The 144,179-nt window shown below is 44.5% G+C and overlaps 3 protein-coding genes across 6 annotated transcripts in view; 2 read left to right on the top strand and 1 right to left on the bottom strand.

Annotated features, from left to right (window-relative positions):
- LOC144931170 (inactive dipeptidyl peptidase 10-like) overlaps positions 1 to 46,188 on the top strand; it is a 675,556-nt gene extending 629,368 nt beyond the window's left edge. For 3 of the 4 annotated variants that reach the window (XM_078855037.1, XM_078855038.1, XM_078855036.1), the window contains exons 16-26: positions 2,339 to 2,457; positions 8,371 to 8,418; positions 16,168 to 16,266; positions 20,000 to 20,069; positions 22,075 to 22,269; positions 23,281 to 23,335; positions 26,736 to 26,835; positions 30,194 to 30,252; positions 33,714 to 33,786; positions 35,899 to 35,972; positions 41,780 to 46,187. In XM_078855037.1, coding sequence (XP_078711163.1) covers positions 2,339 to 2,457; positions 8,371 to 8,418; positions 16,168 to 16,266; positions 20,000 to 20,069; positions 22,075 to 22,269; positions 23,281 to 23,335; positions 26,736 to 26,835; positions 30,194 to 30,252; positions 33,714 to 33,786; positions 35,899 to 35,972; positions 41,780 to 41,923 — 1,036 coding nt within the window. In that variant the 3' untranslated portion in view covers positions 41,924 to 46,187. Of the gene's footprint in view, positions 1 to 2,338; positions 2,458 to 8,370; positions 8,419 to 16,167; positions 16,267 to 19,999; positions 20,070 to 22,074; positions 22,270 to 23,280; positions 23,336 to 26,735; positions 26,836 to 30,193; positions 30,253 to 33,713; positions 33,787 to 35,898; positions 35,973 to 41,779 lie in introns of all 4 variants that reach the window. The other variant, XM_078855035.1, reaches the window with a different exon arrangement.
- LOC144943614 (uncharacterized) lies at positions 8,590 to 15,131 on the bottom strand. Its single transcript, XM_078871276.1, has 3 exons — positions 14,415 to 15,131; positions 14,180 to 14,291; positions 8,590 to 8,648 (listed from the first exon to the last, which is right to left on the bottom strand). The coding sequence occupies exons 1-3, from the start codon at positions 15,129 to 15,131 to the stop codon at positions 8,590 to 8,592; spliced, it is 888 nt and encodes a 295-aa protein (XP_078727402.1).
- A 1,338-nt stretch (positions 46,189 to 47,526) lies between the features above and the next one.
- PAXIP1 (PAX interacting protein 1) lies at positions 47,527 to 132,320 on the top strand. The gene is made up of 19 exons (XM_078863469.1): positions 47,527 to 47,555; positions 47,751 to 47,889; positions 49,036 to 49,170; positions 64,964 to 65,242; positions 67,700 to 68,779; positions 70,541 to 70,682; positions 71,634 to 71,728; positions 71,998 to 72,093; positions 73,654 to 73,791; positions 75,090 to 75,211; positions 82,229 to 82,413; positions 83,933 to 83,976; positions 87,015 to 87,079; positions 96,906 to 97,008; positions 98,643 to 98,811; positions 109,242 to 109,342; positions 122,333 to 122,467; positions 124,188 to 124,263; positions 131,575 to 132,320. Exons 1-19 carry the CDS (start codon positions 47,527 to 47,529, stop codon positions 131,649 to 131,651), a joined length of 3,210 nt encoding a protein of 1,069 aa, XP_078719595.1. The 3' UTR covers positions 131,652 to 132,320.
- The last annotated feature ends 11,859 nt before the right edge of the window (positions 132,321 to 144,179 follow it).

Raw genomic sequence — 144,179 nt, 5'->3', positions numbered from 1 at the left:
AAAAGTGTAAAATTTTGGAAAAAAATTTTCACGAAAATAAATTGTCACGCACAACGAGTCTGTGTGCAAAATGTCAGCTCGATTGGATCACGGGAAGTGGGTTAAAAAACGACCAAAAGATTTGCACGGTCGTAAGCGCGCAAGCAAGCAAGCAAGTAAACTTAATATAAAGGATTTAAAAACTGCTGAAGTAGGCGAGAGATCTGCCGTGACACGAGTTTATATAGACTCGGGAGTAGGGGGGGTGAGAGAAAGGGGGGTGAGAGAAGGGGGGGGGGGCAGAAAGTGGACCCCACAGCAGCACTCGGGTCACTGGAGTAAAGTGGGCCACCGCGGCAGCACTGGAGAGGTCGGCTGCAGGGGGGGGGGGGGGAGAGATAAGAGGGGGGAGAATGCAGGGCAGAAAGTGGACCCCGCAGCAGCCCCCGGGTCACTGGAGTAGAGATCGGAGAGAGATGCACAGAAAGAGAGAAAGACACACGGAGAGTCGGAAATAACAGCTGACATAGGCAGGTAGGATGGAAACATCACAGTCAGTTAAGACGTTACCTGGTTAATAACGTCCTTCCAATGATTGCTCAGTTTGTACCCATCTTCTCGGTTGAAGTTGTGTCAGTGTTTATATATCTGGATGGCTTTATGAACAAATCTATGATGATAGCCAATGGGTTTGCAGAGTACCTTCGTCTTGGAAAAGTCAATTTCAACGTCACATTAAAAAAAAGCTGTACCATGTACTTTGCAAGAACCAGCGATTATGGATTAAGGGAAGGGAGCTGAAATGGTGACGTCAAGGAGAATGAAACTTTCTTCTTTGCTGACGGCATTTGCATTTACATTGGAAGAGCCAGACAAAATTGGAATACGTGTGCAAATACATAGTGTTGTAATTCATTTCCTTGTCAGAAAATGTATGCTGTTACGGATTAGTGAAAAATAAGAATGCATGTTTTTATTACAAATATTCGGCATTGTAGCTTAGCTAGATCTTTTATGTTCTGCCTGTACCAAACACAATGTGGTGCAGTCATAAGTGCATTGCTGTTAATTTATTTCACCGTGAACTCGTGATCGCATGTGTGCAGCTGCCTCAGAGAGTATCACGCTTTTTCATTGCTTCCCCTTGTTTTGCTTTGTGTGAATTGTTATTGGGTAATCATATTTGAATTATCCCTGTTATATAACTCAAGGTTTTTTTTTACAATGAAGTAGAGAAAAAACAAAACTCGGGTACAAGGGATCGATGCAACTGGAATGATTGGATGGAGCCAAGTGAGTTTATCCTTGTTGTGATCTGAGAAAGTATAGAAAGCAGAGAGATGTGAGTGAAAAAGGGGAGGGAATGGAGAAAAAAGAGAGAGAAGAATAGAGCAAGATGAGAGAGTGATGCGCGGCAATTACACAGCTTGGTGAAAACAATCAATAACTCCCTTTTTTTGAAAAGCATCAACGTGTTGACAAATGTCATGCACTCAATATGTTTACACTTGCCATTCCCGATAGATAAACAAACCAGACACAAGTCCGCTCAAACAAATATTTGGCAGTGGTCATTGACAACTGTGAAACATTTCCAATTCTGAAATTGCACATTCCTATGATTGGGGTCAGTCTTCGCATAGGCAACCACTGTTTAAGTCTCAAAAGGTAGTACTATAGTCATTGTATTGACTCCGGAGAGACGAAACCAAATCCCGACTGGGATTTATCAAATAATTTGGAATTTGGAGCCTTCGCCAGATAACTTTGGAGGCTTTATCAGATACTGTGCGAACATGCCATGCCACTTGTTTTTTCCATACCAATTTTTTTTCATGTTCCCGTTTTGTGATGTGAATTCTGACATCATTTCCCGTCATAAATTGTGTTTAAAACAAATGTGATTAAGAATGTGGAAAACGTACCATGTGGATTCCACCTTGGTGCATATGGGATTACGGCCGAGGAAATGTATGGCCGACAAATTCGATTTTTGTTAAGTGTGTAAGCTGCAGAGGCACCTTGCGTGTGTACTGCATGGTGAGTGGATGTGATGCAACAAAAGAGGCAGGGTCGTAATAGATTCAGACAACTCACAATGTGGACCCATGCAGAGATTTTTTACTGTAGCTTAATGTGAATCAACAGTGCTTCTTCTCTGGCAGACTGGCCCCCACCATGGGACTGTGGAGTCTCCACCACTGGTTGAGGGCCACAAATCAACACGAGCACCACGTGCACTTCATTGCTTGAGTGTCTGGATGCATAGACTTGACTGTAACTGTGCATTGTCTGTAGGCCACATGTTTTTGTCTGAATTGGCTTGTTGCACTACTTTGTACTTTGATTGTAATTGCAGTGCGGAGACCACAGGGACTTTTAATCGGCAATGCCTCTCATGTGACCTCATCCCTGGCTGCATGTACTACCGTACCATCTTCAGTCCGGGCAGCTCGCACTTTGTGCTGCATTGTCTGGGTGAGTTGCATTCACGGTCACTCATGCCCTTTGTCCATCATGGCGTGAGGCTGTACTGAAACAGCTCCTTATGCGCGATCGCCACAAATGTGTGTGTGTGTTGTGGGGGAGTGGTAGTGCAGTGGTTCGCGTGCTGAATTACGAACTTGCCGACCCGGGTTCGATTCCCGCTCACGGCCAACACCAGTGACGATTATATTATCTGAACCGGTCCTGGGCCTCAAATAGGTCGACTCAGCCTCAAATTAGTACCTGGTGAGGTGTGTAAACATTGCCACTCGGGAGACAAAAGCGGCTGGGCGTGGTGTTGGCTACCCACCCCCTTGCATGCTGTGCCAGCCTTGTTAGGTGCTCGCTAACAGTACTTGCCCCAACAGTCTGTTCAGGCAATATGGAAAATATTTGTCTTTGTGCGCAGCGGTAATGCTTCGGTTTGCGCACTGTGCTCCGAAACTGGTGGCCCGGTGACCCGGCGAACCTGGCGGCCCGGTGACCCGGCGAACCGGGTTCGATTTCCGCTCACGGCCAATACCGGAGATGATTATCTAAACTGCTCCTGGGCCTCCCCTAGGTCGACTCAGCCTCAAATGAGTACCTTGTGTGATGTGTAAACATTAGCACTGGGGAGACGAAGCTGGCCAGGCGTGGTGCTGGCCACCCATGCGCTCGTGTACCGGTGGTGGCACACACCTGTAATCCAGCACTGTGGAGGTGATGGTTTATGGATTATACAAATGTTGCAAAACTCCCTTCCCGAAGGTGTCGAGGGGCCATACCCTGGCTTGCCAGGAGAATATTTTGCAACAACATGTTAGACTAATCTAGTCACAACATGTATACTAATCTCCATCTGTTTGTGTATGGGATAGTGTATCCCTTTGCACAGGTGAGTCTTCTGCGGGTACTCCTATTTCCTCCTGCATGTAAACACATTAATTAGCTGATGACATCTTAATATATAGAGCTTGGGGGGATTTTGGCATTAGTTACATGCACCTCTGAGCACGTTACAAGTTGCTTCCTATTATTATCTGTCATTTGCGACATTAGTGGGTGCAATGTCACGGCCATTTGTAATATCACAATAGGATCGAGGTGCAATTCTATAACCCTGAAAAATAACATCATAGCCTTTTGCATTGCTACATTTGCCACCACACGTCATATCATAGGATATTTTAATTATATTAAATGCTTCAGCATCAAGTCACGATGAAAACAACATAATTCAAGCCTTTAAATATTGTAAAGATGAAGTGTAAGAACATTTCCATAGCGCTTTTGATAATTGTCACATTTTGAAAACTTTACTCAGTATTCTCATGGAACATTGCTAAATAAGTGAGGCAGCTCTGATGAGATCTGGCGTTTAAATCAAGGCAGTCACCCACCTCAAGCTTACCAAGTCGTCGGTCTCAGCCAGACAGATCTGGCCCTCACCACAGTCATGTAACACTGTAGGTCTAAGTCCTGGTTCACAATGTATAAAGCTCTGCAGGTCTCACTCCACCACTGATCAATCTCACGTGACCCGCTGATCAAACTCAACTGTCCTTTTGTGTGGTAATCCATGTTCTTGATAATTTGCAAATTAATTCCTTCAAGGTTCTTTCCTAGCCTTGCGTAGTATCTTTAAGTGCATTTCTTCCCTTTGGAAAATAATGAGGAGCGGCTGCAGACATACAGAAGTGGCTGCACGCGGTGCTTCTGCATTGCCATGGCGTGATTTATTCTGGTCGGCATTTGTGCTTTGCTTTAACACAGCCTAGGAGCACACCACGAATGTAAATGTGTCTTCCAGAGCCACCCGCCACATTTCCTGAACGTTGTCACCGGCGTTTACCGTCGTTTTGTGGTTTTAATTTTTCTGCTGCATTCAGTCGCCACGGATCTGAAATTTGTAATCTCCATGCACAGACAATTTCTATCAATCCACTGCTGTATTAGAGCCTCCACCTACGCCTTGTATGGCTGTGGAGGTTACTTTGATCGTACTTCACCGCGCTGGTCAATGCTGCATGCCGAAGGTGGAGAGCGTAGAAGTGCAGTACACAAACGGATATTTGCAGCACCTCAAACAGTTACAATACTGTTTTTTAAATGCTTAAGCATTTTCAGAAAGCATGTACTCGCACTAGGTATGTATAAAAATTATAGCCATAAACTTGCAAAATTCATAGAATAAAACAACAACTAAATGGAAATAAATAAAGTAGATTCCCCCTCCCCTGTATAATGCACAGTTCTCATAACAAAATGCAACAGAAGCAGCTGGGCTAATATGGAGCACCAGGGCTACAGATTATAATGTACTTCTATAGCTCATCTGGGAATTACAGGCTTCCATTCACTCATGTTGCATTAGCTTTTGTCTATTTTCCCTGCTGAGTTTGACCATTATTAACTTGCAATGTCAAACTCTGGGATTTTTTTTCTATTTGAAGCAGAAATTTACACTGCAGACCATATATATGGTGAGATCTTACTGTATAAAAACTCCCATGCACAGATATAAACATATAATGATAAAAGTTGTAAGTATTTTTTTCACCGTCTGCTATGACATATGGATCAGAAACACAGACATTAAGAAAATTAGAAAAAACGTGAAAAGTGCGCAGAGAAGCATGCGGAGATGTATCCTTGGAATTAAACTGAGATACAGAACGAGGGATAAGTGGAACAAGGAACCAACACTGCAAATAAGAGACATCTTATTGGTGGTTAAGAAGTAAATGGGTTTGGGCATGACATAGCTAAAAGGGATGATGGATAATAAGACTCGTGATGGAGTTGCAACCAAAGGAGAGAACACACCCAAAAGGATGATCACCATGGAGATGAAGCAATGTTCATTCCTTATACAGGTCGCACTAATTGCACACAAAGTGCTTGCCACAATGAACTACAATACCTTGTTGATCTCGTCAAGGAGCATACAACATCACGCAAACTCCGGTCATCTTCGCATGGGCTTTTGGAAATCTATGGAACAAAGATGATCACCGCATCGCACACTTTAAGATGCATTTCTGCGGCTGCCTGGAACGCTCTTCCTTCCGATATTAGGAAGCCACTGAAGCTTTGCAGTTTGAAATATGGATTTAAAACTCATGTCTTTAGAACTGCTTTTTGTGTTTAGTTTGTTGTCCTTCTCCTGCACCTCCGATTATCGCGATTGGCTACGTATGGTGAGAAAGAAATTAAATTTAAATACATATATGGTGAGACTATGAGCGGTGGCAACGGCTTGGGGAGGCCTTCCTCCATTACTGGGTAGAGCCCAGCTGATGCTGATGGTGGTGCTGATGATGCCCCACTGAGATTAAACACTCTTGCAGTTGGTGCTCTCTATGATGTGACCCTCTGTATCTTTTTGAGTATTTTGGTATGTGGAAGGATTCTTTATCGTTAATTAAACCAAAACGCTGAGAATATTCTACCCAGCCATCCGCCATAACATGACGTTGATTTACATTTTAATGTTTTTTTGTGCCATCGATGCAGAAATCATTTGAATCCACTGAAGCTGCCCCCCCCCTTAATTGTTTCCCTTGCATGTTTATGCGTGGGTTTTGAGCCAGAGTGCCATGGGGCCTCCCTCTGCTTTCGAGTTAAAAAGTTAAATTAATTAAATTCTGAGGAACTTGCAGGCACAAGGATATGACGACCATAGTAATGAGGCATAAAATACGGCACTTATCAGACGCACGACTGGTATGACTTGCAAGGGCACAGTGTTCAACAGTGATTTAAATTACCTCTACGCAGTTATACGTTTAAAGAAGATGATTGCATCTATGCTTCAATCAATCGCACGAGCACATTTGTAAATGTTTCCAAACAGTAATGGCTTTGTCTGTCTTGGACAGATAGCTTTCAGCACATGTTGTGACAGAGAAAGTTGATGTGCATCCCAAAATGAAAGCTGATAACATGGTTGTGTTTCGTAAATGAGAGCATTTGTGAAAAGTGGCGAAAGCAGACAATGTTGGGGAAAAACGAGCCACCGAAAAAATGCAATGCCCAGCTGAGCAAAAGAAGTTGGACGTGACATTGATCCCAATGTCCCTTCTGATTTTTATGACTTGAGCCGAGAGGTACAGTGTGCAATAATGCAGTGCGCACGTGGCAGCAGTGAGTCAAAGTGGATTCCCTGAATTGAAATGACAAACGGCTGAGTTACGATTTCAGGCATTTCCAGCAAAGTAACTCAAACGTTCAGTCACACACGCATTCGACTCACTTGTCAGTAGAAGCAAGATGCAATTATCCCAGCTCTCACAAAGCTTGGCCTAAAAAAAAAACATATTTAGAAATAATGAGAAACGTTTGACAAAATTTGGATAGCTGCATTAAGATCGAATGAAGAAAGTTCCCAATATATATTGTAAAGGAAGTCGGGCAACATGATGTGCTATGGCAAAAGTTATTCATAGCCACATTATAAGTTATTTTCTATAAAAAAAATATTGGAAAAAGTAATGCATAAATATTCATGAAAAAAACATTAACCGCCATCTCAGGCGGTTGTCGGAACGTCCAATAGGAATTAACTACAGGAAATGTCAGAATAACTTTTTAAATAGATAAATAAAAGCCTGCAATTAGGGCTCAGGATAAATATGAACAAAACAAAGGTCATGTACAAAAAAGTTTGAATAATAATTGGATATATACACGACTGGAAGAAACAACATGGTTGGCTACTTACTGTGTTAAATAAGTTCAACTTGCATACATACAGCAGAGTATATGTGTGCCTGGGACAGCTATTAAAGTCAGACCAGAATAAATTATACTGGTAGGAACCTCCTGGTTACACCAGCCCACAGGGGATTATTGTGTCCGTCCGTCGTGCATCCAAAAATGGGAGGGGTGGGGCTGGGTGGAGAGGGGAGGGTGGGGAGGGGCTGGGTGGGGAGGGTGGGGAGGGGCAGGGTGGGGAGGGGAAGGTGGGGAGGGTGGGGAGGGGCAGGGTGGGGAGGGGAGGGTGGGGAGGGGCTGGGTGGGGAGGGGCTGGGTGGGGGGTGGGAGGGGTGGGGGGTGGGAGGGGTGGGGCTGGGTGGGGAGGGGCTTGTCACCCAGTGGTGCCCTTATAAAACTCAACGTTTAACCTACTCAGGCCGGCTTGTGCCCGCCCTCACAGTCGGAATATACCACGCCGCCGTTGACCCTGGCCATTGACCGAGCAACCCAACGTTCCTACCAGCTCTCTCCGCAGGAATGTGTTGAAATAACAACGTGGCCGAGAGCAGGTTGGAGTGCTTTTGGAATTGGATAATGAAAAGCAACACGTCATTGTGCCTGAACAATAGCAATACTAATCGATGCATACAGCGTGCTATGGTTTATGATTTAACGAAAATCGAAAGATTGTGAAAGATGGCATTGGCTTGAGGAAGCTCGTGTCGATCAATCCAGCAGTGGATTGATCATGGCTGGTATCGATGATCGCGGTGATCATTTGTAATTTCACTAACATGTGACATTCCTTAAATAATTACATACGTTATAGAAACGCAAATGAGATTCATGGTGACACCTGTTCTATGCCACCTTGTATTTTGCTCATTATGTAGCCTTGCCCTATCCTGTGTTTGTGTGATGAGCCGTTATCTCCCCCTTTCTCCTCGTGGTGTTTTAAACTCGCCGTAAATCATGGCTTTCCTAAGTGGCCGTGAAAGTCAAAAAATGCTCGTGTGTGACACATGTACGGCACATACACAATTATGTTGAAATCTGGACGGTTTAACTAAATGTGCCTCAGTTATAATGTTATTCCAATAGTTCTACGTGAAATTAGAGTGAACTAATATAATAACCCGATATGGAATATTATGGCCAACAGTGGGATGCTGATGCTTGTTGTTTTTAATGACGGTACCGACATTGGTTGTTTTTATTTTATAGGACCATCTGTCCCCAAGATTACCGTCCACACCATGAGCGACATAAACAGTGAGTTTAACTACTTTTAACAATGACACATAATGAACACAAATTGATTTGACAGCTTGGGTATACGCAGCGTGTATAAACAATTTAAATCAATTATCCTTGGAGTATATGGTGAGAATATTTTCACTATCATTTTGCCAGCAGCCTGTTCTGAAATTCTGCGTAGGAGGTCTAATAGAGATGGGAGATGTAGAGACAGGGTGGCAGCTCAGTATCGAGTGCAGCTTCATCTGTTGATGGAGTTGTAGAGAGGAGCCGACACGAGATTGCAGGGGTCTCGTCCTTTATTCCTTTCCTTCCATTCACACCTGTCGCCAGCCGTCCCAATCCCGTTCCCGCCAAAAGGCCCCTCTTTCCCGCCCGTTCTCTCCTTATATCACCTCGATCACCCCTCCCCCTAACCCATCTATTGGTGGGAATCCTTCCCCTGACACCCCTACATCACCCCCCCCCCCCCCGGAGAAAAAATAACCGTCCTCGGTTCTGCCTCCCCCATGGACCATTTAAGTCTCCCCATGCCTCCCACCACTGACAGTGACGACAGCCCTTACCCCTCCCCACAACCATACAATGCAATATAACACAACAAATCAATTGCGCGGCCTGCCCAGGTCTCCAGCCAGCATCCCGTAACAGCCCGGACATCCACAGGCAGCAGATGACCGTGGCGGCCCCCTCCTTCGAAGGCCCTCTCGTCGCGGTCCCTGGTTCGGTGGTGCCGGTGTCGCCTTGCCTGGCGCCGCTGTCTCTCCGGCACCCGCTCGTGCCGCCGCTCCGTCAGGCCTCACATGGGGTGCTGTAGGTGACAAGGGAACACAGGGCACCGAACCCCCTGCCGGTCGGCGCGTGGTGGTCGGCGACCTTGGCCTGGGTAGGGATGATGATGATGTTGGCAGTGATGTTGGTGGTGATGTTGGTGAAGATGACGGTGGAGAGATGTATGGCTTAAGGCGGGTGGGGTGTACAAACCATCGTCGCTTACCCAGTTGGACCTGGACGCACTGCGGTCGGAGTGCTTTGATGACCTCGACCGGCCCTTTCCAGGGTCGGTGCAGCTTTGGTGAGAGGCCAACCGGCACCTGAGGACAGTGTAGCCATGCCTGGTCCCCGACTTTAAAGGGGTTGGCTGTCACTGTCCTCTCCCGTATCCGTACATTACTCTCTTGGCTCGCGGCCGATGCGGCCTCGGCTGCTTGGCGGGCCTCTCTCAAATAAATGAGGGAGGTCTTTAGTGCCTTCGGCCATGCGTCGGCTCTTGCCGGAATGTCCGTCAGCTGCACCTCAATAGGCGGAACGGGATCCCGTCCGTACATCAGGAAAAACGGCGAGAACCCCGTCGCCGCGTGTGGGGCCACCCTGTACGCCGCTAAGACCGATGGAATGTGGAGGTCCCAGTCGGAATGGTTTTCGTCCACCACTTGGGACAGCATGGCCGCTATGGTGCGGTTAAGCCGCTCTACCATCCCATCGGTCTGGGGATGATATGGAGATGTTCGGACCTTTTTAGTGCCCAGGATAGAGCAGACGTCCTTCAATAGCTGTGAGGAGAAATTCCTGCCCTGATCCGTGAGCAACCGCTCCGGTGCCCCCTTATCAAGGACATAGCCTCCCACGAAGGCATCGGCGATGGTCTGTGCCGTTTGGTCCGGGAGGGCCCACGCCATCGGCCACCTCGTGCAGTACTCGACTCCGACCAACAGGTATTTATTTCCCCGTGGCGTGACCGGCAGCGGTCCCAAGATGTCCAACGCAACCAATTCGTTGACCCTGGTCACCGTGATGGGCTGTAGGGGCGCCCGGCTTACCCGGGGTGGCGGCTTTCGCCGCGCACATTCGACGCAGGTAGCGACCCATCGATGCACGTCAGCGGTCATACCTGGCCAAAAGTACCGACCCTGTAATGTGTGCAGTGTCTTCCGCCCTGCCAGGTGCAGCAGCTGGCGGCCGTGTACGTCCATAACCAATTGTTGACGCAGCGACTCCGGAACTACCAGGCATCGCCGGCGCCCTGTCGGGTCCCATCGCATGAGGAGATCCTCCCATACGATGTACTCCTCCCCCCCTGCCTCTGCTGAGGCGCGTAGTGTTCGCAGTGGGGCTTCCTCCAGCTGTAGCCGTCTCCAATCGTCCAAGGTCAGCCCCAGGTCGTGGTCGGTCAGCTGGACCTCACCCTGTGCGCCCTCCGCCGTGCGTACAGGAGCGATGACCGTCCCCTCCGGCCTCGCCTCCTTGCAGCGTGCCCCGCCTGTGGTGCATGCACAAGGGCCCTGGGGCACCAGTCGGGACAATGCGTCTGCGTTGGCATGTCTGGTCCCTTTGCGATGCACTACTTGGTACCTGTACTCCTGCAGGCGTTCTATCCATCTGGCCAGCTGGCCCGAAGGCTGGTCGATGCGGAGCGAATACTGCAAGGCCGCGTGGTCAGTGCGGACCGTAAATTTGCGACCATACAGGTAGGGTCGGAATTGCTGCACAAAGTGAACGACTGCCAGGAGTTCCCTACGTGTGACGCAGTAGCGCTGCTCCGCTGATGAAAGCACGCGACTACCATAGGCGATAACCACCTCCCGACCCTGCTGGACTTGCGACAAAACACTGCCGATGCCCACATCGCTGGCGTCCGTGTCCAGGATAAAGGGGAGGCCAAAATCCGGAAAGGCCAATGGTGGTGCATCTGTCAGACGTGAGCGCAGCTGCTGGAATGCCTCTTCCTCCAGAGGGCCCCAATAAAACCTCTGGTTCTTCGCCGTCAACACGTGCAAGGGCTTGGCAATGGTTGCGAAGTTGGGCACAAACCGGCGGTAGTAAGAAACGAAACCCACAAACCGGCGTACCTCCGGAACCGTTGTGGGAACAGCCCAGGCCCTCACGCAGGCCGTCTTTTCCGGGTCTGTAGCCACTCCCGACTCACTGACGACGTGGCCCAAGTAGCGTACCGACGACTGCATAAGGTGGCACTTCGACGGCTTGAGCTTCAAGTTCGCGTTCCGGAACCGCAGGAACACCTGACGCAATCGGTCAATGTGTTCCTCGAATGATCGGCTGAAAACAATGACGTCGTCCAGGTAGATGAGGCACGTTTCCCATTGGAGGCCTGCCAAGGCCAACTCCATTATGCGTTGGAACGTTGCCGGCGCCGTCTGGAGGCCCATAGGCAGGCAGTTGAACTCGAACAGGCCCTGTGGTGTCCGGAATGCTGTTTTAGGCCGGGAGTCCGCGTCTAGTGGGACCTGCCAGAACCCGGACAACAAATCCAGCGTACTGAAAAATTTTGCTCCCGCCAGTGCATCCAATGAGTCGTCGATACGTGGTAGGGGATATGCGTCGGCCAGCGTGACGGCATTGAGGCGTCGGAAGTCCACACAGAATCTCAGTGACCCATCTGACTTCTTGACTAGGACCACCGGTGCCCCCCAGGGACTCGAGGATGGAGAAATTATGTCGGCCCGCAGCATCTCCTGCACCGCTTGTTGAATGTGCCCTTTTTCCATTGGGCTCATTCTATATGTGTTTTGGCGCAGGGGTGCGGCATCTCCCGTGTTGATGTGGTGCTGTGACAGATTTGTGCGCCCTAGGTCGAACGGTCCCCGGCTGAACACGTCCGAGAACTCCTGCAATAACGAGTGCAGCTGCTGTTTCTGGTCGGGCGGCAATCCCGGCTCAGGCCCCGCCAGCTGGTCCATCCACGATTTGGCCCCTCTGTCCTCGGACTGGCTGATGCTGCCTACAAGCTCGGGCTCTGTCCCTGGGGCTCCTAGTGACAAGGGACTAACGTGGGCCAGAACTGTTCCCTCCTGCACCGTCGCTGTTCTATCGGAGGTGTTCAGCACCTGAATGAACAGATGCTGGTTCCTCTGTACAATAGTTTCGGCCCCCACCAGCGCATGACGATCCATGGCCGCTGACGCCGGAGACACCAGGATGGGTGAGTCTGGTCGGGCTGTCACGAGGGGGGACCGATATTGCAGCGGAACCAGCATCTGGGCTGCCGGGGGAATGGAGACAGACTTACTGACCAGAGCCTGCACGTAGGGTACACCCCGGCTGGCCCCCTCCGCCTTTAGGAAATGGAGATGCGTTCCCTGGACTTCCACCCGCCCATTGGCCAGATCGATTTTCATTGGCATCCGCCTCAGAAAGTCCGTCCCCAACAGGCAGGGTACGGGCAACGTTGCGGAGACAAGGATGGGTCCTGCTACCGAAAGCTGCCCAATCTGTATCGGGGCTTCAACCTGGCCCAGGAAGCCCATGCTGCCTCCATTTGCTGCAATGAACGTTGTCTTGACGGGGACTAAAGGTCGGATTTTATCCGGCAGCATCTCATGCATGGTGCTCGAGATGATCGTGGCTGATGCCCCCGTATCGACCAAGATACGTGCCGACACTCCCGCGATTTCACCGACCAGGACCGAGGTTCCTGACGTGGCCGCTACCACCCGCCTTGCCAGCTTCCTCCATTGTGTGGCTGAGTCCGGCCACTGACCGGGCGGCGTCTCGTTATCCTGTGGTGCATGGTGAAATGATGGGGGATGGGTGTGGATGGACTGAAGATGGGGTTCCTCCCTTTGGAGTGCGTCACAGCAGGGTGAACGCGCCCTTGTTACATAGTGTGGGCTTACCCCTGGGTTGCGGGCTGGGCTCTCTATGTAGTGCAAATTGCCCCCCCTAGGTGACGTAGGATGGGCCCCCCTTGTGGTGTGGGGGGGCCCCCCCATTGTAGGGGGCGGTGGGGACTGGGGGGTGGGCCTTCCCGTGAGCCCCTCCCTTTCCTTTGTCACGGGGGCGTGGTCCCCCTGGTTCCGTCTCGCTCTGTCGCAAAGCGGTGGTGAGGCGGGTCGTGGAATTGCTCCAGGGCGCAATGTCAATCGTGTGGGCTGCCTCCGCCCCCGGGCCGTTGCCCCTGGCAACTCGCCGGCGTTGCAGGTAACTGGTGACGTCACGCCCGCCGGCGACGTCACGCCCGCCGGTGACGTCACGCCCGCCCGCGAACCCACGCCCGCCCGCGAAACCACGCCCACCCGCGACGTCACGCCCGCCCGCGAAACCCCGCCCGCCCGCGAAACCACGCCCACCCGCGACGTCACGCCCGCCCGCGAACCCACGCCCGCCCGCGAAACCACGCCCGCCCGCGACGTCACGCCCGGCATCGACGTCGCTGCCGGCCGCGACGTCACTTCCGCCCGCGACGTCACCTCCGCCCGCGACGTCACCTCCGTCCGCGACGTCCCTCCCGGCGTCGGCGCGACTCCCGGCGCGGTCCCCGGCCTCGGCGCGATCCCCGACGCGGTCCCTGGCCCCGGCGCGATTCCAGGCGCGGTCCACGGCCCCGGCGCAATTCCCGGCGCGATCCGCGACACCACTTCCGACCGCGACGTCACTTCCGGACGCAACGTCACGTCCGTTCGCGACGCCACTCCGGGTCGCGATGCGACCACAGGCCCCGGCGCTATCCCCTTCCCCCGACCAGAACAGCGGGGACCGGGAAACGACACCACCGGCGCCCACCCCGAGGAGACTCCCGGTGAGTTCGCGGCGTCGGAATTGTAATTACCCGGCCCGCCCGAGAGGCCGGGTGGGACGGCGTCACTCGCCTGGCTCCTGTCGGCGTTCGGCCCCGGCAGGTTCCAGGTGACGTTGGCGGCCTCCGGCTCCGTGCGGCACCCCCTCGCCACATGCCCCTCGCGACCACAACGGTGGCAGACCCACGGGGCGTTGCGTCGGGGGGGCTCGGCGCGATGTTGTAGAGGCGGCTGCCAGCGACGCGGCGGCTGGTCCCTCTGCTCCGCCAGTCCCCGGATCGCCGCGTACACCTCCCGTAGCGATGGCTCCGTCTCAGACGTCGGCGGTCCGTCCCCAGATGCCCCACCGGCAGCCTGTGGTGACGGTGCAGGTTCGGCGGTTAGTGTCGCTGGACCAAGTAGCGCCGCGGCAACGGCTCGGCTGTTCCCCCCCGCCGCGCCAGCCACCGGGCCCACGGGTGGCGCCCGGCCCATGACCTGCTCGTGGGCTTGGATGGTCCGGGCAGCCCACAGCGAGGTGCGTTCTTCCGGCGTCACTACGGGCATTACAACGCCGGCGCGGCAAGCGTAGGCGATGAGGTGCTCGACCACGAGGTCCTCGAGCGCTTCTTCAGCCAGGCGAGGGAAAGCTCTCCTCGCCAACACGAGCAGCGCCCCCCTGTAGGCTAAAGGGGATTCTTTAGCCCCTCGCTGGCGATCCTGGAACCGTTTAAAGGCTCCTTCCGCCGGGCAATAGATCTCCCCCAAAGCCTCGTAGGCCGCCTGTAGCGTGGACTTGCTGTGCGAGGGAAGGGAGGTGTAAGAGGAGAGTGCTTCTTTGCCCAGAACAGATGGCAGCGCTCGTAGGGCCTCTTCGTCTGTCCACTCGAGAGCGTGGAAGGCAGCCTCGAATCGGCGGACAAACTCCTCCCAATCTTCTTCCTCAGCCACAAACTTGTCGACGGGCCCCAGCCGACGCGGCCGTCCGGCCACCTGCTCTCCGTGTTGGGTGTTTAGCCCTGGGGGTTTTGGCGGGAGCGGCGGCGGCTGGCGTGACGAGGTTGGTTGCGGCTCCTGCCCGGCCGGCTGGTCGGCGTCCGGTTCCCGTGGCCTCTCCTCCCGTAGTACGCGTGGGGGTGGGGGTCCAGGTGCCGGCGGGCCCCCCATAGGGAGCCTCTGCAAGAGCTCCTGGAGCGCCCTCTCCACGCGGGCCATGCGGTCCTCCATGCGATCCTCCAGGCGATCCGGGCCCCCTTCTGCTGCTTCTGACAGCAGGCCCCCTTGTTGCCCAGGATGTGAAGGATCCCCGGCCCCTGCTTCCTCCTCCCTCGGCTCCCTCCCGCGAGGATTCTTCTTTGTAGCCATTAGGATCCCACCGCTGCCACCAAATGTAGAGAGGAGCCGACACGAGATTGCAGGGGTCTCGTCCTTTATTCCTTTCCTTCCATTCACACCTGTCGCCAGCCGTCCCAATCCCGTTCCCGCCAAAAGGCCCCTCTTTCCCGCCCGTTCTCTCCTTATATCACCTCGATCACCCCTCCCCCTAACCCATCTATTGGTGGGAATCCTTCCCCTGACACCCCTACAGAGTGATAGGTGCTATTTATTGGAAAATTGAGGGTCTGAGTATGGTTTCAGCATGCGACAAATTCAACCAATTTCACATTGGTCAAGCCAAAATTGGTTTGTGAAACTCCTACCTCTCTCCACTAATCGCGCTCTACTCCCCTCGACACGCTCTCCTACCTCTCCCCTCTCTCCTACCATCTCACTCTACTCCCCTCAACGCACTCGCTACACCGGCAACCAAGGCCTTCTGCCAAAGACCCCGATAAACGTTTGCTCAGCGGGAGGTCAATCTTTTCTATATGGAACTGCCTTACCCTAGCCACACAAGCTGTCGACACCATCGAAAAGCAATTGTGCAAATCCAGGCTCAAGATTTTCCTCTTGTCATTTGCCCGTGACTGTCGTTTTATTAAATATGCCTAATTTCTCCAGGATGCCCATGCACCATTCTTTTTCTTAAAGAAGCTTGAGATGCGGTTGAGTTTAGACGCGACGTAAAAAAACTAATTTGTTTTGCATCGTGGAGCCAAAACTATTTTGATATTTCAAAGCAATGTAGAACCTCTTGTAGTGTTTTAAATGACTTTACAAACTCTGTGGGTTGACGATGTGTGTTGATGTGACTGGAGCGGCTGCCGAGGCGGCACGCTGGTAACCCCCGGGCCGCTGCTCACCGTGACAGATTACATGACTCTGGAGAACAATACGTTGCTTCGAGAGGCAGTGGCTACAAAGCTGATGCCCAGGACCGAGTACCACGATGTCCATATAGATGACTACGGTAAGTGAATTTGAAAAAATATATTGATGGGATTTTTGTCTCAGGTGCTTATTTACTCATTCCTGCTTTTGGTCTTAGATACTGGAACTTAATATTTTTTTATCCCAAAAATATGTGTAGCCTGTTAATTTTATTATTTAAATAATTGGTTTTAGAGAGCCACACTTAATGCTTTCACCTAAACTATGTTTATAAACAAGAATTTGTACATCTTGGAAACACCAAAATTGTATGGTAGATTGCCATGTAAAACATAACATTGTGTCTGCTCTGTAGGAAGTCAACATTGGCCATCAAATGGAGATGATTCTCCATGTCTCGTTTGTGTCCCCAACTTCCTTCATAATGAACGGCATCTAATCATTATCTCTACATTATTAACGCGCCTAAATGCCTGCCAAGCGACTGTGCACCCTCCGGAAGTCAGGCACGAGGCCGCTGGCATAGAGAGAGAACGTGGCTGTGAGTGTCAAGGCTTGAGTCAGGGCGTGGAGCTGGTGGGAGAAATTCCACGCCATTCGTAGGGACGTGGGCCAGCTTGGTCCTCAGCTGGCTAGAGTCTAGTTTGACCTCGACCAGGCTCACGCATAAGTCTGACAAACTTGATCTAGTTTTAGCAATGTGGGTTAAGGGGTCATCGGTACCTTCTGTTGAGGGGGTTAAACAGTTAGCCCCAAAGAGGTTTGAGGGTGAACAACACTTGTGCTTGAATAATGTGTGTGCATATTGAATCAAGACCAAGTTAAATTATTTCTTCGCTCAGATGAATGCTGGGAGGCTTCTCATCTGCGTTTTATGGCCTGGAGCGAGTGCTGAAAAATCCACATTCCAATGGTGGTGGCCAGTCCATCCAAAGAAGATGTGTCTCTCTATACCATTCATTACTGACTTCACAACAAATAGTACTTAAGTGTATCTACCTCAAATGGATAAAGGTCTGAGTTAATCACCCAAACAAAATTAACCTATAGGCTTGCAATTTTGAGTCAAAAGCTTTAACCACACTGTTATACCAGGATGGTATTCATGATTGGTAGTCGTTGCAAATTAAGTGCAATCAATGACAGAATATTAAGAGTAATAAACAATCAAGGTTGTCTTACATGCACGATAGTTTTACTAGAAAAGTTTTCTTTTCGTGGTTTACTTTGTGCTTATCCGGATGTTACTAGGGAATGTCAAAGTGCTCATGGCTTTGCACAGAATGTTATGTAACGCCTCTGTAGTCAGTGCTCTATACACTCCAAGGAATATAAATATTTCCATCACAGTGGCAGTGACACAGTATTCAATACGTTTGTGTGTAGAATTGTGCACAAGGAAGCTACTCCAAGCCCCCCGCTGAAGATTGGCTAGCACTGATAATTGATAGTTTTTGGGCTGATTGTAACTGCTCACCCACTGCCAGAACAATCACATGTTAGGAGGAAACAACCTCAAAGTAATAGTCCAGTCATAGAGTGTTCTGTTAGATAACACTGTATGGATGTGACCATCAAATCATGAAGATTTATTGCACAAGCACCTGGCTAAGCTCGCACCAGAAGGCAAGTTGGTCGTATTTTTTAAACGTTTGCTGCCTGAGTGGCTGTCGCCACTGAAGCCACAATGGCTACGGTCGTATAGTTTCTCTGCAGTGAAAATGTCACCCCGTGGCCCCGGCGTGGCTTCTGTGTCTTCACGGAAAGATATAAAAAGGCAATGCGCCGCAGTCCACTGTCGTGTATTGGCTCACATAGCATTGTACACAGAGGGCTGGGTTGTACACAGACAAGGGAACATGGCCTGTGAACGTGATCACGGGCTATGCGAGTTGTGACAAGGGCCTGCCAAACCTGGTGTGTGTTACTGTCACGCGTGGAGTCACTCGCTAGGAAACGTGGCAGCTGCATCTGCGAGGGGAAGTGCCCGAGGACACGGACACTAGTGCAGTCATGATCCCCGGTTTAGTCTTGTAGATGCAAATATTACAACTTAATTTGTTGGGAAACGTAATTAATGAGACATGGTGCTTGAACCAAAATTTATTCTCGAGAGAAGTTTTTAAGTGAACCCATATTGAGCTCTCAGCGACTCCTTTATTGATTTAATATAGATCATAAGTCCCACCTATCAAGCACCTACTGCTGTTGCCTTCGCAGCTGTGCCATGTGCTGCCGGTATAATGGACATCTGTCCTCTCAGCAGGTCGCCACACGTCACTAGGCAAGACTCGGGGAGGTTTAAAGTGATGCCAATCCAGTGCCAGAGCACTCCTCCCTACTGAGTTGTGCGATGAAAGTTACGTAATCCACACAAAGAAACATTTCGACCATACTAAAAACTGTTTATATTTTACCAGGTAAGGTCCACTGAGCTATATAGCCCTTTTTCAGAAGTGTCCTGGCCACAAACGATAGCTCAATGACGTGGCTTGTCATTTGGATATTTTTAGCAGCATCTAAATACTCTAAACGCATGATTATTTTATTTAATAAAGGAATGAGCCAAACATCCCAAGCAAGGTGCTCTTCAAAAATAGACTTGTGGCTCAGTGACACTGTCCTTAGAATATGAGTAAACTGTATACATGTTTTGCACAGTTGTGAGAATTGTTACACACATCACATTTTTACACATTATAAACACATACACACATAGTGAATAGATGTATACCATCAACTCCATATATTTGAATAACCGGTTTAACCGTGGGTTGCTGAAACATTTCAACCGAGCATCTTCGGGGCAGTAGCCCCCACACCCACATTGTATAACATTGCATTGCTGTGCTTGGCACAGGTGTCAAACCCTTGTTATTCAAACCACACACATAACCTTACTGTGTCTCTCCCCTTAAAGGGATATGCTGGATGCTGTGGGGTATACTTGGCATGGTACTTTGCACTTCAGATCATTGTTGGCCAGTTTCCTTGTTCTGTGGGTAAATGGGCCCTAGCAAAATAAATCATCTTTATTGCCCCCAAGCAAAAAGCCCCAGACTGCAACTGAGAACAATATTTGCAACCAGCTAAAGGTAGGAACGGAGGGAGATGAAGAGAAAGTGCAAATTGAGAGAATGTACAAGTGAGCGCAAGCCTTGTTCAATTGCCTCAGTATGCAAATGAGTAAAGAAATTCAAGTATATGTAATTGGTTAGAATTGCTGTTACTATTACTGAAAAATCATGGCCAAAAATCATTGCAAATTATTCCAGTAGTTTTAAAATTCGTCCCTATAATGCTGCAGTGCATTACATGTGACTTATAAGTCTATGTTCTGAACTTTTGATTGAACGAGCCAGGACCCAGCCCCATGATGGGAAAAGTAATCCAAAATCAAGTACATCAAGACGTTGATCTGTTCACAATTGTGACACGGGTAATAGGTAGTGTTGGTTAACTCCACATGTTCTCTCATGAACATTGTATTCTTTAAAAGTCGGCAGTCAATCAACCAACTTCAACAGCCAGCACCTTGGAAAAGACTGTCCTCGTGAATTTCTCCGCAGGCATAATATATGGTACACTTTGTAGAGACACACATGCTATGAGCTGCTGATAATAATAACGATGAGGAATTCGGTCTCTTTCCCCCGAATGTTCTCCCAACACACACGAGCTGCCAGGCATCTCATTTACTTTGGCACTGAAATACAAATCGATGAGAGAATTCAATTATTTCCGTGGCCTTAAATGGCGATTGTGCTGGTGATTGTGTTCGTGATGGGTTTCGCGTGTATCTCCCTTTGCAGTGCTGCCCTTACAGCTGAGCTTCCCCATCACTTTTTCAGACAAGGCACACTACCCCGTGCTGCTCATGGTGTAAGTGGTGCCTTGTGCTGTATACGACATTTCAGGCATCCATACTTGTCCTTTCATTGTTATTGTTCTTAAAAGCATAATGATGACAATCTTGCAGGGTTTCATACACACCGCATGCAACACTTAATGTACCTAATGTACGTTGCACAAGTAGCACAATTTAATTGCTTTTTAATTTCTAAATTAATATCTCAAAACAGTTTAATTGCAGCGATGACAGCAGCACTATCCATGCTGAGATTTAAGGCATTGTAGCATGAATCGTCTTCATCCGTTAGTTGTTTTGAATATTTTTAATTTGTTTTATGAATCCAATTTTAAAACTTAATCAACCAGTCCATGCTTAGTAACAGTAATTGAATGACACACCAAAGACGTATAATCGTACAGTATTTCTAGCACCTGCCTTGAGTAATCAGATGACAGTAATCTGTTACTTGCAGCATGTACCTCGCTGGCTCTGCTTAGGTGTTTTCAAGCACCCTATCCCTCCGCTGATAATGAAAACAATAAGTTAGACTATCAATATTCTTTGGTTCTTTCGGTAAAGTCACGTAGATAGAAAAAATTAAAATAAAGTGAACAAAAAAATAAAAAATAACATTAATGTAGACTGTAGCCTGGTTCTAAATCGGAGTGTACTGGCAGTCTATCATGTAGACGGTAGCCTGGTTATTAAGTTTAGTGAGTGTACTGGCAGTCTATAATGTGTTGTGATCAAAACGTCGTGTTTTTTAAATAAAACAAATCTTTATTTTTTTTTTACTGAAAGAACCAAGAATATAGACTGCCAGTATGCTCACTCAGGTTAAGAACCAGACTACATTCTACATTATAGACTGCCAGTACACTCACTCAGTTTAATAACCATTGCTACAGTCTACATTATAGACTGCCAGTACGCTCAATCAGTTTAATAACCATTGCTACAGTCTACATTGTGGACTGCCAGTATGTTCACCAAGATTAAAAACCAGGCTACAGTCTACATTATAGACTGCCAGTACGCTCACTCAGTTTAATAACCATTGCTACAGTCTACATTATAGACTGCGAGTACGCTCACTCAGCTTAATAACTATTTGTACAGTCTACATTATAGACTGCCAGTAAACTTACCCAGCCTAATAACCATTGCTACAGTCTACATTATAGACTGCCAGTACACCACCGAGATTAAGAACCAGGCTACAGTCTACATTATAGACTGCCAGTATGCTCACCAAGGTTAACAACTAGGCTACAGTCTACATTATAGACTGCCAGTACACTCACCAAGATTAATAACCATTACTACATTCTACACTTTAGACTGCCAGTACACTCACCAAACTTAATAACCAGGCTACAGTCTACATTATAGACTGCCAGTACACTCACTCCGATTAAGAAGCAGGCTACATTCTACATGAATGGTTTTGGGTTTTTTATTATTTTATTTTTATTCACTTTCTTTTTATTATTATTTTTCTATCTACGTGACTTTACCGAAAGAAACAAAGAATATAGATTCCTGCAGTCACGAAAGTTTTAAGTAATAATTGAGACTGTCAAGTTGAAAGTAAGCACAATGAAGGCAGTCTGATGCCTACTTTCAGGCCGTTGCTGACTTACCTTGTGCTTAGCCACAAATCAACCGCAATACCTTGCTGATCTCGTCAAGGAGCATGAACCATAACGCAAACTCCAGCCATTGAACAAAGACGGTCACCACATTGCGCGCTTTCAGATGCTCTTCTGCGGCCATCTGGAATGCTCTTCCTTCCGATATTAGGAAAGCTCTGCATCTATGCACTTTTAAATCTTGATTCAACACTCATTTCTTTAGAACTGTGTTTAGTTTGTTGCCCTTCCCTACATTAGCATGGTTGGCTACGTACAGTTCAACATACATATATACATACATGCTGCACAGTGACAACTAGCACTGGGGGTGCCCTTTGAAATGCTCCCATCTGCTCAGTGCACTTTCTCCTCTCCACGTTCCCCCTGTCCCGGGGCACAGCGACAGTTCTCCCGGCAGCCAGGTGGTCACGGAGGAGTTCCGAATGGACTGGGAGACGCACCTGGTGAGCTCGGTCGGTGTCATCACCGCGCGTTTCGACGGGCGGGGCTCCGGCTTCCGTGGAAACAAACTCCTGCACGAGCTACACCACCGCCTGGGGGCATTGGAAGACCGCGACCAGATCGCAGCTCTGAGGTGCCCGCGGTCGCGCCCCTGCATGCCCAGTGGTCACTCCATATTTCGCTCACGGCGACGCACTGTGTTTACACACGGACAAAGTGATCAGAATGCCTTGTGGCTGCTGATGAGATGTAAAAAAGATGTACTTTTTATTTATTTAACACAAAATAGAGGGTACTTGCCTATAAACATTTGGAAGTCACCGGGATTGGTTCAGGCATGCCTTGCTCGAATGTTATCACCTCATGTGCACGGGCGAAATTTCTCCATGAAGAGTTGTAAAAATGCAATGCAGGAATTGCAACACTACACCTGCACGCATTAATAACATCTACCCTGACTTGGGCAATTTTGGACAAGAACTAAGCCAAAACTAAACTAAACAAATTTTTATTTTACCAGGTAAGGTCCACTGAGCTATGTAGATTTTTTTCAGAAGCGACCTGGCCACAAATGATAGTGCAGCGAAGTGACTCATCACGTGGAAATTTAGAGCAGCCAAATACTCTAAGCGCATGTTTGCAAATGTGGAGGAGAAAACCAGAGGACCCGGAGAAAAATTCATGTGACCTCGGGGAGAGAGAGAAAAGCAAACTCCCAGTGTACAACAGACGTCAGGGATGGGATCGAACCCACGATCGCCTGTATACCGAGAGAGATACTTAACATCTTGCCATAAATTTGAAGTTTTCGTGACTGCAGGGATCCATACTTATTGATCCTTTTGGTAAAGTCACGTAGGTATAAAATAAAATAAATAAAATATTGTATACCTACATGACTTTACCGAAAGAACCAAAGAGTATCTTGCCATAGCGCCAGAAAAAACTAACAGCTGCGTGTGAAAGTGGCTCTGGTTGAGAGTCCAAGTGCAGTGGCTCACACGGGAGGCGGCCGCGTGGAGGGGTAGTGTTTAGTTCTCGAGGTCGTCAATTTTACCGCAGTTGGCCGTGCCATGAGCTCTCTGGGTGACGCAGACATAGTGGCCATTACAGCAGCGCTAAATGCTGACATTTGTTTTCACAGGACACTCTTGGACCTTCCTTATGTTGACAAGTTGCGAATTGGGGTGTATGGAAAGGTAATTACACCGTCATTTCAGTTCATGCAATGTTTACACACACAATTTAGTGCCTTGAATGCTGTTTATGTTCGTACTGCAATCACTATTCGTCCACGATGTTTTACATCGATATCCAAGGTTAACCTAGCTATACAAATTGCGACATAAGGACAAATAAATAAATATAGCCTAGCCTAGATATCACAAGGTATCCTTTCCTTGTTTGTTTTTTACCATCTCGTATTGGAATCGGTTATGTTAACAATTGGTAATGACACTTGTCCCTAAAGAATCAAGTCAAATTAAAGTCAAAGGGACTTTCTGCTCAAACAATTGATGGGGCTATGCCCATCTCTGTTGGTGGCCCAGAGCCGGTGGCAGAATTTCCGCATGCTCGTGGCGGGGCCCCTCCTCCACTTACAAGCAGCCCTGTTGGCTTCCTACAAAGAAAGTGCACACCTTATTGACCCGAGAGAGTAGATATGCTGAGCCAGCACGAAATTAGGATTTGAATGTTTAACATTCCTGTTGTGATCGAAGTGTGTGTTGTAGTCTCAGCCGTACCTGACTGCACGCTTGCAGAGTGTTACCATACAAATGAATACTGTTCTCTAGTCGTCAAAGGAATCTTGATTAAATGAAACCATAACTGAAGAGAATAATTATTCTGTCACTTGGCCATCAGCAGCTTGATGTCGCTAATTATGGGACTTTGGACAGAGTGAGCAATTACTCCACTTTGTCCTTTGCCATCAGCCTGCTGATTTACGCTAGCCACTGCAGCACCATCAGCAATTTAGAGCAGGTGGAATTCAGTTTGACAGCCCTTTAACAATGAGGTTCCCATCTTGCCACTCATTTTTTTTCTTTATCAGCCACTTAGCTAATGGAAACTGCTCTTTATAAACGACAGTTATGGATGGAAAACAAGGAAAGCAGCATAATTGAACGTTGGATGCTTTATGCTGATGAATTATTATAATGTGAGAAAATGAAATTAAGTTTGGGTTCACAAAAAAGTGTGGGCAGCATTCGCTGCAGATTAATGCAGCTGTCTGTGTGCTGCGTGCTAAATTTTACATTTAACTTATTTTGACGGTTTTTTAATCAACAGCGCAGCGCTATTTGTAGCACAGTCCAACACGATTAAAGTCTGCAGCCTCACCAGAGCGCAATGACTTACAACTGTCATTTTAGTGCACATGGTAAATCTGGAGACCCCTTTTACCCGACCAGTTACCTCATTTCATACAATTAAAAGGAGCAGCTGTTCATTCTGTGACCTCAAAGGAGCGTAGACATGCGGGCGTTGATTTATGCAGCACTCAGCGTAAGGCATCTGCAACGTTAGCCTGTACGGACTGCCATGGTGCTAAGTTTAATACATTTATGTGGACCCATTTTACAAGAGTTATAATTTACTGTCGGCCCAGCATACTCACTCATTTTGTGATTGTGCCATGTTAGGGGCCTAGATTAATTATATTATTTGGCTGCTATAATTTCCACATGATGAGCCACTTCGTTTGAGCTATCATTTGTGGCCAAGTCGCTACTGAAACAAAAGCTAAAAGCTCAGTGGGCTTTACTGTACAGTACTTGGTAAAATAAAAATTGGTTTATTTTCATGAAATAAAAATAGTTGATTTAAATAGTTTATTTTTATTTCAAAATGTTTCATGATTTGCATACCTTTCCCTACTTTACACTCCCATTTGTTGTTGTAACTTTCTGACTTGCCCTTACTGGACATTTGTACAAAAAAGAGCTTCATAGCTCATAGGATTCCTCCGGTATAAATACAGATTTTGATTCTGGTAGTAACGCAATTTGTATTCCCAATGTGACTGTGAATACCAACAAAAGGCAAACTCAGTGTCTTGCTGCTCGATTGAGCAATTGACCGGTGCTTAATTCTCTCGGCTGCCCTGAATTAGTGGTGGAAATTCCACAATCCCATGGTGGGGTGGACACTCTCTCCATAAGATGTTAATTGGGAATGTTATTGATAGATTTAAACTCAAGGCAGCCATACATGAGCATTGGGAGGATTTACTTTGCACAGCTCAGACGTTCAGGCCTCACAATGTGGTTGTCTCTTTTCATTAGCATCATGGTGGCCAGGGCAATTGTTTTATATGGCCACACTCTTTTGATCGGACTTGGTAAAGTTGAAGCCAGCCCAAGGTTGCCTTGCCAAAACAAATGATCGTGGGAAACATGATTAATTTAGACACGTATATGCACGTCCGCTTTTGCTAGTCCGCCGCTGGATGAGGGCTTCTCCGTGCTGCGTTGGTCATGGCGGTCAAAATAAATTCTTGACCATAGATGTGGCAGCATAGAAAGTAGAGTACAACTATAGATGTTTCTGCACTGCCTTCTGCTGCCCAGCAAATGGCCCCACAGCCACCTATAACTGCCAAGTGTGTGTGGTGGTTGCCCATCCAAGCACCAGCATATTTAGCTTCTATTATCAAATGAGATCAGGTATATTTAGATGATTTAGTCATAACCTATTTTTTAAACAGAAACCTGTAATTAACATGAGCCCTACTGAGACACACATATCTTTTCCAAAGGGAGATATGGGTTTGGGAAATGCATAAAAGTGTAATAAAGGACTCAGTCACAAGATGTCGCTCTCCGTTGGTCCTTTATTTAGGTTCTTTTCCTCCGCACCCCGCTGGCCTCCTCCTCGGACCAGCGTCGTCTCTCACGTGCCCCACACGCTCCGCTAGTCACTCCGCTAGCCCCGTGCACTCCGCACGCTCCGCTAGCCACTCCGCTAGCCCCGTGCACCCCGCACGCTCCGCTAGCCACTCCGCTAGCCCGTGCACTCCGCACGCTCCGCTAGCCACTCCGCTAGCTCTGTGTGCCTGGCTGACGGTGTCCCAAGCCCCATCAGCCACGTGGCTGATGGCGCGGCGGCCACCCAACGTGGTCCCGCCTCTTCACTCCATCGACTGGCCCCATCTCTTCGGGGCTCCCTCCTATAACCTCTCTCCCACGTGACCCTGACTCCTCCCTATCGGATCGTCACATCCGGCCTTCCCATTTACGCTCACATTACAAAAGAACAATTGTAAAATAAAATCATGGAATTGAATACTAAAACAAACACACACAAAACCTTTAACTACATGCAAAAATAAATATAGAACTACATGTACGATTCAACAGCTTAGTTGAAACATTGATTTCCTTTACGTCAAGCAAGCTCACGATGTGTCCCACTTAGGATCTCAGCCAGTGATATCAGTAATGTTCCTGAAAAAATATCTGCAATTCACCACGGGCCAACAGATAAAAATGTATTTCTATTCGGCAATGTATTAAACTTCCTTGCCTGTTTATTTCATCTTCTTTCATTTTACGTCTGTGAAAATTGGATTGACACTGTTGTGTTTCTTCACAGGCTTATGGAGGATATGTCACCACGCTGCTGCTCGGCTCTGGAGAAGCCCTATTTAAGTGTGGCGTTGCTGTGGCTCCCATCACTGACTGGCGACTCTATGGTAGGTGATGCTCTCCTTGATAATGAGCAGTAATTTAGTACATTTGGTATTTGCCCCATTGTCACCATGGTGGCAAGATGTTAACTACCTCACCTGGTACAGAGGTATTTGGAGTGTCCATGTTCTCCCTGTGGTCACGTGGATTTTTCTCTAGGTCCTCCGGTTTTCCCCACCACATTTAGAAACATGTGTTTCGAGTATTTGGTTGCTATAAATCTCCACGTGATAAGCCACTTCGTTGATCTATCATTTGTGGCCAGGTCGCTTCTAAAAAAAAGCGAAATAGCTCAGTGGGCCTTACCTTGTAAAATATGAACATGTTTTTGTTCATTATTCTTATAGCCCAGGGATATCGCAAAGGTACTATGTTTCACAGATGTATAGTCTATACCAGTAGGGGCAATGTAGCGACGTGTAGTCCCAATTGAGTAGTTTGGGTAATCTTTTAAATTTGGACCATGATGCAAGCACACATTACATCAGGAGATCTTTAATGTGCACTGTATGCACTACCACTGGGTCCATGTCATAATGAAATGGTCTATAATTTTCATTAAGTATTTTTGCATGTACCCCAGCAGATAAGTGGAGTGAATTCGTAGCTCACCCCACGGATAATAAGATCCCCGATTATCGATACCCCATTTCATCGCTGATAAGATTAGTTGTCCTGTATAGCCATTTCCTGACAGGTCAGATGAGATTGTTGTGTTCAGTATGGCTAAGAATGTCATGGTTAACTATGATGGAAGGAACTGTGGAATTGGCAGCCTTTACATGATATTATAATTGACTGTGGGGTTAGTTTAGTAAACACTAGTGTTTCTCACTTGGACAGTACTGGAGTATGTCGCCCGAGACTTGGATTCTTGTCTTGGATTAATACACAGCCTACGCGGAGGGTGGGGGGAAGATGCGTGACGTCAGCAGTCACACTGCGTAACGCTGTGACATCACAGATGTGATGTCACCACTCACTTGCCGTGCAAAATATATCCATTATTGCGCCCCCCCCCAAATACAAAAGTCTATTTTTATACTTTTTGCATTGCGTACAGTCTGGAAGCTACCCACATGCCAAATTTCAAGTTTGTTGCATGTTGGGAAGTATGCTAAACATTTCGAACAGACACACATTCACAAATTTCCCTTTTATATATACTAGCGGGAAGTACCCGGCGTTGCCCGGGTCAAAAAGACAGACACACACCGACTTACACACACTTACAGACATCGACCCACACACACAAACACAGCGACTTACACACACACACATCACACATATGGACTCACACACACAGACATCGACTTTAGCTGCACACACATAGAGTTACACACACATATCGACGTACATGCATACAGCGACTCACACACATACATAGACAACCACACACATGGACCTAAACACACATATGGACTTGCACACACACATATCGACTAAGACACACACACATGGACTTACACACACATGGAGCCATGCACACACATCGACTTACACACAACAACAACCGCCATTCGCCACAAAGTGGTGGTGACGTCACCACGACGCTTGTGCCAGGCTATGTGCACCTTGAGGTCACGTGAAGTGTCGAACGTCCGCTGGCAGGAGGTCACGGGGCAGACCCAGGTGCCACGGGTCGACAGACACACAGACTCACACACACACATACACAGACTGACACACACAATGCCCTACAAACAGACACATCGATTCGGACACACACATTGACTTACAAACACGTAAACATCGACTTACACGCACACATGGACTCGCACACAAACACATCGACTGACAGACACATCGACTGACACACATATTGACTCGCACACACACATGGACTTACGCACACACTTGCACTTACACATACACATTGACACAAACAAACATCGACACACACAAAGACACATCGACTCGCGCACACACACACACAAAGCGACCGTCGCTGACATGCAGATGGACTCACATGGACACAAAGACATGGGCACACACATAAAAACGCAAGTAAATTGTGAAAAATGGTTGTCTGCACACAAACATAATTATTCGTATAAATGCAAGGTGATTATTTAAAAAAATAGGTTTGAATGTATGTAAGTTTAGCGAAAGAAGAAAATGAAATCATATTTTCGTGCACAATAACAATATGTTAATATTTCCAAGGTTATGTAAATGATAGGTTTTTATGTATGTGCGTTTAGCAAAAGAAGCAAGAAAATGAAATAATATTTGTCTGCATGCAAAAAAAAGTAATTTATTATTTACAAGGTGATTAAATAAATAATAGGTTTCTATCTACGTGAGGTTAGCGAAAGAAGCAATAAAAAAAGTTGTCTGCACACAAAAAAAATGATTATTATATTTCGAAACCAATTGTTTTAATATCACTTGTTCTATATACGTGAGTTTAGCGACAGAAGCAATACAATTGTACTTAACATTACCGTGGTGAGGCCTAGTCCCGTGCAGAACCTGCGGCCTCGCCTAGATTGTGCAGTCGGCCGAGGTGGCTCCCTGGCAGGCTGTGGGCTGGGCCACTCCCCCCGCCCGCGTTACAATAATGACTATCGAAGCGCTATATAATATTAATGTAGGGACTCTATAGCAGTAACTGCACACATTGGGGGGGGGGGGGGGGTACCTACGTGACTTCACATTTTTAATAATTAACCTCAGCGTTTTGTGTGAAAATGTCCCCCTCACCCCGACCGACTTGGTAAAAGCCGTCCCCTCCAGTGAACGCATAAGAGTTGGCACGGTTGAGCACCGCGTGCTATTTAATAAATACATAATCGAAAACAGCACAAAATTGCAAATAAAACAAAATCAATATGTAGGGACTCTATAGCAGTAACTGCACGCATTGGGGTGGGGTGGGGGCGTACATGACATTTCGAAGAATTAACGTCAGCATTTTGTGTGAAAATGTCCCCCTCACCCCGACCGACTTGGTAAAAGCCGTCCCCCCCACCGAACACGTGTGACTTGGTAGGGTCGATCACGCGCCATTTAATAAATAAATGAACGCAAAGTGCACAAATTCGCTAATTAAACTAATTTAAAGTTGACGGATGTGAAAAATTAATAGCGCTTGTTCACCGCGGGGATTACAGCGTGGTACCTGGCTATTTTTTTTGACATAAACCCCACCGTTGGAGAGCCAAGCGTGCGACCACACACAAACCCACAAACCCACACACAATTTTTGACTTTTATATATATCGATATATTTAAACATACTTTCTTTTTTTACGTAATATTTTGAAATGTTATTTAGTTTTATTGAAAATGTTGTATGTAAGCACAAATAAATGTTTTATGTATGACTAAATGTAACAGGTATTTTTGTTATCTTTCCAGCGTCTGCTTTTTCTGAGCGCTACCTTGGCCACCCAAATCATGATGAAAAAATATACGAGGTACGTAAGCTACAGCTTGCTTATTGTTCCTCTTGTTGAATGCTGCCGATGCCTCATACGGTTTTAAAGCCTTTACAATTACGTCTGACATGTTGTGTGGCACTGTGGGGCTTTATTTCAAAATGCCATGTGTAGTTTGCTTTTACACATGTCAAATGCCCCACGGTTGTTGCGTGGAATCGCTGGCCTTCTGAAATTAAAGAAGGGCACTAGACAACAATTTGGCAGCTATAATGGGGATGTGTTTGAATGTGGGCCATAAATATACACCTGCCACTGCAGTACTGACAATTGATATTCTACCCTCAAACTTGAAAACCTTAGTTTCCTATATAGTGATAGGTGGGAAAATAATCAGCCAGCAGTTGGTGAAAGCTGATGTTAAATGATGGCCATACACAAGGAGAGAAATGTTCACCCTTGCTGCAACCACTATCTCTGTGCCCTTCCTAGATGGCAATCTAATTCCCCCAAGATTTTCACCTGCTTTTAAAAGGCATTCATCTTTAACTTGGTCTGCTGTGAGCGTGAAGATCATGCATGCTGCTATTTTCCTCATACATCCAAACTGTGAAATTCACCCTCCGTGTGCACTTTGCCAGCAGCCTGAAATATGCAGCTTTTCAAAAAGATAATAACTAGCTGTAATTGTATTGCCTATTCTGTCCTATCGTCGGGATGCAATTTATGAGTATTTAGTAGACAAGGGTGCGACAGACCAGATGTGCATGAGCGAGCAACTTTACGTTAATGCAATGAGAATGCGACTTGAAATGCATGTCCAATACTGTTGCAAAGAGGATTGACAAAATACAGTTTTAATCATGGGGTGACACACCTTACTTTAATTGAAGAATACGTTTTCAAAAATATATTTTAAAAAGACCTCGCCATACATTTCAGGATAAAGTTGAAAATATCTATACTGTATATTTAAATTACTAACATTGGTGTCATGACTACAGTTGCCACGATATCATTTTTCACAATATGATACGGTATTGAATTTCACAATATGAATATTCTGTTTCACTTTTTTATACCTCTGATCTGAATAAAGATGACTTTTAAAAGTTCTTCAACAGCAGTTGACTCAACACACTGATTGCAATCTATAACGCTTATCATGCACATACCATCAGTTACACAAAATAGTTGGAATAAACTACAAGAATGATGATTGCATCGTATAATTGCCATGCAAATCACTAATTTAAGGGGTAATTTAATGATTTTTAGTTTAATAGATATTTTGTCACAAAATTAAATATTGCGGAAAATAAAATGAGCTGTGATAATCACGATATAATTATATTTTTCAAAACGGACAATACGATTATAGATTTTATAGTGTATGATATATCATGGTATATCATGACAGCCATATTCATGGGCAGTGTTGTGTAGCAACAATTGGAGCAACAGAATTACAATGGAGAGAGCACATGTTGAGAATACATCGCTGTGAGCATGCCACAGGCAGTTTGTCATCAGTAGATGCATTCAAAAGCTGTTGAGATGAATTAAAAAATGTATGTCTGAGAACAATTTGTCACCTAATTTTAAATAAACTTAAACTTGTTCTAGCTCCCTTAGGTATGAGTAGCTTGCACTAAATTAATTAGAGCAATTAAATATAAGTGAATTGTTTTGTTGTATGTTCCTATATTGTTTGGTTTGAATAATTGTTTGGACATTACATGTAATAGTAATAAAAAAAAATTATTGTGTTCATACCGCACCCATAATATAACAAAACTTATCAGAACTCAGTTTTAAACAATAATGTTTTTAGCCTAATGGAACCCCTGATGGCAGCTGTGCGGCACAAGGTGAACACAGCACCGGCCTGCAAGCAAGAATTAGTCTGCCAGCAGGGGGACGATGAATGCGAAGTGTCATTCAAATTGAGTAATTTGTCGGTAATGTTTGCAATTTTATACATTTGGAAGATGATGCCAGCACATAATGACCTAACAAAATCCAGCACTTTTACATCTCCTCTTTGACAACATTATTGAATCAGTACTTGAATTGAATACCAATATGGAATGACAATAGGGACAGTGATAATAGCCCACGCTCATCCGTACTTTCATGTGCCATGTAAATGTTGCTGGTTCAGAGCAGTCAGCAGTATTTCAGTTTAATAAAAAAAAAATTGGAAATACAGCCAGTGTTGACTGTAAGTGACGTCGTGGATCACATTTTACATGAGTGGCAGTAGCGATGAGTCCACCACATCACATTTCAATCACCTGGAGTCACATTTAGCAGTGGACCAGTAAGGGCAAAATGTGGTTGTATTTATGTTTTCTATCGGTGATCCATGGTTTGCATTCAGACGTGGTGGCATATACACACACACGTATATTTATCCAAACTTTTCCAAACTTCATTCCTCACACCCCTAACACGTCCTTGGGTTCACATTTCCATGTGCACCAATCTTTTACTTTTCAATGTTTATCGTCGTCATTACACGTTGCACACTGCCATTAATTAATAATAATAAATTATATCCTGCCCACTACTGAAGTGTAAGGGATGAGTCTTGAGAAGCCCTGCTGCACACTGTGGCCAAAATCAATAATTATTTAATGCAGGTAGAGATGACACCAACCACAAACTGAATCTGATGCTCTCAGCTTGACGAATTTAAGAGCGCCAGGCGTATTTTTCTGTGGAAAATAATGCTGCTGCTGCCTTTAGATTGTTTATTAGTTTACATTTCACGATAACGAAAATCAATAGACCTTGGCCAGGGGCGAAAATAATTCCACTCCATAAAAAACACTCCTTAACTTTAGTAACATTGTGCTCATGGGCGGAGTTTGCGGGAGGGGGGGCATGGGGGGCAATGCCCCACCCATTTCAACATGCTCTTAGTTCTTTCGGTAAAGTCACATAGGTAAAAAATGAAATTAAAATTAATACAAATAAAATAATTATATTATATTATTATTTTATTATATTATTTTATTTTTATTGATTTTAATTTCATTTTTTACCTACGTGACTTTACCGAAAGAACTAAGAGTATGAATCCTTGCAGTCACGAAAGCTTCAAATCTAGAATCATTTCAACATGGCCTGAGTCGGCCACAATTAGTATCGTTGTTCCTTTACCTGATTTGGGTGAGCTCTTTGGACTGGGATATATATACAGTAAAATCTGTAGCCTCTGCAGTATCAATTATGAAAGAGATACGCTGTGATTGCCTAGAATATCTCAATAATATTTAGCTCTTATTTCAAAAGGCTGCAACACATTTTATGCTGATTTTTAACATGGGTTGCTGCGCAAAAGTTGGAGACTGTTGAACCTTTTTTTTTTACACACACCTCCAGGCTTCTTGTTTGCACAATCTAGAGCTCCATAACGTTTTAACATCGGCAATGTCACGGCCGGATATTTGCATGCTGCTAAGTGTGCCTCCGATGTCCGTGTTTGCATGCAGGTGTCACGAGCTGTCCACAGGGTGGCCAAGCTTACGGACGAGAAAGTGCTGCTGATCCACGGCACAGCTGACGGTAAACGCAATCATCCACGATACACTGCACGAAGAGGAAAAATTATTACACAGCCAATTAATCCACATTATTATTGCCAATTTGCTGCAAGGTTGGTTATGGCCGCGCTCGCTTTGATGGCTCTCCGCCAGGTGGAAACGGATTCGCAAGTTGTAGCTTTTTGTTGCTTTTCATGGTTCCATTTTTAGAAGATAAAAGCAGAAAATAAAATAGCAAAGGATGGCTTTGAAAGACGTTCATTAATAGACGATAACCCCTTATAATTAAAACTGGTTTGTGTTTTTATGTTTAAAATAATTCCATTAACTTCACAGTTGGTTTATTTAAAGTGTTATAATTATGCAGCATGTTCTATGCAAATTATAATAGGTATTCCGACACTTCGGGCTCATTTAAATGTCTCTGTTGCCTTATTTGTAAAAAAAACACTCTAAAAGTGAGAAAGGATGAAATACAGTTGCGGGTTTGTCAGATAGCATGCTGAATCTATAACACTACAACAAAATAACATTCTACCCTCTGAAAAAAATGTAATATGATTATCGTATTGTGTTTGACAACATAAAAACACGAGCTACAAACTTCACTTCGTTTACAATTATTTACAAAGTGAGCCTGATTTGTACAACATTCATTTGTGAAGTATTTAAAATTAGTTGCTCAATAAATGAATGGATTTCCTTTAGAATGCAGGGAGAGCGCTCGTCAATGTTACGCGTGTGTAAAAGGGGTAAAGTGGGTACGATCCTGTAGATTTAAGTGTTCCCAATTCACATCTTAGTGTGATTCGTCTTATTCGTCTTATAATATTAAACTTAATTAAAATTGCAAAAAAAATATTCATTCGCTTTTAGTATTTAAAATTCATCCGGTGATTAATGTATTCACATATGGCCAGCATTTTACGTCCCATTACTCCTTGGTAAATTATATATATATGACCCAGGAAAGCCCCACAGTCTCCAGACTACAGCAATATTTTTCCAGGGGGCCTACTTTAGAGTTTGGCTAATTCATTACAGAGCGTTTCTGCGCGTGGGGAAAAACTGGAGGATGCAGAAGGCAAAAAATCCCACACTCATACGAGGAGATAACGATCGAAATCTTAACTACATATAATTCGTTGAAGAGTGTGTTGAGTTTTGTTTTGTTATTTGTGCTTGTGCACCACTGGCATTACAGTATCACCGTATATGTTTTTTTATTTGCAATTTTAGACCGGTTGTGGACAGCCACAGAGGCGACTGCCACTGGTTAAGATTTGTTTTTAAAACATTTGTATTAATCTGAAAAAGAATATATAGCAATGGGGCTGCACACTGTTATAAATGTGCCATCTAGCAGGATACTCTGAAAAGGCAATCATTAATGCCTAACCTCACTCATCCAACCTTTTGCATGTCAATTGCAATACTTACATTTTCCCACAAACTAAAAAACTGAAACACATAAATAGCATTGCCTTAAAAAGAAAGAAAAATGTAATAGGTGACGTTTCAGATAGTGGACTTCATTTATAAAACATGAATAAGGAAGCAAAACAGATCTAGTTAATAAGGGTTGGACAAGGCACTTCACGTCATGTGGCCTGATGAGAATTAAATGTATGTATTTTTTCCTGATGAACAGTATTTAATATGGCATATAAATAATTACCTATTAGTTAGTAGTGCGTAATCGACAACCCCTTCAATAATCACAACGAACTGAACTCAATTGTATTACAAGTAAAATTAATCAAGTGTTTCTGGCACATTGCATTATGGGTAGAACTGTTGTATTGAGGTCAATGACACCTTAATGACAATACTCCATTAAACGATGCATTCTTGGGTGCAAATATCAACAATTTCAAAAAGGCTCATAGATGCTCTCGAGAAATATAAGGATGAAAGGTATCAAATAGACTTGCACATGCTTTAAAATCATGAACCTTGTAAGCAGGGTAGAGGAAGCAAGTTTTATTTTATTGTCGTTTTAGCCCTTGCTGCTCAATTCTAGTGAGATCCTGTCAAATGCAACCATAGATTAAAAGTAATCCCTGCTGTATTTTGTTGGTGGTTGTTTATTTTGGATGTGGGTAACATTTGCGATGATCTCTCCTCTTTGTAGCAATGGTCCATTTTCAGCATACGACCGAGCTCATCAAGCAATTTATTGCCGCCGAAGCCAATTACTCCCTCCAGGTGGGCTGCTGATTGTCTGCAGTAAATGTGCATGCAATGTTACGGTGTGTTTAATGCAATCACCGCTAACAACAAGGCATTTCGTTTGTAACTTTTATTGGTGTCGTCCTTGTGGCAATATACCCAATTATCCGTGTGCAGCTAAATTTTAAATTGCCAGGCTTGTGTATTCTGTAATTCAACAACAGTGGAACGAGGTTCCGTTTTATTCTGACATTGACTTGGATTTGTAATGGAAAACTTGACATTTAATTACGTTTTGACTTTAACCTTTCGTGACTGCAGGAATTCATATTCTTTGGTTCTTTCAGTAAGTCATGTAGAATAAAAAAAAATTCGATCGCAGCACAAGCATCAGAGAGACTTTTGTTGCGATCGAAACGTCGTGAGTTTTTGGTTTTTATGACTTTATTTTTCATAATTTGTATTTTATTATTTTCCATCTACGTGACTTTACCGAAAGAGCCAAATAATATTTAATGACGTGTTTCTATTTTCTGGAATCACACCCACAGATTCTACTCTTAAATCTAGCATTTTATTTTTAAATTGCTGTCACCCCTGAAAATTACTATTTTGCTTTGCCAATATGAACATCTTTATTTTGTTTAGACATTTGTGTACGTAACAATTAGCTGTCAACGTATGATAATTTGCTGAAACAAACTCTGTGTATTGTTGAATTTCAGCTGCACCCTTTTGTACCTCCACAGTTAAGTAAAAAAATGGTTACCTCAATAATGACGGTTACCGCATCGCATGCTTTCAGATGCACTTCTGCAGCCATCTGGAATGCTCTTCCAATATTAGGAAGTCAATGCAGCTTTGCACTTTATAATTTCTATTGAAATCGAATTTCTTTACAACTGATTTTTGTGTTTAGTTTGGCGTTCCCTGCACCTCCGATTAGCACAGTTGGCAACAGACGGTGCGAAAGAAGTTCAACCTACATACATACATAACTTAATTCATATCCCACTTTTACCCAGCGTACATATATGACAATACAGGAGCGATTTACAGCAAATTGTCAGTCCACTTGTTTTACACTGGTCAGTGCAGGTTACATAAAGGGGAGACCCAGGATCGGTTCAGATATCACCCACCACTGGTGTTAGCCACGGCCCGGACTGAACTCAGTTTCATGAACAAATATTTAAATCTCACCTTCATGCAGATTTTTTTATATAGTGCAGGTAAATAGAGAATATATTTGAACAAACTTGGCTCTGGTAGGTTTGTCACATTCATTTAGTACGTGTTAATATTTTTTAAGAAATTGAAGGGTTATTTTAATTAGAGCTATGGTTATATTATTATACAAGCTATTGGTAACATTTACACATTCTTATGGTGGGCAGAGTAACCCCAAAGTACAATATCTGCAGCAGTCAACTCAGCCCTTCATTTCTCCAGGGCTGATTTAAATCAATGCCACTGTGTGGGGAATTCACAGTCGATTAAATCAATGCCACTGGCTACAGCCATATGAATGTGAAATTAACTCCACTGCCCAACAGATATGAGCAATGCCCCTTGATTGTTTCATCATGAAAGACAATGCCTTTTGGCTTGGCAGTAGTAAATATACAGACAACTATATGCGAGTGTACACATAACACAATGTTTTGTATATTTTCACCACCATTGATTCATGCAAGCCTGACTTCGCTGATAAAACACTGCACTGTATGCCTAAACCGGTTCAGAGTTTGCTTGTCTTGAATCAATGCTGCTGTACTTGTGTGCTCCCAAATGGCAATGCGACTGATGGGTTGTGTACGAAATAATAATTTTTTATTCGGAGAGACGGACGTGTGAAGGACACATTGCTTAATTATTTTATGTCATGTATATAGGTTATATGCTTGGTTCTTTCGGTAAAGTCACGTATAATTTTTTATATATATAAATAAATTGAAAATAATTAAAGCAAAAAAACCCACGACGTTTCGATCGCAACACAAGTGGTCTTCATCAGGCGGAGAGAAAAGAGGGGGCAAGCCTCCAAATGCAACTGCTTACAAGGGTTTCCAAAGTGAGTGGGCGGGGGACAAGAGCTGGGACGAGGAGGGCTGCACGGCGCAAACTGCATGGGCTGGGCAGCCAATCAGCCAGTGCCAATGTAAGAGCAGACAATGGGGGAGCTGGGAGGAGGAGAGCTGCATGGCGTAGGTCAGCCAGTGCTAATGTAGGAGTAGACAATGGGGAGAGGAAGGGGTAGAGATAGGGGGAGAGAGAGGGGGGGGTAGAGATAGGGGGAGAGAGAGGGGGGGTAGAGATAGGGGGAGAGAGAGGGGGGGTAGAGATAGGGGGAGAGAGGGGGGGGCATTGAACCTCGCTACACACATCCACACTGCTGGCGGTAGAGGTTGACAAGAAAACACAAATTAAGTTATGACCCAAAATGGTTGATGACATCTTTCCAATGATTGCTGAGTTTAAACCCGTCGTCTCGGTTGAAATTGTGTCTGTTTCTATGGATGGCTTCGTGAACAAATCTTTGTTGATAGCCAGTCGGCTTGCAAAGTACCATCGTCTTAGAGAAATCAATTTCACGTGAGCCAGCCGCAATAATGTAATGATCAGCCACGGCAGAAGGATTGGTCCTGCTGTGTATCAGATCTGCCTTATGTTCATGAACACAGTGCGAGAGATGTCGTTTAGTTTCCCAAATGTAACTACTGCCGCAGACACAGCTTAGTTTGTAGTCACCGGAATATTGCATGTCAGGAATATTGTCCTTGACAGATGGGATCAGATCACGAATTTTATGCACTGTGTTAAATCAGACCTGGATCTTGTGTTTGTTCAAGATTTTGGAAATATTTGGTTATCCCTGCTATGTAAGGCAAGGTGATGGTTTTGATTGGATCTTCCGATGGCTCCTTCCTCACGGTTGGGGTGATGGCTTTGCAGATTGTGTAGTCAGAATATCCATTCGCCTTGAGAGCCTGGTGTACGTGTTTGAGTTCACTGGTCAGGTGTTCATGGTCAGAGATACATTGAGCTCTATGGTGTAGCGTTTTGATGAGGGAATTCTTCTGGGATGAATGGTGGTGGGAATCAGGTTTTTGGTAGGCGTCAGTATACATTACTTTCCTGTAGACAGAGTGGCTCAATGAGCCATCTGGTGTCTTTTTTATTAAGACATCCAAGAAAGGTAGCATGCCATCCTTTTCTACTTCCATGGTCAATTTGATTGCTGGGTGTATGGAATTGATGTGGTTGAGGAATTGTTTCAGAGCCGGTCGGCCATGTGGCCAGATGACAAACGTGTCATCCACGTATCTCTTCCACAAGGATGGGCGTAGAGTGGATGCCTGGATGGCGTCTGTCTCAAATTCTTCCATGAAAATGTTGGCCACAACCGGAGATAAGGGAGAACCCATTGGGGTGCCTTCAGTTTGTTTGTAGAATGTTCCATTCCAGGTGAAGTATGTATTGGTGAGGCAGTGTCTCACCAGGGCCGGTACATCAGCATTCAGTTCTTGTTGGACCAAATCTTCAATTATTGCAATGGTATCGGGCACAGGAACTTTGGTGAACAAAGAAACTACATCAAAACGAATTAACAAATTTACTCTTGACAGTGAGATGTCTTTAATTGACGATACCAGGTGAGCTGAGTTAAGAACAGAAGAGGTGGTCTTCCCAGTGAATGGCTGCAAGGTCTCAGACAGATATCGGGCCAGTTTGTAGGTGGGTGAGCCAATGGTGGAGACGATGGGACGAAGGGGTGTACCTTCTTCATGGATTTTTGGTACGCCATATAGTCTGGGTGGTCTAGCAGCAGAAGGTTTTAAGGAAAACCGTTTGGTCTGTTCAATTAATGAAGATGAATCAGTGATGATACTGTTAGTTTTTGTAACGAGAAAGTTTGTGGGATATCGTAAAATGTTTGTGTAGCTACCATCATTAAGTAGGTCCTGAATGTTGTTATTGTACACGTTTTTGTCCATGATGACCGTGGTATTGCCCTTATCGGCTGAGAGGATGACGATATCTTCCCTCTTTTTTAATTGAGATAACTCTTGACTTGATTTGTGTTTTCTTGTCAACGTTTACCGTCAGCAGTGTGGATGTCTGTAGCGAGGTGCAATGCCCCCCCCATCTCTACCCCCCCCTCTCTCCCCCTTTCTCTACCTCCCCTCTCTCTCCCCCTATATCTACCCCCTTCCCCCCCGCATTGTCTGCTCCTACATTAGCACTGGCTGACTGGCTGCCCCGCCCATGCTGTTTGCGCTGTGGAGCCCTCCTCCTCCCAGCTCTCGCCCCCCTCCCACTCACTTTGGAAACCCTTATAAGCAGTTGCATTTGGAGGCTTGCCCCCTCTTTTCTCTCCGCCTGATGATGACCGCTTGTGTTGCGATCGAAACGTCGTGGGTTTTTTGCTTTTATTATTTTCAACTTATTATTTTTATTCTATCTCCGTGACATTACCGAAAGAACCAAGAATATTAATTCCTGCAGTCACGAAAGTTTTAAGTCAAAAGTATATAGGTTATTTCTATCGTTTAACTTGAAGGGGTAAAAATTACATGCTGACACCATTACGCTATGCTCTTTTGCCTCAGTAACTGGTTGCTTGAACATCTTCAGGAAATTCTCCTAGATTTTCTCATTTAAAACAGTTGTGAATTAATGGAGGGGGAAATCACTGAAGGTGTTTAATGCACGCGGCCACAGAGCCCCATCGTGTGGGTTGGTCCCTATCGGGCCTGGGCTGCGACGATCCATTGTGGTGTGCGCGCCACCTCGTGGATAATCTCTATAACACATTAATTTAACCACAACATATGCAGTATACATCTTGATTGCTGTGCTGCTGTATGCCTTGGGCTGTTGAACGTGCATTTTAACATAACATTAATTAAAAAAAATATATATGAGTAGGATCCCACTTGTTGTGGGATCTGCCTTGAGGTTGGTGTAAAATGTATTGCATACAAGTTATCCTGTGTATAGGATGTCCGTATGAATAAGTGAAAACATGACTTAATCTGACAAGGCCGCTTGCTGTTATATTATTTCACCCCATAGCTGGAAAGTAAGGCAATCTTATGTCACTCTATAACATCATTAGACCTAGCCAATACAGGGCATCCCCCGTTGTTTGGTCAATAATTCGACATTTCCCTTCAAGTTAAACTGAGCGCCATCATTCACTTTTATAATGTCTGTTCACTTTCCCATGTGCAGCAAGTGAACCTTATGGCAGGACCCCAGGGTCCCAAATAAACAAGTCAAAACCGTAATTTATTTATTTTTGGCGACTCCGTCCCACCGCGCACATAAACGCCGCGACCCACTTGGCGCGGATCATTCTGTTGTCATGTCGTCCAAGTGCAGCGAGGACGAATGCGCAGAAGAAACACAACTTTGAAACTTTGATTAGCGCATCGTGTAGAGCTCGTCAAGAGGAATCGATTGCAATATTGTTCGCCTTCAACAGACATAAAATGAACGTCGCAACGCAGTTGATGCGAGAGCCGGGGGCTTATGGGACCCCGGGGTCCCGCCATAAGGTTCAATTGTCAGAAAGATAGATTGTTAAATGTATAATTCAAATAACATGAATCAATGCATTATTTTCCCTGTAGTCTACTTGCCACCAGAGTTGCCAACATGGCAATACACGCAGTGTATTGTGTATAGTCTTCTAGTCAAACATATTTTTTGCAACATTCAAACCCAATATACACCCCCTCTTTAAATACACTGAGATAAAGCCACGTGAGACTGGGAGGTTTAAATGCAAATTTTTGGTTAACAAAAATGCATTAACGTTTATTTATTCCGGGCAGATATTCCCAGACATGGGTCATTTCCTGATGGAGGATCGGGCCAGAAGGCACCTCTACAAGTCCATCACCAACTTCTTCATCGAGTGTTTTCAGGAAGAGGAGGAGAAGAGGTTTGAAGAGGTGGATGACGAAGAGGAAGAGTAAGAAGATTTTCCCGGTTGATTAATTATTATTCTCTTCAACCATTCAAAGCACCAGCTGGGTCCACATCCAGCAGTGATAGGGTGCACCCAGACACTTGTGCCACCCACATCTTGTTTCCAACAGAACTGCTTCCTGTTATTGTAGCCACCCTAAATCTTTGTTTAAAGAAAATAAACAAACGTGTTAATTTAGTAAAGCACTGTGAAATTAAAATATTGCCGAAGACAATTGCATATTAGATGAAATGCTTGCTTAACCTTTGTCAAGACTGCAACTAAACACGTGCCTAAGATTATTCTGGATACCCAGAAGATTAATTCTAGGCATGGCACTTCTGTACCGTTTGGTGAAATTATGTTTGTGTGCCAATGCAGCTTTCTGATGTGGAAATGGTTAAGCTGTATCTCATAGACTAAGGGAATGCTCATGTAAAAATATACAAATGTTTCTTTTTTTAAACAAGTGGGAATAAGAGCTCAGGCAAAGTATATCCTGCTTGTGGTTGAGAAACATAAAGGGTTATATACAACATACTGTATAAACATTCTGATAATTTAACTGATGGCCATGCAAGCCAACAAGGACTGTACAGTAGTATTACTTGGACTTTAAGAGGAGAAATAGAGCTGACCGAAGCTACTGAGTAAGTAAATGGAGACTACAGGTGAATTCTCTGTCATGGGATGTTTTGTGTTCATTTTGTTGTCTGTAATATTTTCTCTAACATCAGCTAATTTTTGTATCGTCCTGTTCGCATATTTAAACAAAACAGTTTTGTAGCTTTATAAATAGTGTAATTTAAGCTTACATTTTAAATGAATTACATGGCTGCCTTTTTGGAAGTTTGCTTGTTTTCTTGTACACTTTATTTTTCCCTCCGCCTTCCATGATGTTTTCCTTTCATGTTCAGTGGGGACTTTTTTACATATTTTCCTCAGCTTGCACCCGCCACCATTTTCTAGTGCGTGTAGTACTGTCACCGCATGGGTTTACCACGAATGATCATGGCAAAAGGTGCAACTCCTGTTGAAGTTGGTCAGTGAAGTTGCCTCCACACTCCAGCTAATTAGCTGATGCTTTGTGAAGAAGTGCATGCATCCCGAACGTGAACAATGGCCTTGCAAAGGCTTGGATCCGATAGTGATACGTGCTCAACCAGTAGTTTTGTAACGACTGAGAAAATACACTAGTTCAAATAAGTATGAAAAAAATAAGATGCAAGAGTGATTTTATTGGAACTCCCATCTGTTGCCACGTGACCTGCAGAGAATGGCTCGTTGAACACAATCCCGAGCAAGCGACTTTCGTGGGAAAAACGTCGACTGCAACAAGATTTCACTAAACAGCGGCGGAGATACTTAAATTATTACGAGTGTGCATCCCCTTCAACACACAAGCAAATGGCAATTCGTATGAAATACAAGCAGCGCCTCTACAGCGAAGGACTGCTGGGAATTCAATTGTAATATGTGTAAGCTGCTGTATAAAGTTCACTGGAAATGTCTCTGGAGAAACTATATTCGTAGTTTTGCTTGCCATAATGGTCCTCGAAGTCCTTAAGGGGTTATTCATCATTATAAACATCAAACACGGGTGTATAACGGCATGCTATGAGGAGGGGGAAAGTCTGGTTATGCAATTTTTTTGAAGCGTACCTGTTGAGAGACCTCTGGGGATTAATAATGTACTCTTTGTGGCGTGGGAGATGAGAAGGTATCATCTGTAGACAGAACCGGCCCTAGACCTTTGGGGGCCCTAAGCAAAATTTGGTTGGAGGCCCCTTTGATGTATGATTTTTTTCACCCACTAGCTAGCAGTGACTCTAGGGGGGCCCTCTGCTGTCCACGGGGCCCTTTGCAATTGCAAGGGTCGCTTAGTGGCTGGGCCGGCTCTGTCTGTAGACTTCTTTTAAATGTTGATATTGATTAATCCTTCACTCAACCACGCTGCCAGACTTAAATATATAGACCGATTTGATGAATATTGTGCATAATGTACAACAACAATGCTGGCATTTAGAGTTAAGAAACCTACACAGAGAACAGATTGTTCTGTGGACAGAACATTCACTGACTTAGAAATTGAAATAAAAAATTAAATTTAAGATATCGGTAATATACCAACAAGCTCACATTTTGAGATTAATGCACTAATTTAACTTGGTTTGGAAGGGAAAAAATGGACCATGTGTATAACAGTATAATTGTGGCAATCACTTAAATATTTTTGAGTTTAGAAAAAAGGAATAAAAATGCATGACATTTGCACCGCCCAGAGCAGTATCCATATGAATAAAAAAGAATGTGCATGTCAATTTAATTTTAATATCTTTCCTGTGATGTACCGTGTAGTTCTGTGTGATTTAAATGTTAATATTTTCATATTCGCATTTAACAGTTGAAAATGCGTTTATTTGCAGGTTGCTTTTGTGTTATGGGTTAGGGAGACACTTCATCAGTTGTGGAAAACATGTAATTTAAAAATGAGATGCATACAACTTTACTAATTTATTTGGGATGTTACATGGAGCAGGGGGGCATAATGTTAGCTATAATCTTCACCCTAACATAAATTCTAGTGTATTCAGTCCTCTCTTTAAGTTAGCATTTTAGGGCCAATGCAGGGTTTACGCTTGTATCGTGTGTCCATCAAACTTGAGCAATCTACAACGGAAATGGATGTCTCCACACTTAATTGGTAAATCACGTGCCCATCAACACATTTCTATTGCTCATGTGACAATAATTCCTCATTTCCACGACGTGTGAAAACGTGCCATATCCTGGCTGAGTTGGTGATATGCCTGAAGTATTTTTCCCATGACTTTAAAAGTGTGACCTGTGCTATCATAAAAGTGTTCTTACAAGTGGAAGCACCCTTGCATTACACTTTCTTTAGAATAAATACTTTGTTAAGAACAGCGTTTTTTAAACATTTTGTTATCCACTTAATACCATGGTTGCCCTGATCGCTATGAAGTCACGTTCCCTTGAGCCACATTAATCGAGTTTCAATTTTTGTTGTCAACCTGGCAGGGCATTTCCCATATTTTGTTTTTGTCAAACTCGACTTGGTCACGAATTCTTGGTGTAGCCTGAATTCTCTGGTCAAATTTTGTCAGAATTCCCCAAATTACAACAATACATGTCGGTGGCAGGAAGACTTAATTTTATTATAATATTTAACATTCTCATCAGCAATGCAGTCTTGACCTTTTACTCGAAGTATTTCTGAGTGAGTCTTACTGTGAAGTATTTCTGCAAAAGACCTGTCCATTTCATATTGAAAAAAATATGGCAACTCCATTTTTTTACCAACTAAAGGTGCCCTTCCACTCGAGTTTGGGAGACATCAGGTTATATCAGGCCAGCTCGAGTTGACAAGTTGTATGTCCCATGAAAACTAATTAAGTTTCGTTCTCAGTGAAGTTGCTACTTTCCAAGCACGGGTCAGTCATTTGGCCACAAGAGGTAGGAGAATAGAGGGTGTGTGAATGTGAAGACTACATGAGGTGGGAAGGCACGAGCACATGCAGAGGACATGGATATGAGATTGAGCACGGCTTGGGCCTGAGACTGGCCCTATCCTGCTTCGGGTCGTGGAATTGTAGACTCACATGCTAATGAAGTCTGACTGCATTCTGTTAGCCGAGTAGCCACGGTGACGTGTGTTGTAATTGCGGCATGTACGTCGTTTGCTTTTGTGGAAAATGCTTCCCCTTCGTCGTAAAAAACAGTTGTTCTGTGCCGCTTTCGTTAATGTGCATTCAGATTATCAAAGGGTGTATAAGACGTGAGGGACCTGCATTTATCGGCCTGTTTTAATTTCCTGTGGAGTTGCATTCTGAATAAAAGTAATCCTGGATTCGAAGCTTTCGTGACTGAAGGAATTACTCTTTAGTGCTTTCGGTAAGGTCACGTAGAAAGAAAATAAATTAAATAACAATAGAATTCGACGTTTTGATTGCAACACAAGCAACCATCATCAGGTACGAATGAATGAGAAAAAAAACATAGTAAACTCAGAAATACAATGCAATACAACCAGAGAGTCGACCAACACAACAGACAACACCCCACCTGGTTGATTACGTTCTTCCAAAGATTGCTAAATTTGAGAGAAAGACCAAACACAGACACGGATACACAAAGAGAGAGAGAGAGAATACACAGAGAGGAGTGTAACCTGTATTAAAGACACCTGGGAGCCAGAAATCTTTCTGATTGAGAGGGGGTCAAATACGTATTTCCTTCATTAAAATGCAAATCAATTTAGAACATTTTTGACATGCGTTTTTCTGGATTTTGTTGTTGTTATTCTGTCTCTCACTGTTCAAATAAACCTACTATTAAAATTATAGACTGATCATTTCTATGTCAGTGGGCAAACATACAAAATCAGCAGGGGATCAAATACTTTTTTCCCTCACTGTAGGTCCCACACCTTTTCTCGAGGCCCTCACCCTTTCTATGAATGCCCGCCCACTTTTTTTAGACCCCAGCCCTTAGTGAAAATGTTTTGGACATCGTCACGCGCACACTCGTCGCCTGGTGGCGCTGCTTTTGCTCTTCTGTCATGTTCGAGTATATAGCCTGACAAGTCTGCAGCTGCGCCGAGAGTGAACGAAGCAGCGTCTCTTTCACAGCGCTCTTCGCCTCTTTGTACATTTTCTTCAAATTTTGAAACATTTTCACCTTTCGCTACGTCTGAGAAGAGGATATGTGCTGTGTGTGCAGAAAATTACTTTAACATTTTCAAATGTAAGTGTTTGTTTATGCTTAATACATTTATTTTAAAGTTATGTTTACTTAGGGTTATTACATTTATTTTCGTGGTCAATTTTTGGTATTTTTTATGGTATGTAATGGGTTTTCAGGAACGGAATCCCAATGTATAACATTGAGCCTATGGGAAATAAGGGTTCGACTTACGACCATCGTCCAGGAACCAATTAGGTCGTAGGTTGCGGGGGTCGCCTGTAATAACAGATTTATAAAAGGGCAAGGAGAGCAGAGGTGGACCGCACTGAAAGTCAACCACAACCTCGTCTACAACGTTTTATATCCAGCAATTGTAAAGTTGCAGGCACTCCCACTGCGTCCAAGACGGATGGCCAGTTTAGAATATTAGGCCAAAATAGCGCTAACTAATGACCATGGCACGAATTGTTTGTGCATTGTTGTGGACCATTATGGATACAAAATAGAACACTCCTGAGCTTCCCCATATAAAATGTAAAATTTACTCCACCGGCCTAGTGATATTCCAGTTTCAACGTTCTACATATCATCAGCAGCCCGGCGTGTTAAACAAATGTTGTTAGGTTTGTCAGCAGTTATTGGCAAGAGCATTCCATCTACACTACGTGCCCCTGGTCAACGCAAACCGCAATATTGGATACAAACTATGCGTTGTTGTGGAGTATTTTGGATACAATACGTTAGCAGAACCTGGTTCCGTGTTTCTCTTACTGTTTGTCTCATCATTTACCTATTTGATTGAAAACCCTACCTCCACATTTACATTGACCAGCCTCGTAATGAAATGTTGTCAAGTTAAGTCTAACCCCTAACCACCACCCCCCCTCGTGACTGAAACTCAGAATGGACTACGCCATCCACACCCATATAAGGTAAGCGCAGTGGACTGTTTCATCGTCTCCAACGGCCTGTGGGAGGGGAGGGGGGTGTTAACGTAATGGTTTGCGCCATCATCGACTGTGGGGTCGGATGATGTATGATGACGTCACAGACACCCGCCCCCACGTCAGGGGACGCAGTGGATTGCGCCATAGCCCGCCTTTCTCTCCCGCGCTTTGCTTTGGGAGGAAAAATACGGAGCTTGACCGCTTTCTCTTCGCCCGAAATCCACTCATGGCCTCCGAGGGCCAGGGGGCACAGCCGCCAACCCCCGATGATCTCTTCAAGGACGTCAAGTTCTACGTGGTGGGCGACGTCGACAAGAAGGTGCGAGGCCTACGCAGTCGGAGAGCCGCCGCTCTCGGATAGAAGCCCATGCCGCCAAGGGGGCCTCAGTGCGCGGCTGTAGCGCGGGAAAGGCTGCACGGGGTCGGGGAGTTCCCCGGGGGTGACTTGTCCGCGTTGAGGGACGCGGAGAGGGACCGAAGAGACGTATGGAGGGATATTGAGAGAGAGATGAACAGACCTGGAGAGACAGACACGTAGAGAAGCAAAGCGACGATGAGACATTGAAAGGGAAAGAGACAGGGTACACGGAGAAAGACGACAGATACAGTACTGCCACGCGTAAAGCCATAGAGAAGGGCACAGCAATAGATACATGCACGGAGAGGCACAGGCCTACCAACACGAAACACATCTCTCTTAGCAGCCCCGTCTTCTCTCCCTTCTCCCCACTCTTGTCTCGGCCACATTAATTTGCGTGCCACTTGGAATTGAACTGATTGTTGAGACTGGAGTAAAGTGTGAACCACCGCATCGCTGCCGTTCCCGCGAACACGTACATACACATAGGCACGTAAAAGTACATCAGGGGACTCTACCGGCCTCTAAAGTTTGTTTATGTGTAGTGAACAACGGTGGGTCGCCTTAGCATGGCCATACCCACAGGGCCCATAATGAAAATGTTTCGTAAGAGGTTAACAGTGGGCGTATATTGTATAAAGAGAATAACCCCCTGAAATGAGAATGTGGAATTTCCACCACTGACACAGTTGGCCGTCAGTATAGAAAAGTGCCATCCCAATGCTCAAATTGAGCAGGGAGACACTGACTTTTGTCTTCAATATACAACCTTCGCGACAACATGATAAAATAGCTGGTCATTTTAAAGATTAGCACGGTTGGTTACTTACGGTGCAAAAGAAGTTCAACATACAGTTGATGGCGTTAATCGTAAATTATCTGACTCGCATTCAGGAATTGATTAAGCCCATAATTTATCTTGCATTGATAAAGTTTGTACTGCTTTGTGGGAAGTGAACAGTGCCCATCCTACCGATAGACTGACTCCCGATTTGGAAATGTCCCGTACCCACAACTGGTTCAGGGCCACCAATGTTGGAGAGCACCACTACATTGCTCGTTTGGATGTGACTGATGATACCTCAATGTGCATTGCTCGTGCTGCAGGTGGTGGAGCTTCTAAAGAACAACAAGGGGAAGGAAGCGTCCTGTTTCTCGCTGGCATCGCATGTCATATCGGAGGATGGCGAGCATGCGGAAGTGAGCGAGGCCCGTGAGGTGTTTGATCTACCCGTGGTGAAGGTAGGTTCAGGATATTCATGCTCTGCAAGGTCACGGTAAAATACATGCTTATAATTTGAATTTCCATTCTTTGTGTATGTCAAAGGAAGGGACAACCAGACAGATAAGTGATAAAAAACTATTTAGGGGAAATAAAAACGTGTACCTCATAAAAGGTAAACCCCCTCCAGGCCAGTAGAATAAACCTCAATCATTTGAATCGATGTTTAGGAGATCATAGATGAATAGGTAAGACCAACTAACAGTTCTGCCCACCATGTTTACAGTATTTGTATATTTTTGTATATTTTTACAAAGCACAACATTTCATAAAAATGGCTATAGAAATTGCATTAATGGACTTAGTGTTTTTACTTATTGGAAACTAATTGGCAATATCCCTTTGATAATGCAGCGGGTTGAAATTACATCTATAAAAAAACTTTTTTTTACACAATTAACCATCACAACATGATATTATGTGGAAAGCATTTGTGGTTTATTGGCTAATAAATTACTGGGACATTGTGGGAAGTCGCAAGTGTTGAAAGATTGACCACTCGTAGGAGTGGAGAATTCCTTCAGCTGCCTCAGCACCATGGGTGAAAATTAGCAGTGCCTCACACGTGTTGGAGTTTGGAGACCCATAGAGTAAAAAAATAGGGTTTAGGTGGACTGAGGTATTTTATAATTAACCCATTTTAGCAAACATTTTAGCCAATCGATACATCATGGAAAACACTTAAAACTATGTCAAAGAAATTAAAGGTAGTGGAGACAATTTAATAAGAGCAAATAACAGATGAGGCTAAAGGTTATATTTAACACCTAGGCTTTCGCGACCAATATTCAAAATTATTCATAATATGGGTTTTTGGGTCGGATCGCGTTATTTATAAATGTGTCGCGACCCTCCACCACCCGACACGGCCAAACAGTAAAAAATGTGTCACGTTTTTCAAAGGACAAAATAATTCACTTCTTTAGCCCACCGGTGTGTTGAAGAGAGAATCAACAGCATTTTTAAATTTGAGTACGACGTTTTGCTGATAATTACAATCAGCTTCATCGGGCAAGATATTATAAAGGTTATATTATTTGAAGCACTTAAATTTAACCACATCTTAAAATTCTGTATTGAAAGAGCCACATAATTGTCACTATTTTGAAGAAGAGGGATATTTGAAGGGAAGTGGGGGGTGAAATACTACAGGGAGAGAAAGCAAAGAGATGACCTTCATGCTCAAGAGTTTACATATATTTTTTCAGTTTCCATTTAGACAATTCATCTCGTTCTCATTAAAATATTGCGCACAAGTGTCATTCATATTCATGTTGCGATTTCACTCGTTAAATTGTACATGTATTAGTAATGGTACATTGGACACATTTCAGATATACAGTACTAGGCTTGTGTGCAAAATAATATGCTTGTGTATTGGGTAGACACTTTTTAGAAATGGTGTATCTGGTGTTTGGTGTATTGGATGTTTAATATCTCGCCTGGTATATAGGAGGGTGTGGGTTCAATCCCAACCAAGACACCTGTATATTTGGAGTTTGCATGTTCTCCCCGTGATCGTGTGAATTTTTCTCCGGGTCTTCCCATTTTTCCCTCCACATTTAGAATCAACATGCGTTTAGAGTATTTGGTTGCTAGAAATTTCCAGATGATAAGCCGACACTTCAAGCAATCATTTGTGGCCAGGTCCTTTATAAAAAAAGAACTATACAGTAAAACGTTGGATTGCGAGCATAATTCGTTCCGGAAACGTGTTTGTAATCCAAAGCACTCGTATATCAGTTGTAATCACGTGACGCTCGGCAGACAAAGCGTATACGTACTACGCATATTGCAAGACCTCGCTCATTTATCAACTTAACATTTAAAAATGTTGCTCGTCTTGCAAAACACTCACAGACCAAGTTACTCGCAATCCAAGGTTTTACTGTATATCTCAGTGGGCCTTACCTGGTAAATAAAAAAATAGTTGAATAGTTTATTTTTATTTGAACTTACCATTGTTTCATTGTACAACATATTTAATGTGAATATGCTAGAAAACATTGCACTGTCCATATCTAAACATGATTATGAAGTTAGAATGTAATTTTTTTCATTTAAATCTGTTTTAATGCACTGTGGCTTTTTTTTCTCCATTCAGCCATCGTGGGTGATGCTGTCTCTGAGATGTGGAGTCCTGCTGCCGTATCCTTTAACAAAAGAACATTGAGTTGCGTGCATCACAAACCATCAGATATTGTACATGCAGAATCAACATGTCAACACAAAAGTCACATTTGAAAATCAAAAGAAATTGTATTTTGGTAATTGGTTTTCGAAAATGTCAACCTTTGTTCACATTTTATATGACCACTTCCTGCAGATGATGGTCTGACCAGGAAATGCTGTGCCAGGAGGTGTCCACACATTAGGAAGCTTGAAAGCTCATATCCTGTTTGGGGTCAACTTAGCCCATAATATGGTAATTATACAATGAGTGCCATTTTGCCAGCCATCCAACAGTGAGTGGTCTTACAGACTTGTTCCATCTCCCTGCAGAGGAATGTCATTTCCACCACAGGCTCAGGACCACCAACGCACATTAACTGCACAATACTCGGTTGGGTTTCGGGACACTTTAAATTATCTGCATATTGTGGTATGAACGCATATCGATATACTGCATTTATCCTGAAATATCTTTTGTAAATATTTTTTCATTTAATGTTATAATATAGTTTTCATGATTATTTGGCAAAACTTCCTTAAAGTAGGAACTGTCATTTAATATATTAAAGGGTAATTGATAGGCCTTCTTACGTACGTGTCTTGAGGTTTTTTGACACATACATATAAATCAACTATATGAAATACAGTGTCATAGAATTGTTAGTTTTTTGGTATATTTGCTATACTTTAGAAAATGCCTTTTCCCCCAATATGATTTTTACGAGCAGTTTGAACACAAAAAATTATCCAGGCCTTTTAGTACCAACAGGGTAATGTAATCCAACATGTTGAACATGAGATTGGAGTTTTCACTGTCAAACATTTACCTGCAGACCTATGAGGTGGTCAGTAGAGGGCAGTACATCAGCTTTGTTATTGAACTTTCGCACTGTAAATAACGAACTCCGCTCATAAGAGGTGCGGGGGAAGGACAGTCTTATATCCTCATGAGTGCATTGGTTTATTCACAAGGCATTGGTTAAACATCGCAATGAGCCGTGAGATGCAGAAAATCCTTAGTCTTGAGACTCTGAGAATCCTTTTTGGATATTGAGGACCACATCAAATATTCATAATTCCTGGTGTTATGTAAAAAATCAACAACATTCATCCTTGTAGATACCGTTATGTTTTAACCAAAAACATTTGGTTGCTTTATAATAAATAGTAGTTTATGCCGAAGCAGTGTTTTTTTTATCAGGTGGATGGTTTTCTCCGAGACTAGTGCCTTGCCAAAAGCACAGAGCCATTGAGCCGTTTTGTTTCTAGGTTGACATTTAGACAGCCGACAGAGATTAAATCAGGTTCACATGTGTATCACATTGAACATTGATATACAGGTAGTCCCCGAGTTACGATGGTCTGACTTACGATATTTCGATTTTACGATGGCGATAGCGATACGACAAAATTGCCATCAACAACCTAACATCGTTCAAGTATGCAGACGACGGACAGAATCTTGGTGAGTACAGTCCAATATGGTACGTTACGATACGTTCAATACATATATGATACGTAGCTTTAGCGATTTCATTTTAAGGTTACCACGATACGATACGTTCAATGCATGTTAAAAGTTTTTATAGCAGATAGGATTGTTTCCTGAAAAAACGTTATTAAATTGCAGTTCATATAGGTAGGCTAAGAATTTACATCGTTTTTTTTGCTTTACATTTTACTGTGCAATACAGTATTGTAATTAATAAATACATACAGAATATAGTTTATACAGTACGGTACTGTAAATTGCTCTGTTTTGCTAAATTATCACCATTCTTTTAGACTCCTGGGTAGGCTAGGCCATCTTCGACTTACGATGGGGTCGTCGTAATGCATCTCCATCGTAAGTAGAGGATTACCTGTATATGTATGTTGAACTTCTTTCACACCGTACGTAGCCAGCCGTGCTAAAATCCCAATTGCACTGTATTGACACAAGGGTTAATTGTAAGAGATTTTTATTTTTCATGTCAAGACAAATGTCACAATTGGAATATAATTGGTCGAAAGTTAAAACAAAATTATTTCATCCATACTCAACGCTTAGTTTCCCACACCTCCAAGTAGCATGGTTGGCTACATACGGTGCGAAATAAGTTAAACATACCTACATACATTATTTCTCTAGAGATTAGTGAATGTGGAATGCTTTTTAAGTGGTTAAAAATCAGCACTGCACACATTGCATGTTGGTGGTGTTCCTGTGTGTTCCTGTTATTTTCTGTGACGGACCTTCATCGCCAGTGTAACGGGATTCTCTCCAGACACGGGTCAACCATTCTTGGGAGTCACAGCATGTTTATCACAGGTAAGATCACTTGGTGTGAATTTTACTGCAGTTTTGTTGCACTAAAGCCACGATTTCTGCGATTGTGTCTGCAGAGGATACATACATAGACTGACACACACACATGAACTTACACACACATATGAACTTACACATCGACGCACACACACACATGGACTCTCACACACATACACACATTGCCGTACACACATCGACTGACACATAGACTCCCACACAAACATACATGTACTCCCACACGCACATACAGTGAGGGAAAAAAGTATTTCCCTCATTAAAAGGCAAATCAATTTATAACATTTTTGACATGCGTTTTTCTTGATTTTGTTGTTATTATATCTCTCACTGTTCAAATAAACCTACCATTAAAATTATAGACTGATCATTTCTTTGTCAGTGGGCAAACGTACAAAATCAGCAGGGGATCAAATACTTTTTTCCCTCACTGTAGAGGCACACACACATGGACTGACACGCACACATGGACTTACGCACACACACACACATGTACGTACAAAGACACACATGTATGTACAGACACACACATGGACTCATACGCACACGTGGACCAAAACACACACAGAAAGAAATGGACTTACACTGACTCACATGGAGCGACGCACACACAGCGACTAACACACACGCACATCGACTGACACAAACACACAGACATATCGACTCACACACACAAACACATCGACTCACACACATACAGAAACATCGACTTACACACACACATCGCGGCAGACATGCACATCGACCCACACTGACACATGGACTTAGACGCAGGCATTATTATTGTGAAAAGTAACTGAATTAAAAAAGAGGAGTCTACACACGCACACCACGCACACACATTGACTAACACACGCACATGGACTTACGCACACACACATCGACGGTATGCACTCTCACTACAGCAGTGCACACGGACAGTGGTGGTACCTGCTTAAACTGCAGCAGTGCAAACTGACTGGTGGTTCGTGGTATCACTACAGCAGTGGCTAGTGACTTTGGTGTAACCTGCTATCAGTACAGCAGTGCATAGTGACTGTGGTGGTAGCTGGTATGATTACAGCACTGCATACAGTAGTGGTACCTGCTTTAGCTACTGCAGTGCATACGGACTTTGGTACCTGCTTTAACTACAGCAGTACATAGTTACTGTGGTGGTCCCTGCTATAATTACAGCAGTGCAAAGTGTGGTGGTACCTGCTTTCCCTACATAATTGCATGCATACTGTGGTGTAAGCTACTATGATTAGAGCAGGGCAAGCGACAGTGGTGGTACCTGCTATGATGACAGCAGTGCATAGTGACTGGTGGTACCTGATAGCACTACAGTAGTACATGCTGACTGTATAGCAATATATACGGAACTAGCGTTAAGTATCCGGCGTTGCCCGGGCGCAAAAGGCAGACACACACATGGACTTACACACAGACATCGACCCACACACATAGAAACACATCGACTTACACACACACATTGCCGCAGACATGCACATCAACCCACACGCACACATTGACTTGCAGGCATTATTATTGTGAAAAGAAGTAACTGAATTAAAAAAGAGTAGTTGTCTACACACGCACACCACGCACACACATTGACTAACACACACATGGACTTACGCACACACGGTATGCACTATCACTACAGCAGTGCATACTGTGGTGGTACCTGCTTTCCCTACAGCAGTGCATGCATACTGTGGTGTAAGCTGCTATTATTAGAGCGGGGCAAGCGACAGTGGTGGTACCTGCTATGATTACAGAAGTGTATAGTGACTGGTGGTACCTGCTAGCACTACAGTAGTACATGCTGACTGTATAGCAGTGTATATGGAATGTATAGCACAAAGTAGTAAGCAGACAGTGCCATGGTGAGGCGTAGTCCCGTGCAGAGCCCCCGGGCTCGCCTAGATTTCCCAGCCCGCCAAGGTGTGACCTTGGCAGGCTGGGGGCTGGGCCGGTCCCCCCGGCAACACGACAATAATGTGATGTAAGCGCTATAATAATGATATGTAGGGGGTTTATAGTAGTTTCAGGACGCATTGGGGTATAATTGGGGTGTGGTGGGGAGAAGAGGACATCGCACAGTGAAGAATGTACGTGTTTGGTGTGTTTTAGCTGCATGTTTAAGGCGAAAGAAAATTTGTGGCGATCGTGTGTGCGTTGCTAGGGGCAACCCATGTGGGCAGTGCAAAGTGGAATGAGATAAATGCTTATAAGACAAATTAGTGGGACTTACGTGTTATCTAAAAGCATATCATACAAAAAAGTGCGACTTACCTTGGGCGATGGCGCGTGTGCAGCTAGCTGCGTTGTGACCCAGTGCGCGGTGAAGGGAAATAAATAAATAATAGGCAAATTACCCTTAAAGTTTAATAAATATCTCCAAAAAAACGCTAAATAAACTAATTGAAAGGTGACGGACATGAAAAGGGAATTTCCTATTCCCACCGCGGGGCTTAGGGCGTGCTGGCTCGCAATTTTTTTTGGACGTAAAGGCCACCGTTCGAGGGGCAAATCCCTCGCAAGAGCACGCGCGCGGAGACTTTAATAGGTAAGAGAAGAGACTGTAGGGGGCAAGTGCTGTTAGCGAGCACCTATGAAGGCCGGCACGGCACACGAGGAGGCGGGTGACAGCACCACGCCCGGCCGCCTTTGTCTCCCCAGTGGCGATGTTCACACACCACAGCAGTTACTCGTGTGAGGCTGAGTCGACCTAGGGGAGGCCCAGGAGCGGTTAAAATAATCGTCAGCGGTGGTGGCCGTGAGTGGGAATCGAACTCGGGTCGTCAGGTTCGTAGCGCAGCGCGCTAACCACTACATTACAATGCGTTACGCTTCCACATGCGCGTGTCACGTGACAGATTTGATGTCAGCTCACTTGCTGTGCAAAAAATATATGCATTATTAAGCTCCCCCCCCCCAAAACGAAACACAAAAGTGTATTTTAATAATGTTTGCATGATGTACGGTCTGGAAAGTACCCACATGGCAATTTTCAAGTTTGTTGCATGTCGGGAAGTACGCTAAACATTTTGAACAGACACACATAATTACAACTTCGCCTTTTATATATATGTAGATTAGTAAGCAGTTACTTGTTATGATTAGTAATCAGTTGTAGATTAGTAATTAGTTGTAGATTAGTCATCAGTTGTAATGTGTATTATTTAATAACTGAACCACCCAATCACTATACCTAATCAGGTGCAGAAATCAGAGGTGGCGGAGGGGGGTTATTGTAATTATATACTACGTTAGTAATCCGTTAATTAGTATGTGTTTCCCCTATAAGGAATTGTAATATGTATTATTTAATAATATGCTTCCAGGCCGCACTAAGCCTATAGCTGTCAGAGCGATTAAAGTTATTTTTATTTCTCTCAATTTCAATGTATTCTCTAATTAGTCTTGGCCAGTAATAATTAGTTTTACACAACACTTCAACGTTATCAAAATCAATTGAGTGGCCTTGTTGGAAAGCATGTTCTGCCACTGCCAACAGTTGTGTTTCAGATAATTTAATATTTATTTGGTGTTCTTTTAGTCTAATGCTGATGCTGCGTCCCGTCTGTCCAATATAGCATCTGCCACATAAGCAATTAATCCGATATACACCTTCTGTTGATAATTTAGGTAATTCGTCTTTAGTTCAAGTTACTAGTTTTTGAATTTTGTGTCCTGTACCAAATCTTACTTTAATGTGTTGCTTTTGCAAAACACAGGCTAATTTGACAATTACTCCTGAGATATAGTGTTGCATTTCGATCTTGATTTGGCATTCAATGCTCTGTTAATTTGAGCATTATTGTAGCCATTCTGTCTTAGTGCTTCTTTAACATGTTTAATCTCTCTCCCTCGACTTTCACCATCTGACACTGTTTTAGCCCGATGTCTTGATAAGAGAGGATTTCTGAGCTGGGTGATGATGTGAATCTGCATTCAAATAGGCATCAGTGTGCGTTCACTTTCGGTATACGCTGTGTGTTATTTTGCCATTTAGGCCATGTCCAAGCAAAATATCTAGGAAAGGGAGTCTGTTATTCACTTCCGTTTCTATGGTGAACTGGATGGCTGGGTTGTGTGCATTGAGATGCTTTAGAAATTCATTAAGTGTATCTTTACCATGTGGCCAGACAACCAAAGTGTCTTCAACATATCTAAACCAAAAAGATGGTTTTAATGTATATGAGGCAAGTGCTCTTGTTTCAAAGTTTTCCATGTACAGATTTGCTATAGCAGGAGATAATGGAGAGCCCATTGCTGCTCCTTCCTTTTGTTTAAAGAAATCACCTCTCCATAAGAAGTAAGTGTTATTTAAACAATGGTCAGGTAGTTTTGGAATATCTTTTGGTAAACCTGCATTCTTTACTAGTGTATCAAGTAATTTAAGTGACTCGTTAACTGGAACCTTAGTGAAATCACATCATTGGGTTAAATGATGACGTCACCCTGCTGCTCTATTTAAGACTGGGAGCAGGTGGAGGGCTTCACTATTCTGGCAAATCGCCCGATGATCCTGGATGTAATTACAAGCAAAACGTAGTACTCAAAAATTGGAAATGTTGTGAATTCACTCTTCAACACACCGGTGGGCTAAAGTAGTGAATTATTTGTCTTTTGTCAACGTGACACATTTTTTACTGATTGGCCGTGTAGGGTGGTGGAGGGTTGCGACACATTTATAAATAACGCAATCTAACCCAAAAACCTTTATTATGAATAATATTGGTCGCGAAAGCCTATGTGTTAAACCAAAATTATAAAAGGCTTACAGAAGTCCAAAAGTGGGGGGTAAATAGTTGATCTAAAGGTTTAGAAAATTGTCAACCCCACCTCAAAAATTTGTTTTACCCCCACGTAGGCATATATACCTACACACCCTACATACAATAGAGTGAGTAATATCTAGTGACTCTATCGTAGTGTCTGACTCTACAATAGTATCTGGCTCTACAGTCATATCTACTGACTCTATATTAGTATCTATTGACTATAGTAGTATCTACTGACTATAGTAGTATCTGCTGACTGTAGTTGTATCTACTGACTGTACAGTAGTATCTACTGAGCCCAGTAGTAGCTACTGACTGTAGTAACTACTGACCGTAGTATCTACTAACCCTAATGTAGTATCTACCGACTATAGTAGTAAATACTAACTCTATAGTAGTATCTGCTGACTCGATAACAGTATCTACTGACTCTATAGTCGGTACTACTGACTCTGCAGCAGTATATACAGACTATAGTGGAATCTACTGACTAGAATTATCTCTTGACTCTAGTAATATCTATCGACTCTACGGTAGTATCTACCGACTCTATAGTAGTATCTACCGACTATAGTAGTAACTACTGACTCTGCAGTAGTATCTACTGAATCCATCGTAGTGTAATAAAGGTCGTGGAAGCGACTTCTGGAATCCGTACTCTTAGTTTTTTCGGTAAAGTCACGTAGGTAAAAAATGAAATTAAAATTCATAAAAAATAAAATAGAATAAAAAAATCACGACGTTTCGGAGGCAACACAAGTCTCCGTCATCAGGTGGGACCGTCACAGCCAGATTTGCTGTATCAAGTGAGGCAGGGATTCTAAGTTGCAAGTTCTTAAATACATGTTAAGGGGGAGGAGAGGGGGGGAGCTTATCAGAATGTGGTAGCCAATGAATGGAACGTATCGGGAGGGGGGGCTAAAAGAGAGCACGAGGTGCACGAGGTGCACGTGGACATGTTTGTGCGCAAGTCCCTGTTGGTGCGCATGATAACGTATTGGAAGGGTGGGGGGGGCTAAAAGCGCACGAGGTGCACGTGTACGTGGACATGCCTGTGCACAAGCACCTGTTGGTGCACATGATAGAAGAGAACAAAAATGCCCATGTTGTTTTTACCAGTGTTGGCTGACAATAAAGAGAGTAATGTTAAACGCTGGGGATGTTAACACTCGGTAAAGTAAAATAGTGCCTGTCACATAAGATGGTCCAAAAATGCGTAGTTAAATCTTTTTTGCATGGTTAATAACAACTTTCCAATGATTAGTAAGTTTGTACCCATCATCACGGTTGAAATTATGTCTGTGTTTGTATATCTGAATGGCTTCGTGTACAAACCTTTGATGGTAGCCAGAGGGTTTGCAGAGCACCTTGGTCTCGGAAAAAACAATATCATGAGAGCCCACCGCGTTGTAGCAATGATCGGCAACGGCGGAAGACTCAATTTTGCCGTGTTTCAAATCTGACTTGTGCTCGCGGACACGATCAGAGACATGACGTTTCGTTTCCCCAATGTAACAATCACCACAGCTGCAACTCAGTTTATAGACTCCAGGGTATTGCAAGTCAGGGATGACATCCTTCACAGATGGAATTAGATCACGGATTTTATGTACTGTACTGAATCGGACTTGGATCTTATGTTTGTTTAGAATTTTGGAGATATTTTTGGTCACGCCTGCTATGTATGGCAACGTGATAGTTTTGATCGGAGTTTCAAGTGGCTGTTTCTATATGGTGGGAGAAACAGCTTGGCGGATGGTGCGGTCAGAGTATCCGTTCATCCTGAGGGCCCCGATGTACATGTCTTAATTCACTGGCCAGGTGGTGTTGGTCAGAAATGCCATGAGCTCTGTGGTATAGCGTTTTGATGAGAGAAGCAATACCCTGGAGTCTATAAACTGAATTGCAGCAGTGGTGATTTTTACATTGGGGAAACGAAACGTCATGTCTCTGATCGTGTCCGCGAGCACAAGTCAGATTTGAAACACGGCAAAATTGAGTCTTCCGCCGTTGCCGATCATTGCTACAACGCGGTGGGCTCTCATGATATTGTTTTTTCCGAGACCAAGGTGCTCTGCAAACCCTCTGGCTACCATCAAAGGTTTGTACACGAAGCCATTCAGATATACAAACACAGACATAATTTCAACCGTGATGATGGGTACAAACTTAGTAATCATTGGAAAGTTGTTATTAACCATGCAAAAAAGATTTAACTACACATTTTTGGACCATCTTATCTGACAGGCACTATTTTACTTTACCGAGTGTTAACATCCCCAGCGTTTAACATTACTCTCTTTATTGTCAGCCAACACTGGTAAAAACAACATGCGCATTTTCGTTCTCTTCTATAATGTGCACCAACAGGTGCTTGTGCACAGGCATGTCCACGTACACGTGCACCTCGTGCTCTCTTTTAGCCCCCCCCCCTCCCGATACGTTCCATTGGCTACCACATTCTGATAAGCTCCCCCCCTCTCCTCCCTCTTAACTTGTATTTAAGAACTTGCATCTTGGAATCCCTGCCTCACTTGATACAGCAAATCTGGCTGTGACGGTCCCACCTGATAACGGAGACTTGTGTTGCCTCTGAAACGTCGTGATTTTTTATTTGATTTGATTATTTTTTATGAATTTTAATTTCATTTTTTACCTACGTGACTTTACCGAAAAAACTAAGAGTATCAATCCTTGCAGTCACGAAAGCTTCAATTCTAGAATTCTGGAATCCGGTCTTTATTTGTCTTTTGTTCACAACACTCCTATCTTACTCCTTCATGCTGCTGACAGACAGCGTGAGAGGGAGAGAGAGAGAGACACGCGCGGCCACGTGGCAGCCTGGACCCCCTCCAGCGTGGCCTCACCCTCCGTTCGTTCCAGATCTGACCACGTGTTGTCCGTCTCCACCCCTTTTAATACTCGGGTTACGTGGTACCTTTCCACCAATCCTGGTTAACCTCTATGGAATCTTCTAGACTCCATCGTACGTTTCCAGGACCGCGCCCCTGACTCGTCCCCCCATTGGCTGTGGCTAAAGCCAGCAGATCCAATCCTCTACTTACAGATGTCACCTTCCCATTACGTCAGGGCCACGCCCCTAGACTTTCCCCCATTGGCTATGGGCCAGGACCGGTAGAGCCAATCATCGTAACGAGGTGTGATCCATCAGCAACCCGGATATATCCTCACATTACAGTAGTACCTACTGAATCTATAGTAGTATCTATTGACTATAGTAGTAACTACTAACTCCATAGTAGTATCTGCTGACTCTATCGTAGTATCTACCGACTCTATAGTAGTAAATACTGACTCTATAGTAGTATCCACTGACCATAGCAGTATCTACTAACTCTACAGTAGTATCTACTGACTCTAGTAGTATCTAATGACCGTAGTAGTATCTGCTGACTCTATAGTATCTACCAACTCTAGTAGTATCTACCGACTCTAGTAGTAACTACTGACTGTATAATAGTGAAATGGTTCGATAGAGGCGCACACACTGTTATGGGAAGGCAACACTATTTATTAACACTGATAACAACTGGCGTGGCCAAGCCAGGAGGGCTACTGCTTGGCCATGCTGACTTGAGGCTTGACTTCACTCTTCATGAGGCGTCTTCATGAGGCATCTTCATCCCAGACCCGAGCAGCCCCGCACCAGGTGCGGAGCCCGCTTATATGCACCTCGGCGTGGCCAGGCCACACCCAGGCCATGCCCACCTTCGAAACCCTCGAAGGTTCTGCTTCTGGCCACGTGGTCTCCAAGGTCCCCCTGGGGCCCTCGGCCCCCACCTTGATCCGGTCACGTGTCCGGCCGGGTTCATACAGAGTGCCACGGCCTCAGACAACCCCCGTGGCACGGACCGACGGCTTCCAGGCTCCCCAACCCGGCCGTGACGTCATTCCCACATTCACACGTAGTGACGTCATGTTTGTGTACAGACCCACACGGTAGTGACGTTACAAGTCACTACAGTAGTATCCACTGACTATAGTAGTAACTAACTCTATAGTAGTAACTTCTGACTCTAGCCGTATCTGCAGACTCGAAAGTAGCATCTGCTTACTCTATAGCAGTATCTAATGACTCTACAGTAGCATCTACCGACTCTGCAGTAGTATCTCCCGACTTTACAGTAGCATCTACCGACTCTGCAGTAGTATCTCCCGACTTTACAGTAGTATCTAATGACTAGTAGTATCTGCTGGATCTACAGTCGTATCTATTGACTCTATAGTATCAACTGACTATAATAGTAACTATTAACTTTATAGTAGTATCTGCTGACTCTATCGCATCTACCGACTCTACAGCAGTATAAGCCTACTGTAGTAGTATCTACTGACTATATAGTATCTACTGACTCTATAGTCGTACCCACTGACTATAGTAGTAACTAACTCTATAGTAGTAACTTCTGACTCTAGCCGTATCTGCAGACTCGAAAGTAGCATCTGCTTACTCTATAGCAGTATCTAATGACTCTACAGTAGCATCTACCGACTCTGCAGTAGTATCTCCCGACTTTACAGTAGCATCTACCGACTCTGCAGTAGTATCTCCCGACTTTACAGTAGTATCTACCGTCTCTACAGTCGTATCTACCGACTCTATCATCGTATATACGTACTCTATAATAGTATCTATCGACTTTATAGCAGTTAACTACTTAACAGAGTGCCGTGGTGAGGCTTAGTCCCGTACATATTCCCTGGTCTCGCCTAGATTGCCCAGCCAGCCGAGGTGGCACCTTGGCAGGCTGGGGCTGGGCTGCTACACCCCCCCCCACCGCCCGCTCTACAATAGCAGTAACTACAAACTCTACAGTAGCATCTACCCACCCTATAGTAGTAACTGCACACATTGGGGTGGGGGGGGAGAAGAGGATATCACACTGAAGAATTTACCTCAGTCTTGTGTATTTTTTTTTGCATTTTTTACGCGAATGATCATTTTTCTCTGCCCCACCGATTGCGTGTGAGCATTGCTCGGGCAACCACAGGTCAGCTTTTATGCGCATGCGCAAATGCGTGCTTTGGTGCGCTCAGCGTAGCAAAATAATAATTAATAGTCATTATTTGTTCATTTAAGTACTTTAAAGTTGACGGATGTGAAATACGAATAGCCCTGGCTCACCCCGGGGCTTATCGCTTGGTATCTGGGTAATTTTTTTTTTATACGTTAACCCCACAGTTTGCGAGTTAAAACCATCACAAGTTACATCCACAGACACACAGACAGACAAAACATTACTTTTATAGGTAAGATAAACATTTTAAGATTAGATGCATTTATGCTATTGGAGCTCTAATTATTTGCAGCCCGCTTCTGGACCACAATCAACAGTCCCTTAATTTTACTTTAATAGAATCATGAATTGTGGTCAACATCATCTCCACATATATAAAAGGCATGCAACAAACTTGAAATTTGCCATGTGGGTACTTTCCAGACTGTACACCATGCAAAAATTATAAAAATACACTTTATTTTTTTTGGAGGGGGGGGGAGCTCAATAATGCATATATTTTTTGCACGGCAAGTGAGCTGTGACGTCAAATCTGTCACGTGACCCACGCATGTGGAAGCGTAACGCATTGTAGTGTAGTGGTTAGCGCGCTGCGCTACGAACCCGGCGACCCGAGTTCGATTCCCGCTCACGGCCACCACCGGTGACGATTATTTTAACCGCTCCTGGGCCTCCCCTAGGTCGACTCGGCCTGAAACGAGTAACTGGTGTGGTGTGTGAACATCGCCACTGGGGAGACAAAGGCGGCCGGGTGTGGTGAATCCAAGTCCCGGGCGAAGCCGGGAAGTACAACTAGTCTTATGTATATAAAAAGGAAATTTGTGAATGTGTGTCTGTTCTAAATGTTTAGCATACTTCCCGACATGCAACAAACTTGAAATTGGGCATGTGGGTAGCTTCCAGACTGTACACAATGCAAAACGTATAAAAATAGACTTTTGTATTTTTTTTTGGGGTGGGGGGCGCAATAATGGATGTGATGTCACCCGCAGTGTGCCTGCTGACGTCACGCATCCCCCCCCCCCCAAACCCTCCGCGTAGGCCGTGTATTAATCCAAGACAAGAATCCAATTACTGGGCGAAGCCGGATAGCAAAGCTAGTTAAAAATATATGTCGCAGCATCCAGTGTTGGATGGCCAATACAGGTGAACAAGCCTTGTGAGTGTCCTGCCAAGCCTTGACGATACCAGTGTTCTTGCTACCTTTTGATAAAACATCTTCATAGCTTGCCTTCAAAGCACTGTGTGGGTGCACCGAGGGTCAAACTGTTCCATCAATGGACTTTTGGCCTTTTAATCTCAGCGATGCATTTTTGACCCGCTGTTTTGGTCACGTGGATATTTCCGGTGATATTAAAAATGCATCTGTTCTGTCACCCACTTGGTATCCGTGCGTGTTTTGGTCTCATATTGTGCATCTGCGTATGATGTATACCCCTGACTCATTTACCTACTACCGAAGCCGCACTCGTCGTACGCGTGCCAATGCGCGTGGTTGCCTCCATGTGCCTGTGCGTGTGCACGTGCCTGTGCGTGTGTATGTGCTACTGCCTGCGTGCCTGTGTACCCTCGGGACAACGCCACCACCGTCACCCACTGCTGTCTGCAGATCCCACAGGAGGACCGAGCTCCGCTCTGGGCACTGCTCACCTTCTATGGTGGAGCCTGCCAGCTGTTGCTCGACAAGCGCTGCACCCACCTGGTTATCCCCGAGCCCAAGGGGGTAAGTCCTGCCTGCATCGCCGCATACCCAGCTTACGATCACATTGCACGTTGGGTTGGCCAGGTAACTTGGGGGAGTTCTGTGTCGGAGCACTGAACCCAGCACTCCTGCCAGATTGAGTTCCAGTCCAGGATAATTAACCAATAATTAAACTGTGATTTCACCACGTTTTCTGGTGTAACACATTGATGATCTCAGCCCGTTCACCGATAATAACACAAATGTCCACTGTATTAAATTTGGTTTATCACTTACATTGGTTGATTCCAACTCTTTAAGATTAAAATGTTGTTTTTGATTGTGATATGTGATAAAGACAGTATGGATAACTCGATTGACATGATTGATATCATCTAAAATAAATGATAATGAATTGTACTTACCTTGGCACTTTGTGAATTGTATTACACTGGAACTTGTGCAATATAAGTTATCAATGATGATTATGATGTTCTGCAATGGGAAGTATCTGCCAGTTGTTGCATCACTCACTGTGAGAGTTCTGAATGGAAATGTATTCATACCATTGCATTAATTAATACTTTTAGTGAAATAAAATCATGCGAAAGAAATAAAATAAGTCTTATATAGGGCTGTCATGCTAGTCCTTGATTTTATCAGCTCAGGTCATCTTGGTGCAGATGAGATATCAAGTGGGCAGCCACTGCTTCTTGTGCTTTTAGACACTTGGCCGACTAGAGGCTTATCTGCTTTTGGTAATATTTTGATAAGTTACAATCCTCCTACTGATATGATAATTGGTTTTTCCTCCTTTTTCTGGCTACTGATGTTAAAACACCAAACTGAAACCTTTTTACAAGGAATCATGTCTGCATTAACCACAATGCTTGTGGTCAGAGTATGTTATTTTGTTTGCATTCTGACCACAAGCATTGTGGTTAATGCAAACATGATTCCTTGTAAAAAGGTTTCAGTTTGGTGTTTTAACATCTTAACACCTGTTTTGTTGCCAGAAAAAAAGGGGAAAAACCTATTATATTTTGGTACTGGCAAAGGAGGTCCCAATCCTACTACTGTTGTAGATGCTGTTCAGCCTACTCACCTATGACTGCAACAAAAACAATGAAATGTAATTTTTATTTCATTTGGCCTGTGCCATCTCTGAAGCGTAATACATTTTGATTTAATTGAGTATGCCACTTACAACATTTTAATGGCTTTAACAGGTGCATCCCTCATAATTATTCAGTCTTTTGAAGCAATTTCAGAATTAGTTCTTTGATGTCTTATTCTTGGCTTATTCTCTTACACAGTGATGCAGTGCTCCTTGTAGAGTTCCACTGGAAGTTTAGTTTTTATGGCATGAATGTCAAAAGCACAATAAAAATAAAAATTGTGAGAAAAAGCTACAATAATTAGATTTTTTTTCTTCATATTTTGTTTAATTGATTTATATAAACCTTGTAGTTATTGGAACTGCTGTGTTCACCACAGAAGCATAATTTTTTTAATCAAGACCTTAAGTCATGAAATTCATCATGGGGGGGAGGGAATCATTACACAAACCTAATGTATAATCACATTGTGCACAGTCCGATAGATAATGATATCATTTGTTTGCATCACTTCAAAGCTTTTGCTTGTGTAGATATTTTAGCTCAAAGGGTTGACTTAATGATCATTTTCTGAGTCTACGAGTTCTTCCATGTTTTTCCCCCCCCCTACCCTTTCTGAGTAACTTATTCCAACCATACAAATCCGCTCGTCCTCTTCGCTCACCTTCCTAGCCCTGGCCTCCACCACACCCCACGTTCGCTCCGTGCCACTGTTGATGACCACTGTCAGTGACTGCGCCCCTGTCCTCTACAACTCGGTCCCCACGCATCCTCAACTCGCCTCTTCTCTTCTCGCCTTCAAATCACTCGCTGCTGAAAACATTTCTCTTTGCCCAAACTTTCCACCTTCCTTTGTTTTCCCTCATTGTCCAATTAATTATCCCCCAATTGTGCGGAGCTGCTTTGACGTTTGGTTATGCGATTCACACCTTATAAATGAAAGTATTTGTGTCATGATGCACGCTACTCTTTGGTTCTTTCGGTAAAGTCACGGAACGTGACATAACGTGACTTTACCGTAACGTGACTTTACCGAAAGAACCAAAGAATATGGATCCCTGCATTCACGAAAACTTCAAATCTAGAATGATGCATGCTTTAGGTTTATTCAGGCTTGAGTAATTACAGTAACTGAGTGCCTGATTGAATATTTTGGCAGTAAACAAATTTTCACTTATTTTGCCAGACAAATGCAAAAAGTGATAGGAAATAGCTGAATATATGTTAGTAGGTGGTGTTATTTAGTAGGCAGCGTTATTTAATGCTTACAATCGTGTGTTATTAGCCGATGCCAAAGTGACGCTTTGTTCTGCATTGTCTGACGAGTGGGTTTTCTGCCTGCGCTTGTGCCCTATGCGCTCGTGTACCACACTGTGCGCAGGAGAAGTACACATGTGCACTGAAACACAGCCGCATCCGCGTCGTGACTCCGGACTGGGTGGTGGACTGCGTATCGAGCAAGAGCAGGAAGGAGGAGACCGAGTACCACCCTCGCCTGGTGCTCCTGCCGAGGGAGGAGGAGCTCCTTCTGGAGCAGCCGAGGACTGCGAATGATAGCGACCATGAAGGTGACGATCCCAACGTCGATGATGAAGAGAAAGAGGATGAGCACGAAGAGGAAAAAGAAGAAGAAGAAGACAAGGGGTGCAGCGTTAACTTTGAAGATTCTGGTTCCGCACGGTCAAAGGACGATTCCCCAATGAGCACCACTGACTCGCCATCCAGGAAGTTTGTGGAGGAAAGGCGGACTGAACAACAGGCAGTCGGGGATTTGCATCGCGTCCACATACCTCAGAGGCCGACTAACGAGAGACCTGTTCGGGCTTTATCATCAAAGTGCACACCAATGATTGAGAGGCCGCCATTTATGCCACCGGCAATGTTAAAGTCTTCACCTGTGCTGTCTGGTTCCTCCAAGAGTCTGATGATTCCTCAACCCCCGCCAGGCATTTGCATCCCCCTTCCGGGTCCGAGGGCCGCCCCCAGTTTAGGCACCCTGCACACCATTCGGCCGAGTATGGATGCTCGCATGCGCCAGAGCCTCAGTGCACTTCCGTCTCCGTCCAACGGGCGGCTCCAGCTGGATGTTATGACTCTGCCATCTGGTGAGGTGTGGGTCCAGACTGTTCAAGGCAGACCCGCCCGCCCTCTTGCAGCAAACTCCGCTATGCCCACATCCCAGGATGGCCGGCTGCAGCAAGGATTTGCCATGTCCAGACAGATGCATGTCTCTGAGCTCACGGCTCAGGGACTTGGAGGCATGGTCACCCGGCCATTGGGGTTCCAGGGGGCGGTTGGGGGTTCAGGGCCCCGGCCAGAACATACACCAATGAGCATGGGGGGGAACAGGCCGGGACCTGGGCTGGAGTTCACGGGGATAAGTCCGATGGTGAGGACCCTGAGAAACATCACCAACAGCGCCGAGGCACTGCAGGTCTCCAGGGCATCCAATGTGGCTCACGTGAGTACACAGAACACTTTCCCAACAGAGAGGATTTGGCGTGGCTTTTTTTGTACACGAATTGTTAAAAACAAAAGCATTATTTTTGAATTGCACTAGAGAGCATATAGGAAAATTATGCTTTTTGAAGCTGAATTGAAAAGTTGATAATGCAGGTACCTAAGAACTATTTAACAGATGCACTGCGTGGCAATGTTTACGGACAAACCCTGCAAATAGTTATATAGTACATGGGTTATTCTTTGGCTGGAATATTTTAACTTTTTTTCTCCAGAGTAGAGGCAATCTACTGACATGAGTGATTGTTTGTTGTTGCTTCTCAGCTGCTCGGTGCAGTAATAGCATATGAGAGTAGTTTATCTGCTGCATTGTTAGAGGGCATTGAGCCCAGGAGTGCATTGCTGGGTGGATTCCGCCTTGTGTCCTCACAAGAACAAATCTTCCTACGATGCAATGGGCCAACAACATTTTATAATTTTACTTTTAATATGAGTTTAGTAATACCTTTTGGTTATTGAAAGGGTTGTCTATTACTCAATAGCTACAACGAGATAACTATTCATATGCTAAATAAAGAAAAAAATATCTAAAAACATTTGTAATATTTAGTTGTCATCAGGCCCCTATGGTATTAAGTGCAGTCTCCACCCCTTGTTAACGGTATATCTCTGGCCTCTTTATTTATGTGCTATGAAGAAGGGCCATTCACTGTCTAAAATGTCACCTATTGCATATTTTTTTTCTTTTAAGGCAGTGTTATTTACAAATGTGAGCTTTTTGGGTGATAGGATTCAAAGCAATTGACAGCTGAAAGGTTGGAGGAGTGAGGTTGTTAATTGTGCTTGTGCGCAACTGCCAAGCACAATGAACAAAAAGCATCATCACCAAATAATTAGTCTAAGTTATGAGAGGGCAAGGTGGTGGTTCACCTGAAAATCACGTGGCTGTGACTTTGTTCCTTTTTCTCTCCAAAAAAGCTTCAGACTTGTCAGACATCCGTAATATACACAGGCTACGAATGTATTTACAGCACAGATGTGTGTTTATTGGTTGCAGTGTCGTTTAAAATTGAGCATAACATTCCAAATGTTGTACTCATGGGCATTGATTTGCTTGTCACATATTGCCCTTTTAATTGCAGCCACTGACAAGGAATCCCACTAGTGTTGCAAATTATAAATGTAATCATCCCACACATTCTTGACACGTTTAGAACATTGCATTCCATGTAGGCATAGGGAAATGACAAACTTTTGCAATATTTCATGACTTTATCTTTTATTTTGCAACCATTAATCCCTTATTTCCTCTAAGTAGTTACTGTATCTGAGTGTGTCACTACACGACTGATTGGCATTTCCATGTCCATGTGAATGGTGTTCCTCCGAGCATGATCACCCGGCCATTGGGGTTCCAGGGGGTTCATTTATATAATAATTCAAAATGGGATACTTTTAATTTGGCATGACTAAATTGACTCATTTGTATCCTTTTTTAACATTGGCCGTATGTAGAAAATATCAAGACCCACATGCTTTAATCCTTTGATAGAATGTCGGAGGTTATTTTAAGAAAAGTCAAAGGGATCAATTGGCAGTTTAATATATCCCAGTGTTCATATATCATTCTATATGTGTGTTTTGAGCCTTTATAGGTGTTAGTTGTACAATATACATCTTATTAATATCCCGGCTCGTGTGTGCATGTGCCCTTTGAGTCCATTCTCCGTTTGACTGTGTTGGGTATTCGTACATGCGACAGGTGCTGCAGAGCATGTCAGTGCCCACACGCACACTGGAGACTCACCGGCCAGGAGAACCCAGGCCTCTACATGAGGGGGCCTACATTCAGGTCAAGCCAGCAACGAGTCAACCCAGCAGTGCTGTGGAGTACTGCACAGAGGGTGCGTTAAGGGATACACGGCCAATGAGGTTTAACCACTGATATCCATTGTCCTTATTTTGACATGTGTTTGCATTGAGTTTATTGTTTTTACTGTTGTCCTTCTATAAGAATAGGTTTTCCCATTTTTTTCTGGCAACTAAACAAGTGTTAAGATGTTATAACACCAAACTGAAACATTTTACAAGGAATCATGTCTGCATTAACCACAATACTTGTGGTCAGAATGCAAACAAAAAACATACTCTGATAATATATGCATTGTCTTTGAAACTGATTGGTCCACACCAGAGACAGCTTTCTTTGGAGCCTAGTCTCAAATGGTGTTAGACCAGAGGATGCCAAAAGGCGCCTTTTGGCGTCCTCTGGTCTAACACCATATATTTTGGTACTGGCAAAGGAGGTCCCATGATGTTGTCCTTCTACTTGACTTTTATTGACATTCCTACAAGCCTGGCTTACAAAGCAGATGTGAATCTCAGAAGGTTCTTACCTGGTTAATTTACATTGTTCAAAAATTGCCAGACTGCTGCCATATCTATACCAATTTTCCAATAAATATAGGCAGAACCGCTGCTCATCCCAAATATGAACTATAAACAACTAATTGTTCCTGCTCAAATTACCGAACCATAGTGCTGATGTACTTGTTGCCCCAGGGCTAACGTTAGGAATTTTACATTCCAATGACAATGCCAGTGATTCCATATGATGACCACTGTTGACTTCCCACAAAATGGTACTTAAGGGATGATGGGTTGAGTCGATCTCGAACTTGGATTTTAACTCGTAAATTTCCAATTGTAAGTAAAGCTCTACCAACACTTCCACCTGGCTGGATCTCGTACGAATCAGGCCCAGTAAATGTGCAATCGCTGTCACCTGGTAAAACAAGATGACAGACCATATTAATTTGGAAAGTACAATTAGATTTGTCTGATTTTACTTACAGCGCCGAGCGACTGCTGCCTGCTCGGTTGTGTGTTCGCCATCGCCGAGTACCAGGAGCAGATGCTGGACAAGCAACTGCTCAACTCGTGGAAAAAGGTTGGAAGTCACACTCGCCTCGAGAGCCAGGCCTTTTTGTTGGGAATTTTCTGGTCCAGTTCAGGCCTGACCGCACATTGGAGGTCAAAAGCCAACCTACAAACCGTATGGTTTATTGGGCCTTTGGAGAGACAGGCTCTACAATGAAAATGTGGAATTCCCACTTTTGACTCAGGATCACTGTCTGATATGAGCATTGCCACATTTCTTGTTTTGAGGGGAGAGATACTTTGATTTGACTGTGATGTGTTGTGTTGAATGTTCCTTAGGCAATCATTCAGAATGGAGGGCTGGTGGAAGCTTCTCACTCACCTCGCTGCACACACCTGCTATGTGAAAGTCAGACTGGGCCGGTGTTTGCACAGGTAAAGAAGAATTCTCACCTAGAATGCATCGGTGATTGGTCTGGCGGCAATTACATAGCCACCATCTTATTTATATTCATTTTTTGTCTGTCTGTGTGTCTGCGCACACAACTTATGACGCTTTTAACTGCAAAACTGTTGGGTTTATGTTTCAACAAAGTACACAGGTACGACGCAATAAGCAACCGGACAAAAAAGCTCTATTTGTTTTTCCCATCCGTCAAATTTAAAGTAGTTAAATTAACAATTTATTATTGTTATTACTACGCTTATTGCGGCGCGGAAACGCTGACTCGTGGTTGCCCCTAGCGACGCCGACTCGTGGTTACCCCTTGCAATGTACACGAGCTCTGAGGCGACGTGGGAGAAATTCTACTTCACGTTAAAAACGCAAAAAAACAGAAGCACAACGCTGAGGTAAATTTTGAAGTGTGATGTCCCCGCCCCCACCCCAATGTGTCCAATTACTACTATAGAGTCGGTAGATACTACTATAGTCAGTAGATACTACTGTAGAGAGGCCGGGGGATGGGGGGGGGATGGTGTGGGGAGGCGTTGGGGGGGTGGGGGGGTGCAGCCCAGCCCAGCCCCAGCCGGCCAAAGTGCCACCTCGGCCGGCTGGGTAATCTATCCGAGGCCAGCAACACTCCGCCAGACGAGGCCTCCCCATGGCACTGTAGTGTTAGTAGATACTGCTATAGAGTCGATAGATACTATTCTAGAGTCGGTCGATACTACTACAGTCAGATACTACTGTAGAGTCAGTGGTTACGACTATAGAGTCGGTACATACTACAGTGGAGTCGGGAGATACTACTGTAGTGTCAGTAGATACTGCTTTAGTCATCAGATATAGCTATAGAGTCCGCATATACTACTATAGAGTTAGTAGTTACTACTATAGTAAGTAGATACTACTTTAGAGTCAGTGGTTACGGCTATAGAGTCAGCATATACTGCTAAAGAGTCAGCAGATACTGCTAAAGAGTCAGCAGATACTGCTATAGAGTTAGTAGTTACTACAATAGTCAGTGGATACTACTGTAGTGGATTCAACTGAGTCGCAGACGTACTTCTTGGAGGAAACACATTTATTAACACCAACACATTACCACAAAGGGGTTACTGCCCCTTTTCCAGATAACCTATGGTGGTGGACCACCAGGCTAACTATGCTAGTTACTGGGAGTAGCTACAACGGACAGGACTCTACCTGGGGTCCTCGTCCACGTGTTGGTGACTTCTTTTTGAACGTAGAATGTAGATGGTAGATCTTCAGATTACGACAGCAATGCTGAACCCCGGTCCCTGTGCGGACCCTGTTTATATCTTCCCGGGTCGTGGCTGGCCCCGCCCTTATAAAGTCAGTAGATACTACTACCGTAGAGCCAGATAATACTATAGAGTCACTAGATACTACTCACTCTATTGTATGTAGGGTGTGTAGGTATCCTCTTTGAGTCTGAACTCTAATACACAATCTGCTGCCATTCACCCCCATCTTTCACAGACACTGTATCTGCCTACTGTACTGTAGTGTGACCTGTTGTGATGGCGCAGGCACTAAAGGAGGGCAAGCGCTGTGTGACCGCGCACTGGCTCAATGACACGCTCAAGAGCAGACGGGTGATCCCTCCAAATCGCGCCCTGCACCTCCCCATGGCCTTGCAACATTCTGCCAAGCCCTGCGCGAGCCATGCAAGTCTCACCCCCATTCCACAACAGGCTTTTTCGCTGTGCACACATGTGTTAACATTGTGAATCCTCCAGTGTGACTCTGAAAATATGTAGCAATACCATCTGCTCATTGGTAGCTATTTCCAATTGTGTAAATTTAGCATTTCCGTGGTAGTTGCCAGTATCCCCGTATGATAATCACTGTTACCTATAAGCTGGTAGTTATTTTATGATCCCCAGATGGATGATGGGCTGAGCCAACCTCTGGAATTTGAACCCATGCTATTTTGATTGAGTTGGATACTGTCACTGCCACCTGGCAGAATTGGCAGATAATTGGTTATTTAATCCCCGTTGATATACTTCATTTTACAATGGGAGAACCCATTCAGACTGTCTTTTTCTAAAGTATGATTAGATGAATTGTCACGGTTCCAGGTCGCCATTTGATTTAAATTTTATTTTTTATCTTGTTTTACTTTTCAGTCAATAGCACCTCTAGTGGCTGAAGAGGTGACATGAACCCATTACATATCACATAAAAATAAATAAAACTTTGAATTACATGTGGTTCAATGAATGTATAAATAAGATAAGACTGTATATAATTCACAACACAATTTTCAATCCATACTCTCCAAAAGACATTTGCAGATGTCGAGTGTTATTATATCTTTGATGTAATTGAACAAATCCAATGCATTTATAATAACTTAAAACAAGATAGGATAAAAAATGCATTTCTTTCAATGGTAATAACATTTAAAAACGTACAGTTACCACAGACAAGTCAGAAATGCTTTTTGTATAAGCACACTGGTCAATAACACTGCTCACAACACATTGACGAACGCTTGCCTGTGCACCACTGCCGACACATTATCACCAACTAATTTGTTTTGTTTTATTAAAATAAGAAATTTTTAGATTTATTTATTTTAAATGGGCAACACAAGTACATCATAACGCACTCATCAAAACGTCAGTTAAGTCTAAAGGCCATTTTATCAAGAGGGTCTCGCTTAGGATGTTTTGATACATTTAACTTGAGTAACAATTAATGTGTGAATCAACTGGAGTGCCTGGAGAAATTACACTCAAAACACTGCAATGCTAGGTCAGTAACCTACTTGCTGTTCTACCTTCTATTGGTACCTTGCTACCGCTTTAGTTTGAGAGTTGCGCTTGTCTGACATTGATAGCACCGCATCCAAAGTGCTTGATTTTAAATAAGTATGCGCCACCTTGACTGAAATTTACTCCATCAACCTTTCTCCAAATGCTAAGTGACCTTTGTGCTTTATTCTTGTGCTGCACAGATCATCTCAGTAACTGGGTTTGTGGACCAAGACAGGGAGGATCTGAAGCTGATGATTGCACTAACAGGAGGCAGATACACTGGCTATCTTAGCCGGAGCAACACGCTGCTTGTTTGCAAAGAGTAAGATCTTTGTTATTCTTTTGTGTGTGCGACAAACTGTTTCTGCATGCATCACTCGATGAAAAATTGACAACCATCATGGTACGCTTACTCTGATTTATTGTGTGCAGGAATTTATTTTATATTTCATTGCATATGATTCTTTAGTGAATAGAATGTGCCTTCTGGTATTGTTGAATCCTTTCTAGATTTGAAGCTTTCGTGACTGCAAGGATTCATACTCTTAGGTTTTTTCGGTAAAGTCACGTAGGGAAAAATAAATATATAAAAAATAATAAATACTAATAACAAAAATATTTAACCCTTGATACAGTAAATCTAATTCTAGATTTGAAGCTTTCGTGACTGCAAGGATTCATACTCTTAGTTCTTTCGGTAAAGTCACGGAGGTAAAAAATGAAATTAAAATTATTTTTATTAATTTTGGAGAGTATATTTAGTATATTGATGATACTGATGTAGTTTATATTTTAGTTCTTTACGTGGTGGTTTAGCTGCTGCAGCTCCTTACTATTAAAATTCATTCCCTCTATTACTGCTAACCCTACTCCCTCCCTTTGATGCTGCTAATCCTGCATACTGCATAATGCACGGGCATAATATGACTTTGAACCCCCCCCCCCACCTACGCATTCCACAAGTAGTGACTAATCCCATATCTCCATTTAACATAAATATGCTAAATTCAACTTGATGTGCAAATTCCTTTGTCAAGGCGCCCCTTCCCCCTCCAACCCAGCTTAAATATACGCTGCCAAGCCTGGTGGTGCCCATTCAGACGCTGTCTTTCAGACAGACCTGTTCTTCACCTGAGGACGGCTGCTTGCGTTGTGGCCGAAACGTCGTGAGAATTATTTTATAATGTTTTATTTTTATTATTTTATTATTTCCCTTCTACATGACTTTACCGAAAAAACCAAGAAGACAGGATTTGTTGGCCCATATACATATGTTTTAGTGTAACAGCTTAAAGCTATACGAGAGTTGAGTATATATAACAACATCAATGGAAAAAAAAAATATGAAGTTGGCTTTTAAATATTCCTGTTTAAATTGAATCTCCTTCAAACCTGTGCCTATAATTTTTTTCTTGACGAAAATTGGCAAAAACCTAACAATCTAAATGTGAAGTTCAATGAACTCGTATGTTTACAAGTGTTCACCCGAATTATGCTGCACATTTTAAAATGTTATCACCTTCAAGCAAGTAATCTGATTGCTAGGCATAATTATTCTATTTTGGTTTTATAAAGCACCTTTCACCAAGGTGCTTGACAATGCTTACTGACTACGGTACAAAATGGCAAGATAAGGGATGGCGATTGGGTAGTGACTAGGGTGGAGGGAGCGAGGTGGAGGCTGAGGCTCTGGCTGGAAAGGTGTTAGGTGTTGCTGGTAGGGGTGGCAGAAGAGGAAGGGTAAAGGCAAGAGAAAATTAGATAGGACCTGAGGCCGTGGCATGCAATGCACCGTCATCGCGTACACCCCGTAGGCGGGTGTAGTACCAGCCCTAGCGGGGCTTGGTGAGCGCTGGGATAGCGCGGCCACCACGCATAGCGTGTAGTGCGGCCTCCCACCAGAGGGAGTGGGAGAGTGTCAGCCCAGGAGCAGGGTTGCCCCGGGCCATGGCATTCTGGTTAACCCCGTAGACACGTGATGCGGAGTGCCCATGGAGAGGGCCCCAAGTGGGGAGGCTAGGGGGAGAGCTCCCAATAGGGATCGAGGGGGAGCTAGAACGCTGGAGAAGGAGGGCGAGGCCAAGGGCGGAGCCAGCCCCGACCCGGGGGGATATAAGGGACCGGAGTTCTTCGTTCGACAGCTGGAAGCCCTACGTCTACAAGCTGGAAGCTCTACATCCTACGAGGCATCAATACGTGGTCAGGGACCCGAGTGAGGGCCCGACCCTTCGTAGCTGTAACTCCTCCGTATAGGGTAGTTAGCTGGGTGGCCACCACCCTAGGCTGTATCTGGTGAAGGGGCAGTTACCCCTTTGTGTTACTTGTTGATGTTACAAATAAATGTGTTGCCTCTAAAGAACAACGTCTACAACTCAGTTGAACTCACTACACATATAAGGAAATGAGAGAAGAGGGTTAAGGGGGGACCAGTCCATGAAAAGCTTTGAAAACTAAGGTGAGCAATTAAAAGATACAGCGGTGATAGATAGGAAGCCAGTGAAGTTGTTAAATGAGAGGGGAGCAATGAGAGTTGAAGGGGAGGTTAAAGACGGTGTGTGCAGCTGAGTTTTGAATTTGTTGTACAGGGGCAAGGGTGTTGGCAGAGAGAAGAACCAGGAGCAAGTGGCAATAATCCAGAAGAGTGAAGACTAGGGAGTGCACAAGAAGTTTGGCAGCGGTGATGGTGATGAGGGGGAGAATTTTCCTGATATTGAAAATATGGAACCGGCATGTGTGAGTGATGTTGGCGATGTGGGAAGTGAAGGAAAATGAGGAATCAAAGGTTGCACCAAGAATTTGGATGGAGGGGGGAGGAGAAGGAGAGCGGGTGGCAGAAAAGTAGATCACAGTGGTTTTCGAAGGGTTAAGGTAAAGGCTATGTTGTGTCATCCATTCTTGGATGGCCATTACGCAGGATGAGATAAGGTCGGAAAGGTCAGGGGTAAGAGCCTTAAAGGAAAATCAGATTTGTGTCGTCGGCAAATAGGTGATACGAAAAATTTAAATTCTTTGAACCTATCTACGCGACTTTACCGAAAGACCCAAAGAATGAGAAAGGATGGGCTCGAGGGGGGATGTGTAGAAGGAGAATAGGAGAGGACAAAGTACAGAACCCTGGGGGATGCCAACCATGATGGGGGAGCAAGAACCATGATTAAAAGAGACATTGGATGAATGAGAAGTGAGGTAAGAGCAGAGCCATTGAAGTGGGGTGCCAGAGATACAGAGGTTAGACAGTGGATAAGAGGATGGAGTGATCAAGGGTGTTGAAAGACGCAGACAGGTCAAGCGAGGACAGAGTGACCTGAGTTAGACAATTGGTTGTCCATGTGGAGGAGAGCGGTTTCGGTGGAATGGAGTGGACGGAAACCAAACTGCTGGAGGGTATAGAGAGAGTGAGAAGAGATGTAGGAAGTGAGTTGGGTGTGAACTAGGCGTTCGAGGAGTTTGGAGAAGTAGGAAAGCAAGGAAATAGGGCGATAGTGTCCCGGGATGGAAGGATCTAGTTAAGGTTTTTTCAGAAGGGGTAGAATGATGGTAGTTTGGAAGGAGTGGAGGAAGATGTAAGATGAAAGGGGAGAGTTGAAAAGAGCTAGGAGGAATGAGAGGATAGTAAGGATGACAGATGGAAGCAAGGTAGGCGGTAGGGGATAAAGGGAGGAAAAGGTTGGGTGAGTACTGGAGATGATGTTTGACAGCTCCAGGAGTGACACAGGGGAAAAGGTATTTAAAGTAGATGAAGAATTGGAGGAGAGGGGCAAGTAGGTATGATGCTGGCAGGAAGGGAGGTCGCGAGGAGGGTCGAACGAATTTGAGAGATCTCCATGACATATTTGGAGAGGACTAAAGGGTAGGGGACAGAAGAAGAAATAGCAGTTGAGGATGACGAAGGATGTCGTGGAGTGTTTAAGGTAGAAAATTGAGCAGCGTGCGCAGAAATGGAAGACATGAGGGATAGAAAATGGGATTGGTGAGCGGCCTCCAGTGCAGAATTGAAAACGGAAAGCACAGAAATGTAAGTCGAGTGGGAATCAGTAGTGCGTAGGGTCTTATGGGTTAGCTTGGCTTTGCGTACGAGGCGACGTTCAATCTTTAGCCCAGGTGTTAGCCAAGGCCTAGGAGGATGATTAGGAGGGCAAGAGTGTCTAATGAGTAGGATAGTGCAGAATGTAAGATGGATAATGCTTTTTCTGGGTGGAGGTAGGAGAAATTAGATAGGGGTGGTAGGTTAGTGGGAACCAGGGAATGAAGTGCAGAGTGATCAATGTAGCGTAGATTTCGGTGGAGGCGTGTGGGGGCAGATTAAGGGCTGGATGGTGAGGGGCATGGAATTGAGAGTGTCATGGTCAGTAATAGGTGATCGAACAGAGGACATGGGTCAACTAGGGAATGGGAAGTTGAGCAAGCGGAAGTGAAGATAAGGTCAAGCGTGCTACCAGAGGAGTGGGTCGGAGGAGAGGAGACCAGGTGTAGGTTGAAAGAGCTAGTGAGAGAAATTTAAGTCGAGGACATAGTCACCCAGAAGAATCAACAGAGATGAGATCGGAAGAATAGTGGAGAGAAGTCAATCCAAGTTGTCGAACGAGAAGGGCTGACCAGGGCGGCAGTAAATAATTCGAAATTAGATTGCAAAGGGGAAAAAGAAAGACGATAGTTCAAATTCGAAATAGGGAAATGAAGGAAGAGCAACAGGTGGAGGCGATGGGATCCAGGTGGAGGAGAAGAGCAACCCAACGCCGCCACCAGGCTTGCCAGATGGTCGTGGGGAATGTATGAAGTTGGTGCGGGATGTGGAAAGTGCAGCTGGGGCAGAAGTGTGGATATCCAGGTTTCTGTAATTACTAGGACTTGAAGGTTTTATGAGAAGAAGGCGTCTCGGGTGGAAGTGGGCTTGTTACAGACTGAACGGGAATTCCAGGGCGTTTTTAGAGTGTGGATGGGTGGCGATGAGGTTTTAAAGAGTCACACATCGGGAAGATGGGGGGACGGATGGTAAGAATTAGTGAATGTAGCGGGGCAATCTATTTAGGTGGTGTGGCTGTAGCTGGTGGGGATCTGGGCGCGGAGCGGGCTATCTGCCGCACAAGCTGCGCTGTTCGACCCCTTCATACATTACACAGTGCAACAGAGGTGATCTAGCTGTAATGGAAACTGATTGGTGTGCACCAATCAGTTTCAAAGACAATGCATATATTATCAGAGTGTGTTTTTGGTTTGCATTTTGACCACAAGTATTGTGGTTAATGCAGACAATTAGTAAGGTTTGTCACGTAAACAAACATGCCAATTCGTTACACGTTCAGCACACCGGTGTGTTGGAGAGTAAACCCACAATATCTACAATTCGCCCTTTACTATCCCTTTGGCGTCTTTATAATGAGCACTTTTTTATAGAAAGTCAAGCGCGAATATGCTGGTGCCAGCAATGGTATGGTGGAACTTCTTCTGGTTTAGGACTGCAAAAGCAGACCACCACTGTCCCGTGCCCATTTAAACATGGAGGCCTTAGCTCTTAACTGATTCAATTTTTGCCACATTCACCTTCCATATTTTTATTCATGCGGGGTTGTCAGGGTTCACAGAATCGACACTGAACTAGAAGACCCTTTGTAACTCACATTGTGCCTCATTAGTTTTCTCTTTAGGTTGTATTCAATGGAAAACACTTCTCTTGGTCCCTTGAGCATTTGTGCATGATTTAATGTGTTTATATTTTTATATACAATTATCCCGTTTTTACATCGGTCATTAATATTCTGAAGATGCTTTGCGACTTGTGCTGCTTGCTTGGTATAAGCGATGCGCTCGATCTACTGTATTTTAAACGATTCCTGTGTGGGACAAGAGGCCAATTAAACCAAACTCTAGAAACCATTTTTTTTTAAATCTTCCGTAATAATTATTGGTATTAAGATGTGTTATGCTGGTTTGTTGTGTTGCCCTTGGGTAACTTGAACATTCCAATTGATATGTAGCAAATGTAATTTTGAAGAAAAATTCAAAAAGGAATTGTCAGTGTTACCTTGTTTAATTGAGCTCGAAGATGGTACTCATATCCTGTACATAGCGCTGAGCCAGTGGTGGAACTTCCGTGCTTTTATGGCGGTGGCGAGGTAATCCACTGTTGACTTCTCCAGAAATTGGTTCTACTTTTATCGACCTCAGAAGGATGATAGGCTGAGTCAGCCCCTAATCAGGATTTTAACTTGCAATCTTCCAAACTGGACCTGTTCACTCTATCTCTGAGCCTCCTAATATAAGTATAAAGGAATACTTAAATTTGGTAGGCTTATATATTTGTTTGAATAATATAAAATATCTTTATATTTCAGTAAAAACCTGGAATGGAAGATGTTTGTTTTAATTAAATTCTGAACTAAATGTATGGTGGGGGATTTTACATCAAATACTAAGCTTGTGTAAAGGCATTTCCATTCATAATTGTAGAATAATTTAAGCTTGAAGGTCTTCCCTAAGGTCTTATGTTTGAGTTTCCAGCCTACATCATTTGATGCTTGGACTTTAAACTCAATAACTCACAGTGCTATGTGCAGCAGCATGTGCAAATACTTTGCTATATAGGGATATTCACATAAATTTGGCAATATATATTCTGTAAATATATTACTGACCTCTAATTTAAATCCCAGTGTATTTCAAATCTGATTTGTTGAAAGATGCTGTTGGGTTTTAGCAGCTTACTCCGAGGAGATGTGTTATTTATCTATAATATTAGTGGTATTCAGCGGTGAGAGAAAAAAAACCCTTCAGGTTGTACCATTCAAAAAGTGACTTGGAATTGTACCCTTGTCTGTTGCTGTGACTAACTTTTGTTCATAAGCTATCCATAGACCTCTTATTTGCAGTGATTAGTTTGTGCTAAATAGAATTTGAGGAATGGTGCTGTTTTTTCAGCCACCCTGCAAGTCAAGTTCACCCGATTCACTGCAGAGTTTTTCTCTACCAATGTGAAGCAACCTGACTTAGTCGCACAACCTAACAATCAATTTTAGTTGACCTTGATTTAAGGAGCCGTACTCCGACCGCTCGGCTCAATAGCACAGTGCGCGAACCACTGCATCACCACTTTGCGCAATGAACCTAGAAAGCTTATTTTAAGCCGCACTGACAACAGTGTGGTCGATATTGTGGCCAAAGAACCCCCATGCCCAACATGGCATGGGAGGCCTTCGTCCCCACCATAGTTTTTGTGTGCAAAATAAAACCTTGAATGTGTGAAATCGTCACGACTTGATTTAAAAATCGATTACGTCTGCCTGTATCTGCCTATGAAGGTGCTAATCATGTGAACGTCTCCATCTGTCACCAATGCATGCAGCCCGAGCGGCATGAAGTTTGATAAGGCACGTGAGTGGCGTGTGCCATGCGTGAACATCACCTGGCTCTGCGATGTGCTTGCGGGAAACCTAGAAGCCCTGAGGCAGCCTCAGCATGTGCGCTACACCACCTTCAGCCTCGCAGACCCCTTCGCTCCAGATCGCCAGCTGGTGGCCAATCTGCTTGGTAAGCATTGAGCGTGTGTTGATTACACCCCTCGTCACAGACCGGTCCCACCATAGGAATGTGGAATTGCTCCACTTGGCTGAGGGCTGCCAAAGGAGGTGTGTGACTTGGCATTTTGTTCTTATCTCTCAAATGCCCCAGACCAGATTATTTTCACTTGTAATTAGCTTTATTCATGCAGTCTGTTGAAGCTGAAACGTGCAAATTGCAGAATTGTAGTTGTTGATGATGGGGGGGGGAGCAATTTCAAAAACAATTGTTTTAATGTAGAATTGTATCGATGCATTGGAAAAAAACAGACCATATATAGGAAAAGACGCCTCAACGAACAAATCCACGCTAACTTTCTTCCATATATGGATTTATCCGATTAGGAATTTTCCTCCAGGACAAAGAGCGTTATAACGAAACAGCATTATGAGAGGCAGTGCTAGAAGAGGTATGCCTGTACAGTAATTTAGCTACACATTTAAAAGGTGGCTCCCACCCCTCCGCCACTCTTGCCAATGCTTTACTCTTGCCATCTAAACATACTTGACATATACCATTGGATCCTCCTTTGCCAGTAGCAAAACATGATAATTGTTTTTTTACCCTTTTATCTGGCGACAAAACTGACACCTTTTTTTACAAGGAGTCATGTTTGCATTGACCACAATACCTGCAGTCGGAATGCAAACAAAAAACACAACTCTGATAATGTATGCACTGTCCTTAAAATTGATTGGCCCACACCCGGGACAGCTTTTCTTAGAGCCTAGTCTCACATTGTGTTGGACCAGATGACGCCAAAAGGTGCCTTTTGGTCCAACACAATGTGAGACTAGGCTCTAAGAAAAGCTGTTTCGGGTGTGGACCAATCAATTTCAAGGACAGTGCATACATTATCAGAGTTGTGTTTTTTGTTTGCATTCCGACTGCAGGTATTGTGGTCAATGCAAACATGACTCCTTGTAAAAAAGGTGTCAGTTTTGTTGCCAGATAAAAGGGTAAAAAAACAATTATCATACTTGACATATCCCAGAGGACATGTTGAGAGCTTGTGTAAATTATATAAAAATACTTTTAATGTGTTTTTGGACCATTTCAAACGTTTTCATTGTGTTGTATGTCAACTCCCAAACAATTATTCTTTCTATAAATTACTATTTGTATTTTTAATTCCAATTGATTGCCACACACCCACTAAACACTATCCAGGTACTTCTGTTGTCTTTTTGGTTTTATTTTAATAGAAACACATTTCCAGCCAGATTGTATCATTGCAATGAATGATATTTAATACTTAAGAAATGTAATATGTTGACATTGTTTAAATGCATTTTACTGTAAAGAAAATGGACATTGGACATATATTTTGTATTCTTTGGTTCTTATATATATTTTGTGTTTTATTGTGGTCGTTGTACATTTCTAAAATGTGTTCATTTTGAAAACGCTGCTTTCAATATAAACATTAGATTTTAATGTTTAACTTTATATGATGGATGTTCTATTTCTCCAATGAAATCCACCATAGTTTCTTGGAAAGTTCCAATAAGAATCTCAAAAGAAGCGCTGCTGGTAAGTTTATGCTTCTGCCCTGTGGACGTTTGCAATTCTTAGTAACAAGCATGCAGGTGAACAGCTAAAGGTCTTGTCCTCATGCACATTTCACGTATTTTTTTACCAGAAACATGACGGTTCCACTTGGTGAATAATCAATATTCATGTATAGTTTTGTTCATTTGGATTACAATGTTTAATTAATGTGTTGTATTTGTGGTTTTATGATTAAATATGAATATTTGTTCCACGTGCAGTAAATATAACTCTTTTATTCCAGCGTTTCTTTGCATTTCGATGTATTTATACATAACCATTGCACATGTTTAGGTAGTTGTCCCCATAAAATTCCACCAATAAAGTTCACCATATCCTGATATCCAATTATTGTCACCCAAAATCCCATTCTTTGATGCACTGCATTGTCTGTGGGTTAGATTCAACTTCTTATCTGTGATATTGTGGATTAAATAATGACGAAACAATGAATGAAGGGTTGCATAATGCTACACAATTTGAATTTAAATAGCTTTAAAATGCATTAGAGTCTGAAGCCGCTGCACAGCTAGTGCATAGGAAATTTACAATAGGTAATTTGGCAAGTGGGGAGAGAAGTGGTAACAAAAGCATCATTAAAAAAAATTCCCACACCTGTGTAAATTAAGCATGGAAAAGTTGCATGCTTAATTACATAGAAATGCTGCATTAAGCATCAACATTGATAAGCAGTAGGCTTGATGGTCAGAATTGCCGACAGGGTTAATGCTTCCATGTCAAAGGAATGAGGCTTTCAGGTTTGTTTTTACCGTTGGAATTAAGTCAACAACATTTCCGCCCTCATTTTCATCGCCTATCGCCCATCCCTCACCACTAACGTACTCAATGCATTGATCAAACGTTACATCTGTATTTAAATTGCTTACCAATGTGCGTGCCTTCATTCAGACTCGTTAATTGTCTCTTGCAGTAGGCTCGGTCATCATCTCGCTTGGACATTTTCATCCCCTCGTCGCCATTGACTTGAGTAAAAATAAATACACGGTGATATCTTTATTTGAAGCTTTCGTGACTGCAGGAATCCATACTCCTTGGTTCTTTCGGTAAAGTCACGTAGGTAGAAAAACAAAATAAAAATAATAACACGGTGATCATTTCGTTTATACATTCAACCTTAGTGATTTTCCATTAGAAATAATGGATTTTTTTAAATGTTGCAGTTTAAAAACTACATACAGATTAACAAAAACCTAAACCCACTCCTATAGTTTGCTATAAAAACTTCAGTGTACCAAATTTTATTATAATTTTATGCACAATGAAATGCATAACAGTGGAGGAACTCTAAAATGGGAGTAATTACAATGATCATCCACAGTTGTTTGAGCAGTAGAGTATCATTTGATGACGTAGGAAAGCTTCAAAGCTCATGCATGCAAGGTTTTAACACTCAGACTTCTCCACAGATGGGTTAGCAATCTGTTTAAAATATTCCCATTTCTTAGATAACTTGCAGCCTCACATTTTGGGCTTCAAGGTGATATTGGCCAGTCCAACAACCTCACTTATAGTGTGCTCCTTGACCGACGTGCACCGAGAATTTGGGAATCACATTTTCTGCCATGGCAAGTTATGATTTTGTGACCTACACCTTAATAGTGTCAGTGAATAGGCAGATGGTAGAAAAGCCATTCAAGGTCTTCAGTGACTGGCTTTGGAAGGATGAGCTAAACGCAAGCAGGCTTGAAGCTGCCTTGCAGTCCAATAGTGTTCATTGCAGGTTTCAGCTGTTTTTAGCTCCATCATCCTTTTCTCTCTCTGTTATATTTTGAGATTGTGATGGTTTTTATCCAGCCCTGTGGTCGGAATGTGTGACGTACAATTGGAAGTTGCGAGTTAAAATCCCAGTCAGAGGTCGATCTTCCACTCAGGATTGATAAACTTACTTGCACTTTTTTAGGATGTAAATTGTAGCTGGCTAGTGGAGGAATTCGCATCTGCCATGAGAATGTGGAATTTCAACCACTGGCGTAGGGTGGGTAGCAGGAAAGAACACTACTCTTACTCATTTACTTAAAACTAGACAGTTTGGTTTAGTAATTAATATTATATGGTACAGTTTTAATGTCGGTGATTTATTACTAGCTAATCATTGAGGGTTCGAGAAGTTAAGTCGTGGATGACAGGAATACTATAAGCATGGGCTTGAGGTCGTCTAAAGTGAACGTTAGCCGTTTCATATTTTATTCGTGGAGAAAAACACCTATCGATTTAAATTGTTTGCTATACAGCGATAGCTCGTCATATGTTGTTTGCTTAAATGAGCATTCCAAAGCACCCTTTGAGCCAGTGGTGGAATTTCCACGTTCTCATTCCGTGGGTAGTTTTTCAATAGGCAAATTACTCTAATTATATGCTTACACATTTTTTTGCCAATATTTCCAACCGTAAGGAAAATATTTTTATAACTTTCTGTATTAAAAGAAAATAATGGATGATACTTCCGTGGATACCCTATTACTCTAGACCAAAAAGTTAGTTTCTCCATGCTCCAAGTGCACATGGTGCAATGCTCATCTAAACCCTGAATCAATGGTGGAAAATCCTCATTCTCAAAGCAGACACAAATCTCTCCATCAGATGACCACTGTTGACCTTTCAAAGCGCTCACTCATTTCATCCACCCCTAAGGGGGATGATAAGCTTAGTTACTCTTAAGTTGGAAGTCACATTCTTTAACCACTCTTAATTTATTCCCACATAGAACTTAATTGAGATTATACATCACTAGTATCTGACCCCCCTCTTTTGCAGACCACAGAGCTTGGGCGAGTGTGCTTTTTCCTGGCTCCCTTCCTTCCAGCTTGTCTGCAGTTTCCTGGTCTGGCCTAACAAACAAGGTGGGCCAAATTGGCCCCTGTCGTTCGTAATCTTTCTGATGTTCAAAATGTATTTTCTAATCACAGCAGTACAGGGATGCTGATGCCATCAATAATTTGTGCGGTCTAATAAAACTGCCGACTCGCAACCGTTTAACCTTTGACTGCTTTACATTTCAGGCATCCAGAAATATTCCTAAAAGAAAACTCTCGGATGGTATTCAGTCATCTGTAAAGAAACCCAGGTACCATCATGACATTATTTTTAAAATCTACACTGCCCCCCTTTCACAGACGCTTTTAGCTCCCGTGTACATTTATTGCTGCTTTGATTTTTATCAGGGAATGTTATTGATGCATCCTCTTGAATCTTCTGGAACGATAAGAGCAACACTTAGCCGGAATACTGCACTGTTTACACTGCACTGGGTTCCTGCACTCTCCATGCCGCTCAGACTCATCTTGTTTTTGTTCACTCCTTTGTGTTGGTCACGCCTGGTACACAGTACTGTGCACGATTTCACCCTTTTATAACGTTCTTCAGTAAAATTGTCAACGTGTCTGGGAAGAGGCCATTAAGTGCAAGTCATAGCAGAAGTGCTAAAAGAGACCATAAAGCAATTACCTTGGATGTAAGTAAGTACTGTACAGTATGTTTTATTTTGTGACTTATTTTCGGTATTAATATTTTTGTCATAACATGTGTAGTGGTGATACGCGCTGGGTGTATACGTCGTGTGCCAGCGCGTATGTACGGGTGTGTGTGTGGTGACGCGCGCTGACGGGGAGGAGCAGGCGTCAGTGCGCGGGTGGGGGGAGTGCTGCTGATTGGCTGTGTGCCGGTGACGCGCCCAGAGGGAGTGATCGGGTAGCAGCGCGGTGTGATTGGTCGGGGAGTGGAAACACGCGCTGAGCGGAACCGGATCGTAGAGATAGCGCGTGGGGATTGGGTAACTGAGGAGCGGTGCCGACGTTGAGGTCCGCATCCGCTCCGTCTCCCGGGAAGAAGAGGTATATAAGGTGATGCACAGAGGAGCAGGGGGCAGAAGTGGAACCATCTAAGAATGAAGACGAAGGTGCAGAGATAGAGCCCGGAGAGGAGAGTAATGGAGAGTAGAGGAGAGTAAGGTATAGGTGTGTAGCCAGAGAGAGAGAACGGTCTACACGAGCTGAGTAATGTATAGTGTGTAGCCAGAGAGAGAGAACGGTCTACACGAGCTGAGTAATGTATAGTGTGTAGCCAGAGAGAGAGAACGGTCTACACGAGCTGAGTAATGTATAGTGTGTAGCCAGAGAGAGAGAAAGGTCTACACGAGCCGAGTATGCATACGGTGTAGCCAGAGAGAGAGATGCAAAGTCTACACGAGGCGAGTGGAGAGTGTAGCAGAGGCGCAGAGTCTACACGAGACGAGAGAAGAGTGTAGCCGAGGCGCGGAGTCTACACGAGGCACAGAGAGCCAGCAGCACAGAATCTAAGAGAGTCAAGAGAAGCGTAGGGTGGAGAGAAGAGGTCACGAGTTGTACCGTTGTATGGTGACCGCATTGTGAAGAAGAGAGGCCACGCGTTGTATCGTTACAAGTCAAGATTTAATAAAAGAAGTGTGTTCCCGTCAAGGAGTTTCCTGCCGTCATTTTCCAATACTTCATCTGGCGTCAGAAGTGAAACGGGCTTCCAAGCATGGAGACAAGGAAGACCCGTAGGACCCACGGGATTGACCGCGAGGAAAACCTGGACGACTCGGGGCCGCTGGTGGCGGGGGGTGAGGAGGAGGACTTGCCCACGCTACAGGATCCGTCGACGGCGCCGGCCGAGCGATCGGGGACCGACGCCGGGCTTCGTGAGGCGCACTCCCGACTGGCGGAGCTGCTGCTCGCCGCCGCGTCCATCTTGGCGGAGATCAGCTCGTCGGGAGGAGCGGGGACGGTGGGGGACATTTTACAAGGTCGCCCCGCAGATTCCCGCCAAAACGAATGGGGGATTCCCGCCATTGCGCCTGGGCCTACTTTTGGCGGGAACGGCGAGCGCCACGTGGTGGTGGGTTCCCAAGCGCGCGCATCGACGTCATCGGCGCGCGAGGGGGTCCGCCATTTTACGTCTGCTGCTGGAGCCGCCATCTTACACACCGACGGAGAGGCGGAGAGGAACCACGAGGCGGATGACTTCATTTTTCAGCAGCGCCTGCCCACGTTGTCAGCCTTCAAGGCGGAAGGCGGAGACTGGGGCCAATTTCAGCGAAGGTTTTTGGCGCATCAAGAGATGTCGGCGTGGTCCGATGCTACGGCGCTGCGGGCATTGCCCGCCATGCTGGACGACGATGCGCTCGCGGCCTTCAGGGCTGCACGGAAGTCGGACCGCTCCACGCTGAAGGATGCGCTGGGTTTGTTGGCCAGGGTCTACGGACCTCCCTCTACGTGCCGCCATCAGTTCTACGCAAGACGGAAAGCGGCCACGGAGACCGCGCTGGCCTATCGCACGGCGTTGCTGGCTCTTGCTGATGCTGCGTTCCCTCGGATGGACGAGGAGGGCCAAGACGCGATGGTTTTGGAGCAGCTGCTCAAGTTGGCGCAGGACCTGGGGGTCCCTATCAACACAGCTGACGAGATTGATATTTCTTCTTTGAGAGTCACCACGAGTATTCAAGCGCACGAGGCCCTACAACGGAAGCAAGGCGTTGGTTGCAACGCTGCTGTCGTCGCAGCCCCGGGTTTGGTGGTCGCCGAATCCCAAGTCGTCAGCCCACGAGAGGAGGCGTTCGCCACGGGACGACCAGGGGACTGGAGGCCGGGGGCCCGGTCGCCTCTGCGATCGGGCCGAAAGTCGGAGCAACCAAGATCTACTCCGACCCTCGTCACGTGCTATAACTGCGGCCTCCGGGGCCACGTGGCGTCCGGGTGCCGCGCTCCGCGGCAGCGCGCCATGGGAGCTCGGCTGGACGACGACCGAGAGCCCAAGTCATCTCTACAATCCCCGGCAAGTCGCGGCACCTCACACGCTCGGCCTGTTTATTCGGCACACATGGGACGCCGCGTTGCGGCGGAGGAGGGCCGGTTAAGGTTCGGGGATTCGGTTCGGCGAGGGGGGTTCGGCCGGGACCAGGGAGACATTGAATGGGCGGAATTGGGGCATAGAATTGTGGCTGCTTCGGCGGGTTCGTCCGTTGTTACGGGATCTATTGATGGGGTTGAGATTAGGGTGTTAGTGGACACGGGGGCATCGGCAACTATTATATCGGACCTCATTTATAATATTCTTCCAGTCCAATGTCGTCCGCTGCTTCCAGTGGATGTGCCATTTTACGCCGCTAATGGGGGATCGTTGGGCATTATCGGTCAGGTTGGGGCGTCCATTTGCATTGGAGATATCAAATTGTCGGGACCCGTTTTCGTTTCGTCTTCTTTGGCAGTTCCGTGTCTTTTGGGCACTGATTTTTTGGCTAAAATGCCTATTAAAATTCTTATCGATCAACGATGCATTGAACTGCCATCGGGTCGCCGGATTTCATTTTTGACGGGCCCTACTGACATTCGGACGGCGTGCGCTACGATACAAGCGGTGGCGACGCAGACAGTGCAAGTGCCCCCGGGTTCACAGATGTTGATTCCCCTCCGGTTGCGGAAACCATGGGTGAGGGAGGCTTCGGGACAGAGTATGCTTTTGGGTCCTTCTAACAAGGCTGTCGGGGGTCTTGATTTATCGGTGGCTCACACTTTGGTGCGGGCTGACAGGGATCCGTTTGTGATGGTTTTGAACGCGGGGTCGCGACCAGCTGTCATTCCGCAGGGCACCGTGCTGGCTCACGCGGCGCAGGTCCCTGTGGATGATGGGTTGGTTGCGCAGGTGGGCTCGAGCCCCGCGCGGAACGTTGAGCCAAGGGAAGACCTTGAGTGGGTCCATTCGCTATGTGCCGCCTCGGACGATTTGTCGGCGGCGCAGTTGGGTGCGCTGCGCGAGTTGCTCATTGAATTCTCTGATGTATTCAGTAAACATAAGTATGACATTGGGTGCACGGATTTGTTGCACCATCACATTGAAACGGGCGATGCGGCGCCGGTCAGGCTAAATCCCTTCCGACTGAGTCCCGTGGAGAAGGAACATGTTCAGTCGGCTGTTAACGATATGCTAGAAGCCGATATTATTTCGCCCTCCTCTAGCCCGTGGGGAGCGCCTATTGTGCTGGTTAAGAAGCAGGACGGGTCCCTGCGATTCTGCGTTGATTTCCGTCGCCTGAATAAGATCTCTGTGGCTGACGCGTATCCGCTCCCCAGGATGGATGAGTCCCTCGATGCATTGTCTGGTGCGCGATATTTTTCGACTCTTGATTTGTTATCGGGGTTTTGGCAGTTGCCGCTCGACGAAGAGTCGAAACCTAAGACAGCATTTCGGACTCCAGGGGGGCTGTTCCAGTTTAACCGGTTACCCATGGGACTTCACTCCTCTCCAGCGACGTTTCAGCGACTTATGGAGCTGGTTTTGTCGGGCTTGCAGTGGGATACATGCTTGATTTATATGGACGATGTCATTGTTTTCAGTAAAACGTTTGAAGAACACCTCCGGCGATTGAGAGGGGTGTTCTTGCGAATGCGATCGGCTAAGTTGAAATTTAAACCGGCCAAATGTCACCTCCTTCGTAGGTCGGTTAGATACTTGGGTCACATTGTCGATTCTTCGGGGATCTCCACCGATCCCGCGAAGACGGATTGTGTCGGTTCGTGGCCGACACCTACGTCCGTTTCCGACGTGCGTAGTTTCATCGGGTTTGCTTCTTATTATCGGCGGTTCATTGAGCACTTCGCCACTATTGCAAAACCCTTGCACGCTCTAACGGCGAAGGGAGTGAAGTTCAAATGGGGACCGGAGGAGGAGGCCGCGTTTCGCTCCCTCCGGGACGCCTTGGTGGGTGCCCCACCCTTGTGTTATCCCGATTTTGCCAGTCCCTTTTTGCTGGACACGGATGCTAGCAACACGGGCATTGGGGGGGTGCTATCCCAAGTCGTTGGGGGTGTCGAAAGAGTTGTCGCCTACGGTAGTAGGGTGTTGTCTCCGGCGGAGCAGCGCTACTGTGTCACCCGCCGCGAGCTGCTTGCCATTGTTTTTTTTGTGCAGCAGTTTAGGCCATATCTCTATGGTCGTCACTTTACAGTCCGAACGGACCACGCGGCGCTACAGTATTCATTGAGGGTCGCCCAGCCCTCGGGCCAGTTGTCGCGTTGGTTGGAAGTCCTCCAGGACTATCAGTTTACGACTACGTACCGTAAGGGGTTGCGACACACAAATGCCGATTGCTTGTCGCGGTTGTTGCCTTGTGATGAATGCGCGTGTTTGTCGGGATCGGCGCGCTGTAAACCGACGCTTGCGGGGGAGATGGGGGCACTGGCTGCGACAGCGGGCGCACCGATCGTGGATGATTCCACTGCCTCTCAGGGTCGGGACTCGCTGCTCTCGCTGTCGCTCAGCGAATGGGGCCGCCTCCAGATGGCGGACAGCTCGCTGCTAGCATTGCGCCGCAAGGTTGGGGGTCCCGAGGGGGACCAGGAGCGTACCGGCTCCTATGTACTTGAGCAGGGCGTGTTATTGAGATGGGACAGTTTGTCCCGGCGGAACGCACTCGTGGTGCCTTCCGCTGTGAGGGGGAGGGTTGTCTTGGCGGCACACGAACGCCTCTTGCACTTGGGAGTTAACAAGACGCTTGCCCTGCTTCAGCGTGACTATTACTGGCCGGGAATGGGAAGTGATGTGGTACATATTCTGAAGGGGTGCGTTGAGTGCGCCAGGCGTAAACCACCGCCCGTGGCAGCTAATCCACCGCTGCAATCTATTCAGGTCTCGCGCACCAACGAGCTCGTTGCACTCGATATTTTGGGGCCCTTCCCAGTCACGCCGAGAGGGAATAAATATTTGTTAGTGGGGGTCGAATACTTTACCCGATGGCCTATGGCGTGGCCTCTCGCTAACCAGTCGGCAGCGGCTGTGACGGATGCCTTCGTCCAGGGCTATGTCCTGGACAAGGGGGCTCCCGAACGCCTGCTGACCGACCAAGGTAAAAGTTTTTCGAGTAAATTGTTGCAAGAGGTGTGCGATCTGTTGGGTACCAAGAAGGTGCGTACCTCCCCGTACCACCCGCAGACAGACGGGATGGTGGAGAGACTCCACAAAACTTTGACTTCCATGCTGTGCCAGCAGGTGTGCGAGGCACATGTAGATTGGGACCTGCAGGTCCCGGGAGTCCTTGCCGCGTATAGAATGGCCCCCCATGCAGCTACGGGGTTTTCCCCATTCTATTTGATGTACGGTCGGGAAGCTGACCCGCCAATGGAAACGCAACTTGGCCTGTCCGCTCCACGAACTAATTCTAATTTGGCAGAACATATTAAGTTTAATATTCACAAGCTGACAGAGGCGAGGGAGGCCGCACGGCTTAATTCGCGGGCTCGCCAAATTGCTAATGAACGGTTGCGGGCACGGAAGGTGTCCATGCACGAATGGAAACCAGGTGACAGGGCCTGGCTGCATTGCCCTCAGGCACCCTTGGCTACGTCGCCTAAATTGTTGAGACCGTGGAGGGGACCCGTGGAGGTCGTGCGCGTTGCACGGCCCCAGTGCGTTCAGATAAAGTGGGGAAAGCGCCGTTGGTACGTTCACCCCTCCCGACTGAAACCGTTCTCGCCTCCATATGGCCTCCCCTTGTGTCGTGATGGCCGGGCGTGTGACGTGACCGGCGACCCAGAGGGGGAAATGTCTCTGCCTGATCCACACGTATTTTCGCCTGATCTGCTCCCAGGTGTCTCGGAACTGACAGCTGCCGATCACCGGCGGCCGGATCTCCGCGGCGGGGCCGGCCCTTTCAGGCCCGTTCCGCGCCGTCTGGAGCAGCCGGAACCGCCGGACGGTCGTCAGTGTCCCGCCCCATACGACGGACCAGCCAGACGGACTCGCGCCAGGTCGTGCTACTTTGCATGACCTGCCTCGTGAGGAGTCGGGGCAGTTGGAGCGCCTCGTCACTGCGTGTAGTCGCAGGGACGTGGGGCGCGTTCGTTTTTTGGAATTTGCTCGTATCGTGTTATTGTTGACTTTTCGTGTTCATTGTCAATCTGTACATAGTTATTCTTGTTGTTGTTGTTGTTGTTATGTTACGGGGCACACTCGGGGGGTTACGGGTTTTTTTTTGTTGGTTGTCGTTTTATCGTCGCGGTTGGTTGTTGTTAGCAGCCGGGCCGGCTGCGAGCTATGTGGGAGGGGGTGATGTAGTGGTGATACGCGCTGGGTGTATACGTCGTGTGCCAGCGCGTATGTACGGGTGTGTGTGTGGTGACGCGCGCTGACGGGGAGGAGCAGGCGTCAGTGCGCGGGTGGGGGGAGTGCTGCTGATTGGCTGTGTGCCGGTGACGCGCCCAGAGGGAGTGATCGGGTAGCAGCGCGGTGTGATTGGTCGGGGAGTGGAAACACGCGCTGAGCGGAACCGGATCGTAGAGATAGCGCGTGGGGATTGGGTAACTGAGGAGCGGTGCCGACGTTGAGGTCCGCATCCGCTCCGTCTCCCGGGAAGAAGAGGTATATAAGGTGATGCACAGAGGAGCAGGGGGCAGAAGTGGAACCATCTAAGAATGAAGACGAAGGTGCAGAGATAGAGCCCGGAGAGGAGAGTAATGGAGAGTAGAGGAGAGTAAGGTATAGGTGTGTAGCCAGAGAGAGAGAACGGTCTACACGAGCTGAGTAATGTATAGTGTGTAGCCAGAGAGAGAGAACGGTCTACACGAGCTGAGTAATGTATAGTGTGTAGCCAGAGAGAGAGAACGGTCTACACGAGCTGAGTAATGTATAGTGTGTAGCCAGAGAGAGAGAAAGGTCTACACGAGCCGAGTATGCATACGGTGTAGCCAGAGAGAGAGATGCAAAGTCTACACGAGGCGAGTGGAGAGTGTAGCAGAGGCGCAGAGTCTACACGAGACGAGAGAAGAGTGTAGCCGAGGCGCGGAGTCTACACGAGGCACAGAGAGCCAGCAGCACAGAATCTAAGAGAGTCAAGAGAAGCGTAGGGTGGAGAGAAGAGGTCACGAGTTGTACCGTTGTATGGTGACCGCATTGTGAAGAAGAGAGGCCACGCGTTGTATCGTTACAAGTCAAGATTTAATAAAAGAAGTGTGTTCCCGTCAAGGAGTTTCCTGCCGTCATTTTCCAATACTTCACATGTATTGAATTGCCAATTAAGGTGTGTTCTTAAAAAAATACTCTGCATTGTTAAGTGCGATTTTGTTAAGTCTTCGGGCCTAATTTTTTTTGTAGGAGCGCATCTCTAATTATACATTGGAAGCCAATGGGAAAATAGGTTTGATATATATGGAATTTGACTTTATGGACAACTTTTCAGGAACAGGTGTGTTTCGTTCATTGAGGAATGCCTATATATTAATGGGCACTCCCTTGGTAACATGATAACTTGGTGTTCATGCAAATCACTGCCAATATGTAGTGATGTAGGTTATTGCAACACATGTACATGTACTACTTGATTTACATGACAGATGAAAATATCTTGGACCCTGTTTACCACTGTACTTGGATTGCCATCCCGAAAGGACCCTCACAGGTCCTAATAACCACTCTTTTCAATAACAGCAGAGCCTCTAACCCTTTTCAGTGTGATAAAAAAAAAATCTCGGGTCGTAAAACTTTTTAAGAAGTTATGCTTAAGATTGACATGTTGTTTTTACAAACATGCCAGATAATTCATCTTATGATGGTGTCTGTTTATCGTCACCTTTTTAAGTAAGACTTTACATTCAAATATATGGAAGCTATATATGTATTACCCCACGCCCTATACCTAAGCCTAATGTTTATTTTATATAAGATATTAAAATCCAAACTATTGGCTCCAGCCATGGGAAAGTGGAATTTCCACGACTCACTCATCGCTGTCACACAGTGTCTCCATGCTCTAGTGACAACATTGCTTATCTAAAGAGCACATTGCTCACAAACACATTGCTCATTAGAAGAGGAAACACACTTTGAGTCACTTAAATGTGCATTGGTGTTATTCATCTACAACTAAAATTCTGACTGGAGGAAATTTGATATCCCTATGACAGGGACCCGTTTTTCCAAAAGACAACTTCCCACTAAGTGGTAATCATTTTATCAGTTCCATTTGAATGATGGGCTCAGCCAACTCATGGCCTTCTAATCTTTTATTGGGTGATCTTTGCATACCAATGCCCAACTGGTTACTATTGCCACAAATGATTCCCTTACCTTAACACTACACAGTGTGTTGAATAATCTTTCACAATTTGAAAGTATGCAGTTGGCCATTAATATTTTATTTGCTCATACACTTTTGATTTTAATTTATTGCTTAATTTTAACTAATAATTTTAGTATTTTTATGCCCTTTTTCTTTAAAACATTATTTTTTTACGGAATACTTATGCACCGTCTTGGTGGATTTTGAGTGATGAAAGTAATACAAAATATTTTATTAAACTGACAAATTATATTCAGGTCCCTCAGCTAAAGGACCTTCTAGACCAGTATCCAGAGGTGGGACAAAGTCATTGTTATGCAAGTCCAAGTCGAGTCGCAAGTCATCAAATTCATGACTCGAGTCTGACTCGAGTCCAAGTCACATGACTCGAGTCCACATCTCATAGGTGGGACAAAGTCATTGTTATGCAAGTCCAAGTCGAGTCGCAAGTCATCAAATTCATGACTCGAGTCTGACTCGAGTCCAAGTCACATGACTCGAGTCCACACCTCTGCCAGTATCTGCTATTAACATTTAAACTGTGAAACCTCTGGACTAATTTTGGCTTTCAGTTTCTCATCAGCACACACTGGCTTTTAAATGTTGCCAGGATGCCTGTTGTTTTAGGCAAGAGTCCTTCATGACCGCTGTGGGAACCATTCAAGCAGTCGAAGAACATTGTATGAAATTTATCTCGAAGTGGTGAAATAGCCCTTATTCTTTTGTATATCCATCCCATCTTTCATGCCTGACACCTCATGAATTGCTTGATTGACACCACTAATTCTTCATCATGTCTCCGTACATCCCGTGCTCCCATGTGCAGGCTGGAGGAGGGTTTGCTTTCCCAACGCCGTGGACCGTGCGATGCCACTCACCGGGTGATCTTCACTGGCTTTGAGCTCTTCCAAGTGCACGAGTACATGAAGGTTGTGAGAGATGCAGCAGGCACACTTCATCCACACAGTGCTATTGGCCACCTTGACAGCATTGCCAATGTCAACACCTTCGTCCATCATTCACTGCCACAGGCATGCTTTGTCGCAGATATGGATGTGTAAGGTCACAGACAAAGTGCCTGCCTTCTCATACTGTTGTGGGTGCTCCTCTCAATTTGTATTGCTGAGGTATTGCCGAAAATAGCTATTTCAGAATAGTTTTTTAGATTGGAGGAATCCGATGAGATATGAAGCTCTTTTTCACAGATATCCAGTAGACATATGTGAAATAAGTTCAACATATCTACATACATACATGCAAAAGGTACTATTATAATTTATAATTGACAACAGAAATTATGGGCAAAATTTTCCCCTGTCTCAGATTTTAACTTACAAGCATGTGGCTGTGAGTTGCAAGCTCTAACAACTGTGCCACGTGGCCCTATCATTTGAGATTTAGCCCTAAAATATTCGTTGATTTTGTATTGAAAGGTTTCACATTGAAAAAGTCACATTTTTTAATATTCTACCATTTTACTGATATACTAAATTAAAAGATGGCAGCAGTGCGAAATTTTTTAAGTCAGCTTGTAGTATCAACAACAACCACCATTCGCCACTAAGTGGCGCTGACATCACCACGACGCTTGTGCCAGGCTATGTGCACTTTAAAGCCATGTGAAGTGTCGAACACCCGCTAGTAGGAGGTCACGGGGCAGACCCAGATGTCACAGGTCGACTGACTGAGATGACTGGCTGATGCGCACCACCTGTGTCCCCTACTGTGCCAACTTGCTGTGCTTTAGCCACCCGGCGCTCCGCTCGTTGTGAGCGTCGCTCCTCCGCCCTCCGTTGTTGTTGGAGGGCTACTGCCTCCAACTGCCCACTAGCGTCCTTCACTAGCCTCCTCCACAGATGCCAATCTTGACACCGCTGGTACCAGTCATCGGCAAGTCCACTCAGCTCCACATCCTCCTGTACCACATCACTCCATCTCTTCCCTAGCCCGTGCCGCGCCCGTTTAGCCCCCTCGATCCGGCCGAACAAAAGCTGTTTAGGGATGCGAGCTACATGACCCAGCTAACGCAGCCTTGCCTGCCGGTGGAGTTCACCGATGGGACTTTGTCCATATCTTTCAAGGATTTGTGAGCTCACACAATCCATCCTGGTTAAACCCAGGATGGATCGTAGGCAGGCCAGCCTAAATCTTTCAAATCGGGGAAGATGTTCCATTAGGGGGGTCCACGTTTCGCAAGCGTAGAGAAGGGAGGGAATGACCGTGGCCGAGAAGACCTGAAGCTTCGTGCGGAGCGACAGACGAGGTAGCTTCCACACAGCATTACATAACAGATGAAAAGATAATGCCACTCGACTGATTCGGAGTGTGACCTCTGCTGTTAAACCGGAGCCAGTCATGAGCACACTGCCCAGGTATGGGAAACTCTCCACCCTCTCCACAACTGCCCTATCACCAATTGGGAGTTGTGGGGGTGGAGTGTCCAATGGTACAAAATACCCAGGCAGGTGCTTAGTTTTGGTGGGGCTGATGGTAAGGTCTCATGTTCAAAAGAACACTTTTTTGTTTGCCCAATGTACATCGCCTTCTCTTGTTGCTCCGCCAGAAACTTTATGTCCTTGGTGGAGAGGTCGCCGAAAGCGTGCACAAGTGCACCCACCTGGTCGCCAATAAGGTGACTCGTACCGTCAAGTTTTTAACGGCCATCTCCGTTGTCAAGAATATCGTGATGCCCAACTGGCTTGAAGACAGCGCTAAGCAGCAGCGGTTTCTGGGTGAGTCGTGTGGTCAAGTTAAACATTCCAGGTCAAAGGGTCTTACCGCCCAACAGCAGCCCTGAGACTTTGATGGGTGAGCTACATTGAATGCCCTACACAGGCATGCCTATTTTATTGACTACACAGGGATGGTGTGCTGAGTTTACCCCCACCCAGCCAGGATTTGTATTCATTAGCTTATTGTGGTTTCAGTGGTCAGGATGGTTTAGGAAATACTAGTGTAGGGGATTGTACAGAGAAAGTGCTAGAAGACACTGTACTTATTATTCAATAAATAATACACTGTTATAGTAGAGTGGGGATGGGGTCACTGTCCGATCGGGGTGTGGCCGAGCAAGTATATAAGGGGCAGCGAGGCCGGCGGTCGGGGCGCTGCTCGGGGACTAATCGATGACCAAGGTGGATGACATCGTGGTCGACGGTTCGAGAAATAACTTGGTGGATACCATCGGAGCGGAAGATAGCCGCAGTAATTACAAGTGTGGCGGTTGTTGCGCTCAGAACTGTAAATACGTTACGATAAAAATAAAGTTTTTACTTCTACAAAATGAACGTCTCCAAGGAGCTTCTTTGCACTGGTGGCAGTTGTGGGATTCAGTCTACAGTATCCCGAAAGAAGACCCGGAGAGGAGCTCCATTGGAGGTAGAGGCGTCGTCTCTAAACGCCACGGGTCCCCGAGACCCGGAACCCAGTGGGAACCGGTCCCTGCCTACAGCTATGTTCCCAAAGGAGGTGGAGGCCCTGCCACAGACCGGTGAACAAGAATTGCCGAGACGGAAGAGTTGGAAATAGATAGCTGAGACTGGACCGCCTTACCTCCGTAATTGATCGGTTGCTGACGGCGATCGTCGAGGAGAGAGGGGAAAAGAGCCGATACCGGGCAACCTGAGCATCCGTCGATCCCCGCAGTCTTAAGGAGCCGATGTCATTGAGCCGGAGCAGCCGCAAATTCCCGCTTAGCACTGAGTCAACATTGTCGGCCTGGAGACGGAGCCGCCACTTCCCCTTGCCACACGGCGAGCTGGGATTCCAGAGACGGAGCCGCCACCACCCGCCACGTAGCGAGCTAAAGCTCCGTGGATGCAGCCATCATCTCCTCTTGCAGCGCAGTGGACTGGGACAAAAGAGCAGGAGCCGCCGCTCCCCCTCGCAGTGCAGCAAGCGGGAGTCGATCAACTTGTCCGGCCACTGTCACAAGCTGCATCGCGGACCTCGACCACTTCGCCAACGCAGGAGCTACATCTAGTGGTGATCCCAGCCAAAAATGTGTCACGCGAGCTGCCACCAAGGACCTCCACTGAACCAACCCGAGGTCCGGCGGAGCGCATAGGACCTCGGGACCCTTGAAATAATTTACGGCGCACGGAGGCAACTGGGTAGCATTCAAAGATTCGAGGCTACCGTCAAAGTCAGCAGATGGAGCGAGGAGGAGGCCCTTCAAGCGCTGCGCACGGTGCTTGACGACGCTACGACAGGCCTACAAAGAGATGGCAGAGATTTTCTGCACACCGTCTAGCGCCAGGCAGCGATTTTCATCCCGACGACGAGGGGATAACAAGCCGCCGATGGCATACCGTAGCGCCTTGTTGGTGCTCACAAATGTGGTGTTCCCGTGGATGGATGAGGCGGCCTGGGAAGCGCTGGTGGCGGAGCGGATGCGAGGCCTCGTCTAAGGGAGCTGCCTTGTACTACGGATTGTGCCGTAGAGCGACCAGACTTCGATGTGGTTCATGAAGTTCCTCCGAGCACACGAAAATGCAAGAACGCCATTTCAGGTGGTGGCACAGGTGTCAGAAATGACGGAGAGCGGAGGAATCAGAGGTCAAATGAAGCCGACAGGAGCAGCGACAACAGCGGTGGCCGCCGGGCCCAGAATGGGTAACGATCTTCAGGCGACCTTGGAGGAGATGACAGCGGCCATCTGGAATTTCAATAACCCAAGGCATGATCGACAACAGCAGTGACCATGGCAGACCCGCGGAGGGACCCGGGATCACGTGGAGATCTATTGCTACTGGTGCGGGAGGCCGGGCCACATTGCAAGATGATGCCGGGGTGAAGTCGACTCGACAACCAAGCCATCTCCGAGCAACATTGTAGGACTTAACAAGAAAGAATCAGGAACGATCCCAATTAAGATCAGCAGGATGGAGTCATCCAAGAAAGCGCTGGGGAGGAGCATCGCTGGCACGGACGTGTCATTCAGCCACACACACATTGACGGATTGCAGTGGATGTTAGAGTACCTATTGGTTGTGTATTGCCTTGTGTTGAAATGTCCCCCCTTAACAGAGTAGTCAACATTGAGGTTAGCTTAGTTTACCATACCTGCGGTACGCAGCGATCCGGGCGCTTGCCTGGGGACTAATCGCCGACCAAGGTGGACGATATTGCGGCCAACTGTTTGAGCACAACTAATTGGAAACCATCGGGGCTGGCTGATCGAGAAACAACTTGCTGGAAACCATCGGGGCTGAAGATAGCCATAGTAATTTTCGATTTAAAGCTTTCGTGACTGCAGGGATTCATCTTCTTGGTTCTTTCGGTAAAGTCACGTAGAAGGGAAGTAATAAAATAATAAAAATAAAACATAATAAAACAATTCTCACGACGTTTCGGCCACAACGCAAGCAGCCGTCCTCAGGCGAAGAATGAAAGACCACCAAGCTTGGAGCGTATATTTAAGCTGGGTTAGAGGGGGGGAGGTGGGAAGAAGAGCGCCTAGACAAAATAATTTGCATATCAAGAGGAATTCAGCATATGGAAAATGCGTAGGAGGTGGGCTGGGGGGGTTCCAAATCAATACTATGCCCGTGCATTATGCAGGATTAGCAGCATCAAAGGGGGGGGGGAGGGGGGTAGCATTAACAAAGGAAAGGAATGTTAATAGTATGTAGCTGCAGTAACTGCAGCTACATACTATTAACATTCCTTTCCTGCAGTAACTGCAGCTACATACTATTAACATTCCTTTCCTTTGTTAATGCTACCCCCCTCCCCCCCCTTTAATGCTGCTAATCCTGCATAATGCACGGGCATAGTATTGATTTGGAACCCCCCCAGCCCACCTCCTACGCATTTTCCATATGCTGAATTCCTCTTGATATGCAAATTATTTTGTCTAGGCGCTCTTCTTCCCACCTCCCCCCCTCTAACCCAGCTTAAATATACGCTCCAAGCTTGGTGGTCTTTCATTCTTCGCCTGAGGACGGCTGCTTGCGTTGTGGCCGAAACGTCGTGAGAATTGTTTTATTATGTTTTATTTTTATTATTTTATTACTTCCCTTCTACGTGACTTTACCGAAAGAACCAAGAAGATAGCCATAGTAATTACGAGTGCAGCGGTTATTACGTTCGGAACTGTAAATATGTTGACGATAGAAATGCAGTTTCTACTTCTACAAAATGGACGTCTCCAAGGAGCTTATTTACACTAGGAATGGGTCAAATCTATTATTGCCGAATCAAACCTGAATTTCCCCTGAGCTTGTGAAACCAAATTTAACCTATATTGAAATCTTTATTGCTTGAGTTTAGAAAGCACAACATTAAAACAACATACAATGTGTAATCATATTTAAGTGCTGAGAATTCTGGCAATATTGAGGACCAATGAAAATCTGCTTAAATCTAGGGGTGGCCCTTGTATGGCCTAGACACAATGTGCCACTTATGTCCTATAGTGGGGGATGCAACCCAAAGTGTCTCACTCACCACTCTTACACAATGGTAACTCATGATACCCATCACACCGTAGTAACTTTTTAAAAAATACAGTATACACTACTGCTATTCCAGTGCTTTTAAAATGCATTACATATTTTTGTTCTAGTGTGTGTGAAATACAGAATTAAGGATATAACACTATTCTAGTGTATCAGAGCACAGAGATCATAGATTCAAATCCAATTAGCCACCTGTCACTAAACACAGGATCTCAAGTGTAATGAGTTGATAGTCTCAGCCTGGTCATCAATGAATGCACAAAAAAATATATAAATAAATGTAGCTCTGCTAAATTCCAGCTCTGAGTGTTCAGTGTTTTGGTTTGACTGCAATCCATAGCTGGGCTTGTGGGATAGTGCATGGGCCCCCTATTCGTGGACTAAAGAGGTCAGTTCTCAGAGCCATAAAGAGATCACTATGTCTCCTCCGATGAGCAATTGCATCTCCTGTGGTAATAGACTGTTTTGCGTGATTCCTAATAGAAGTCATCGACTTGGAATAAAATTGAGCAAATTTTTTTTTTAGATTCCTTGTATGTTAACACACAATGCAGTACCATGCAGTGGGCCACTATGGGCATGGTACTGGGTGCTAGCAGGAGGAAGACTGACGAGTCCTACCGACAGAGTATGGGATTGCAGCCTCCACCAGCGCCACAGGGAATCACCACAGAGTACGCCACTGTAAGAGTGTGGTGGTGGGGCGGCTGGTGGTAGGGGCTATGTGAGGATTTGTAATGTGGGCCAAAGGTGAATGAGGGGGCACAGGGGGTTGAGTAGCTGAGTACGTCTAGAGAGTTCTCGATAGAGGCGTGGTTGAAGGTGGATCACAGATCCATGCTGTCTAGTGTGAAGAGAAACCCAAAAGCTACGTCTTCGTCCCCCGTCTTCGACATCGTGGGCAGGCAGCACGTTGTTGCGCTGACCCGATGAGATTGTCCCATAACAAGAGTGAGAATGTGTGTTGTAGTCCTATGCATAACAAGAGTGAGAATAGGTGTTATGTAAGTGTGAAATAAATATTGTGGCCTCCTAAATAGGGTCTCAATGACTCGCTAAACATGTTCAGGGCCGGCCTAGCCCTGATTTCAGAGAGAATAAGATTGCTCCGATTTGAACTCGATAATTTAGACAAAATGTTCTTACAATCACACTTTGCATTGACAGAAACAATGTCTACATCTGATTGGGACCATGTAGATAACATGACAGTCTCTTCAGCCGCCTCGATGTCAGCTAAATGCAAAGAGAACCTGATTTCCAAGTTCCGGTCTAAGAAGAAGCCAGAGCCGCACGTTAAAAAGTTAGACGTTGATAAGATTGTTATCAATCAGAGTAACAGCCCAATTTCCGACAGCCTAAAATCGGTACGAGCTAAAGGGTTGAATTTCGCAGTCACCCCTACACACATCCCAGTTGATAATGCCCAGGTCGACGTAGCCCTTAAAGGCTTGGGACACATTCCTGCAGACGTGGCGAGATCGGAAATCGCTGCAATCCTAAAAAACGCGAAGAAACCCATTAGCAACATCAGCAAGGATGAACGCTTTGAGCTTGCTCAACTGAAAAAGAGAGATGACATAGTCATCCTTTCAGCCGACAAGGGCAATGCCACTGTCATGGATAAAACACATACAGTAATACAAATCAAGACATACTTAATGATGGAAGCTATACCAAACTCAATAGAGATCCTATCAACCGCCTGGTTACAAAAACCAACAATATCATCACTGATTCGACATCTTTAATCGAACCAACCAAGCGGCTCCCTCTAAAACCCTCTGCTGCTCGACCACCCAGATTGTATGGCCTACCAAAAATCCATAAAGAAGGTACACCACTCTGTCCTTTTGTCTCGACCATCTACAAACTGGCCCAATTTCTGTCAGAGACCTTTCTTCCATTCACTGACAAGACCATGTCAGCTGTATTTAATTCAGCTCACTTGGTATCTCTAATTAAAGACATCTCACTATCTCCAGGTGATTTGCTTGTCAGTTTAGATGTAGTTTATTTGCTTACCAAAGTTCCTGTGCCTGACATCATTGCAATCATTGAAGATTTGGTCCAACAATGACTGAATGCTGATGTACCGGCCCTGGTGAGACACTGTCTCGCCAACACTTACAAGTTGAAGGTACCCCAATGGGTTCTCCCTTATTTTGAGTGGTAGCCAATGTTGTTATGGAAAATTTTGAGACAGTCGCCATCCAGGCATCTACTCTACATCCGTCCCTGTGGAAGAGGTACGTAGATGACGCATTTGTCATCTGGCCACATGGCCTGCCAGCTCTGAACCAATTCTTCAACCACATCAATTCCATACACCCAGCCATCAAATTCACCATGGAGGTGGAAAAGGATGGCAAGTTACCATTCTTGGATGTTTTAATCTAAAAGAGACCAAATGGCTCATTAGGACACTGTCTACGGGAAAGCCACCCACGGATGCCTATCTAAAATCTGATTCCCACCACCATCCAGCCACAGGGCTCGTTGCATTTCCGACCATCACCTAGCCAGTGAACTAGAGCACGTACACCAAGCCCTCAAGATGAATGGATATTCAGACTACACAATCCGTAAAGCTGTCACCCCAACCGTTGGGAGAGAACCACCTGAGGACCCAATCAAAACCATCACCTTGCCATACATAACAGGGATCACCAAAAAGATTTCCAAAATCATGAGCAAACACAAGATCCAGGTTCGATTCATCACAGTACATAAAATTCGTGATCTGATCCCATCTGTGAAGGATGTGATCCCTGACATGCAATATCCCGGTGTTTACAAACTAAGTTGTGCCTGCGGCAGTAGTTACATTGGAGACACCAAGCGACATGTCTCAGACCGTGTTCGTGAACACAAGGTGGATCTGAAACACAGTTGGACTAATACCTCTGCCGTGACTGATCATTGTTTTAACGTTGTGGGTACACGTGAAATTAATTTCTCCAAGACGAAAATATTATGCAAACCAACTGGCTATCAACAAAGATTTGTTAATGAAGCCATCCAGATATATAAACACAGACACAATTTCAACCGAGAAGATGGGTACAAACTGAGCAATCATTGGAAGGATGTTATTAACCAGGTAATGTCATAATTGGCTGTGATATTTCCATCCTACCTGCCGATGTTAACAGTTATTTCCGACTCTGAGTTGCATTACCTTGTTAAATGTCTTTACATTAACAGGCTAAATGTCTCACTAACATAGCCGCTGCTTTCCTTTTCCTCGATGTGGTGGTGGCTCTCATTGTTTAATAGGCTGAATGTGTCTCATTAACACAGCCGCTGCTGCGGGAGCCCATCGCACATTGACATGCTAATCTCTAGCAATACAATGGCTTCAGCACCGTAGTCATGGGGTTACATTAACAGATTGACATGCTCATCTCTAGCAATACAATGGCCGAGATATATTACTTGTAAATTCTATCTTTAGCCCCGCCCACTTACCCTTGGGTTGTACCCATGACAAACCTATATAACCTCTTGTGGCAGTAGTTCTCTCGATATATTTCTCCTGCCTCAGCAGTTCACCTCCTGTATTTTTTCACCTGAAGACGATTTCTCATGTTGCGATCGAAATGTCGTGATTTTTGTTATATCTACATGACTTTACCGAAAGACCCAAAGAGTACAGTGAGGGAAAAAAGTATTTGATCCCCTGCTGATTTTGTACGTTTGCCCACTGACAAAGAAATGATCAGTCTATAATTTTAATGGTAGTATTATTTGAACAGCGAGAGACAGAATAACAACAAAATCCAGAAAAACGCATGCTCAAAAATGTTATAAATTGATTTGCATTTTAATGAGGGAAATAAGTATTTGACCCCCTCTCAATCAGAAAGATTTCTGACTCCTAGGTGTCTTTTATACAGGTAACGAGCTGAGATTAGGAGCACACTCTTAAAGGGAGTGCTCCTAATCTCAGCTTGTTACCTGTGTAGGGGTTATTACGGGGAGAAAAGGCAGACGGGAAACACAAGGGTGTCTGCACCCACACACACGAGTGTCTACACCCACGTCCGCATCCGTTAACCACTGGGGGGCCATGGGGGCTCTGTGATCCCCCATAACCCCGCCCCTCGGAGGGGATCCCTATAAAAGGCGGGGAGCCAGAGAGCTCGTGGCCAGTTTTAGAAGAAGCTTACCAGTGAAGTCTGAAGACCGGCAGAATAGGCCCTGGGACTCCCCTGTCTCGCTGCCCTTGTCAGGGCCGAGCTGGGCAAGCCAGCGGCGCGGCCCAAGAGCTTCCGGACCTCTGCTCTTGTAAGGGCAAGGCCGGCTTAGCTGGGTGCCGGGATCCGTGCTTACCAGGGCCGGATCAGACAGCCTCCCGTAGCACTATTAGAGGAGCACTGGGAACAGGACAGGGGAATTAGTGCTAGGGGTGGTTTCCCTTCTAGTACGGGTGAAGGGGCCGTTACCCCTTCAACTATTGTAACTGTCCTTGAGTTAATAAAAAGAGTGTGCCTCGACTCCGTCGTCAGTCTCCCTGGAACTCACTACACCTGTATAAAAGACACCTGTTCACAGAAGCAATCAATCAATCAGATTCTAAACTCTCCACCATGGCCAAGACCAAAGAGCTCTCCAAGGATGTCAGGGACAAGATTGTAGACCTACACAAGGCTGGAATGGGCTACAAGACCATCGCTAAGCAGCTTGGTGAGAAGGTGACAATTGTTGGTGCGATTAATCGCAAATGGAAGAAACACAAAAGAACTGTCAATCTCCCTCGGCCTGGGGCTCCATGCAAGATCTCACCTCGTGGAGTTGCAATGATCATGAGAACGGTGAGGAATCAGCCCAGAACTACACTGGAGGATCTTGTCAATGATCTCAAGGCAGCTGGGACCATAGTCACCAAGAAAACAGTTGGTAACACACTACGCTGTGAAGGACTGAAATCCTGCAGCGCCCACAAGATCCCCCTGCTCAAGAAAGCACATATACATGCCCGTCTGAAGTTTGCCAATGAACATCTGAATGATTCAGAGGACAACTGGGTGAAAGTGTTGTGGTCAGATCAGACCATAATGGAGCTCTTTGGCATCAACTCAACTCGCTGTGTTTGGAGGAGGAGGAATGCTGCCTATGACCCCAAGAACACCATCCCCACCGTCAAACATGGAGGTGGAAACATTATGCTTTGGGGGTATTTTTCTGCTAAGGGGACAGGACAACTTCACCGCATCAAAGGGACGATGCACGGGGCCATGTACCGTAAAATTTTGGGTGAGAACCTCCTTCCCTCAGCCAGGGCATTGAAAATGGGTCGTGGATGGGTATTCCAGCATGACAATGACCCAAAACACACCCAAAACACACGGCCAAGGCAACAAAGGAGTGGCTCAAGAAGAAGCACATTAAGGTCCTGGAGTGGCCTAGCCAGTCTCCAGACCTTAATCTCATAGAAAATCTGTGGAGGGAGCTGAAGTTTCGAGTTGCCAAACGTCAGCCTCGAAACCTTAATGACTTGGAGAAGATCTGCAAAGAGGAGTGGGACAAAATCCCTCCTGAGATGTGTGCAAACCTGGTGGCCAACTACAAGAAACGTCTGACCTCTGTGATTGCCAACAAGGGTTTTGCCACCAAGTACTAAGTCATGTTTTGCAGAGGGGTCAAATACTTATTTCTCTCATTAAAATGCCAATCAACTTATAACATTTTTGACATACGTTTTTCTGGATTTTTGTTGTTATTCTGTCTCTCCCTGTTCAAATAAACCTACCAATAAAATTATAGACTGATCATTTCTTTGTCAGTGGGCAAACGTACAAAATCAGTAGGGGATCAAATACTTTTTTCCCTCACTGTACGTACAAATTACCAATCACATTTTATAGCAGTAGGCCTTATGTTTACAGAGCCGAGTGGGATCAATTCAGAATTCAAGTGAGTTCCCTGTTAACACAAGCCATGTGATGGTACTCAATGCTGTTGATGGCTCTGAATTAGTCGTGGAAATTCTGTGTTCCCATGTGGGGGCCTTCTTTCCATCAGAAAACTGCTGTTTGCTATTCACATCATAATGCTAATTTTATTGACCCTAGTAGGATGATAGGCTGGGTCTTCCCCCGAATGATGTTTGTACTTACAACCTTCAAATTGTGTATCAACTGTGCTCTAACCATAGCACCACCCAGCCAGATATAATTTGATTCAATGCAGAACATGTTTTTACATAACATACACAAATGTACACACAAATACAACTCACTATTGCAATATCTTTCTGCAGGAGATGCAAATGAAATAGAATCGCTTTTTGGTACAGATTGCCGAAAAGGTAGGAGATAGGCTCGTATGATGCAAACATGTGAAAATTATATTTAGTGCTTTTGGTATTCGTGCCGTTCTTATCGTGCCGGGCTATAATGAAGGTGCTATGTTTCAGGGACGTATAGTCTGCGTATAGGGATTAATTATGCTATATGTACTGAGTAATTTTTCAAATTGTGGCACACTCTTTCAAATCACATCAGGGCATATCTAACATATGTTCTGAGTAGACGGCACTTATTTCTACGGATAATACACCCTCAGTTCTAACCAGTGACCTGCTGGATTCTACCCACGAATCCCTGAAACAAGTGGCAAAAGCACGACCGCTGTGCCGTTTGACCACCTACGTGTTGACGTTCTGACGTTCTTTGATGTTGACATTGTTCTCTCAGATGAAGGAGCCTACCTGCTACGGGATGCAGAGGCTGAAGTACTGTTCAGCTTCAGCCTGGAGGAGTCTATGAACCGTGCACGTGTGAAGCCCCTTTTCCAGGTAATGCTGCCCACTAGCAGATACATAGTTTGCTATTTGTATTAGCTGTGCTCACAACACTGCCAGTTACAAGTACCCCACTACTTCCTCCAGTCGTTTGAATTCTTGCTTTTCATCCAAAATGCATCCACATGTTTAGTATTCTACCATCCCTCGTACTTTGCTCTCCTCTTTTTATATGTTTTCCATACATAATCACATTTTCCCAGAGTCCTTCTCTTGCTGTCGCTTACCAACAATGTATAATTCACAGCTAAACTAGTTTTTAACGGTCGTCAATGTGGATAAGATAAATATGAAAAGTAAAAATTATATTCTCTAACAAATGATGCTTATACTTTAAGCCACAATTCTAAAAGGAAAATAATAGTCAGGCGACATGAGTTAATTTTGTCATCAAATGGCTTTTTGAGACATTCTGCAGACTAGCATTGTATATCCATTATGGGTCTATGAGTCACTTATGGTGAATGGGTTACTGTGTTCTAAGGACCATTTAAATACCACTTTAGACTGAGCAAAGTGCAGCAAAATACAGAATGGTGATATTCTATGCAAATGCATCTTATGAAAGATTTCTAGGTTTTAAAACCTCTTTGATGCTACATTACCATAAAATGGCATAAGCAATCATGGAATAAAATATGTAGTGGGTGAATTATAATTAATAAATTGTGATTGTATCATAAACTTTGTGAAATGTAACTGAATTTAATGCCCTCCATAATAATAAAAAAATCCGTAATAAATTAGACCCATGTGGTGCTGTGGTTAGAATACTTGAGTTAAAATCCCAGATGGATGTTGACTGCACACCATCCCTTTAGGGTTGACAAAATAAGAACCGCTTTGTGCGAAGTCAGCAGTAGTTGTCTTTTGGATACACTAGCCCCTGTCAAAGGAATGAGGAATTCCCACCATTGGAAAGTTAGCACTGTCCCATACGTTTAAGCAGGGAGAAACATGGACATTGCCTATTATAATGAACTAGACTAGGAGGTAACACTTTTATTTTACAACTAGCAGGTAACACTGAACGTAACTCGGGTTCTATAATAGGTGATGTGGCTAATTATGTGAAGAGTGAATTAACTCTAGACGAAGACCCGGAGACGATGAGGCGCGGGACCCAGGCTTGATTCCACAGACGAGCCAAGCTCGGGACTGCCCCTTCATAATCTTGAGCGTGGCCTCGCTCCGCCTTCGGCCACGCCCCCTTCCAGACCTTTCCCGTAGGATCTCAGCTGAGCATCACGTGCCCTCCCTGGGTTCACTCAGGCCACCACCAGGACCACGCACCCTCGGGCTGGCTGACATGCCGTACCCATTCTGGTTCTAGAGAGAGGCTCCAGACGCACAGCTGCACTCCTGTAACAGCAGCTGGTGCGAACACCCTAGTGACACCATTTACGTCACTACACATGTATAAAAACTATATCATGGTCTAGTTAGTGTGTCCTGTTCAGCCATTCTCTGTGAATTTAGTTTTACATTTTCTTTGGCCTATCATTGCTTCCAGTGTGCATTCACCATGATAATTTTCTATTTTTTTAATACCCAGTTCTTCTCATTCCATATTCTCATGTCATCAATGTGGATATGAATTATTATGAGCTTTGCTTGTTTTATTTAAATTTAAGAGGTGAAAATTAAGAAACGTTTACATTTTGTTCACGTTACATTTTATTTTGTTTGGGTTGATAACACGTATAAGTTGGTTAATTATGGCTGTCAATAGCTTACGCCTACACCCTGCGACGGTACTTAATGAGACTTGAATATTGCTTATTTAGGCACTCCAAAATGAATGACCGCTTTTCCTGGGAAATATAAAAGTTGGATCTCTTTAAGTGTTTAAACTAACATTGTTGTTTGTGCTTCTACTTTTTAAACTGTAAAGTTATACTTCATGGTGCCTGTAGCATTCAATGTCAGCATATTCAGTTATCACAGCTAATGCCATGGTGTGGTGGATTAGTCGCTTATAGGACAAGGACAGGTAGCCAGGCCTTTTCTAGTGTTTGTGAATAACACTGGAGACGTCTCTGCCTCTTGTCAAATTTCAATCGCCCAACATTTACTACCCAATGTGTGCATACATTTGTAGTGACTGACTCAGACACAAAGAGTAGGAGGCACTCTGTTTATTAACAGCCTTAACAGTTCACACTTAGTACCTACAGCTCCCAGTCAGGACACCTGGCAGACTGCCTGACTGACGACACCGAGATGGTGAAGACAGAGACGGCGACGAAGACTCCAGCAGCACGACGGGATCCCACTCCAAACGACAGCCCCGAGCTCTCGCTTAGGGCCCCCTTTTATGCTCCCACATGGCCTCAATCCGCCCCGTCCACGCCCCCTCTCTAGAACCTACTATCGGGTTTACCGGGCTTCCCCCACGTGTCCCTTCTGGAACCTTTCCCCTACATCCCTCCCTCTGGTTAATCACGTGACCTGTCAGTCAGGAATGCTGTAACTGCAGATCCCCTTCCTGCCAGCAACAAGCGCTATGCCGTTAAGTGTGTCACCCCACCCCCCCGTAAAAAAAAAAATCAGCCATCCCGGTTGACCTCCATCCTCCGCGTAGCGGAAACAACAAGAACAATACAAACCCAACCGGGATAATTAACAATTACCGACGAGAACCCATAGTAATGAACCCGGACCCAAGGTATTGAACAATATCTGACGACCGTCAACGTGCAACGTGCCGCAGCCCGCGGCGTCGGGAAGGACTCCAGGTCAACCAGTAGTCTTAGCCCAGCTCGCGTCTGCGGCCACCCACCGGACAGCGTCGGAACTAATTTGGTCAACAACAAAAAGGGGTGAGCTATCGAAACTGAACAGTTTTAGAGCGGGTCCTCTTCGCCGGGCCCCCAGGCGGGAGACAAATGGGCTTCCTAGGGACCCCCGGGACGATATGTAAATGTCCTAATGGGTGCGGCCCCTCCTGAGAAGAAGACGAAGAAGAGATGACGGCTGTTTCATCGTCCTCGGTCCGTCTGTAGATGGTGCCGTCGGTGGGTCTGCGGGTGTCAGGCGCCAGAATCCTGCTGAGGCGCACCCACCGCGACTGTTCGCCCTGGCTCACCGGACACATCAGACACCCGGCACTCAGGTGGTGGGAATGAAGTGACATCACACTGTGGAAAATAAGGTTTTAGCCATGACGGATGCACAAACCAGCGCCTGCGACCGACCTGGACACGCACGCACTGCAGCCTCATGACCTCCATCACCTCAACTGGGCCCTGCCATGGCCGGTGCAATTTAGCGGACGTGCCCAGGGGCACCTGGGGGCAATGTAGCCATGCCTTGTCCCCAGGGGTTCATGGGTTTCTGGATTCACGGAGCCCGACAAGCTTCTTATTGGTGCCATTTGGCCGAATTTCCCCGAGATGCCTCCCGCGCTTCCATCAGCCACCTGATAGTAAGCTGCATGGGCACAGCAACCTTCTATTTGCCCAGGTCCATGCTTAACTGAGCCTCCATGGGGTGATCACATTCCCTCCCATACATGAGGAAAAGGGGGAGAACCCTGTTGAGGCGTGAGGGCCATCCTATACGCGGCCAGAACACCTGGAACGTGCAAATGCCAGTCGTACTGTGCCTCGTTAACCTGTTGGCACAGCATGGACGTAAGAGTCCTGTGCAAGCGATCTACCATCCCATCAGTCTGGGGATGGTAGGGTGACGTTCGGATCTTTTTAGTACCCAGAGAGTCGCATACCTCCCTTAACAATTTAGAATAAAAATTACGACCTTAGTCTGTAAGGAGACGTTCCGGGGCCCCCTTGTCTATAACGTACCCATGTAGCAATGCGTCCGCGATTGACGCGGCCGACTGATGCAGCAAAGGCCATGCCACCGGCCACTCAGACAGGTACTCCACCCCGCCAAGAAGAAAGTTTTTTTTTCCCCTTTGAGTGGCGGAAAATAGGCCGTGGTGTCGAGGGCAACGAGCTCGTTAATACATGGACACCTCCATGGATTGCAACGGTGGCCGGGCCTGCCCCGGCGGGAGCTTTAGGCGAGCACACTCAATACAACCTTTGACCATGTGGTACACATCCTTCGACACTCCGGGCAAAAAGAAGTCGCGCTTCAGGGTCAACAAGGTTTTCCGCACCCCAAGATACATTAACTTCACGTGGACAGCCCGTGCAGTAACACTGCACTTCCTCATCCCACCTCATCAACAGCCCATCACGAAGGACAATGAGAGACATTCCCGCTGGCATCTTTTTACCACCCCTCGTTCCGATGCGACGCCGTAATTTCAACAAGGAAGCGTCCTCTAGCCGGAGGCGGCCCCATTCCGTGTGCGTGAGACCAATCGTGTTGTCACAGGGAGCGGTTGCCGTGGGTTGTGGAACATAAACCAACGCTACAACAGTGCACGTCAATCCTGCAGCTGCAGGTTTACATCGGCCGTCACCCATCAAACACGCACAGTGGTCCCTCGGCGGTAACTGCAACAACGCGTCCGCATTACAGTGACGTGCACCTTTCCTGTAGGTGACCGTGAAGGAATGGTCCTGCAAAATTTTTAACCAGTGGGAAAGCTGGCCAGAACACATTGAAGAGCCGCATGGTCCGTGCACACAACAAATTGCCTACCGTAAAGGCCTGTACTGCTGTACAAAATGCACAATGGCCAACAATTCACGGCGCGTCACAATAATGCTGCTCTGCGGGGGACGGCACACGGCTCCTGTAAGCTACAACCTTCTCTACTCCGTTCACTACCTGCGACAGTATAGCGCCGATTCCGGTGTCGCTGGCATCTGTATGGCAGAGAGAAATCGGGGTACCCAAGGGGAGGTGCGTTGGTGAGGCCGTCGCGCAGCCTGACAAACGCAGCCTCTTCTTCCCATCGAAATCTCTGGCCCTTTGCGGTACGAGGCAGCGATAGTATGACGCGAACCCGACAAAACTGTGGACTTCACCCACCGACGTGGGAGTCGGGATCCGTGGCTATCCCGGATTCGCTGACAATGTGACCCAAATAGCGAACCGATGTCTGCAAAAGGTGACACTTTTGCAGCTTTAATTTAAGATTGGCCGCCCGCACCTTGACAAACCGACCGCAACCGCTGATGGTGCTCCTGAAACGTGCGTCCGAACACAATAACGTCATCCAAATAAATGAGGCATAAGTCCCATTGAAGACCTGCCAAAACCAGCTCCAAAAGTCGCTGGAACGTGGCCGGAGCTGAGTGAAGTCCCATCAGGAGACAGTTAAATTGGAACAACCCCTGGGGTTTTCGGAACGTGGTTTTAGGTTTGGAACCCTCATCCAGAGGCAACTGCCAAAACCCTGACAGCAAGTCGAGGGTGGAGAAAAACCGCGCACCCGACAGGGCGTCCAATGAGTCGTCCATCCGTGGGAGCGGGTATGCATCCATCATGGAGACTTTAATCAAATTTACGGAAATCCACACAAAAACGCAAACTCCCATTCTGCTTTTTAACCAGGACAATGGGAGCTCCCCACGGACTGGTGGAAGGGGAGATAAATTCCACGGCCAACATCTCGTCGACCACCTGGTGAACATGATCCTTTTCCTTGGGACTGAGCCTGTACGAATTCTAGCTCGTCCTCAGAGAACCCTGCACAGGCGGCCACCCCGGGCCACCGCTGTCAGTAGAAATGGGCTTGGATGCATCGGGCTACCTTCCATGATAACAAGTCGTCCTCCTTCGTGGCAGGCAGAGAGACGCCCATCTTCTGGGCCAGCGACAGCAATCTCTCCAGTGCCAGAGAATCTAGCGCTGTCTGTTCCATCCGCCGATATACGGCGTGGCGCAGTGACAGCAGCGCGCTGCGAAAGGCGAGGGGCGTCTCGGTCTCCCCCCGTCTTCGCAACACAAATTTCCGATGCGCGTTGAAAGGCGTGTCAAAAATGGAAGCCATCTGGGCACAAGCTTGAGGCAGCATCGCTCTTTCCACTGCGGGGATGGCATCAAATGCCGCCAAGGAGTCGTTGTCCAAGGTGGTCGGGAGAGCCCGCAGCGCCTCCTTGTCGGACCATCCCGCGAGGGCGCAAGCAGTGGCGAAACGGCGCTGAAAAGCCGTCCAGTCGCCCCCCGCAGCCACAAATTTCCTGACGAACGGCAGACGCTTTTGAAAAAAAGGCGCCTAGGACGAGACACTGATGGCAAGTCGAATTTGGTGGGAAGCGTTTCCCTCCCAGTTGACAAAATGGCGGCCGAATCTGGCGCCCCGCTTACGGCGGGTAAGATGGCGGCCGCTTGTGCGGGCTAAAGCTCCGCCGATTCCCACGTTTGGCCGATGGCGACGGTCGAGCTGCCCGCCCGGTGCCCCCGTGCTGCAGCATCCTCAGCAGGCGCAGCAACCCTGAGCTGGGCAACCAGCTCCGCCGCAGCAGAGAGCAAGTCCGCGAGACGTGCGTTGTGCTCGCGCCATCTTCTCCGGTCTGCGGCAGCGAGGAGTCGACGTCCCTCTCACGTTGCACCACAGGGATCGGCGCCTCGGGACCAATCTCCAGGGTCCTCAATTCCGGGGCTGTTGGAGATATAACATCCTCTTCACCCGAGGACACAATAGTTGGAGTCTTCTTCTTGGCCGACTTGGACATCCTGAATAATTCTTTAAAACTTCTGACACCAAATGTAGTGACTGACTCAGAGACACTAAGAGTAGGAGGCACTCCTTATTATCAGCCTTAACAGTTCACACTTAGTAACTACCGCTCCCTGTCAGGACAGCTGGCAGACTGCCTGACTGACGACACCGAGATGGTGAAGACGGAGAAGGTGACGAAGACTCCAGCAGCATGACAGGATCCCACTCCAAACGACAGCCCCGAGCTCTTGCTCAGGGCCCCTTTTCATGCTCTCAGCGTGGCCTTGCTCCGCCCTGGCCACGCCCCCTCTCTAGAAACTACTAGCGGGTTCCCGGGCCTCCCCCACATGCCCCATCTGTAACCTTTCCCCTACATCCCTCTCTCTGGTCTATCACATCACCTGCTGTCAGTCAGGGCTGCTGTAACTGCAGATCCCCTTCCCTGCCAGCAAGAAGCGATATGCTGCTAAGTGACCGATTCTATGTCACTGCACATTGATGACTGGAATGAAACTATCAACCCCAACACTCGAGGACCTGGTTTATACACAGACAAACTCCCTGGATTTGGACCCAGGAGCTCAGCAGTGCCAGCTCACTACTCTGACCTCTGAACCAACTTTATCCACGGCCCTATTAAACGCTATTCCTATCCATCAAAACTGTGGGGTCGGCAGCCCTATTCATCCTATTATCCACGGTTATCTGCGTTTTTACCCCATGGATTATATTAAAATAGTATCCGCGATATGGGTACTTCACATTACCGTGGTTAAGATGAGTTGTTTAGTGTATGTGCTACGGTCTGCGATTTAACAGCAAGACATTTCCACAAAACCCATAAGTACAATAATAATGGGGTGTTTGCATCTCTTCGGTTAACTGTTATAATATGTAAAAAAACAGCCTTCACTTATATAATAAAGGGCTAGCAGAGCTGCCAACGCATGCTATGGTTGAAAAAAAAATAGCCAAGTGAAATCTGCAGAATTGCATTATGACGCTCGGAGTGGGGAATAAATGTCTATTTAGTACAATATACTGCAATTCATACTGATTCTGGAGTAGCCTACATTGCCGTATCGTCTTTAAAATATATATATACATGCACCTCTTTCCCATATCTGTTGCTCCACGTAAAAAAACAAAGGTATTTTTTACACATTCCATTGACCACACGACCTCCTTGGGAGTGATTTTTTTCTGTGGTGCTAGTCTTATAGATATAAAATGGAAATTTGTGAATATGTGTGTCTGTTCGAAATGTTTAGCGTACTTCCCGACATGCAACAAACTTGAAATTTGGCATGTCAGTACTTTCCAGACTACACAATGCAAAGAGTATAAAAATAGACTTTTATATATATATTTTGGGGGGGGGGGGTGTGCAATAATGGATATATTTTGCACGCAGGTGAGCAGTGACGTCACACCTCTGTCATGTCACCCGCATGCGGCAGCGTTACGCAGTATGCCTGCTAACGCAGGGGTGGGCAAACTTTTTGACTCGCAGGCCACAATGGGTTCTAAAATTTGACAGAGGGGCCGGGCTAGGAACAGGTGGATGGAGTGTTTGTGTGAACTAATATAAATGACACGTAAAAATCATTACATGAAAGGATTTGGCCTTTAACAGGTAGCAAAGCGTTTATTTGCAAGGCAATTTAACAAATTTCACGAACATGAACAATACAAAAACATGTTGTAACGTGACTGATCAAACATCATGAAAACATCTGAGCCCTGCGCCAAACCAATTACCTCACTTGAACTTCTTTATTATCTACATTAACAGGTTAGAGCAGCCACGCAGGCTGTGTTGCGGAGATTTGGCTTCAACCTCGCTGCAGCAACACATCATCACTTTCAGTTTCAGTGGGAATAGTGTTGTTGATCTCCCATTTTTGCCAGTGCATCCAAGTCTGGAGTTATTTTGGTTGTGGCAATTCTCAGGATAGATCTGAGGTGCTGATCCGTTAACTTTGATCTGTGACGGGCTTTGTTGGCGTTCATGATGCTGAATGTCTGCTCACAAACATAAGTCAAGCCAAACAAAGTCAGTATCTTCTGTGCAGTCCTCCGGAGGTTTGGAAACGTGGCTCTGTTAAGTGAAGCATTAAAGTCATTCAGTTTAACAGAGTTGAACTTCTCCTTTAAGACGGAGTCAGACTGAAGATCTATCAGTTCCAACTGCAGCTCCTGTGGTGCTGTTTCAGGGTCTTGTGACAGGGGACAGGAGACCAGCTGAAGTGACTGTTCAATGTTTTCGAAATCAGAGAACCTGTATTTTTTTGCGTTTCGCGGTGCCTCTTCCTGCATGGCAAGTGTGGGGAAATGAGCAAAAGATTTGTTCGCAATTTGTCCGGAGAACAAAGTGAGCTGGATTTGAAGGCTTTCACATGTTTGTACATGTCATGAACAAACTGATCTTTCCCCTGCAGTTTCACATTCAGCTCATTCATGTGTGAAAATATGTCCACAGTAAACGCAAAGTCACTAAGCCAGTTCTTGTCGCTTAACTCAGGGAATTCGTCAGATTTCCCCATCAACTCCAAAAATGTGATGATATCTTCTTTCAGCTCCCACACTCGTTGTAACACTTTCCCCAAACTTAACCAGCGGACACGAGAGTGGTACAGCAAGTCCTGATGATCCGCATCAGTATCCTCCAGGAAGGTAAATAAACTGACGGTGCTGAAGTCTCCTTGCTCGTATAAAGTTCACAAGTTTTACGACTGGATTCACGACACGATTAAGCTGCAATACAGACTTACACAGGGATTCCTGTTGGATGATGCAGTGAAGGAAAATAAGATCCTGGACAGGGTTTTCCTCTTTCACTTTATCCTGGATTCTTTTCAGCAGCCCAACATTTTTTCCAGTTAAATTTGTCGATCCATCCGTTGTGACATTGACAAGTTTACTCCGAGGTAGCGTCATTCTTTCGATGACAGCAGAGATACCTGGTTATACAAGTCCTCTCCCCGCGTTGTTCCTTTCAGGGACTCTATGGTCAAAACCTCCTCTGTTATTGCAAAACTGTCAATGCCTCGGACAAAAATGAGCTGAGCAGTGTATTTTACGTCCGTACTTTCATCCAGTGCTAGTGAATATAATTCAAAGGAATCAGACTTTTTGTTTAATTGACTGGCTATATTTTACTGGTAGGAACGAAGTGGACCAGACCACCAATAGATTATATCGTCCGCCTGTCCGTCCGTGTATCAACATCGACCCCTACTGCAAACACTTGGCAGGACCCTACAAAAACCTTTTGACTCAGTGGGGCTTTCCTGGCTTAACAAGTGTAATAATACATTATGTTTATATTCTTTGGTTATTCGTTCCTACCAGCCCACCCCGCAGGGTCCTGTTTTTATCAATCAGTTCCACACGGCGAGTCACAGTCCTGCGTGATAAGCTGACTTTTTGAAATTTGCTTTTGATCTCCGGACACAAGATGTCTGCTGTCTGTACCATGCATTCTTTTACAAACTTGCCTTCGGAGAAAGTGGTAATGAGTGGTAATATTGGTGAGAAGAAGGTTTTAAAGAAAATTAAAATCGAAGTCAAGAAGGAAATTATTGAAAAGTTTGTATAATTAATGATTTTTTTTTACTTTAATTATGTGTTCTGTGCCTAAAACTCTTTTAAAAAACTGTGGGGTCTAGAACGGACTCGTGAAATTTGGAGAGAACTCGGAGTTAAGTGTTGTTTGTTTTGTTGAATTACACAAAGCGTAACAGTTATGTATATAACTTTTGTTATATAAAATTCCTAGTAAGATATTAATTTTGCGAGTTTAGTCATACCCCTCCCCTTCTTTCAAGCCGTAATTTAGAGAGCGAAAGCGCCGAGTACGTAAATCGCTAACATAAGAACCCGTTAATCTCTTCTCGCATCATTCATACGATGATGCGGTGAAGTAAACGTTGATACGATATTACGGTGAATGCTTCCAAAAACAATACTGTACCCAAATATTACTGTTAACTTACTTTCAATAGAAACATGAATTGCTCATACGAATATTCTCTCTCAGAATCGACCGACTGATGTAGCAGACGAAACAATCATCTTGTTGAACGATTCTAAACCTTGATGTGGCAATGTTAGTTTTCTCTGTTATTCAAGGTTATCTCAGTGTTATTCAATGTTGTTACATTTAGTTTACTATTACACTGAATTCTATGGCGTAATTAACTATTTTTGTGCTTAATAATCTTTAAAAAAACAATATTTATATACAGTTCGTAGGAGTCTGGAACGGATTAATTGTATTAACATACAATCCAGTGGGGAAATTAGGTTCGAGTCACGACCAAATCGGGTTGGACAAGTTCGGCGGGCCGGATTAAAAAGCAGGCCGTAGTTTGCCCATGTCTGTGCTAACGTCACGCATCCCCCCCCCCAAACCCTACCCCTACGCGTAGGCCCTGTATCCCGCACAAATGCACGGCTGGGGGGGGGGAATAATGGATATTATATACTAGGCTGCAAACTTTTAATTTCCCATATGGCTAGCTCCCATACTGTACACAATGTAAAACGTATAAAAATAGACTTTTGTATTTTGGGAGGGGGGGGGTGACTATGAAGCGTGTGGTGGCAACCCACATACAGGATGGGCGAGAATCGATATGTGGTGAGCGTTTGTGGTAGCGATTAAATGGGAAGCGGCCGATTCTAAAGAAAACTACAACCTTCGATTCCTTTGCTCGATTTAAAGAATCGAATATTGGCGCACGAGCGTAAGTTTTTATTTCCACCGCTCGTTGGGTTTTATTTTAATGAATTAGGTAATGATCAAAGTTTTATTTTCATTTGTATATGTTATGTTTTTAAGTTTTGAGAAGTTTTTTTCTTTTTTAAATTCCCTCGGGCAACGCCGGGTACTTCCCGTTAGTACTACATTTTGAAATGTTTATGTACATTTTAAATTTAAGGTTGTGGAATTTACAAATATGAGAGATGCAATTACAATTAATTTACACTTATTCATTCGTGGCCTACATTGTTTAAAAAGATATCGATTTTTTTATGATAGAATATAGTATTGTCATCAGTATGACCTAAGTATACCAAGTTTGCAGTCGATACCACATTAGGAAGTGGGTAAAAATTGAGTTTCAAGATTTAAGGATACAACAACAATAACTACAAAACGACAGAGTGAGTTAAAAGAAAGCGTGTAAAATTGGAATAATCGAGAGTATTCCATATGATTTAAGCGCTCTACCTAGCATTTACCGTTATAAACCTTGTTCATTTGTGATAGTTCCCTAGTAATTACCCTGTAATCGGGTAATTTGTATGGGGTAAGGGTAAAGGTAGGGTAAAGGTAAGCTCGTTGCTTTTTACCTTTTACCTTACCTGCTGAAGGGTAAAAGGTAGGGTAGAGTGATTGTATTGTGGTAAGGTAAAAGGTAGGGTAAAGGTAGGCTCGTTGTTTTTAACTTTTACCTTACCTTGCCGAGGCCTACCGTATTCTATGGTTCTTTCAGTAAAGTCACGCAGATAGAAAGCAAAAAAAAAGTTTGTTCCAGTGAAGAGGGGCAAGAAGAGAAAAAGCGAAAGCGTGATTGAGCGCAAGTCGGAGGAGGAGCAGAGAGAGACAGCAAGAGAAGGCACGTAGAAAGATACAACCATGGCAAGATATGATGGGGCACGACCATGAAGGGATTTGTAGACCATTGTGAGGAATTTGAACAGGCAACGGTAGTACAGGGAGCAAGTGCAGTTGCGCGAGGAGGGTCTCGAGGTATGGGAATTATAGGGAAGGTTGAATATGATCCGAGCAGAGTTGTTTTGGATTTGTTTAAAAGAGGTCAAAAGAATAAATGGGCAGACTGAGCATAAGAGAGTTGCAGTAGTCCAGACAAGTATGGATAAGGGAATGGATGAGGAGTTTTTCAGCAGAGGTATAAATAAGCTGTCGGATTTTTGCGAATGTTGAACAAATTAAACCGGCAAGAGATTTTGCAAATGTCAGATTTTATTTGAATAGGAATGAAGCTTGTATTTGCTGGAAACTCATAGGCAAGGGTCATCCCATATTTTTACTCCGTGTTAGTATATCACGAGATCACCATTACCTAGCATGTAGTGCTTCATCTTTGTGCTTTATATTGCTATTTTATCAACATTTTAAAGTTTTTATTTTTTTAATACATAATACAGGAAAATGACATTGTTCGTGACTTGGGTTAATGTGAGGTGACTATAAATAATACTATCGAATGCCCAACAGTGAAAGACATGACGGTACTTTTAAAACTTAAATCAATAAATGTACAGATGACTCTTTTTTTAGTTTTAGGTAAGAGTGCCAACTTATTGTCATGAACTTCAAACTTTTAAATGAACCACTTTTGCTGCTATGTGTCCTTGTGACGCAGGGTCTGTTCTTCTACCTGACACCCGGAATGTGCCCGAGCCTGGCCACCATGCGCTCCATCATTGAGTGTGCGGGGGGGCGAGTGTTAACGAAGCAGCCAGGCTTGCAGCGCCTCGCTGAGCACCGCAATAACAAGGTGAGGGGTGGGGATGGGGGCGGCACTCCCTGTCACAGCACCGAGCCAGCACCTCCGGGATTCTGGGTTCCAGTCCATGGGGAGGGAGTGGTTGGTCTCACGCCTGGGCATCAATGACTGTGTAATAATAACGATAGTTTACTTATTTATGCAGGAAAGTCACACTGAGTCATAGGATTCTTTTTTTTAGGAGGGTCCTAAAAAAAACGATGTTACCAGCCAATTGATGAGTGTTTATTCAAGTGAGAGGAAGCCAGAGCACCTGAAGAAAACCTGCAAGTGCGAGGGGGCAACACTATCCCCATACAGATGGAAACGGATGGAGATTAGTCCACCTGCTGTATTGCCATATTGGCGAGCTAGGGTATGGCACCTCGACGCCAATGGCAAGGAAGTTTCCCAACATTTGTGCGATCCACCAACCCTCACCTCCACCTTGCTGGATTAAGGCATGCCACCACCACTGTAAATAGTACATTGCCTTCTCACAAAGTCATTTGAACGCTTGAAAGGACTCGTCTTCAGACAATTTTGAATGGCCTGTAATTTATCCACAGTCAGTCTGGTTGCATTGAGTCCACACTTATTAAGGTTTATGGATATATGTAGGAGCAGAAGCATGCACACGGTTTTGCAAGTACACTTTGTTTACAGTGAAATGTCATTATTTTCCCATTTGCATTTACCAGCAGCTATCATTGACAATTTTTTGAGCCCCAAATAAATCCCCATTAAGAGAATGTTAAATTATCCTGGTATAAGCATCGTGCTCACGTTTTTACACAACCTTAAAACATTCTGTCACGGGTGCCTTACATCTTCCATACATTTCTACCTTTTTCTTACGCTGGGAAGATTGGCAACATCAGCCAATACCTTAGTCCCCAATGAGCTGTGGATATGCAACATTGTACTGTACGAGAGAATAATGGGTTGAAATATATAATTACAGTGGGTATTAGTGTATTTCTCTAGTTGTGTAATGACAGGGTGACACCTGTCGGCCTGAATAGGTAATTGCGGTTATAGGGGTATTACATAATGCCTTATTATAAGGGAGGCGTATCTGGAGTAAAGGTGAAAGGTGGAGTTAGTCCAGAGGCTCCGGGAACCTACTCGAAGGTTCTGGAAGGGGGCGTGGCCAGAGGCGGAGCTTGGCCGCGCCGGGGCGCATATAAGGGGGGCCGAACCAGAGGTTCGGGTGCTGTTGTGGGTCCTGGCTGCGTCGCTGCTCATTGTCATCTCTTCGTCTCCAACCACGTGGCTGCAAGACCCTCTCCGTCGCTGCGCTAGTCGGACAGCTAGCGGAGCGTATGCCGGAGATGGGCTATGTGTTAGGATCGCCTATGTGTAGCTGCATTATGTAATGTATCGCCCCGTATGCTCTTAATAAACAAGAAGCATTCTACTCGACGTGTCTCGGAAGTCGCTAACTACACTTGGTCACAAGCCCAAATCCTGGCTGGGGGTCGACTCAGTTTTTTATTCTTCACAGTTTCAATAAAATATGTACAATTTGTTGGGCGTCAACTGTGGTCATGCTGTGGAGACATTTGCCCTGTCGTGTTATTATGCTCCTTTCCCCCAGCTGAGATGTATGCCTTCCCCATTCTGGTTGCATAGATCTACTTTGACCTGGCTTTGAATGACAAAGTATGTAAGTGAAGTTTGTGTACTTGTCTTAGAATGTAACTCTTAATTGTCTTTGTGTCTCTGCCAGAACTTGCCAGAGATCATCATCATATCCTGTGAAAATGACCTACACCTGTGTCGTGAATATTTGGTCCGTGGCATTGGTAAGTGCACATTAAGAGCGGAAATAATATAAACTAGCTGGGGGGGGGGCATTACACAGACCGATATATATTCAAATATACAGTATATTCAAAACAAAACGGTAGACAGAAAAAAGTCTAAGTATACAGTCACGCCACACTATAAAAGAATACATCAGTTCTAACATGAACAAAAGAGCTAATTTATACAGGCTGGAGGTGAGCTGAATAGGTAGAGTGCAATCTGCATTTGAATGAGAACCATGTCTACACACGGTCCCAGACAAAGGCGATGGCTCTTAGTATTAATACGGCATATTAGATATCCCGGATTCCTAAGAGATGTTTCTCTGCGATGTAACTGTTATATAACAATCAGGGATCGCGGACGAGTATATCCTTCCTCCAGGCCTGATATGTTGTAGTCTTGTCCTCCGTAGGACCGGTTCATCGAGGAGGTGACTGAGGTTTATAGAGGCAGAAGGCTGAAACCCCCCCCCCCCACTACTCTCTACCTTTCCCGAATGGGGTTTCCGCAAGGCCCAAACCGGGTTTTGTGGTCTGCCACGCAAGCTCGCACGCATCCCCGGTCTGCACACAACAATCCACACATATATAACCGAAACTACAATAAAACAAACCAATGAAACATAAAAATCATAAAAAACATAATAACCAAGCATATACAGCACACAGAAAACGTGGCGGGGGCCTTGGAAAAGTGAAATACTCCAGGGCATACTGAGCACAGCTTAGGGGTTGCCATCGCACAGCAGGGCATGAGAACTATAAAACCCATACCCTGAGCACCATTGGTGGTTGGAAGCATGAGGCCTGGTCCCCCATTCAACACGGATTATATAATCTTAATTTGGGAGCTTTCGTGACTGCAGGAATTATTCTTTGGTTCTTTTCGGTTAAGTCACGTCTAAAAATAAAATAATAAATCAAAATAAAACAACACATTACGACGTTTCGATTGCAACACAAGCAATCATCATCAGGTATAAAAGAAATAGCAACAAAAATCTAACTAGAAAACTATAGACCGACATACAAGCAGACAGACATCACAACGGCACACATAGAGAGGAGTATACAGGCACACGAAAATTAAATAACCTAGTAAAATATTGAAATGTGATGTAATACAACACAGAGAGTCGGTTAACACACAATTAACGCATGGCCTGGTTGACTACGTGTTTCAAAATTTGCTAAGTTAGAATTTTAAGTGTGAGCAACAAATATCTAACTAGAAAACTATAGACAAACATACAAGCAGACAGACATCACAACGGCACACAGAGAGAGGACACAAATCGGCTGTGTGAGCAACAAAAATCTAACTAGAAAACTATAGACAGACATACAAGCAGACATAACCACTTCTACGGGGAAGTTTTAAACTTATCCTTTTTTCTTTCTGGCTATTTGTTCTCTCTGCCTGTGTCCTCTCCTTGAAATTTCACACTTAAAATTCTAACTTAGCAAATTTTGAAACATGTAATAAACCAGGCTATGCGTTAATTGTGTGTTAACCGACTTTCTGTGTTGTATTACATCACATTTCGATAATTTACTAGGTTATTTAATTTTCGTGTGCTTGTCTCCTAATTTTCAGGCTTGCCTCCCGTGCCGCGTTTGTCTTAATTTTCAGGTTTGCCTCCCGTGCCGCGTCTATCATCTCACTTACAATAGGAGTACGTTGGCGTGCACCCATTGATCTCCCCGCCCTCTCCCTCCCCTCGTCCCCTCCCCCTCCTCTCTATATTTAAGGGACCGTCACAGAAACGACCATCTCTTTGTGCCGATGTGTGTCCTCTCTCTGTGTGCCGTTGTGATGTCTGTCTGCTTGTATGTCTGTCTATAGTTTTCTAGTTAGATTTTTGTTGCTCACACAGCCGATTTGTGTCCTCTCTCTGTGTGCCGTTGTGATGTCTGTCTGCTTGTATGTCTGTCTATAGTTTTCTAGTTAGATATTTGTTGCTCACACTTAAAATTCTAACTTAGCAAATTTTGAAACACGTAGTCAACCAGGCCATGCGTTAATTGTGTGTTAACCGACTCTCTGTGTTGTATTACATCACATTTCAATATTTTACTAGGTTATTTAATTTTCGTGTGCCTGTATACTCCTCTCTATGTGTGCCGTTGTGATGTCTGTCTGCTTGTATGTCGGTCTATAGTTTTCTAGTTAGATTTTTGTTGCTATTTCTTTTATACCTGATGATGATTGCTTGTGTTGCAATCGAAACGTCGTAATGTGTTGTTTTATTTTGATTTATTATTTTATTTTTAGACGTGACTTAACCGAAAAGAACCAAAGAACGGATTATATATATACAGACATCAAAAACTGTCACGGACGGTTGAATATTATATTTATAAACAGTTCATATTTAATATATTTGAATAATGAATTTGCAATCCCAATATAAATTGGGTGTACTCATGTACTTGCTTCGCTGTGATATGGAAGATTAAGTAAAATTATCTGGTCAAACAGGCCAATCTGCAATGTCCAATATTTTCAGTTTGTGTCATACGCACCGTTCTATCGCATGCACCATGTGGCCGCAGTAATAAAAGGTGTGAGTACACAATCACAGTCCCATCACACACGACATTAGATGTTACCTGTACACTAGCCCTGTGTGATCTATTTTGCTGAGTCAACAACATAACACCTAACACTATGTCCTGTAGTTACGCTTTAAAGTTATATTTTCCCTACGTCCTAAACACTTAGCCGGTGTTTTCGTGGACAATGGCCACTACGTGCAGTTGAGTGGATGAAGTCCAGAATTCTAAGAGCATAATTGCCCCACCTAACATTACACATCACACTATCTACTGTACAGCTCAGAAATAGTACACGTGTGTAATGTGGTTACTTACCCTCACCATGTGCTATATCTGAGCTGTATACAGTAAATGGTGAGGGTATTTTGAGAAAATAATAAGTGTTTGTCGTCAAGGAAAAGTCACATTAATGTTGTGCAACAAAGCACCGATGTATCATCATTGCGCATACTCATACACCCTTTCCTACAACACGGTACAGATGCAGTACGTGATAAAATGGAGACATGTCGAATAAAATTGTACATTGACCAATCGCTGGGCTCCAAAAGACCACGGTGAATAAAACAGGCACTTTCTGCCAATCCCCGATTTAAAATGTAGTTTGTCCAACCCACAAGCCGGAAAGAAACAACGTTACATTTTGGAGACGAGTACCGTGTGACACACACTCACGCACAGATGCACAAGACGATTAACTTTTATATATACAGTATAGATGATGTAACGATAAGTTGATATATGTTGTCTCAAAAACAGTTTTTTTGTTATGAACTCTTTTAAATCAAAGATTGTTCAGACTCTTTTTGAAGATATTGGACTCGTTTCATGAGTGTTCATATGCTAACACATTTGTTTGCAGGGACTATTTTATCCCTTGGAATTGGGTCCACTGAATGTGGTTTGTCAGTCAACAGGAGGTAGTGGTTACATTTTTGTAAATGAGCATACGAGAGATTGAGAAAAAAACTTATGGAAATCTCTCAGGATTAATGTCCTGTTTGCTGACATAATGACCAGTACAGAGGCAGATATAGTGTGCCCCTTTGCTTTACCTACTGTGATTAATTGCCCCATTATTGATCTCCTAACTGTTCTATGTAATAATGTAGTACAACATGGATTGGGGAGCTAGATTATCTTCCTCCAGTTCGTTAATAAAAAAAATCCATTTATTTGAAGTAGAGTGGAAACATGCTATCTGTGGATGGCATGTATATTGTCAGACTTGTTCCATGTAAAGACAATTGTTTTCAATGAAATGTGCATTGCCTGCATGATAGGAAAATCTGTCTTATAGTTCATTTACACTCGCTAAAGTTGCGCTATCTACAGGAAAACCAAATAATGTGTGCATCTCATTTACAAAGGGAAGCTCTTTGTATATGGGTTTAATCATTCAATATTGACAGAGTAAATATTAACAGTCAATATTGAATGCAACTATCATTGCAGAAGCCTTACACTCTCATACAACATGTGACTCTTGTGTACAGTGGTGAATGTCACATTTCACTGCATGTTTTTATAGAATGTTAAAGTAGAATTAAGTTACTCTTTGGTTCTTTCGGTAAAGTCACGTAGGTAGAAATAAAATAATATAAAATGAAACAAATCACGACGTTTCGATCGCAACACAAGCAATCCTCATCAGGTGGGAACACCACAGCAAGATACAATGCTGAAGTGGGCGAGAGAGTTGCCGTGGCAAGAGGTTATATAGGTAAGAAAGGGGGGAGGAGCAAGGGGGGAGGGTAGGAGGTGGGTTGCGCGAGCGCTAGGGGGAGAGGAAGTGAGGCTGGAGGGGGGGGAAGTAGGCAAGGCTAGAAGTGGAAAGCTGGGGACACGGGTGGAAAGAGACTTGGAAAAATAGACTAGTAACCGGCAGGTATGATGGAAACAACCACAACAGTTAAGGCTTTACCTGGTTAATAACATCCTTCCAATGATTGCTCAATTTGTATCCATCTTCTCGGTTGAAGTTAAGTCTATGTTTATATATCTGGATGGCTTCATGAACAAACCTTTGACAGTAGCCCGAAGGTTTGCAGAGTACCTTGATCTCGGAAAAGACTATCATGCGAGCCCACAGCGTTATAACAATGGTCAGCCACGGCAGAGGTATTGGTTCTGCCGTGTTTCACATCTAAACTATATGTGGTAATTCACAACAGGAAAATCACTCTGGTGTTATAAAACACAAGTTGACTCTGGCATGATGTATTTAATCACAGATGCTAAGCAGAGGCCATAATTCCTAGAAGGCAATCAGTCAGACAAAATAAGAGCTATAAGCTAAGGAAAATTGTTGTGAGCATAGATTATCGCTTATATAGGGAGAATAGCATTTGGGAGCCGGAGCGTGCATGAATACCAAATCAGGGCGATGAAAACAAGGAATTTGGTTTGCAACTGCAAGGGATAGTAAAGAATGACAACTTGCATAGAGCTTTTTGTCCAATTAAATGTTCCTTCTCTTAAAAAAGAGGGGACCTCACTCCTTGCACGCGGTAACCCCGAGCGAGTTTTGTAAGTTCATCGTTCCCATGGTGGGGGGCAGTTTATCCATCGGGTGACCGTTGTGGACTTCCAGTAAAGTCATTTTTTATCGAACATCACTTGGATAATAGACAATAAATCACGATCCAGGATTTGAGCGCAGCAAAATATTCTAAGTAGCTAATTCGGATATATTTTTATTGAGATCAGAATCAGACTCAGAATATTTATTTATACTGGAGGAATCCGATGAGCAATATAGGTCTTTTTCACAGATGTCCAGTCGGGGTAGGTCAGAATTTTACAACAAGAAACAATACAAAAACACTATAGGAGTGCAAAGTATAGGACATGTAGATAAATAACTTTAAAATGTATACAAATAAAACTAAAAATCTTCTTATTGGTTCTTTCGGTAAAGTCACGTAGAAGGGAAGTAATAAAATAATAAAAATAAAACAATTCTCACGACGTTTCGGCCACAACGCAAGCAGCCGTCCTCAGGTGAAAACCAGGTCTGTCGAAGCGACAGCGTCTGAATGAAACAGCACACGTGCTTGGAGCATATATATATAAGCTGGGTTGGAAGGGGGGGAAAGAGCGCCTTGACAAAAGAATATGCATATCAAGAGGCATTTAGCATATTTATGGGAAATCCAGGTATGTGATTAGTACTACTCATGCCCGTGCATTATGCAGGATTAGCATCAAAGGGAAGGGATATGGGAAATGCAGGTATGTGATTAGTACTACTTATGCCCGTGCATTATGCAGGATTAGCAACATCAAAGGGAGGGGATATGGGAAATGCAGGTATGTGAATAGTACTACTTATGCCCATGCATTATGCAGGATTAGCAGCATCAAAGGGAGGGGATATGGGAAATGCAGGTATGTGAATAGTTCTACTTATGCCCGTGCATTATGCAGGATTAGCAGCATCAAAGGGAGGGGATAGGGATATGCATATTCTTTTGTCAAGGCGCTCTTTTCCCCCCTTCCAACCCAGCTTATATATATGCTCCAAGCACGTGTGCTGTTTCATTCAGACGCTGTCGCTTCGACAGACCTGTTTTTCACCTAATGACGGCTGCTTGCGTTGTGGCCGAAACGTCGTGAGAATTGTTTTATTATGTTTTATTTTTATTATTTTATTACTTCCCTTCTACGTGACTTTACAGAAAGAACCAAGAAGATGAATCCCTGCAGTCACGAAAGCTTTAAATCGAAAAACTAAAAATGTTTGTCTTACCAGGTAAAGCCTACTGAGCTATTAGTTTTTATGGCAGAAGCGACCTGGCCAAAAATGATAGCTCAACGAAGTGGCTTATCACGTGGAAATTTATTGTAGGAAATCATCTAAACCCATGTCTCTAAATGTGGAGGGAAAAACCGGAAGACATGGAGAGAAAAAAAATCCAATCGACCACGGGGAGAACATGCAAACTCCGAATATACAGGTGCCAGGGTCGGGATCCTATGAGTCATAACAGGAGGACTTCTCCACAAATCTGGCTATAACCTGATGAAGCTAGTTGTTATTACTGGCGAAACGTTATATTCAGATTATAAATGTTGTGGCTTTTGTCTCCAACACACTGGTGTGCTATACTAGTAACGAATTGGCATGTTCTGTTTACGTGACAAACCTTACTAATTGGCTGTGTTGGTGGTGATGGGTTTAACGACACATTTATATATTTACACGATCTAACCCAAAAAACCTGTATTATGGAGTCATATGTTGCAATCTTGATTTGAAGCTTTCGTGACTGCAGGAATCCATACTCTTTGGTTCCTTCGGTAAAGTCACGTAGTTAGAAATAAAATAATCATCAATCAATCATATGTTGCAATTGTTACTTTGTTTGCATTTGACGAAAACACGAACTTAGAATTTTGGTTTACCAGATATTAACCTGGCTCATGTAAATACATCAGGTCATTTACCCAGCCATCGACATGAAGGTATATTCCATGATGAACATTTTGTTAATTGTTCTGGGGTAAAAAAAAAATCCTGACACATGTTTGGGGCGTGCAATGAGCTCGTGCATTGTTTAATATATTTCACTTTGGTCATCAATATTGAATGTCATAGAGCAATGTTCAAATACACTTCGTGGATTATATAAGCTGAAATTAATTAATTGCTCTTGTATTTGCATGTCAGGGCAGTTGTAATCAATATGCTATTTCTGCTCGTCTATTCCCTGCTCTGTACCCCCCCCCTCCCTCTTTCGACAGAAGTGCACAATGCGGAATTTGTCCTGACGGGAGCATTGACACAGACCCTCGACTATGAGTCATATCCTTTGCAATGAAAACGGTGCTTGTGTAAAACATGTTTTGTTGTCGCAAAGGTGCCTTGATTATTGTATACTAAATGTGCGGTTTAAACAGAGTTTAATGTTAAAATATTCACTACTCTACTGTCATATTTGCTTTATTCTAACAAATGGCAACGGTGGAATAACCATATGAATAGAGAAGCTTAAAATATTAATTATATTTCGTGCAATCTTTATTCAGTTTTCCCCATCTTCTATCAGTGCTTGCACAAGCACTGAGTGCTTTGAGACAACTGTCATGCACACGTGAATGTTACTGAGAGACGACAACACTATCAGCTGCAAGGAATTATTGAATCACTGACGATTTATGTGCATGTCACTGCGAGTCGCCATTTTCAACTAAAGTGTGTTCTCAATACTGGGCTAATTCAGCAGGGCTGGGGTGCCCCTGTATATAAGATTTCTTAATAACAACAAACATTATTTCCATCTAGGCCAAATTTATCCCATTGGCAGCTTATTTTTGTTTAGCTTTTTATCTTACCTATAAAAGTATTTTTTTGTCTGTGTGTGTGGACGTGTGTCACTTTTAACTGACAAACTGTTGGGTTTACGTTTCAACAAAGTACACAGTTAAAACAAACTAAGCCTCAAACGGAAACTCGCTATTTGTTTTTTCCCTCCGTCAAATGTAAACGAATAAAATCACACTTTATTATAATTTACGCTGATCGCGGCACCAAAGCACGCATCTGGGCAAACGCGGAATGCTGACTCGCGGTTGGCCCTAGCAGCGCACACGAGCTCGCTGAGCTGCGACGGGAGAGAAGTTCTTCGAGTTAAAAAGGCAAAAAAAGCACACCACTGAGGTAAATCCTGAACAGTGTGATGTCCTCTTTTCCTCCCCACCGCAATGTGTGCAGTTACTACTATACAGTCAGTAGATGCTACTGTAGAGTCAGTAGATAGTACTGTAGAGTCGGTAGATAGTACTGTAGAGTCGGTAGATGCTACTGTAGAGTCGGTAGATGCTACTGTAGAGTCGGTAGATGCTACTGTAGAGTCGGTAGATGCTACTGTAGAGTCGGTAGATGCTACTGTAGGGTCGTAGATGCTGCTGTAGAGTTGGTAGATACTAGTATGTTATAAATATTAAAAGCAACAGAGGTAACAAAAATGCACCACTGAAAATAAGAAGCCAATTCCGAAATATGCATTTGAATGCTACAGTGGTTATTGTACAACTCGGTGATAAACTGAGACCACGTGAAGTTTCTGCACAGCGTTGTGCGCGCCCTTCAAATTTTGAGCTGGGGAGGGGTTTTCAGTGTATTCATTTTTAGGATTCTCCAAAAAAGGCCCGTTGTATGTGAGATGCAGTTTATTCCCCGCCCACGTGTTATGTCTCCCTGTTGCCTTTTGTCTGGTGATAACAGAGTAGCCAGTGATTTTTTTTTCCAAGTATGCTCATATTTAAATATTTGTAGAGCTGGATTGTAGTGAATACTACATATCCAGGTTATTAAAATTGCTGCCAGGAAAAGCTGTTTGTCGTATTTTAATTAACAGGCCAGGAAATGTTACTTGCAGTCAAAGCAATTAAGCTGAGTCTTGGCTAAATTGCCCCATCTTTAGCTAAACTAAATTAAACTGGAAATATCGTTTTTATTTGCCAGTGAACATAAGGATTATACTAAGAATTGATTTATTTTAGTTTGTCTATTTCACTCATGGATTACTTGCATAATTTGAACTATAAGATTGTATATGTTGGATTATGAAATTTTGATAAAAATAATAACAATGAAAAAATGTGCAAATCGCATAAATTATGTTAATGTGTGTAATTATATGCATGAATTATGATAATCACGGAGATAATCGTAGTAATGCATGCGAACGCTTGCGATTATGTTAATGTGTGCAGTTATAATAATTAGGCTTAGCTTCGTTATCCAGAGTAGTATCAATTGGGATAAAACGATTATCTTTGATTAAACATTTACTGATTATCTTAGTGTGTTTATGTTATGTTAGGTCTCCAATTTCATATCTCATCGCAGGATACAGTTCTTATGAATAAGACAGTTTTGCATGGACTTGGAAGAAACACTCGAGATACTTCTGTGTTAACAATTTTATTCTAAACAAACATGTGACATTCTAGCATGCAAAGGCAAAAAGCATACGTCAATCGATTCGTTGGCAAGATTATATCTGTTAATGAAATGTTTGAGACAATGGTGGTTGAGGGCGTGTGTTTGTGTGAGCGCGTATCTGGCTCTGCCTTAATTAATTCTTCAGCGAGGCTCTATGACAAAGAAACAGGTTTGACACGATATTCTCTCTCTGTAACGTGTCGATTCGCAATGAGGATTTCGAGGGTTTTAGTTTGCATCGACGAATCTATTGGTCGTTTATGCGATAAGAGAAACAAAAAAAGGCAAGAAAAAAAAACTTCACCCTCTTATAACCGACGGATTCTTAATTACTCAGAGGTCCACGATTCCTTACGGCCAGCTGGTGTTCAAACTTTATAATTAGTCTTCTGATGATTGGCTAGGGTTGGTCCCATTGTGAGAGAGGTGGATTGTCTCTTGGATAAATTCTTGCATGCCCCGCGGGAAGTAGGTGTGTGCGTGTGTGTGTATGTGCTTCCTGGAGGTTGTGAGTGGGGGAGGTGATACGACCCTGGTTCGCAGATTCCTCTCGCCCGTGCGGGTTGCAGCCGCGACTTTCTCCGCAGGGAGGTGAGCGGCGGCGCTTGGCGGCGCTTGGCGGCCCTCGGTAGCTGACGGCGCGGTGGCGCGTTCTTTGTAGCTGACGGCGTGGTGTCGCGCTCTCGGTAGCTGACGGCGCGGTGGCGCGCTCTTGTAGCTGACGGCGCGGTGGCGCGCTCTCGGTAGCTGACGGCGCGGTGGCGCGCTCTTGTAGCTGACGGCGCGGTGGCGCGCTCTCGGTAGCTGACGGCGCGGTGGCGCGCTCTCGTAGCTGACGGCGCGGTGGCGCGCTCTCGGTAGCTTACGGCGCGGTGGCGCGCTCTTGTAGCTGACGGCGCGGTGGCGCGCTCTCGGTAGCTGACGGCGCGGTGGCGCGCTCTTGTAGCTGACGGCGCGGTGGCGCTCTATCGGTAGCTGACGGCGCGGTGGCACGCTCTTGTAGCTGACGGCGCGGTGGCGCGATCTCGGTAGCTGACGGCGCGGTGGCGCGCTCTTGTAGCTGACGGCGCGGTGGCTCGCTCTCGGTAGCTGACGGCGCGGTGGCGCGCTCTCGGTAGCTGACGGCGCGGTGGCGCGCTCTTTCTCTCCACTGCTGGATGACGAGTCGGTTCTCGTTGGTTGTCGCTCTGGCGATGAACGATGCTTTCGTTCGTTGCTGGTATTGACGTTGGGTTAAAGTTGTTGGCTCGAGAGTGATAGCTGGAATCTCCGTCCGTTTCACTCGCAGCTCGGCGGCTCAGTGTAGTAATTCTTCTTAGGTGGTGCAGACCTCAGCTTGTCAATGCACGTCGCTACCCCGCGAACATCGTCATTCTGGATGACGGAAGAGCTCCTTCGTTGTTGGCGACGAGATGAGATGGGGGGCCTGAGCCCCGGTGAGAGAGATGGGGGCCGGAGCCCCGGTGAGGATGGTTTGAATGGATTTTGCCTCGGCTTATATCGGAAATCCACTCGGTTTTTTTTCGAGTTGTTCAAAGGCCGGACCCTATAACTTCCGTTGTGGGGGTGGACACATCTGCGTCCGTGTGTGTCGTGTGCGTGTCCGTCCGTATGTGTCGCGTGTGTGTTTATTGGAGCTTTAAAGACACAGCTGTCCGTAATAATTCTGGAAGAAGGGGTGGGGTTTTCTCGCGAACGGCGCCACACACGAGTCATCAACTAAACCAGACCGACGATTCGCGTTCGTACCGAGGTTACACAATCCTAATCCACGTTTTTGATTATGAATATTGGTCGCGAAAGCCTACGCGTTAAGCCAGTCTTATAATCCCTTCCCTCGCTCTGGGCGTTTATCCTTTGTCTCTCATCGCTTCGTTTGGTTTGGAAGTTAAAATGACTAACTTTTGCTGCTTAGTAGTATTGTGATTTGACGGTAAGTGACTCAATGCATGCCGTAGCCGTGTTCACGGTATTTCATCGTGGTTTGATCTCCCTATGGGGAAATGTTATTTGCTCGCGTGTGCAAATCTTGCTGTCCGTGCTGTGGGGAGACAAAGACGGCTGTGCTCCGTCATTGGAGCACCCTGCGCGTGTGTTTATTTTTTTTAAGAGCATCTGCTTCCTTTTCTCGAGCCGTCGCCCGCTCGCCACAAACTTTATGAGGGCCATTTCCCGGCGCTGTGTGTGCTCTGGCCGTTTCTCTCGGGAAGACAAAGACGGCTGTGAGCTGCTCGCTTCCCCTGGAGTGTTGTATGTTGGTTAATTATGATCGACTTCTCCGCCCTTATCTTTCCTGGGAGATCCACTCTAATTTCGTACTTATTATTGACTTAGCCTGTTTTATTATTATTTTTTTGTCTTAGGAGCGACCCTGACTGCCATAATTATTCTTTGATGCTTCGGCCCGGCCGCATAGAGAATTATTAAAGGGAAATAATGTCAGTATGGAATTAATACATGAGGATTCAAACCCGTCTGTGCTTTCTTGTTGTCGATGCTATTTTCTTTGTTAAGAATATAATTATATATATTATTCGTGGCGCCTGTCCCTGTGTCGTGAGGGGGGCTTTCTGAAGCGTGGGTGTTATCCTAACACCCCCTTGCAATTCCCCCCCCCCCTTTTTTCTTTCGTGTGAAATTCGGGGAAGTTTTATGATATTTGATGGTTGTCTTTTTTATGCTTTCTGGCCTTTGAAGTGAGGTGTGCACCCATCTGTGGAAGTGGGGGAACGGGTTTTCCACTCGTCTTTGTTTGCTCCCAAGTTGCCACCGGTGGCTGTTAGAAGGAAATATAGTATTGGCAGAATTATTCTTAATATTAATTTTAAAAAAAGGGTATAGATACAACAAGATGAAATTATTGCTTATTATAAAAGTAAAAAATCCGATTTGACTAGATGGGTATATATTCATCTTGTGGATAAATCCACCTTGGTATAAGTACTCTCATGAACAATGTTATAATTGCTTCGTTTTGTGTAGGTCCAGAGTGTTAATGTTTAATTTGGAACTTAAAGGTTTCATTTATTTAATTCTATGAATCAGATGTCATATTTACTTGGTAATGCATTATATTTTATTTAAATTATTTAATGCAGCCATTGATTATAATTGTATATTCTAAAACAAGTCAATCTATGAATTTCACCAATTTTTAACATAAAATTTAATTCTGTTGAACATGGGAAAAACTCGGGCAAGGGATTAACTGCCCTTGAATGTTTTTTTAAGGTGCAACGCAAACATTGTGCTAATTACCTTTGCTCCTATGTAAGTGCCTTGACAGTTCGCACGTATAGATTCACCTAGGCCGTGGGATAACGAGCTCAACAGGCGGTGTCTTCCATCTCCCTTGCGTCTGGTGGCCCACTGGCTGGTGTCGGCTCAGGAGGTCGTGCGGGGCCGCTTCCCTGCCATCTTTTGCATTGCAGCACTCTCCTAGGCCTCATCCTACTACCCCTTTGAGACAATCACCTGCTCCTTAATTTTTCTAAACTTGTAAAAAACACAATTAGGTCAATTTGTGCAGCTGTGCAATTGCTTGCTCACTCCACTGCTGGTGGAAGGACTTCCCACTAGAGTGTATTCCCGCTGTATATTGCATTCTCTCCCATGCTGACAAGATATCTTGAAAGGGGTGGGACTACTTTACCTGACCACACGTAGCCTGCCGATTGACTAACTGTGGTGTATCCATTTACACTGCTGGGCGTACAGAGGCGGGGGGAGGGGGGATTTAAAACAATAATAATAAAACTTGTATTTACCAGTTAAAGCCCACTGAGAAATTAGCTGTTTTTCAGAAGTGACCTGGCCACAAATCATAGCTCAACTAAGTGGCTTATGTTGAAATGTATAACTTTCAAATATAATCCAAACACATGTTTCTAAATGAGGGAAAAACCAGAGGACCTGGAGAAAAATTCACGCAACCACGGGGAGAACATGTAAACTCCAAATATACAGGCATCAGGGTCGGGATCAAACCCACGACCTCCTGCATCCCAGGCGAGGGAGATAACATCTCACCACCACAGCGCCTATTGTTAATACAATTCATAAACGTCCACCATTGTTTTTGAAGTCCAGGTGAGCAGGTGGCTGTTGGAGTTAATGCCATGTGAGAGCATCATTGCCAACAACCCTGACATTTTGTAACATTGGGTTTCATCTGAGTTCTTGTGGGTAGCAAGTTGGTCGTCTCAGTCCTACCACCGATGACTGCTCAAGAAAACATTGGCATATTGCAATTGAGGACCAACATTTTCATAAAATTGTATTGCGACGACCACTGTTTGGAAGGCATGTATAAAAAAAAACATGCCACCTTGTATTACAAGAGGCTATTGAGGTTCTCACTGAGTTTAGAATGGAAATGTTTGTCTTATCGCTTGACTGATGGCGCAATGGGAGAGTAATTCTACGGGCGAAGGGCAAACATGGGATGTACAAGCTTTCGAGGTCTTGTACGCTACCATGTGCCCCATTGTAAATACAACAATGCCACTCTCGTGCAATGATGCAGCTTCCAGCAGTGCTTTTCGCTGTTCAGTTTATCTTGAGCTATAATATTGTTTGGTGGGTCTGAAACAACATTGTTCAAAATACGATTTGAAACATCTCGTTTGCCCATGTGCTAGTGCTGGGATTGGCTGGTCAAGATTACACATGGGTCATGGTGGGATTTTCTTTTGTAAATGCAATAATAAAAGTGGAATAATATGTCTGAAGGCTTGAGTTAATTTGCACATTTCCAAATTATATCTCAAGCATTTTTGACTACAAATTGTAGGCTGCAGAGGCATTGCTTGTGTATTTTGCCACCTGTGTGCTGGTGAGCTAGGGTCAGCCATCTAGCCTCCAATAATCATTAAAGACGTCGGTAATGGCTGCAGTAACCACTAATGTTTGTAATTAACTGGGTTGTATTTTTTAACGTCGGAATATTACAAATCATGTTAACTAGACAACGTTACATGCAGGAAAGCTGCAGCGTTTACAATCGGCTTTACGAAGTGTCCCGAGTGACGTTGACTCCTGAGTGAAGTAAACTGTTGGAGAGAGAATCCTGAAAGCAACAGATTGAAGGAAATTATTGAATGCGGATTGGGATAGGTGCGACGAAATGGAGACGAACGGAGGAGAAATGGAGATGGAGTGCCCCTTCATAAACTAAATTCAATAACGAAAAGCAGTGATTCGTTTTTCGTAAAGCATACATTTTACAATTGGGATAAAATTCCCACTATGATGTGGATCAGAAACATGAACATTAATCGATGAAATTGAACCAAAGCAGAAAAAAATCACTCACGTGTGTAGAGATGCATGCTTGGAATTATCCTGAGACAGAAAGAGGAACTCGATCCGAGAACAAACAAAAAAGATATGTCTTACCTAAATAAGTGGGCTGGGGCAGAACACTTCACCAAAAGGGTTGATGGCTCATGGACGAGGCTAATAGTGGCAGCTGAAGAGGATGGCCACCATGGAGATGGGAGTCGTGATATCTGTCTGTGTACAGAAGTGAGATTCATTGTGACCACAAGAACATGAGGAATGGCATCAGGGAGGGTGGAGAGGCTTTCACCCACCAGTGAATTGGAGCATATTGCTATGGGTTGTAACTTGTTAACTCAGGTCACCCTTGCGAGAGAGAGTTTTGAGTCTTAATCGGTTATCATTTAGTACTTAAAAATGTATCACACAAGCCTTGTAATTCAGATACAGGTTCTTTACTATCGTGTTCACATTATTTTCAGATGTAAATTTTGTATCATTGTAAACCGCTTCAGGTTATCACAAAAGCAATTGTGTTGCAAAGACAAAGCAACTATTTTGTACCGGTTCACTTTAAATGTTTGATTTTAGAAGAAAACCTGTAACCATTCAGAGACAACATTGTCCTGATATTGTATTGGCGATTCAATTCCAAAGAATTGTATGTAATGTGTAGAGTGTAACACCTGGTATTGATGTATGTGGTTCTGTCTTTAGAGTATACGAGTCTTTGCAGTGTGTAATAATTGTTTTTTCCTCTGTAGTGCACCAGCAAATTTTATTCTGATTGGCATCGACTATGCTTGTTGATAAATGCATGTATTTTTGCGCTTTTGAACTTAATCAGAAGTCACAGTGTGAAGATCTACTGTTGATTACATTTTTTGTGAATTTACTGTGAACCCTATCAATTTCCACAACTCATTTCATCTTGCCTCTCTCCAATGTTGTGGATAAATGAACAAAGCACGTATTGTGATTATCATTGATCTTCCAATTCTATGCGGTGAAATTAAGCATAATTAGGACTATTCTGAATTCTTCTAGTGGATATCAAACAGATTAGCGAGCAACAAAAAACATTAAACGACTTTAAAGGTGCAATTGTTTGTAGTTCTGTAATTGTAATTTGAAAAAGTGTTGGTATTTTTAAGTACACGTGCTATGTTGATGACTGACAATCACGAATATAGCAATGCTGATTTAAACATAGCCCATATGCAATTATACTTGGAAGTGCGAGTGACAAAAGTACAGACTTACTGTTTTCAAGTATTTTAAAGGTCAGATAATGTCCCACATGCTCATTCACAGTTGTCATCTCTCTGCATTGATGTAATGTCTAGGAAAGGTGTTATATTACTGAAAGGGAATGACATTAATCGTTCGGAATTTCAGCCCTCCACATTAATGTCAGATCAAAAGTTGCTGTAATTTTTACGAAAACGGGTTCAATTATCAAATTGTGGCTTGGTTAAGAAATTCATAATAAAGGTTTTTGGGTCAGATCGCGTTATTTATAAATGTGTCGTAACCCTCCACCACCTGACACGGCCAAACAGTAAAAAAGTGTCACGTTTTTCAAAGGACAAAATAATTCACTCCTTTAGCCCACCGGTGTGTTGAAGAGAGAATCAACAGCATTTAAAAATTTAAGTACGACGTTTCGCAGCTTCATTGTAATTATCAGCAAATTAATGAATATGTCTCACCGATGTAGGGCTGTACATACAAGTTGGCTACGTACGGTACGAAAGAAGTTCAACATACAAACAGTACATACGTATCACATTGCTACATTGTGGTGAGTATCCCGATTGTCTTGACCAGCGCTAATATAAACCGGCTGCATTAACGTTGTAGCCGAGCAAAATTCAAATTGATAAAGTGATATCCTTATAATCTTATTTAAAACAAGTTGGAAAGTGTCCGTGACCAAATCTTGAGAAATGAAGGGCATTACACACCAGTAGTTTTGGCCATTTCTCACAATGTTCAGCCACTGCCACCTTCATTCGTGTTCCCAACTGCGAAAGTTTAACCACTCAAAATGTTAAGGCATTTTTTCAATTTCACTTTTGTTTCTCTGAATGTGGGGAAATCTAACTTGGCACAGATCCCGTTTGTGTACGCGTTAATCTAAAATAATCACGGAATGGCCACAGCTTTCCTTAAATTGCATAGATCAAGATGAATTCGTACACTTTATAAATATACTGTAAGCAGTACTGTATGGTTATTCAATTAATGTCCTGTTTATATATATTGTAGAACTTAAATATAAAGATAAAGCAATATCAACGATGAACTCATGCACTTGCTATAGATTAGCTCGATACTTTAGTATTTTACATATAAGCTGGCATTAATGATTTGTTTCAACATACAAGTTGGCATTGCTGAATAACTTTTTAAATAAAACATTAAAATATCAGCAAATAGAATCCTCGGATTTTTAATTAGAGACCATCTGGAATTTTTTAATTATGTCTGCTGATCCCTGAAAATTTAAATGAATTAATTTTATACTGTAATATATGCTAGATTGTGTACTTAAGAACCATATAGTAAACCACTATATTCTGCGTTCCTTCATCTGAGGAATAGCAAAACTACGTGAACTCTGTTTTGAAGCCATACACAAGAATAGTGTGTACTTTCACCATCCATGTGTTTCCATTAAGCACTGAATATTTACAACAGCTGAAGGAGGCCAGATGCATCAACAGATCTTTTTGATTAGCGTGGGCAGAATCTGCATTATGAGCAAATTGAGAAACTGCATTTGTATTTACAAACATTAACAATTACGTAGACTTTCCCGCATTCATCTTTTCACATGAATGACTTAATAGGCAAGCATGCACGCTTGTAAATGCATAATATGTGATTCAAACAATCATTCCTGGACCAATACCTCACTGTTGAATGCTTAGGGACTGCATCATCACCACTTAAAATATTGTAGTTTTTTAATAGTTGTGTTATGAATTTGCAATAATTGATCGTGGAATTATCTGCGCATGTGCAAACTCCTACGGAAACAGCTACTGATTAATATGATCTCATCGGACATTGATTTCCTGTCGAGGATACATCGAAATAGCATTGCTTGTTTGGATGTATTCTTCAAACAATAATAATGTGTGCTCATGCACAGAGTTCAATTTTCAAGAATACAGCAACGCCCTTTGCATGCACAAATAATTATTGCTTTGTTCAACTATATTTAACGTCAACGTGCCATTTTCTGTTCGTACATTTCTTGAAAGAGACTTCAGATTTAATGAGTTGTATAACATTCGTTATTTATTTTAGAAAAACTCGTTGGACACGCAAAAGAATTTGATTAAAACTAGAAAACTTAATTAGGAGTATGAGTCCATTCATTTTGACTGCTAATCAGGATTTCACTGTAATTCGAAGATAAAAACACGTGCCTTTGGTTAGTGATGGATGTCTCATTGCTGCAGTTTATGCATAATTGGAAGACCTTGCAATCATACCCAAGGTATTATTTCTTTTCCCTCGTATTATGGATACGTCTATATAACCCTGGCCTAGCAAATGTCGGGATGTGTTTGATCTTCCTCCACGGATATTGAAGTTGGTATTATACTGCTTGACATCAGCTGCTCATGTCTGTAACATTCATGATTTGTTTTACAGTCAAGTCCTGTATCTGTTCTGACCTTTTCTGTCTGCTTTTGCATTCTGTAATGAAGTATTTCTGGGCAAATAAAATAAACTGTTGTAAACCTCCCAAGTGTTATTTAAAGACGAATTGTAAAAATGTGATAGGGCATATGGTTTATTACAATTGAGTGAACTATTCATTTCATGCATTGCAAATGAAACTATATATGTTTGGCTTTCTCCAGTCTTAGCAAGCTTAAAGGCTTTCATTTAAGTCAAGAGCTGTGAAACCTTGTAAACTACATAACCCTAATAAAAGGGCTACATTTGAAACATTTCCTTAACATTTGGTAGATTTTGAATGTTTTTTATTGGTAGCAGTGTTAGAAACTGATATTTAACTTAAAAAATAAATAATCTTTTTCATTTTCCTCGTGTGAGAATGTCATTTTCAAATGTGTACCGGTATAGCATGTTGGTGAAAATGTGTAATACTTTATTTGGCCTCTTGGCGCTGTATAAACATGTACATTTAAATCCCAACTCAACCTATTTTACATCTGGGGTTAATAAAATGAGAACCACTGTGGAAAGTATTTTTTTCTGGAGAGAGACTGGTCCCTGCAATTGAAATGTGAAATTTCGACCAATGACTACTGCTCCCAAAATATATTAACGTCACTCCACTACTCATATGCGGAGCGAAACACTGACGCTTTTGGTTTGACTCGATGCAGTGGTGTTTAAAACTGCAAGGTCATAATATTTTATAGAAACACTTCCGAATTGAGTGTTGCCACTTTTACACCCGAATTAAACATCTTCATGAAGAAAATAGAAACGAGAAGTGGTGCTGGCCAAGATGAAATCAATGCAAATATGGTGGTAATGGGAAACCCATAAAATGTCATGGCGTGCTTGAAGTCTGATGCAGGTGATGTCATCGCGCGCCAGGCAGCCAGCACAACTTTTTTTCTCTAAAATACGGTATGAAATAGCCAAGGTATACAACACTTGTTTCGCCTTTATAAGGGGTGATCAGTGCTTTATATGCTTGACATACACTGCCACAACTCTTAATTGAGTTGAGCTGTCAGCGGGGAACGGCCTTACCAAAATGTATTTCGGTCTTCTTAATAAGAGGAAATGGCACAGCTTAAAGGATTAGTGAAATAAATATAATTTGCTAAGAATTTTCTCATGCCTGCGCTACTGTTTATACTAGTGTTGGGTTTCCTATCAACTTCTTGTATGGGTTGCTGAAGCAAGTAAAACGTTTCAGAAAATGATCAGACTGGGAAAAAAATATCTCACTCAAGAACAGGACATACATTACATGTCTTTAGTTTGAAATGGATATGCATGCATTTAGAATGCAGTGAATGAATGAGGTGAGATTTGTTTTAGTTACAGATTCTAGTAATTTTATTTTTTTGAATTGAAACCCCGTTATATTGCTTATTAACGCCTCAATGTGTCATAA

This window comes from Lampetra fluviatilis, chromosome 1 (genome assembly GCF_964198595.1).
Source record: "Lampetra fluviatilis chromosome 1, kcLamFluv1.1, whole genome shotgun sequence".
Lineage (NCBI taxonomy): Eukaryota > Metazoa > Chordata > Hyperoartia > Petromyzontiformes > Petromyzontidae > Lampetra > Lampetra fluviatilis.
Note: the sequence above shows the minus strand (reverse complement) of the source record. Positions and strands in the feature narration are given on the sequence as shown.

Coding starts and splice junctions, on each gene's coding strand:
- LOC144943614 (XM_078871276.1), bottom strand. CDS start 15,131: ATGGCCCGCGTGGAGAGGGCGCTCCAGGAGCTCTTGCAGAGGCTCCCT. Junction 14,292..14,414: donor CCATCCAAGCCCACGAGCAG/GTCATGGGCCGG, acceptor CCGTCACCACAG/GCTGCCGGTGGGGCATCTGG. Junction 8,649..14,179: donor GCAGAGGGACCAGCCGCCGC/GTCGCTGGCAGC, acceptor CTCCATCAACAG/ATGAAGCTGCACTCGATACT.
- PAXIP1 (XM_078863469.1), top strand. CDS start 47,527: ATGGACTACGCCATCCACACCCATATAAG. Junction 47,556..47,750: donor GCCATCCACACCCATATAAG/GTAAGCGCAGTG, acceptor TTGCTTTGGGAG/GAAAAATACGGAGCTTGACC. Junction 87,080..96,905: donor TCATCTGTAAAGAAACCCAG/GTACCATCATGA, acceptor TCCCATGTGCAG/GCTGGAGGAGGGTTTGCTTT.